At 64.1% G+C, this 125,516-nt stretch overlaps 13 protein-coding genes across 26 annotated transcripts in view; 5 read left to right on the top strand and 8 right to left on the bottom strand.

Annotated features, from left to right (window-relative positions):
• Window positions 1-4,765, bottom strand: part of MPP2 (MAGUK p55 scaffold protein 2) — an 8,063-nt gene extending 3,298 nt beyond the window's left edge. The window contains exons 1-5 of one of the 2 annotated variants that reach the window (XM_054281728.1): window positions 4,745-4,765; window positions 3,089-3,207; window positions 2,413-2,571; window positions 2,145-2,294; window positions 1,173-1,400 (exon numbers count right to left, since the gene is read on the bottom strand). In XM_054281728.1, the coding sequence (XP_054137703.1) occupies window positions 1,173-1,400; window positions 2,145-2,294; window positions 2,413-2,571; window positions 3,089-3,205 (654 nt within the window). In that variant the 5' untranslated portion in view covers window positions 3,206-3,207; window positions 4,745-4,765. Of the gene's footprint in view, window positions 1-1,172; window positions 1,401-2,144; window positions 2,295-2,412; window positions 2,572-3,088; window positions 3,208-4,356; window positions 4,440-4,744 lie in introns of those variants that run through there. The other variant, XM_054281729.1, reaches the window with a different exon arrangement.
• A 9,242-nt stretch (window positions 4,766-14,007) lies between these two features.
• Window positions 14,008-17,044, bottom strand: TMEM101 (transmembrane protein 101). The gene is made up of 4 exons (XM_054281746.1): window positions 16,908-17,044; window positions 16,191-16,371; window positions 15,439-15,585; window positions 14,008-14,372 (listed from the first exon to the last, which is right to left on the bottom strand). Exons 1-4 carry the CDS (start codon window positions 17,042-17,044, stop codon window positions 14,064-14,066), a joined length of 774 nt encoding a protein of 257 aa, XP_054137721.1. The 3' UTR covers window positions 14,008-14,063.
• A 438-nt stretch (window positions 17,045-17,482) lies between these two features.
• On the bottom strand, window positions 17,483-26,448 carry LSM12 (LSM12 homolog). The gene is made up of 5 exons (XM_054281747.1): window positions 26,286-26,448; window positions 23,986-24,119; window positions 20,174-20,283; window positions 19,693-19,819; window positions 17,483-18,457 (listed from the first exon to the last, which is right to left on the bottom strand). Exons 1-5 carry the CDS (start codon window positions 26,404-26,406, stop codon window positions 18,365-18,367), a joined length of 585 nt encoding a protein of 194 aa, XP_054137722.1. The 5' UTR covers window positions 26,407-26,448; the 3' UTR covers window positions 17,483-18,364.
• A 157-nt stretch (window positions 26,449-26,605) lies between these two features.
• On the top strand, window positions 26,606-32,037 carry G6PC3 (glucose-6-phosphatase catalytic subunit 3). Of its 2 annotated transcripts, XR_008483289.1 has the most exons (8): window positions 26,606-26,683; window positions 27,396-27,637; window positions 28,598-28,704; window positions 28,846-28,936; window positions 29,233-29,351; window positions 29,437-29,578; window positions 30,770-31,356; window positions 31,690-32,037. XR_008483289.1 is itself a non-coding variant. In XM_054281739.1 (7 exons), the coding sequence occupies exons 1-7, from the start codon at window positions 26,666-26,668 to the stop codon at window positions 31,119-31,121; spliced, it is 1,071 nt and encodes a 356-aa protein (XP_054137714.1). In that variant the 5' UTR covers window positions 26,606-26,665; the 3' UTR covers window positions 31,122-31,445. The 2 variants fall into 2 exon arrangements, 1 of the variants encoding a protein (XP_054137714.1); XM_054281739.1 differs by lacking the exon at window positions 31,690-32,037 and having other exon boundaries at window positions 30,770-31,445.
• Window positions 32,038-34,174: 2,137 nt separating this feature from the next.
• On the bottom strand, window positions 34,175-52,795 carry HDAC5 (histone deacetylase 5). Its single transcript, XM_054281748.1, has 27 exons — window positions 52,781-52,795; window positions 51,359-51,472; window positions 49,186-49,260; window positions 47,234-47,448; window positions 45,832-45,964; window positions 45,629-45,743; window positions 45,403-45,530; window positions 45,179-45,310; window positions 44,469-44,575; window positions 44,106-44,234; window positions 43,496-43,730; window positions 42,086-42,282; window positions 41,557-41,817; window positions 41,156-41,306; window positions 40,370-40,503; window positions 40,169-40,289; window positions 39,093-39,142; window positions 38,915-39,022; window positions 37,683-37,738; window positions 37,504-37,591; window positions 37,305-37,424; window positions 37,123-37,220; window positions 36,447-36,565; window positions 36,239-36,372; window positions 35,944-36,028; window positions 34,786-34,939; window positions 34,175-34,214 (listed from the first exon to the last, which is right to left on the bottom strand). The coding sequence occupies exons 2-27, from the start codon at window positions 51,378-51,380 to the stop codon at window positions 34,175-34,177; spliced, it is 3,207 nt and encodes a 1,068-aa protein (XP_054137723.1). The 5' UTR covers window positions 51,381-51,472; window positions 52,781-52,795.
• An 841-nt stretch (window positions 52,796-53,636) lies between these two features.
• Window positions 53,637-57,570, top strand: HROB (homologous recombination factor with OB-fold). Its single transcript, XM_054281726.1, has 10 exons — window positions 53,637-53,699; window positions 53,939-53,989; window positions 54,116-54,952; window positions 55,549-55,632; window positions 55,747-55,887; window positions 56,097-56,205; window positions 56,306-56,391; window positions 56,550-56,654; window positions 56,769-56,955; window positions 57,071-57,570. Exons 1-10 carry the CDS (start codon window positions 53,697-53,699, stop codon window positions 57,142-57,144), a joined length of 1,677 nt encoding a protein of 558 aa, XP_054137701.1. The 5' UTR covers window positions 53,637-53,696; the 3' UTR covers window positions 57,145-57,570.
• A 130-nt stretch (window positions 57,571-57,700) lies between these two features.
• On the top strand, window positions 57,701-59,949 carry ASB16 (ankyrin repeat and SOCS box containing 16). The gene is made up of 5 exons (XM_054281736.1): window positions 57,701-58,001; window positions 58,331-58,598; window positions 58,951-59,443; window positions 59,523-59,636; window positions 59,703-59,949. Exons 1-5 carry the CDS (start codon window positions 57,701-57,703, stop codon window positions 59,886-59,888), a joined length of 1,362 nt encoding a protein of 453 aa, XP_054137711.1. The 3' UTR covers window positions 59,889-59,949.
• Window positions 59,950-60,439: 490 nt separating this feature from the next.
• On the top strand, window positions 60,440-62,391 carry TMUB2 (transmembrane and ubiquitin like domain containing 2). Its single transcript, XM_054281744.1, has 3 exons — window positions 60,440-60,514; window positions 60,755-61,485; window positions 61,772-62,391. The coding sequence occupies exons 2-3, from the start codon at window positions 61,022-61,024 to the stop codon at window positions 62,139-62,141; spliced, it is 834 nt and encodes a 277-aa protein (XP_054137719.1). The 5' UTR covers window positions 60,440-60,514; window positions 60,755-61,021; the 3' UTR covers window positions 62,142-62,391.
• A 1,475-nt stretch (window positions 62,392-63,866) lies between these two features.
• Window positions 63,867-69,591, bottom strand: ATXN7L3 (ataxin 7 like 3). The gene is made up of 13 exons (XM_054281743.1): window positions 69,537-69,591; window positions 67,964-68,070; window positions 67,742-67,874; window positions 67,150-67,321; window positions 66,518-66,615; window positions 66,304-66,326; window positions 66,185-66,230; window positions 65,798-65,829; window positions 65,618-65,686; window positions 65,324-65,367; window positions 65,146-65,217; window positions 64,593-64,726; window positions 63,867-64,324 (listed from the first exon to the last, which is right to left on the bottom strand). Exons 2-13 carry the CDS (start codon window positions 68,012-68,014, stop codon window positions 64,173-64,175), a joined length of 1,026 nt encoding a protein of 341 aa, XP_054137718.1. The 5' UTR covers window positions 68,015-68,070; window positions 69,537-69,591; the 3' UTR covers window positions 63,867-64,172.
• Window positions 69,592-72,479: 2,888 nt separating this feature from the next.
• UBTF (upstream binding transcription factor) lies at window positions 72,480-89,707 on the bottom strand. Of its 8 annotated transcripts, none has more exons than XM_054281721.1 (21): window positions 89,687-89,707; window positions 85,749-85,882; window positions 82,705-82,880; window positions 82,360-82,443; window positions 81,580-81,735; window positions 80,823-80,887; window positions 80,166-80,295; window positions 79,607-79,717; window positions 79,191-79,324; window positions 78,469-78,610; window positions 78,138-78,179; window positions 77,354-77,467; window positions 77,082-77,237; window positions 75,725-75,880; window positions 75,413-75,523; window positions 75,234-75,322; window positions 74,874-75,063; window positions 74,593-74,640; window positions 74,285-74,353; window positions 73,784-73,936; window positions 72,480-72,980 (listed from the first exon to the last, which is right to left on the bottom strand). In XM_054281721.1, exons 2-21 carry the CDS (start codon window positions 85,804-85,806, stop codon window positions 72,867-72,869), a joined length of 2,298 nt encoding a protein of 765 aa, XP_054137696.1. In that variant the 5' UTR covers window positions 85,807-85,882; window positions 89,687-89,707; the 3' UTR covers window positions 72,480-72,866. The 8 variants fall into 8 exon arrangements, with proteins under 8 accessions (XP_054137696.1, XP_054137694.1, XP_054137693.1 ...); XM_054281719.1 differs by lacking the exon at window positions 89,687-89,707 and adding an exon at window positions 89,097-89,192; XM_054281718.1 differs by lacking the exon at window positions 89,687-89,707 and adding an exon at window positions 88,652-88,771.
• A 4,849-nt stretch (window positions 89,708-94,556) lies between these two features.
• SLC4A1 (solute carrier family 4 member 1 (Diego blood group)) lies at window positions 94,557-108,043 on the bottom strand. Of its 3 annotated transcripts, XM_054281716.1 has the most exons (19): window positions 105,149-105,238; window positions 104,950-105,046; window positions 102,714-102,787; window positions 102,376-102,553; window positions 102,161-102,296; window positions 101,819-101,960; window positions 101,372-101,441; window positions 100,178-100,362; window positions 99,206-99,416; window positions 98,912-99,115; window positions 98,364-98,512; window positions 97,790-97,984; window positions 97,160-97,327; window positions 96,946-97,035; window positions 96,671-96,837; window positions 96,308-96,561; window positions 96,054-96,223; window positions 95,681-95,854; window positions 94,557-94,758 (listed from the first exon to the last, which is right to left on the bottom strand). In XM_054281716.1, the coding sequence occupies exons 1-19, from the start codon at window positions 105,164-105,166 to the stop codon at window positions 94,678-94,680; spliced, it is 2,763 nt and encodes a 920-aa protein (XP_054137691.1). In that variant the 5' UTR covers window positions 105,167-105,238; the 3' UTR covers window positions 94,557-94,677. The 3 variants fall into 3 exon arrangements, with proteins under 3 accessions (XP_054137691.1, XP_054137690.1, XP_054137689.1); XM_054281715.1 differs by lacking the exon at window positions 105,149-105,238 and adding an exon at window positions 108,003-108,043 and having other exon boundaries at window positions 98,912-99,416; XM_054281714.1 differs by having other exon boundaries at window positions 98,912-99,416.
• A 2,125-nt stretch (window positions 108,044-110,168) lies between these two features.
• RUNDC3A (RUN domain containing 3A) lies at window positions 110,169-115,275 on the top strand. 2 transcript variants are annotated; one of them, XM_054281737.1, is made up of 11 exons: window positions 110,169-110,330; window positions 111,790-111,905; window positions 112,044-112,177; window positions 112,759-112,844; window positions 112,973-113,062; window positions 113,141-113,221; window positions 113,333-113,498; window positions 113,689-113,846; window positions 113,999-114,136; window positions 114,261-114,367; window positions 114,590-115,275. In XM_054281737.1, exons 1-11 carry the CDS (start codon window positions 110,224-110,226, stop codon window positions 114,730-114,732), a joined length of 1,326 nt encoding a protein of 441 aa, XP_054137712.1. In that variant the 5' UTR covers window positions 110,169-110,223; the 3' UTR covers window positions 114,733-115,275. The 2 variants fall into 2 exon arrangements, with proteins under 2 accessions (XP_054137712.1, XP_054137713.1); XM_054281738.1 differs by lacking the exon at window positions 114,261-114,367.
• A 104-nt stretch (window positions 115,276-115,379) lies between these two features.
• On the bottom strand, window positions 115,380-121,501 carry SLC25A39 (solute carrier family 25 member 39). Of its 2 annotated transcripts, XM_054281742.1 has the most exons (12): window positions 121,397-121,501; window positions 119,040-119,148; window positions 118,890-118,949; window positions 118,379-118,423; window positions 117,632-117,741; window positions 117,440-117,507; window positions 117,204-117,328; window positions 116,889-117,062; window positions 116,685-116,794; window positions 116,467-116,548; window positions 116,297-116,386; window positions 115,380-116,217 (listed from the first exon to the last, which is right to left on the bottom strand). In XM_054281742.1, exons 2-12 carry the CDS (start codon window positions 119,134-119,136, stop codon window positions 116,099-116,101), a joined length of 1,080 nt encoding a protein of 359 aa, XP_054137717.1. In that variant the 5' UTR covers window positions 119,137-119,148; window positions 121,397-121,501; the 3' UTR covers window positions 115,380-116,098. The 2 variants fall into 2 exon arrangements, with proteins under 2 accessions (XP_054137717.1, XP_054137716.1); XM_054281741.1 differs by lacking the exon at window positions 118,379-118,423.
• Between the last annotated feature and the right edge of the window lie 4,015 nt (window positions 121,502-125,516).

Here is a 125,516-nt window from a genome sequence, read left to right on the forward strand (position 1 = left end):
CCCCCGTGCCCGGCCGTGCCCGCCGTGCCCGCAGCCAGGCCCGCACGGCCCCCGCGCACACGCACAGAGCCCCGGCCGCGGCCGCCGCGCCCCACGCGAGCACCACGGCCACCCCCAGGCACAGCCCCAGCGCCAGCGACAGGCACAGCAGCGTCCCCAGCGCCGCCAGCGCCGCGCCCGCGATGGCGCACATGGGGATGAGTGGGGACACACGGCCGTGGGGCAGCGGGCACAGCGAGGGGACAGCGAGGGGACAGGGGGACAGCGAGGGGACAGCACGGGGACAGGGGGACAGCCTGCGTGGAGACAGCGAGGGCACAGCGCTGCTTTGTCCCTCGGAGACGGCCGTGGCTGGCACGGGGCGGGGAGGGCAGCACAGGGCACCCTTTGCCAGCCGGACCCGGGTCCTGTGCGGGGACGGGGACAGGGCAGGGAGCACCAGAGACCGCAGAGAGGGCACAGGGAGACACGGGAAGGGACACAGTGGGGGACACGGGGGTCCCACCAGGCCAGGGGCACATGGCACGGACAGGGGGACAAGGCGAGGATGGGAACAGAGGGCAGGGGGAGCTGTGGGCAGGGTGGTGGGTGGAGGATGTGGGTGGGATGTGGGGCGAGATGTGGGGCCGGATGCGGGGCAGATACAGGGCGGGATGCAGGTGGGATGAGGGGCGGGATGCAGGTGACATGTAGGCGGGATGTGGGGTGGATACAGGTGGGATGCGAGTGGGATACACGTCGGATACAGGTGGGATGCGAGTGGGATACACATTGGATACAGGTGGGATGTGGGTTGGATGCAGGTGGGATGCGGGGGAAATACAGGTGGGACGTGGGGCGGGATACAGGGCAGGATACAGGGAGAGATGCAGGCGGGATGCGGGGCTGGATACGGGGCAGATGCAGGGCGGATACAGGTGGGATGTGGGGCGGGATGCAGGCAGGATACAGGTGGGATACAGGTGGAATGCAGGGAGAGATGCAGGTGGGATACAGGGCGGGATACAGGCACGATACAAGGCGGATTCAGGTGGGATACAGGTCGGATGCAGGTGGGATGCGAGTGGGATGCAGGGCGGATACAGGTGGGATGCGGGTGGGATGCAGACGGGACACGAGGCGGATTCAGGTGGGATACAGGTCGGATGCAGGTGGGATGCGGTACGCGGTACCTGTCGGGGCGGGTGTGGCTCCTGGTAGCTGGGCAGGATCTTGAGCACGACGCTGCCGCTGGCGTGGCGCAGGCTGTCCTGCAGCGCCCGCGGGTCGCTGCCCACCTCGCGCCCGTTCACCTCGCGGATCACGTCCCCCACGTGCAGCAGCCCCTGCTGCGCCACCATCCCCCCGTGCAGGATGCGGGCGATCACCAGCTCCCCCCGCTCCACGCGGAACGTCACCCCCTGAGGGGAGGGACACACCCGTGACACACCCGTGACACACCCGTGACACACCTGCGACACACCTGCGACACCCGCCCGGCACCCCGTTACAGCCCCAGCACCCCAAAACTCTCCCAGTCACCCTAAACAACCACCCAACTCCTCGCAATGCCCACAGCACCCCAAAACGCCCCGTCACCCCACAATACCCCCAGCACCCCATAATTCTACCAATGCCCTCACTCCCCTGCAACACCCCAACATTCTCCATCCAGCATCCCAAAATGCTCCCAGTCACTCTAAAATGCCACCTGGCTCCTAGCAATGCCCATGGCACCCCAAAACGCCCCATCACCCCAAAATATCCCCTGCACCCCATAATGCTGCCAATGTCCTAATCCCCCCAACGCTCTCCAGCACCCCAAAATGCTCCCAGTCACCCTAAAAAGCCACCAGTGCCTCGTAATGCCCACAGCACCCCACAATGCCCCAGCACCCCGTAATGCTGCCAATGTCGCCATCTCCCCAACACTCTCCAGCCAGCACCCCAAAATGCTCCCAGCACCCTAAAATGCCACCCGGCTCCTAGCAATGCCCATGGCACCCCAAAATGCCCCATCACCCCAAAATACCCCCAGCGCCCCGTAATGCTGCCAATGTCATAATCCCCCCAACGCTCTCCAGCACCCCAAAACATCCCCCCATCACCTCCCGGCGCCCCTGCAGCACCCTGTGCCCCCCAAGGTGCCCCCCGGCCGGGCTCACCAGGTTCTCCCCGGCCGCCTTGCGAATGCCCACCATGCGCACGGCGTCGGGGGGCACCGGCTGCGACCCCAGCGACGCCTCCGGGCCGGGGCTGCTCGGGGGGGGCTCGTAACTCTTGGCAGCCACCGAGTCGTGGGTCTCCAGCAGCGACTGCGACACGGGGACGGGGGTGTCACCGCTGTGTCCCGCTCGTGTGGCGCACGCCTGGCACACTCACGTGTCACACGCGTGTGTCACACGACAGGGGGTCCCCGGGTGTCCCCCGCACCTGGAAGTGCGGCTCCCGCAGGATCCGCGCCAGCTCCGCCGCCGCTCCCTGCGCCTCGGGCCGCGCCAGGTGCCCGATGTCGCGCAGGATCTCCTGCACCAGCGCCAGGTTGTCCCCGCGCACCGCCTCCAGCTTGCGCTCCTCCAGCCGCTCGTGGGCCTGGCGACGGCCCACGGGGACACCCCTGAGACCCCCGAGTGCCGGGGGGATTCGGGACCCCCGGGGGGATGCGGGATCTCCAGGGGTTGAGGGGATCGGGGACCCCTCGGTGGGACAGGGTGTCCCCAAGGACGTCTGGAGGGGCATGAGGGACCTCTGGGGGGATTGGGGGACACGCGGAGGGGCCGAGGGGATTGCGGAGCCGGGGGCTTAGGGGGTAGGGACGGCAGAGATGTTGGGGACCCCCAAGGACAGGGAGTTTAGGGACCCCAAGGAACGGGGGAATTGGGGATCTGGGGGTGATAGGAGGGATTCGGGACCCCCAGGGACAGGGAAATTGGGGATCTGAGGGGGATTGGGGACCTCTGGGTGGGGGGAATTGGGGATCTGGGGGTGCTGGGGGGATTAGGGACCCCCAGGGACGGAGGGAATTGGGGATCTGAGGGGCATTGGGGACCCCTTGGTGCAGGGAATAGGACACACACACACATACACGGTGGGGACACCCCCGCCGTACCTTGGCCAGGGAGCGGACGATGGGGCTCTCCATGATGCCACGGAGGAAGATGAGGTCGAGGTCCGCCACCCCCGGGGTCCCCGGGAGCCCCATCAGGTTGTCCAGGACCTGCTGCATGGCTGGGGGGACACAGGGACACGGATGGGGGGACACACACACAGGGACACGGGGGGTGACACGGAGTGGGGGCAGGAGCAGCGCCGTGGGTGAAGGTGCAGCCGGGGGTGCTCCTGTCCCTCCATTCCTGTCACAGCCACCTGTGCCCCCCCCCCCCCCTCCATTACGGGGAGCAGTATCGGGGTCCCCTGGCAGTGCGGAAATGTCCCAGTGTCCCCTCCTCGTTCAGCGGGAGGGACAAGAGGATGGACCCCCCCCAAATTGTGGCCGTGCAGTCAGAAGCCCCCCGGAGCACGGTGTAACGGGGAGGGGGATGCAAGGGGGGGGCAATGGAAGGGGGAGGGGTGCGATGGGGGTGCGATGGGATGGGGGGGGGGTGGATGCAATTGAGGGGGGGCCGCATCCGGGCCCGCGGGGGCGGGAGCGGCTGCGCGGCTGCGCTCAATGGCGGGGGCCGATGGATGGCGATGCAGCCGGGGGGGCGCATCCATCGGCCCCCACACACCGAGGGGGGCTCACAGCGGCACCCGAGCCCCCAGCCCCATCTCCCCCCACCTGCCTCATCCCCACCGCATCCCCGCCCCGCGCCGCCCCCCGAGCGCTCTGAGCCCTGCCCAAGGCAGCGCCCCCGGCCCCTCTGAGCCCCCCCCGTACCTGGGGGTGCCGGGCCGGAGCCGGGCCCGGGCCGGTTCATGGCTGCGGGGCCGCGCTCCCCCGCCCCAGATCCGGGTACCGCCGCCCCCCCGCGCCCCCCCGGCCCCGCGTGGGGCCCGCGCCCCCCGCCTTGCACCGGGCACCGGGCACGCTGCGGGCGCTTTGCACGCCCCGCGGAAAATGGGGGGACGGAGGGGGGGTGGGGGGCAGCGGCCGTGAGCTCACACGCGCGGGCACGGCTCGTGCACGCGCATCTCCCGCGCGAGCATCCACGCGTGCAAACAGCCTGAGCGCGCTCACGCGCGTGTGCGGACCCACGCACCCTCCCCCCACAAACAACACGCCGCGCACCCGCACGGCGCACACGCGTGTGCGCGCCCTCGCCGACACGCGCGCCCCCGCGCGCTCCTACGCGCCTCCCCACGCGCGCTCCCGCCCGCGTGCAGACCCACGGGCGCGCTCCCCACGGCCCCCCCTCCCCCGTGCCCGCTGCTTACCCGCGCTTGCACGCCCGTGCTTGCACACCCACCCCGCTCGCGGGTGGGACCCCCCCGCGGCGTGGGGAGGGGGACGGCGGGGGCTCGGCCCCTTTAAGGGGGCGGTGGGAGGGGGGGAGGCGGGAGCGCGGATTTAAAGGGGCCGCGTGCAACGCGCGCGCACCCGCGCACCGACGAGAGCGCGCACCCGAGAGCCCAACACAGCAGGAGCGACACCCCCCTCACACACACACCTTGCACACGCGTGTGCCAGACCCGTGTGTGCCCCGGGCACACGCACCCTGTGCCCCCCACCTGGGTACCCCCTCCCCGCGTGCACGGGGGGTGTTTGCACGCGCGCGTGCCCGCGAGTGTGCGCGTGCAAGCCTCGCCCGGTTCGCGCGCTCACCCGTGACCGAGGCGGGGGCGGCCGCCGGCATCGCGACAGAGCGGCGGGACACGCGCGACTGGCACCGAGCGCACGGGGACAGCGACAGGGACAGAGACTGGCACGGCCGCGTAGGCGTGTCCACAATGCCAGCACCCCCGGTGTCCCCAGCACGGCCACTCGGTGTCCCCAGTGTCCCCAGTCACAGCACCCCCAATGTCCCCAGCAGAGCCACTCGCTGTCCCCAGCACCCTCAGTGCCTCAGTGTCCCCAGAGCCAGCATCGCCCCCTCTGTCCCCAGCATCACCACGGTCCCCACACTCAGTGTCTGTAACACCCCCAGTGTCTCCAGTACTCCCATTCCCCCAGCCACTGTCCCCAGTGTCCCCAGTGTCCCCAGCACTCCCATTCCCCCAGCCACTGTCCCCAGTGTCCCCAGTGTCCCCAGCAGGCAGAGGCAGACAGGCAGTGGCTGCAGGGGGGGTTTTATTGCTGGGGGTCTGTGCTGGCCCCACAGTGACGGCTCTGGGGGGGCCGGGGGTGCAGCAGGGGTGGGGGGGCTGCACCCTCTGGGCTTCCTCACCCACTCAGGTCCGGCAGTGTCCCTGAAACAAAACGGAGGGGGTCACGCCGTGTCCCCTTCCCCACTGAGACCTTCCAGTTCCATATCCCCCACCCTGACACCCTGAGGGTCCCCCCAGTCCCACATCCCCCACCCTGACACCCTCAGAGCCCCCTCAGGACGCCCAGTCCCACGTCCCCCACTCTGCTACCCTGAGAACCTCCCCGAGATCCCCCCAATCCCACACCCCCCACCCTGACACCCTCAGGGCCCCCACCCTACATTCCCCCACCCAGAGCCCCCCTTCCCCCCAGTCTGTTCCCATGGGGACCCTGAGGCCGTGGGGAGTTTTGGGGGGCTCCTCCCGCCCCCCAGCCCCTCACCTGGGGCTCAGCACCCTGGGGCTCCCAGGGGCTCCTGGCCCAGCGCTTGCCCACCTGCCCGCTTGCCGTACCTGCAATGGGGACACGTTAGGGGACAGGGTGACAGTGACACAGCACAGGGAGCGCGTCCCTGTGGCACTCACACCCTCTGAACAGACAGACACAGTTCTCTCTCCCAGGATTTCTCCTGGGGAAGGCAGCGAGAAGCTCAGAGAGGAAGAGAAAACAATTCTTACCTCACTTGCTGCTCCTGCATTCGGCACATGTGGAATGTGTTACGGGGATTGCTTAATGAGAGTGATTTGTTAATTGGATCCTGCTGATGGTTTGGATTGATTGGCCAATGCTGTGTCTGTAGTGTCAGACACAGGGTTTGCCTGTAGTATCTCTTTAGTAGAGTAACTCTTTAGTGTAGATTTAGTTATAGCATTAGTGTGATATAACCTAGATATAGTATTGGTGTAATATAACCTAGATATAGCATTGGTGTGATATAACCTAGATATAGCATTGGTGTGATGTAACCTAGATATAGCATTGGTGTGATATAACCTAGATATAGCCTTGGTGTGATATAACCTAGATATAGCATTGGTGTAATATAACCTAGATATAACATTAGTGTGATATAACCTAGATATAGCATTGGTGTGATATAACCTAGATATAGCATTGGTGTAATATAACCTAGATATAGCATTAGTGTGATATAACCTAGATATAGCATTGGTGTAATATAACCTACATATAGCATTGGTGTGATATAACCTAGATATAGCATTGGTGTAATATAACCTAGCTTAGTAAAGTGTTTGTTCAGCTCTCTGAAATCATGGTCTCAGCACATCATTCACCGCGCTGAGACCGCCCTGAATTGATAAATCCCAACAGGGAGAGGGGCAGACAGGGAGCGGGGAGTGATGGGGAGTGTGTCATGACAGGGAGAGTGTCACGACAGGGAGCATGTCACGACAGGGAGAGTGTCACAACAGGGAGCGTGTCATGACAAGGAGAGCATTGGGATGGGGATGGCGTCATGACAGGGAGTGCATTGAGATAGGGAGCGTGTCACGACAGGGAGTGTGTCACGACAGGGAGCGTGTCATGACAGGGAGGGCATTGGGATAGGGAGTGTGTCACGACAGGGAACGCATTGGGATAGGGAGCATGTCATGACAGGGAGCATGTCATGACAGGGAGCGCATTGGGATGGGGAGCGCGTCACGGTAGGGAGAGTGTCGCGACAGGGAGCACATCGTGACAGAAGGTGTGTCGCGACAGGGAGTGCATTGGGATGGGGATGGTGTCACGAAGGGAAGCACGCCATGGTGGGAGCATGCTGGGATGGGGAGCATGTCGCGATAAGGAGAGTGTTATGATGGGGAGCATGTCGCGATAGGGGATAGGTGTGATAGGGAGTGCATGTCGCGATAGGGAGTGCATCGCAATAAGGGGTGTGTCGCGACAGGGAGCACATTGAGATGGGGAGCGCATCACGAAGGGGAGCACACTGTGATGGGAGCACACTGGGATGAGGAGCACGTCGCGATAGGGGATGTGTCACGACAGGGAGCATGTCGCGATGAAGGGTGTATCGCGACATGGAGAACATCAGGACAGCCAGGCAGGCCCTGCTCACCGCGGGCGCGTGACGACGTTCAGGTACTGCTGCAGGTCGTTGTAGAAGCGCAGCAGCTCCTCCACGGGCGCGTCGTCCCCGGGGTACGCGGGCTGGGCCGGGGCCGCGCGGGGCCGCAGCGGCAGCAGCGCCACCACCGCACAGGCCACCAACAGCAGCGGCGGGGCCACCATGGCTGCGACAGCGACAGCGACAGCGGGGTCACTCCGGGATGGGGGAATGGGACAGGGTGTGCTCAGACACGGGGCATGCACACAGCTGTGCACAGCTGGACACACCTGAACACACCTACAGACACCTGCACACACACCTACACACACCTGTGCACAGATAAGCACACATCGCACACACCTGCACACAGCTGTGCACACCTAACACACATCTGCACATACTTGGACACAGCTGTGCACATCGGCACACACCTACACACACATCACACACACCTGTGCACACCTGCACACACCTGAACAGAGCACGCAGAGCATGCACACACCTGTGCACACCTGAACACAACTGCACACTCCTGCACACACCTGCATACACAGCACATGCAAACACACACCTGTGCACACCTGAATGCACCTGAACACACCTGCACGCACTTCCACATGCACACCTGCACACACCTGCACACTCCCACTCTTGCACACCCAGCGTCCCACTCCTGCACGCCTTCACCCTTTCACAAACCATTGCACACAAGTGTCACACGCACACCCGTTTGTCACAAGCCCGTTTGTCACACCCATTTGCCTCATGCCCGCAGCTCCCCGTCCCCACTCACCTCCTTCCTCGGGCAGGGACACGGGGACACGGCGAGACGAGGGGACGCTGCCTGACCCGCCGGGTGCTCGGTGCCGCTGCTGCCACCGCCGTGCCGGCCCTTTTATCCCCCGTGTCCCCGCTGATGTCACCCTGCCACGCAGCACCTGTGGCCAGGTGCCCACTCGGACGGGAGGGGGGACAGGGCTGGTAGCAGGGGGTGACAGGGACAGCTGGCCCCTGGTTAATGTTTGACCCCGCGCTCAGGGGGCTCCCGGAGGGGACAGGACGCGGGCACGGCTGTCCGGGCCCAAGGAGGGACAGAGGGACAGGGGTGGGGACAGAGGGACCAGAGGGGCACAGCCAGGGGGGCTGGTGGGGTTTAAGGGTGGCAGGAGTGGATGGAAGGGGGACAGTGGGACAGGGGGACAGTGGAGGGGCAGCACCCCCACGGATGCCCCCAACCCTGTGCCCCAGCCCCCCAGCACCCCCAAGCATCCCCTGCACCCCCACATTCACCAATGATGGATCCCCCCACCAGTGTCCCCCAAACCCCACACCCAGCGCACCCCAGTATCCAACCCCAGTGCGCCCCAGCCCCACCTTTCCCCATGCACCCCCTCCTCCAAAATTCCCGCTCCACTCCCCTCCTGTCACCCCCCAATCCCTGCCCACCCCCCTGACCCCCCTCCCTGCACCCCAATGCCTCCTGGCCCCCGTTCCTCACATCCCCCTGCACCCCTCCATCCCCTCCATCTCCCCCCCACTCCTCCATCCCTCGTGCCCTTCCCCGCGCCCCCCACGCACAGCTCGGAGCCGCCCGTGCCCACGATCGCTCTTTTATTGTCGCTGCGGGGCCGTGCAGGGACCACGCGGGACCCCCCCGGCAGCGCTGGGGAGGGGACAGGGTCGGGGACACTCCCGGGCCGGGTTCTGGGGGTCCCCGGCCTTCCAGCGGGGGGTCCTGCGCTGGCCCTGGGTCCTCTGGGGGGTCCCGGAGATGTGGGGAGGATTTGGGGGGCAAGGGGGGCTGGGCGGGGGGGTCACCACGAGGAGTCGTCATCGAGTCTGCGGGGAGAGCTGGTGTGAGAGAGGGGGAAAGAGACCCCCAAACCCCCATGGGACCCCAAACTGCCCCGGGGACCCCCAGCCCGGGGTGCGCTGGGCACAGGGAGGGGACAGCGACAGCGACAGGGACACTCATCGTGACCTGTCCGTCCCCAGGAGAAGGGACAGCAGCAGGGACAGGGACACTCACCGTGGCCTGCCGGTCCCCAGGAGCAGGGACAGGGACAGGGACACTCACCGTGACCTGTCGCTGTCGGTCCCCAGGAGCAGCTCCGTCCCCGCGACACCGGGGCTGGCGCGTTTCCCGTACCTGCGGGACACGGGAGCGCGCCTGAGCCGCAGGGGGCGCGCCCAGGGGTGCGGAGGGGACCCCGCGGGGACAGGGACGCGCGTGTCACCCCCCGTGTGGCGCTCACCTCTGCCGCGTGACCAGGTTGATGTAGTGGCGGAGGGCCGAGAAGTAGCGCGCCATCTCCTCGGGGGACGCGTCCTCGCCGGGGCTCTCGGGTTTGGGGGGGTACGCGGCCGCCAGGCACAGCAGGGCACACAGGGACACGGCCACCAGCGCGCGCCACGCTCGCGGGGACGGCACCATCTGCGGGGGACAGGAACGAGGGGCGGCTGTGGCTGCGGGGGGGGGGGCACCCCCATAGCCCCCGGGACCCCCAAACGGGCTCTGCACCCACCAAACCGGGACCCCCAAACGGGCTCTGCACCCCCATAGCCCCCGGGACCCCCAAACCGGCTCTGCCCCCACCAAACCGAGACCCCCAAACCGGCTCTGCCCCCATAGCCCCCGGGACCCCCAAACCGGCTCTGCACCCCCATAGCCCCCAGGACCCCCAACCCGGCTCTGCACCCACCAAACCGGGACCCCCAACCCGGCTCTGCACCCCCATAGCCCCCGGGACCCCCAAACCCGCTCTGCCTCCACAAAACCCCCCAGCTCCCCAGGGATTTGTTTCACATCCCACCTGGGACCCCAGACCCGTTAAAGAGACATTTCCACCCCTGTTCCACAAGGACCCCTCCCTCCCAAGGACCCCCCTCAGTGTCCCCAAGGGAGCTGTCCCATCCCAAACCTCCCGGGACCCCCAAACCCCGCTCTGCCCCCACCAAACCCCCGGACCCCGTTCATTCATCCTCAGAGCCCCCCCAGCTCCCCAAGGGTTTGTTCCACCCCCCACCCGAGACCCCAGCGCCACTCAAGGGACATCGCCACCCCCGGGACCCCCCCATATCCCATGGGGACCCCTCCCTCCCAGAGACGCCCTCTCAAGGTAGCTGTCGCACCCCAAAGCACCCCAGAGACCCCCGTGCCCCCAAACGGGTCCCCACAGGTCCCCGAGCTGATTGTCCCTCGTGGGGTCCCCCCCGGGACCCCCGCCCGTGGCTGCACTCACGATGGCGGAGGCAGAGGTGGCACCCAGGGCCTGGCACAGGGGTGACAGTGCCGGGGACACGGCGGCTCCCGCACCCGCCCGGGCTTTTATAGCCCAGGGGGGCCGGTGGCTCCTCCCTCACGCGTGACAGACCCACGGGCACTCAGGACACTGCGGCCCCCCCCCCGCGGCCAGGGGACACGTGCCACCACCCTGTCACTGTCACCTGCGCGGTCCCCAGGCTGGGGCACGGAGGGGATGGGGAGGACAGAGCAGGGGGGGACACACGGACACGGGGACACACGGACACGCGTGTGGCCACAGGACACGGACACGGCAATGCCAGGCGGGCACGGGGCACGGGCACGGGTGTGGCATGTCACCATGGCGCACACACAGGTGTGACAGGCGGCCAGGGCACACGGAATGGCACACGGCAGATGTGACAGGCAGCCATGGCACGGTGACATGGATGGGACACGGCCGTGGCACGAGGACACAGGACAGGAACACGGATGTCACACACGGATGTCACACACAGCTGTGTCACGAGGACACAGGACACACAGGGATGCCACACACGGATGTCACATACAGCCGTGGCACGAGGACACGGGACGCACATGGATGTCAGACACGGATATCACACATGGATGTCACACACGGATGTCACACACAGCCGTGGCACGAGGACACAGGACACGGACACCGACATGGATGTCACACACAGCTGTGGCACAAGGACACAGGACACACACGGATGTCACACACGGGTGTCACACACAGCCGTGTCACACAAACCTGCCCTGACACAGCCGCGGGATGTGACAGCGGGACACGGGGACATCAGCCACACCTAGGGACACAAACGTGGCACACGGGACAAGACTCACTGCCCTGAGCCACGCACGGGGGACACTGGAGGGGACAGACACACCCACAGCCACGGCTGCCTGAGTCTCCCCAGACCAGGCACGAAGCCGCCACCACAGCCCCGCCACCGCCATCGAGCGCTGTCACCACCCGCAGGACGGATGAGGTGACCTTTCCAGCCCCCCGTGAGGCGACATTAATCCCGTATGCCATTAAGGAGCAATTACTGAGGGAAACTGAGGCACGGAGGGACGTGCCCGCCGGGCAGGGCCACCAAAGCCACCGTGGGAGTGCTGGGATGGGGACATGTGGCAGAAAGGGGTCCCCAAAACCGCCGGGATGGCTTCTGACCATTGGGGCGGAGGGGATACGGCCGTGGGGACATTGTAGGGTGCCACCAGCGCGGCTGGAGGTGACACGAATCGGCCGGAGGGGACACGGGAGGTGCCAGTCCCGGGTTGGGGGGACACGGGAGGTGCCAGCCCCGGCCGGAGGGGACACGGGAGGTGCCAGCCCCGGCCGTGGGGGACACGGGAGGTGCCAACCCCGGGTTGGGGGGGACACGGGAGGTGCCAACCCCGGGTTGGGGGGGACACGGGAGGTGCCAGCCCCGGCTGGATGGGACACGGGAGGTGCCAGCCCCGGCCGGAGGGGACGCGCCCCCCGCTCCTGCTCCGGTTGTGACCCGGGCAGCAGCACCCGGCGGGGACACGGCTGGTGGCACCGGCGGGGCTGTCCCCCGTGGCGGGGACACGGCTGGTGGCACCGGCGGGGCTGTCCCCCGTGGCGTGGCCGCGCTGTGACACCCGCGGGCCGCGGGGACACGGGCGGGGGGTCCCGGCCGAGCGGCGCCGCGCTCGGGCAGCACCGGGACGATGTCACCGCGCTGTCACAGCTGTCCCCCGGCCGGGGGGGACCCGGGGCGGGGGGGACCGGAGCTTTCTGCCCCATTTATCGCAGGGACAGCAAACAGACATTTTCCAAAGGTCACAGCGTGGCTCTGCCGCGGGGGGGGCGCGGGCGGCACCCCCGGCACGGCGGGGACAGGGCTGGGGGGGGTCCCTGCCTGCCCCCACCCCCCCCCCAGGGACATGAGGAGGAAGAGGAGGGTTTGGGGGGGGGGGGGGGCGCGGGGCTGGAGCCGCCGGGGGTGCCGGGGGTGAGGAGGGAGGTGCCCCCCCGAGCGAACCGGGCACACCGGGCACACCGGGCACGCCGCGCCGCCTGCCCGCGTTTTATGGCCCCGGTTCCGCCGGAGGCGCCATTAGGGCCCCCCGGAGGAAGCCCCTTATCAGCGCTGTTTGCTTTTCCGGCCACGGCGGGGGGACACGGGCACCTGGGGGGGACAGGGACACCTGGGGGGGACAGGGACACGTGGGACATGGACACCTGGGAGGGACAGGGACACCTGGAGGGGGGACAGGGACACTTGGAGGGGACACGGACACTTGGGGGGGACAGGGACACCTGAGGGGGGACAGGGACACCTGCAATGCCCGGGGGGGGGACACAGACACCTGGGGGGGACACGGACACCTGAGGGGGGAACAGGGACACCTGGAGGGGGGACACGGACACGTGGGGGGGACAGGGACACCTGAGGGGGGACAGGGACACCTGGGGGGGACAGGGACACCTGGGGTGGGGACAGAGACACCTGGGGGGGACAGGGACACCTGCAATGCCCGGGGGGGGGACACAGACACCTGGGGGGGACACGGACACCTGAGGGGGGAACAGGGACACCGGGAGGGGACAGGGACACCTGCCCAGCTTGGGGGGGGACACACAGCCCTGCCCAGCCCGGGAGGGGGACACAGACACCTGAGGGGGGACACGGACACCTGCCTTGCACCGGGGGTTTGGGGACACAAACACAGCCCAGGGACAGCATGAGAGGACTGAGGCCACAGCCCACGGGGACCCTGGGGGTTGCCAGCCCCTCCCTGGGACCCCCACCCATTCCAGAACACCCACAGTCAAGTCCCCAGAGTGGCTCCCCCTCAAACAGCTCACCCCAAACCCCTCAGACTCACATCCCTCCCCAGATTTGTCCCCCCAAAGTGGCTCTCCATGAGGGTCCCCCAAAAGAACTCCCCTGCAGCAGCCCCTCCACCCCAAACCCCTAAAGGGGCTCTGCCCTCCAAGCCCCCCCAAAGCATCTCCCCTTAATCAGCCCCCCAAAAGCATCTCCCCTGAACCAGTTTCCCAAAAGCATGTCCCCTGAATCAGCCCCCCCAAAAGCATCTCCCCTGAATCAGTTCCCCCCAAAGTGACTCCTCTGAAGCAGTTTCCCCCAGAGCAGCCCCTCCCTCACCATCAGCTCCCCAAAGCACTCCTGCACTGCACTCCAGCACCCCAAAAGCAGTTTGTGCCCCAAAAGCTGCAGCCCCTCCTCACCCCGGCACCCAAAGCTGATCCCCCTGCGGTGAGACATTAAACATTTCTCAGTGCATCAGTAAAAATACTTTTTTTTTTTTTGGGGGGTGGAGCAGTGACACCCCTCAGCAGAGTGAGAGACCCTGACCACACAGTGGCAGGACCCCTCCCCAACCCATCCTCCGCCAAAATTATCAAATATTTACAAAACAAAAAAAAACCCACCCCAGAAAAAAAACCCAACAAATAAATAGCGTCGCTCCTTAAAAAACCCCTCCCACCCTTCACCCCCTCATCCATCGGTGGCCAGGATGACCACGGCCCCGAAGATGCCGACGTTCTGGCCGATGAGCTTCATCTGGTTCCAGAACTCGACGCGGCGCAGCGCGTGCCAGTAGCCCAGGTTGCCGTCGATGAGGAGGATGGCCAGGGGCAGCAGCACGGCCAGCACCTGGGCCGCTGTCCTCACGTAGTAACCCGAGAGGAAGGCCAGGGCCAGCAGCCCGTAGAGCAGGAAGAGCAGCTGCAGGGCCAGCTCACCCCCCAGCAGGTGGTCCAGGTAGGCCAGGCGGTCCTCGGTGCTGTGCTGCAGGGAGTAGGCCTGGGGGGACAAAGAGGGGACAAGGGGATGCTTACAGTGAGGGGTGGCAGCGGTGCCACGCAAGGTTTCACCCCCAGGGACAAGGGGGACCTGGAGTGTAGTGGCACTGGGAACATCTACACAAGAGTTCTGGGATGGGGAGAGGTGGCAGAAGGGGGTCCCTAAAACCTGGGGGTCATGGGAGATGCAGGGGACACTTGCAGTGGGGGATGGAAGGTGGTGGCACTGGTGCCATGCAAGGTTTCACCCCCAGGGACAAGGGGGACCTGGAGTGGAACACCCACACAAAGAGTTCTGGGATGGGGAGAGTCCCACCAAAACCTGGGACAAAGGGACACTCACAGTGGGGCATGACACCGGTGCTATCTGAGGTTTCTACCCTAGAGACAATGGGGACCTGGAGTGTGGTGGCACTGGGAACCCCCACACAAAGAGTTCTGGGATGGGGAGAGTCCTACCAAAAGTCCCACCAAAACCTGGGACAAAGGGACACTCACAGTGGGGGATGGCACTGGTGCCATGCAAGGTTTCTACCCCAGGGACAACGGGGACCTGGAGTGTGGAACATCCACACAAGAGTTGTGTGATGGGGAGAGGTGGCAGAAGGGGGGTCCCCCAAAACCTGGGGGTCATGGGGGACGCAGGGGACACTTGCAGCAGGGGATAGAGTGTGGTGGCACCAGTGCCATGCAAGGTTTCACCCCCAGGGACAAGGGGGACCTGGAGTGTGGTGGCACTGGGAACATCCACACAAGAGTTGTGTGATGGGGAGAGGTGGCAGAAGGGGGTCCCCAAAACCTGGGAGTCATGGGGGATGCAGTGTGGTGGCACTGGTGACAATCCCCCAAGGACATCTGCTGCCCGAGACTTCTCCCCTGGGGACAGTGTGGGCTTGGTGACACTGGTGACACCACCCTGAGGTGGTGGACTGTCCCTGAGGCTCGCAGCAGGGACAATCTGGAGCACTGCCCAAGGCTTCTCCCACAGGAACTATGTCCCCAGCCCACAGCACAGGGGTGTCCTCTGTCCCCAGGTGTCCCCTGCTGTCCCCAGGTGTCCCCAGTACCTGGCAGATGAGGTAGATGCCCAGGAACACCTGGCCCGTGGACTGCAGGGAGCGGCTGCGGGGTTTCTGCCGGTACAGCTCCCCGGCGCCGCTGGCCAGGATCAGGAACCCGCCGATGATGGCGATGGTGCGCGAGTACATCCTCACCTGGGGGCACGCTGCCATCAGTGCCACCCACTGCCCTTGGTGCCACCCTGAGCACCCTCAGTGCCACCCACTGCCCTCAGTGCCACCTGGGCAACCATCAGTGCCACCCAGAGCACCCATCAGTGCCACCCGGAGCACCCTCAGTGCCACCTGGGCAGCCATCAGTGCCACCCAGAGCACCCATCAGTGCCACCCGGAGCACCCTCAGTGCCACCTGGGCAGCCATCAGTGCCACCCAGAGCACCCTCAGTGCCACCTGGACAGCCATCAGTGCCACCCACTGCTCCCAGTGCCGCCTGGGCTGCCATCAGTGCCACCCACTGCCCATTAGTGCCACCTGGGCTGCCAACAGTGCCACCCGGAGCACCCTCAGTGCCACCTGGGGCTGCCCGTCACTGCCATCAGTGCCACCCACTGCCCTCAGTGCCACCCAGAGCATCCTCAGTGCCACCCACTGCCCTCAGTGCCATCCAGAGCATCCTCAGTGCCACCCACAGTGCCCTCAGTGCCACTCTGGGGCTGCCTGTCACTGCCCCTCAGTGCCACCCAGGGCTGCCCCACAGTGTCACCGGGGGCTCTGGGGGCAGCAGGGGTGGGGGTCTCACCTTGAGCCAGTCTCCGTAGTGCACGTGCCCCCCGACGTGGGCAGCGTAGGTGGCCACTGCCAGCTGCAGGGCAGCCCCCAGGGCGAACCAGCGCCGCTTGACCCCGAAGGACATGAAGCTGGCACAGAGCACGGCCACGCCCATGTCCACGTACAGGTAGGGCACCGGGATGTCCGGCTTCCTGCGGGGACAGGGACAGCAGCTCCGGCACCCCCATAGTCACCCCAGAGCCCCCAGAGTGTCCCCTGGGTTATGGGGCAGCCACAGCCCTCCCCTGCCCCACAGAGCCCCCTCTGCTGCTCTGTCCCCTTCCCAGAGCCCAGACCCCGACACTGCCGGGGTGTCCCCTCAGCCCCAGCCCCCCGAGGGTCCCTGTCACCTGTCCCAGCCCCACCAACGGTCCCTGCCACCTGCCCAGCCCCACACTGACCCAGGAGCCCCCCAGCTGCCCCACACTTCAGCACCTCCCACCCCCAGCCCCTCACACCCCGGGGCTCCCCCGGCTCTCAGGGCCCCGCAGCAGCCCCTGCACCCCGGATACTCCCGAGACCCTCCAGGCCGCACACTCCACACCCCCTCTGCCCCTCCAGACCGCAGGTTCTCACAGATCCCCACCAGCCCAGCCCCACAGCCGCCCCTGCCCTCACAACCGCCCGCAGCCCCTCACAGGCCCAGGCTCCCCAGGAGCACTCGCAGGCGCCCGGCCCCGTCGCGCACCGGCGCAGGTCGGCGCGCTCGGCGCACAGCAGCAGCCCGCTGAAGCAGTGCCAGAAGGGGAAGCGGGTGAGCAGCACGCCGCCGCCCGCCGTCAGCAGCCGCAGCGCCCGCCGCCTCCACCCGCGGCCCGCCGCCATCACCGGGCCGTCCCGCCGGAAATGCCGCGCCGGAACAGCCGCCTCGCCGACCAATCAGCGCCGCGCAAGGAGGAAGCCACGCCCTCTCCGTACAAACCACGCCCCTTTAATGGCAGCGCCCTCATTCCCCTCAGGCCGCGCCTCTCCATTCAAATGGCGGCTCCTGCCCCAAAATCGCGGCCTCGCTCCGGAACAGCCGCGCCCAGCGAGCCTCCAGCCTGCCCCGGGCCGCGCCTTGTCCCCGAAACCTCGCCATGGCCTCAGCCGCGCCCCATCAATCAAACAAACCCTCATTGAAAATGCAGCGCCAGACCCCGCCCCCCGCTGAAGCCACGCCCCATAACAATGGGTGTAACAAACCCCACCCTAAACCACGCCCACTCCTCTTAGCCACGCCCCTCGCGAGGCCACGCCCCATTGAGCCCCCACAGACTCCGGTGATGGTTAAAAAAATTTCGGGTTTTTATTGTTTTTTGCTAAACAAGACTAAAAAATTTTCCTTTTTTTTTTCTTTTTTTTTAATTTTTTTTTTTAATCTTTAATTTTCCTAAAGGCAGGGCTTGAATTGTTTTGAGTTTGATCTGCTTTTTGTTTTTAATTAAAAAAAAAACCAAACAAAAAAAACAATGGGGAGGAAACAAAAGGGGGACGGGGAGGATCGTGGCAAAAAAAATTTAAAATAAAAAAAGAAATTAAAAATTAAATGAAAAAGGGCAAAAAAATTAAAAACATAAAGGAAATGGGGTGAAACCCCAAATCCAGGTTCTGGCTGCTCCCAAGGACGTGTTAAGAGGGATTTTTTGCCACGACCCTAGAAGCAGACAAATATTTAAAGAACATTTTAATATATATTCATATATATATTTAAAGATAAGAAAAATAAGACTAATTCAAGCCTTGCCCTGTGCAAACAAAATTAAAACGAGACCACATTGGTCACGAGGGTCCCGGGTCAGCCACCACAGTCAGCTCGTTAGCTTTATTTTCTGGAGGGATTTTTGGGCAAAAGGGAGGCAGGAATTGGGAGGAAAAGGGGAAAGAAAAAAAAAAAAAAGGCCAAAAAATAAAATTAACAGAGTCTGACTGGCTGGAGGGAGAAACCATGGCGGAAAAACAAAGTCTGTTAGTCAAGTAATGCGTGAGGAGCTTTAAATTATTCTCTTTTCTTGTTTGTTTTGAAGTCTAAAGTTTGGAATTGGTTGAGATTTTCCCAAAAAAAAAAAAAAAAAAAAAAAGGAAATAAAAGTTGAAGGAGCCCCCGGCGCCGCCTCCGGGGAGGGGACGCGGGGACGGGGTGGTGGTGGTGGCCCCGAGGTGGCCTCAGGATGACAGGGATGTGTCCTTCTGTGTCTGCTGTGCTTGTGAACGCTGCAGGACCTTCTGGCTTTCCACGTCCCGGAAGTGTTTCTCCACCTGCAGGGGAAGGGGGAACCAAGGGGTTCAGGGGAGGAACCCGGGAGGGGCTGGGGAACCCCTGGAGGGGATGGGGACCAAGCAAGAAGGGGCTGGAGAATGCCAAGAGGGGCTGGGGAACCCCTGGAGGGGCTGGAGAGCAGAAAGGAGGGGCTGGAGAACCCCAGGAGGGGCTGGAGGCCAAGCAAGAAGGGGTTGGAGAACCCCAGGAGGGGCTGGGGAACCCCTGGAGGGCATGGGGACCAAGCAAGAAGGGGCTGGAGAACCTCAGGAGGGGCTGGAGAACCCCTGGAGGGGCTGGAGAACCTCAGGAGGGGCTGGAAGCCAAGCAAGAAGGGGTTGGAGAACCCCATGAGGAATTGGGGAGCCTCAGGAGGGGCTGGAGGCCAATCAAGCATGGCCTGGAGAACCCCTGGAGAGGCTGGAGGCCAAGCCAGGAGGGGCTGGGGAACCCCAGGAGGGGCTGGAGGCCAAGCAAAGAGGGGTTGGAGAACCCCAGGTGGAACTGGGGAGCCTCAGGAGGGGCTGGAAGCCAAGCAAGAAGGGGTTGGAGAGCCCCAAGAATGGCTGGGGAACCCCAGGAGGGGCTGGAGGCCAAGCAAGAAGGGGTTGGAGAACCTCAGGAATGGCTGGGGAACTCCAGGAAGGGCTGGGGAACCCCAGGAGGGGCTGGGGAACCCCAGGAGGCCAAGCAAAGAGGGGCTGGAGAACTCCAGGAGGAGTTGAGGAACCCCAGGAGGGGCTGGAGGCCAAGCAAAGAGGGCCTGGAGAACCTTAGGAAGGGCTGGAGAACCCCAGGAAGGTCTGGAGGCCAAGCCAGGAGGGGCTGGAGAACCCCAGGAGGGGCTGGAGAATGCCAGGAAGGGATGGAGAACCCCAGGAGGGCAAGCCAGGAGGGGCTGGAGAATGCCAGGAAGGGATGGAGAACCCCAGGAGGGGCTGGAAGCCAAGCAAGGAGGGGCTGGAGAACCCCAGGAAGGTCTGAAGAATCCCAGGAAGGTCTGGAGAATCCCAGGAAGGGTCTCAGGTGTCCCCAGGGAGGTGACACCCACCCAGTCCTTCCCAGTGTCCCCATCCCCTGCTCACCACTCTGAGCACACGACTCAAAAAGGGGGATCTGCAGAGGGAAGGGGATGCCAGGAGAGGCTGGAGCCCATCCAAGGAGGCTCCTGGCTGTCCCCAGGGATGTGCCACCCTCCCAGGACGTGCCACCCTCCCGGTGTCCCCACACTCACTATTTTGCGTACGTGGCTCAGGGCGCTCCCCTCTTTGCCTTTACAGTTCTCCACCTGGTACGGAGGGGCAATGACGACTTCTTCCATCACAACGATGTTCTTCTCCTGCCATTTACAGTCCTTAATGCTGAGGGGAGGGACAATGGCATCAGGGACTGCCACCACTGCCCCCTGGGGTGGGGCTGTGTCCCCCTGAGGGGGCACAGAGCACCCTGGTCACTCCAGGGTCTGGCTGGAGAGGGGTGGGACCCCAAAGGGGGTGGGATGTGCCAGGCAGGGCAGGGAGCAGGCAGGGAGCCACCCTCACCCCCAAGGATCCCATCCAGGACACACCAGAACGTTCCAGGGCAAACCCAGCGAGGGCAATCCCCTAAAAAGGCTGTGGGGGACTCCAAAATGAGCCTGGGGACCTCTGGGTGGGCACTGGGTACCCCTGGGTGGGCACTGGGGACCCCTGGGTGGGCACTGGGTGGGCACTTACGTCTTATGGATGGTCTGGAAGAGCTGCTGCCCCTCCAGAGAGACACCAGCACTAATTGCATACGCCTGGCTCATCTTCTCCTCCTTCTCCGTCCGTGCTTTGTTGGCAAGCTGGGGACACACAGGGACAGGGGTTGGGCTGGGAGCACTGAGGGGACACGGGGACACCCCAGGTATGGCTCTGCCCCTTGGGATTCCAGCCTAAATTCACCCTCAGCATTGCCAGGGCCTCCCAGAGATTTGGGGGGTGGTGGTGCCATCTCCTCACATCCCCCTGCCCCTTTCTGAATTAATTCTGGCATTTTAGGTGCAAACCCCCCTCACCACTCAGTTCACTTGGGATGGAGATGAGGAAGAGGAGCCCTGGAACACCCAGCACGCTGGGAGTAAATGCTCCACGCAGGAGTAGGAGCAACTCTAGCCTGCAGCAGTTGGTTTGCTCCCAAAAAACACCCAGAATTGGTTATCTGGGAGCTGCATCCGTGTGTGGGGAGGTGTGATTACACACAGGGTGCTGGAATAGAGATGGAAAACCCCGACCCTGGCCTCCCCCAGGCTGCATCCCATGGATGTGGGAGGGGAAGGAAGCAGAGCCTGGAGGCAGCAGCCTCGGACCAGCTGCCTTTTCCTGGCTGGAGCTGCCGCAGTGGAGGAGCCACATCAGCATCATCCCTCCTCTTCCTCCTCCTGGGGCCTGGTCATTGCTGGGAGCACACCCAGAGCTGCTCTGGCTTCCTGCTGCTGCCTGAGGGGGTCTCAGCCCTTGGAAAGCCCCAGCTCCCTCTGACTGCGGACCCTTCAGTGCCCCTGAGGGACAGGAGTCCTCTCTTGGTGGCAGCAGGGACAGGAGCCTTCCTCACCCTCACAACCTCACCACCCAGCCCACTCCACGTGGGAATGGCTCCCTCCAGGGCCACCAGCCAGGCTTCTAAAGCTGACACAACATTCCACAGGAACTTCCCTGGAGAAGTGGGAACCTCCCTCACCCCACTGGGATGGGCTGGAATTGTGGGGCAGAGCCCTGAGAATCCCCTCTGCCATGTCACCCCCTTCCCCAGCCAGACCTGATCCCCCGTCCCAGCCTGAGGTTCAGATCCTCTGTCCCAGGCCCTGGGATGTTCCTCCAGCAGCTGCTGCACCCACACTTGGGGACAGCCCCGACAAGAGGCCACCAGGAGGTGGCTGGAACCCCCAGAGAGGTGCCAGCAGCAGCAGCCCAGCATTGCCAAAGGATCCATCCCTGTGCTCATCACTCCCTGCAGCAGGTGTCCCCCAAAGCCCTCAGCTCTCTGGGTTCCCTGGAGTGCTGCCAGCACTCCCATGTGCACACACCTCCTTCTCCCAGTACAACCAGTACCACCAGCAACATCCCAGTCCAGCCTGCCTGAGCCCCCATGGGGATGGGGGCATTGCCACTGGCACAGCCCCTTCCAACCCGACTGCATCTGTCACCTCCCCACATCCAAACCCACAACTCTGGGACGCTGGAAAAGACCAAAGTGAGCACCGGAGTTCCTGAGGGGCTCCCCAAAATCAGCACTGGAATTCCTGAGGGGCTCCCCAAAGTGAACACTGGAATTCCTGAGGGGGCTCCCCAAAGTGAGCACTGGAATTCCTGAGGGGGATCCCCAAAGTTAACAATGAATTCCTGAGGGGGATCCACAAAGTCAGCACTGAATTCCTGAGGGGGTTCCCAAAGTTAACACTGAATTCCTGAGGGGGATCCCCAAAGTCAGCACTGGAATTCCTGAGGGGGCTCCCCAAAATCAGCACTGGAATTCCTGAGGGGGATCCCCGAAGTTAACACTGAATTCCTGAGGAGGTTTCCCAAAGTTAACACTGAATTCCTGAGGGGGTTCCCCAAATGAACACTGGAATTCCTGAGGGGTTCCCTGAAGTGAACACTGGAATTCCTGAGGGGGTTTCCCAAAGGGAACACTGAATTCCTGAGGGGGATCCCCAAGTTTAACAATGAATTCCTGAGGGGGTTCCCCAAAGTTAACACTGAATTCCTGAGGGGTTTCCCTGAATTTAACACTGGAATTCCTGAGGGGGATCCCCAAATGAGCACTGAAATTCCTTAAGGGTTCCCCAAAGTTAACACTGGAATTACTGAGGGGTTCCCCAAAGTTAACACTGAATTCCTCAGGGGGATCCCCTCAGGCTGAGCTCCCAGCCATGTCACCGGCTGCAGTGACAGCCAGCAGTCACACTGTGGTGGCAGCTGTGTCATTTGAGACCTGGATGTCTTACTCCATCGGGAAGGGACCCAGGAGGGCATGGACACCCAGCTGGTGCCACCTGTGTGGCACAAAGCCCCGGGAGAGGTGTCCCTGTGGCACAAGGAGGTGACAAGGAGCACCCCACACCTGGATTCACCCCAGCACTGAGGGCTCGGGGTCACCTCCCCTGCTTTTCACCTCACTGGGAATGGGCAGTGATCCCATTCCAGGATGGATGGAAAGCAATTCCTCAGAATTCCAGGAGCTCCCCTTTGTGTGCACTCCAAAATCTAGATCCAAAATAGCCTCATCCAGACCCCAAACATCACTACCTGGGCCCAAACTACCAAAACCCAGGCTCCAAACCCCAAAACAAATCACCTTGGAGCCCAAAAATACCAAAATCCAGGTCCCCAAATGCCAAAAATCTAGATATAAAACCCAGGCCCCAAAACCACCCAAAACCCAGGCCCTAAATGCCAAAACCCAGAGCCTAAACCCAACAAAATCCAGGCTCCAAACCCCTCAAAAGGCAAACCCCAAAACAAGATCACCTTAGAGCCCAAAAATACCAAAATCCGGGTCCCCAAACGCCAAAAATCTAAACATAGATATATATATCTACGTATAAAATCCAGGCCCTGAAAGCCAAAACCCAGAGCCTAAACCCAACAAAATCCAGGCTCCAAATCCCTCAAAAGGCAAACCCCAAAACAAGATCACCTTAGAGCCCAAAAATACCAAAATCTGGGTGCCCAAACGCCAAAAATCTAAACATAGATATATATATATCTACGTATAAAATCCAGGCCCTGAAAGCCAAAACCCAGAGCCTAAACCCAACAAAATCCAGGCTCCAAACCCCTCAAAAGGCAAACCCCAAAACAAGATCACCTTAGAGCCCAAAAATACCAAAATCTGGGTGCCCAAACGCCAAAAATCTAAACATAGATATATATATATATCTACGTATAAAATCCAGGCCCCAAAACCACCCAAAACCCAGGCCCTAAATGCCAAAACCCAGAGCCTAAACCCAACAAAATCCAGGCTCCAAACCCCTCAAAATGCAAACCCCAAAACAAGATCACCTTAGAGCCCAAAAATACCAAAATTCGGGTCCCCAAATGCCAAAAATCTAAACATAGATATATATATATATCTACGTATAAAATCCAGGCCCTGAAAGCCAAAACCCAGAGCCTAAACCCAACAAAATCCAGGCTCCAAACCCCTCAAAATGCAAAACAAGATCACCTTGGAGCCCAAAAATACCAAAATCTGGGTGCCCAAACGCCAAAAATCTAAACATAGATTTATATATATATATATATATCTACATATAAAATCCAGGCCCTAAATGCCAAAACCCAGACCCCAAACCCAACAAAATCCAGGCCCCAAATGCCAAAACCCAGAGCCCAAAGTGGCAAAACCCAGAGCCAAATCACCAAACCCCAGATCCAGGATGGAACTCCGGGAAGCTGCGCTGGGAGCAGCTCCAGTGGTGAATCCTGCTGGATCCTTGGAGAATTTTGGGGGATTCCCTGCAGGATTTTGGGGGAGCCCTGCTGAGGAGGGGCTCTCTCACCTTGCTGACGTTGAGGGAGGCTAAAGGGGGAGGCGTTTCCGTGCGGTCATTGATTATTTCCACTTCTGACACGTACTGTAAGTTTACGAGCAGGATGTCTGCGTGGTTGGGCTTGCCACTGGAAGAGGGGCATTCTGCACGAGGGCATTAAGGAAAACAAATCCAGAAAGAGGGTTTTGTAGGTGAGGAGCAAAGCAGGAGGAGGTTGGGGTTGTGGGGAGCTCCTTTGCTGCCTTGGGATTATCAGTGATCCCATCTCATCTCCCTCTGCAGCTGTGGGTGATTCTGGTCTACCCCAAATCCAGATTGATTCTCCACTCCTGGCCCACCAGCACCACTGGTTTGAGCCAGCACCACCAAATTTGCACTTTTTCCACCAGAATTCTTTTCCTCCTGCAGGCAGCAGCATCCCCAGGGAGGATTCTCTTCTCTAAAGAAGGGAATTCTCAGGAGAGGGACACACAAGGTTGGTTGCTGGGGACGGGACAGCACCCCAACAAAACCACCCAAAACACTCCTTTCTATTGGGAATGAGACAGCACCCCCAAAAAAAACCCCAAAACACTGCTTTCAGAGCTGATTCCTGCACGATTCCTCTGCTCCCATGAGGATGGATGGATGGATGGATGGATGGATGGATGGATGGATGGAGGAGCACAGCACGGAGAGCCTCTTCCATGCCAACACCATTTCCCCCTAGAAGAGATCCCCATGGAACTCCCTGTTCCTCTCCCAGCCCTCCTGAGCACAAGGTGGAGCCCTCCCTAAAAAACACCATTCAATGATGAGCAGAAAGCCAGGAAATTCCAGTTTCCTCCTTTGGGGGATGAGCTGGAGCACCCCAGATGTGGCAGGAACAGCTGGACTTGGGGAAAGGCTGGCTCAGCCCCACAAGCAGCACTGAGCAACCTGTTGGACGCTCTGGGATTTTCCTGCTGCCTCCAGTGGGACCTGGGAGCTCCCCTGGCTCCAAGCACATTCCAGGGGGCTTTTTCCTGTCCTGATTCCCACAAAACCCTCTCCCAGCTCCTCATTCCCTGCAGAAGCCACCCCTGGCCCCCCCAGAACTCCAACACCAGCCCTGAGGTGAGCATTCTCCTTCCCCCATCTCCTGGGACCCTCCGCTGCTTCCCAACAGCCCTCGGCTTTTCCCGTTCCTTGCAGATTCCAAACAAAACCACATCCATGGATATTCACACTGGGGGGGTGGCAGGGAACACCCCACTGCCCCCCACTCACCCCAACACGAGGCTCCCCAATCCCCCCACAGTGAATGCCACACCCCCACTCGCCCCACTACAGAATTCCCCACTGCTGCCCCCAAAAAAACCTCCAGGACACCACAGCCCCCCCCATTCTCCCCAAAACTGGGTGCTCTCTCTCTGCCCCCATTCAAACTAGTACAGAGCTCCCCACTCCCTCCCAAAAGCTCTTTATAATGCAGGGCCCCTCCATCCCTCATTCACCCCAAAACCAGCCCCAAATCCCCCCATTCCCCCTAACACAGGCTCCCCAATCCCCCCACAACAAACCTCCTCACTGCTCCCCAAAATCTCCCTGCAGGACACCCCCCATCCCATTCACCCATTACAACACTCCCAACTCCCCCATTCACCAGAGCTCCTCCATCCTCTCTTCCCCGGGTTAAATCACCACAATCCCCCCGCACCGAGCTCCCCAATCCCCCCATTCACCCCAACACCAACCTCCCCAATCCCCCCAAAATCGCCCTGCAGGACACCCCCCATCCCATTCACCCATTACAACACTCCCACTTCCCCCACTCACCAGAGCTCCTCAATCCCCTCTCGCCGGTTACAATCACCCCAATCCCCCCGGCACCGAGCTCCCCAATCCCCTCATTCACCCCAACACCAACCTCCCCAATCCCTCCAAAATCTCCCTGCAGGACACCCCCCATCCCATTCACCCATTACAAGACCCCCAACTCCCCCATTCACTCCAGCTCAAGGCTCCTCAATCCCCTCTCGCTGGCTACAATCGCCCCAATCCCTGCACACAGCGCTCCCCAATCCCCCCATTCATCCCAACACCACCCTCCCCAATCCCCCCCAAACCTCCCGAGCGGACTCCCCGCTCCCCCCATCCCCGGGGGTCTCCCACAGCCCCTCAGACCCCTCCCCGTCGCCGCCCACCTCGATCCCCTCACACCCCCTCCCCTTTTTCCCCCTTTCCCCTCCCTCCCTCACGCCCCCCCCCCTCATCGGGCGGGCCGCAGAGGCCCGAGCGGGCCGCGCCGGGGCCGGGAGCAGCGCGGCGAGGCGCGGGCGGGTGGATACTGAGCGCCAGCATCTTGCTGGGGTAGTCGAAGGCGACGACCTCGCCCTGGAGGCGCTGCTCCTGGCAGGTGCGGCAGGACACCTGGCTGCCCACGCTGAAGTACTCGCCCGGCGCCGCCATCTTGTCCGCCCGCAGCGCCCGCGGCTCCGCTCGCCTCGGCCAGGCGCGGCGGGGGCGGGGCCGCGCGGCAGCGAGGGCGGGGATTGGCGCTCCGCCCCGCCGATCTGCTCCGCCCCGCGTTCTGATTGGTTGAGCCCAGCCCGGCCGCGGTTTGTCCCTCCCGCCCCGCCGTAGCGCGCCGCCCCGCGGGCGGTGATGGGAAGTGTAGGCGGAAGAGGGCGCGGAGAGCGGCGGGAGGGAGTTTTGAGGGGTCCCCGGGATGGAGCCCCCCCCGCAGGTACCTCCCGCCGGTACCGGGGGGTGGGCAGCGCCACCGGGAGGCTCAGAGGCGGCTGGTGGGGATGGGCAGGCCGCGGGTGTGATGCAGGGAGACCCCAGGGAGGCCTCGGGCCTGAGAGCACAGGGAGGCCCGGAGGGACCCCAGAGGGACCCCAGGGAGGGGCAGGACCGGCCTTGGGGAGACCTCGGGAAAACCCCAAGGAAAACCAATGGTGGCTCCAGGGACACCCCAGGCCCCCTGCAGAATGACCACGGGACACCCAGGAGGTTTCCAAGGGGAAGCCCAGGGAGGTGGTGGCTCTTTGGAGCATCTCAGCAGCTCCAGCAAAGCCCACAGCAACCCCGCGATCCTGCCCTACTCCGCAGCCCGGAGCCACGGGTGTGCTCTGCCCTGGGGCAGGGACCTGAGAGTCATCTGTGGGTAAACTTCGAGTGGTGAATGACTGCCTGAGTCAGTGCCAAGGGATTCCTCAGAATCCAGTCACCTACCCAAGGGATCCCTTGGGATCCAGCCACCTCCCCTGATGTCCCCAAGGGATCCCTTGGGATCGAGCAACCTCCCACCAAGGGATTCCTCAGGATCCAGCCCCCTCCCCTGCTGTCCCCAAGGGATTCCTAAGGATCCTTTGGGATCCAGCCCCCTCCCCTGCTGTCCCCAAGGGATCCCAGGGATCACTGCCAGTGCTGATCTCCCTGCACTCCCCGCACAGGAGCCAGTGCCCCAGCCCAGTGCCATGGACGCCCTGCACCAGGCTGGCATCCACGCCGCCGTGGCCCTGCAGGCTGGGCCGCCCTGGCTGGAGCAGTTCTGGCTGCTGCTGAGCTCGCACCTGGGCCCCGGCTCCATCTACACCGTGTGCTTCCCGCTGGCCCGCGGCCTGGACGAGCGCGTGTCCCTCATGGTGCTCTGGATCGCCCTGCTGGCCGAGTGGCTCAACGTGGTGCTCAAGTGGTGAGGGGGGCACTGGGGCACTCCCTGCGCCCTGCCTGGGGCATTGGGGGCACAGATTCCCTGTCTGGGGCCTTGGGGGCACAGATTCCCTGCCTGTGCCACCCTGGGCACACACTCCCTGTCTGGGGCCTTGGGGGCACAGATTCCCTGCCTGTGCCGCCCTGGGCACACACTCCCTGCCTGTGGCACTCTGGGCACACATTCATTCCCTGCCTGTGCCACTGTGGGCACAGATTCCCTGTCTGGGGCACTCTGGGCACACATTCATTCCCTGCCTGTGGCACTCTGGGCACACATTCATTCCCTGCCTGTGCCATTCCCCAGGGTCACCCAAGCTGCCCCCCGAGCATGTGCCAGGAATTCCTGGCAGGGAAAAGCCCAGGAGGCAGCAGGACTGGCAAGGGATCCTGATCCTCTGGGGCTTGATCTCCTCTGGAGATGGGATTGTCCTGGGATGGGCTGCAGGGGATCCTGCTCTCCTGGAAATCCTGGGATGGGATCCTGCCCTGCTGGATCCCAGGGCTGCAGGGATCCTGCTCTCCTGGATCCCAGGGATGGGCTGCAGGGATCCTGCCATGATGAATCCCAGGGCTGCAGGGATCCTGCTCTCCTGGATCCCAGGGATGGGCTGCAGGGATCCTGCCATGATGAATCCCAGGGCTGCAGGGATCCTGCTCTCCTGGATCATACAGGATGGGCTGCAGGGATCCTGCTCCCCTGGAAATCCTGGGATGGGCTCTTGGGATCCTGCCCTGCTGGAAATCCTGGGATGGGATCCTGCCCTGCTGGAAATCCTGGGATGGGCTGCAGGGATCCTGCCCTGATGGATCCCAGGGCTTAAGGGGTCCTGCTCTCCTGGAAATCCTGGGATGGGATCCTGCCCTGCTGGATCCCAGGGCTGCCTGCAGGGCTCCTGCCCGGCTCCGGGCTCCCTCCCACGTTCCCTTGCTGTTCCCGCAGGTTCCTGTTCGGGGAGCGCCCGTACTGGTGGATGCACGAGTCAGGGATGGCTGAGCGGGAGCAGCTCCCCCTGCGCCAGTTCCCGGTCACCTGTGAGACGGGACCAGGTGAGTCCCGGCCCGGGGAGGAGCCCCAAAGGTGTGGGAACGCTGGGCTGGAGGGGGGAAAATCCCCTCCTGAGCACTGGGGAGGGGTTGGGCTGGGCATGGCCAGCTCTGCCCGCAGCCCCCCTGTGCTTCATCCCGCAGGGAGCCCCTCGGGGCACTGCATGATCCTGGGGGCGGCCCTGTGGCCCGTTGTCACCGCCCTGAGCGAGGCAGTGGCCAGGTGCAGCCGGAGGTGAGTGCGGGACGGGCAGGGGCAGCGTCCTGGGCCTCTGTGGGAGCAGGGGAGTGGGATGTGGGGCAGAAGGAGGGGTCCCGGCATGGAGACCCCATCCCTTGGGAGCTTCCAGAGCCCCTGTGGGAAGAGGGGATGGATGCGGGCCCCCCACTCAGTGGACATCACCCATGGAGGGTGATCAGGATGCCTCCCCTGGCACCTCGGGAGGAGGCTGTGAGACCCCTGAACGCCCCCCAGGACCTTTCTTAGCTGTGCTTTCCCCCTTCCCGCCCCGCTGACCCCGTTCCCCCCAGCCGGCTGCTGAGGCTGCTCCCGTTCCTGCTCTACCTCCTCCTGCTGGCGGCCATGGGGCTCTCCCGGATCTTCGTCCTGGCCCATTTCCCCCACCAGGTGATCTCCGGCTCCCTGGCAGGTGAGGGCGGCTCCCGGCCCCTTCCCCATCCCCGCAGCCCCTTCCCAGCCCGGCCCGGTGCCGACCCCGCCTGTCCCCGCGCCAGGGCTGGCTCTGGGCTGGGGGCTGCAGCGCTGGCCCCCCAACTTCCTCAAGGTTCGCTTCTTCCTGCTGACGGCTCTGGGGCTGGTGCTGAGCGCGCTGGCCCTGCACGGGCTGGCCACGGCCGCGGGGCTGGACCTGGACTGGTGAGAGCCCGGGGACAGGGGGGTGACAGGGGGGTCACAGGGGGACAGGGGTGTCACAGGGGACGGGGGGGTCATGGGGGAAAAGGGGTGTGACAGGGGGACAGAAGGGCAGGGGTGTCACAGGAGAAGAGGGATGTCATGGGGGGACAAGAGTGTCACAGGGGAAAGGAGTCTCACAGGGGAAAAGGGGTGTCCTGTGGAAAAAGGGGTGTCACAGGGAGATGGGGGTGTCACGGGGGGACAGAGGTGTCACATGGATCAGCTTCTGGGGTGTCAGGGGGTCCCCCCAGGGATGTGCCCCCAGAACACTTTGGGGAGGGGGCTGCCCCCAGAGCCGTTCCTGAGGGTGTCACACCCCAATCCCTGAGCTGTTTGGGGAGGGGTCACACCTCAATCCCAGAGCAGTTCCTGGGGAGGGGGCTGCCCCCAGACCAGTTCCTGGGGGGGTTCTGCCCCCATAGCCGTTGCTGGGGAGGGGGCACACCCCAATCCCTGCGCTGTTTGGGGAGGGGGCTGCCCCCATACCCATTCCCGGGGTGTCACACCCCAATCCCAGACCCGTTCCCAGGGATGTCACACACACACACACAATCCCATCGCTGTTCCCCGGGGTGTCACACCCCAATCCCAGACCCATTCCGGGGGTGTCACACCCCAATCCCATAGCCATTCCTGGGGTGTCACACCCCAATCCCAGACCCATTCCCGGGGTGTCACACCCCGATCCCAGACCCGTTCCTGAGGTGTCACACCCCGATCCCAGACCCATTCCTGGGGTGTCACACTCTGATCCCAGACCCATTCCCGGGGTGTCACACCCCGATCCCCGCTGTCCCCGCAGGTCCCTCCGCCGGGCGGTTTGGGGAGGGGGCTGCCCCCAGAGCAGTTTGGGGAGGGGGCTGCCCCAGACCCATTCCCGGGGTGTCACACCCCAATCCCAGACCCATTCCTGGGGTGTCACACTCTGATCCCAGACCCATTCCCGGGGTGTCACACCCCGATCCCAGACCCATTCCTGGGGTGTCACACCCCAATCTCAGAGCGGTTCCCATAGCCATTCCCGGGGTGTCACGCCCCAATCCCAGACCCGTTCCCGGGGATGTCACACACACACAATCCCATAGCCATTCCCGGGGTGTCACACCCCGATCCCATAGCCATTCCCGGGGTGTCACACCCCGATCCCCGCAGGTCCCTCCGCCGGGCCAGCTCCCGCTGCTCGGACCCGGCGTGGCTGCGGCCCGAGACGCGGCCCTGGGCCTCGCTGTGCCGGGTGGGCGGCAGCGCGCTGGGCCTGGCCGTGGCCGCCTGGCTGCCCCTGAGCCGCCGCGCCGCCGAGGAGCTGCGGCTGCTGGAGCCGCCGCTGGGCAGCGCCGCGCTGGGGCTGCTGGCGCTCGACGTGCTGCACAAGCTGCCCAAGAGCCACCACACCGCCCTGTGGTACCTGAACGTGGGGGCTCGCTACGCGCTGGGCCCCGTGCTGGTGGGGACCCTGCTGCCCCTGCTCATCCTCACCCTGCGGCGGCTCCGCGAGACCCCCTAGAGCCGCCCTCGGTGTCGGGGAGAGGGGGGGGTCTGCTCCCGGTTCGTCCCCGCCTGTACCGAGGACCCCCGGATTGAGTGGGGGGTGTCTGCTCTGTTCCAGTTCATCCCCACCCTTCCTTTCCTCCAGGACCCCAGATTGAGTGGGGGGTCTGTGCTCTGTTCCCAGTTCATCCTCACCCTCCCTTTCCTCCAGGGACCCTCAAATTGAGTGGGGGGTCTGTGCTCTGTTCCCAGTTCATCCTCACCCTCCCTTTCCTCCAGGGACCCTCAAATTGAGTGGGGGGTCTGTGCTCTGTTCCAGTTCACTCTCACACTCCTTTTCCTCCAGGACCCCAAATTGAGTGGGGGGTCTGTGCTCTGTTCCAGTTCACTCTCACACTCCTTTTCCTCCAGGACCCCAAATTGAGTGGGGGGTCTGTGCTCTGTTCCCAGTTCATCCTCACCCTCCCTTTCCTCCAGGGACCCTCAAATTGAGTGGGGGGTCCCCACTCCTGTGCCAGTTCATCCTCACCTTTCATTTCCTCCAGGACCCCCAGATTGAGTGGGGGGTCTGTGCTCTGTTCCAGTTCACTCTCACACTCCTTCTCCCCAAACTGAGCATTGTCCCAGTTCATGCTCCCCCTCCCCTGCCCCAGGGACCCCCCCCCTCACCCCGGGCAGGGGTCCCTGAGCCCCTCCCCTGCCCCTGGGGGTGCCCAGCGGGGTCTGGGGACACAGCCCAGGGACAGCCCCGGCGCGGGGACACGGAGCTGCCACCCCCTCCCCAGCTGTCCCCACCCCTCTGCAGCAGGGATGGGACCCCCCCCCATGGATGGGACCCCCCCAATGGATGGGACCCCCCCTCAGCCCGGTGCGTGCGGGGCCGCCCCCGTTTGGAATCAAATAAAGCAGCAGAACCGAGCCGGGCCCCGAGTGCTGCGGGGGGACACGGGCTGGGGGGGGGGGGGACAGCAGGGACAGACAGAACCCCCCCAGCCCGGCGGTGACAAAGGGGACGGCCCCTGTTCCCTCCACAGGGAAAGGGACACAGGGACAGGGACACAGGGACAGGAAAAGGGACACAGGGACAGGGAAAGGGACACAGGGACAGGAAAAGGGACACAGGGACAGGGAAAGGGACACAGGGAAAGGGACACAGGGACAGGAAAAGGGACACAGGGACAGGAAAAGGGACACAGGAAAAGGGACACAGGGAAAGGGACACAGGGAAAGGGACACGGGGACAAGGAAAGGGGTACGGGGACAGGAAAAGGGACACAGGGAAAGGGACACAGGGACAGGAAAAGGGACACAGGGAAAGGGACACAGGGACAGGAAAAGGGACACGGGGACAGGGAAAGGGACACGGGGACATGGAAAGGGACACGGGCAGGAAAAGGGACACAGGGATGGGGAAAGGGACAAAGAAAGGGACACAGGGAAAGGGGGACATGAAAAGGGACACAGGGAGAGGGAGGGAACGGGGACCCGGGGACAGGGACACGGGGACATGAAGAGGGACACAAGGACAGGGAAAGGGACACAGGGAAAGGGACACGGGGATAGGGACACAGGGAAAGGACACAGGTACAGGGAAAGGAGACTTGAGGACAGGGCAAGGGACACAGGCACAGGGAAAGGGACACGGGGACAGGGAAAGGGACCCAGGGACAGGGCCCCAGGGCCACCCCAGCCCCCCCAGAGGCACCGGCCCGTGGCTATTGCCAGAAACAGTTTATTTATACAAGGACGAACATCGGTGACATTTTACAAAATACCGAACCGAGACCCAGAGCGAGCGTGAGCGGGGACGGACGGACGGACGGACCGGGGGACACACGGCGGGGCGGGGGACGGGGACACCAGCCCAAAGCAAGCCGGGGGGGGCCGGAGACCCTCATCCCCCCTCCCCAAATCCAGAGGGGCTTTCCTCTCCTGGGATGGGAGGGGGATCCCCACCACACTCGGGGTGTCCCCAAAGTTGGGGACACGCACGATCCCCCCCAAACGCGGGTCCTTCCCCCAGGAGAGGTGACAAGGACACCCTCAGCCCTAATTTGGGACCACTCCAAACCCCCCCCCCCCCCAAAATAATTTAACCCATGACTGTCCCTGTCCCAGCACCCCCCTCCGCCCCCCCCATTAAAAAAATACTATTAAATAATCCATCTGTAATAAAATTATATCCCTTTTTTTGGGGGGGGGTTGGGTGGTTTTCTCTCTTTTAAAGCTAAAATCGCTCCGAGGCCCCTCAGGCTGGTGACAAAACAGGAAAATAAAGTGGTTTTTCCTCTTTTTTTTTGGTTTTTTTTTTTGTTTTGTTTTTCTCTCTTTTTTTTTTTTTGTTTGTTTTTCCCTCTCCTATAAGGATAAATTTGATCCCAACAAAGGGGTGACAAAGTGACAGAGGGGGGGTTTGGGGACAAGGGCTCGTCCCTTTGTCTCCTGTCCCCATCCAAAACGGGGAGGCCGAAGGGGAAACAAAAAAACCCAAGAAAATTAAGAAAAAAACCCAAAATGAAGGGAAATTAAGGCATTAAAAAAAAAAAATACTTACTTAAAGGCACGAATATTTCCCATTGCCTCCCCCAGGGGGGGACAGAGCTGGAGCCAGGGAGGGAACGAGGTGGGGAGACACAAAAATGGGAGGAAAATAAGGAAAAAACCCTAAAAAAAATCTCGAGGAGCCCCAGGGGGGACCTGATGGACACAGGGGACATTTGGGGACACGGGGGGACACAGGGGACAGGGGGTGCTGGTGGAACGCTGCTGCACAAGAGACACGACCGCAAACACCGCGGGGAGCCGGGGGCACAGGACGGGCGGGGGGATTTTTTTGTGTTTTTCTCCTCTTTTTAATAGAAAAAGAAAATATTTTCCTCCTTTTTTTTTTTTTTTTTTTCTGGTTTTCCTTTCGATTTTTCTGCCTTTTTTTTTTTTTTTGTCTTTTTTTTTTTTTTAGTGTTTTTTTTTTTTGTGTGTGTGTGTTTGGATTTTTTTTTTTTTCCTTTTACTGTGATTTTTTTTTTTTTTTCCTTTGTGTGTTTTTCATCTCTTCCAGGTGTTCCTTGGTCAGAGCGTGGGCTCGGCCTCCATGGGCTCCTCCGCTGGCCTGGGCAGGGCAGGGACAAGTGGCTGTCACCCCCCATGGGGACATGTGTCACACCCCCAGTGTCACACCTGGCTCCATTCACACCCCCATGTCCCCCTGCTGTCACACCTGGCTCCATTCGTACCCCTCAGTGTCCCCCAGTGTCACATCCCCCCATGTCCCATTGTCACACAGCCCTGTGTCCCCCCTCTGTCCCTCTGTGTCCCCCATTGTCACACACTACTCCCCTTGTCCCTCAGTGTCCCACCCTCCCCATGTCCCTTGTGTCCCCCATGGGCCCCTGGTGTCACACCTGGCTCCATTCACCCCCCCGTGTCCCCTATTGTCCCCTATTGTCACAGACCCCCCCTTGTCCCCCATTGTCACACACCCTCCGTGTCCCCTGTGTCTCCCCCATGTCACACCTGGCTCCATTCACCCTGCCCCGTGTCCCCCCATGTCCCCCATTGTCACACACCCCGTTGGTCCCTCAGTGTTCCCCATTGTCACACACCCCGTTTGTCCCTCAGTGTCCCCCTGTGTCCCCCGTTGTCACACACCCCGTTTGTCCCTCAGTGTCCCCGGGCCGTACCTGGCCTGTGGCTCCGTCCTGCCGTGCTCAGCCCCCACGGACAGCAGGGCCATGGCTGTCACCGTCTCGGCCTCCTCGGTGTCCCCGCGCTGCGCCTCCAGCAGGGACCGGCCCACGGCGGCGGCAAAGCGCCGGACAGAGCCCCAGTGCCGGCCTGGGGACAGGGACAGGGCTGGCACCGAGTGGGCACTGATCCCCTGTGACAGAGCCCCAGTGCCGGCCTGGGGACAGGGACAGGGACAGGGACAGGGCTGGCACTGAGCGGGCACTGATCCTCTGTGACAGAGCCCCAGTGCCGGCCTGGGGACAGGGACAGGGACAGGGACAGGGCTGGCACTGAGCGGGCACTGATCCTCTGTGACAGAGCCCCAGTGCCGGCCTGGGGACAGGGACAGGGACAGGGCTGGCACTGAGCGGGCACTGATCCCCTGTGACAGAGCCCCAGTGCCGGCCTGGGGACAGGGACAGGGACAGGGCTGGCACCGAGCGGGCACTGATCCCCTGTGACAGAGCCCCAGTGCCGGCCTGGGGACAGGGACAGGGACAGGGCTGGCACCGAGTGGGCACTGATCCCCTGTGACAGAACCCCAGTGCCGGCCTGGGGACAGGGACAGGGACGGGGACAGGGCTGGCACCGAGCGGGCACTGAGCCCCTGTGACAGAGCCCCAGTGCCGGCCTGGGGACAGGGACAGGGACAGGGCTGGTACCGAGTGGGCACTGATCCCCTGTGACAGAGCTCCAGTGCCGGCCTGGGGACAGGGACAGGGACAGGGACAGGGACAGGGCTGGCACCGAGTGGGCACTGATCCCCTGTGACAGAGCCCCAGTGCCGGCCTGGGGACAGGGACAGGGACAGGGCTGGCACCGAGCGGGCACTGAGCCCCTGTGACAGAGCCCCAGTGCCGGCCTGGGGACAGGGACAGGGCTGGCACCGAGTGGGCACTGATCCCCTGTGACAGAGCTCCAGTGCCGGCCTGGGGACAGGGACAGGGCTGGCACCAAGCAGGCAGTGACACCTGTGTCCCCTTGTGTCCTCTCCATGACAGAACCAGACCCAGGGACCCCTTGGGGACCTCCCGTGTCCCCCCAAGTCCCCCCCCCAGTGACAGACCCGGCCCCAGGGACCCCTCGGGGACCTCCCGTGCCCCCGTCCTCACTCTGGATCTCGATGACCTTCTCCAGCGTGGCCACCGCGTTGACGTTGGGCTTCTGCTGCAGCAGGGCTGGGTCCAGGGGCTCCAGCTGAGGGGGGGACACCTTGTCAGACCCCCAAAAGTGCCACCAGCATCCTCAGACTGCCACCAGCACCCCCAAAGCCACGGCAGAGACGAAACCAGAGCCCCTCGCCACCCAACGAGGGGAAACTGAGGCACGACACGGGGCGTGCGCCCCAGCACGCCCCCAGGGAAGGGCTGGGGGGCTCGGGGGTCCCTCAGGGGTGTCCCCCCGTACCTCGAGGCCCAGCAGGGCGGTGACACAGGCCTCGGAGGCGTCGCAGATGGCCGTCAGGTCGTGTCCCCCCTCCAGCGCCAGCACCACCCGGCCGCCCGCCAGCATCATCAGCTGCTTGGTCAGGTGCCCGAAACCTGGGGGGGGCCACAGGGTGAGGGGTGCCAGGGCAGGGGTCCCACCCCCAGAATGCCCCCAGACCCCCACTCACACTTGGCGGTCACGGAGTAGCCACCGAGAGGGGACAGGTGGCCCTCGACGGCGTCGAAGCCGGCGGAGACCAGCACCAGGTCCGGGGAGAACTCCTTGGCAATGGGCATCACCACCGTCCTGGGGGGGCAGCGGCGGCTCGGGACCCCCCCCCAGCGCTGGGGGAGCCCCCCGGGAGGGCAGGGACACCCCCCAGGACATGGGGAGCCCCACAGGGAGCAGGGACACCCCGAGGTGAGCAGGGACCCCCCCAGGGTGAGCAGGGACCCCCCCAGGGTGTGCAGGGATCCCCCCCAAAGTGTGCAAGGACCCTCCCAGGATCCAGAGGATCCCCTGATGCAGGGACCCCTCCCCACTGCACAGAGACCCTTCCCCAAGGACACAGGGACCCCTCCCATAGCACTGACCCACCCCAAGGGCTCAGGAACCCACCAATGGCTCAGAAACCCCCCAGGGGCTCAGGACCCCCCCAGGACAGGGGAATTCCCCAAGACAGAGCCCCTCCAAGGGCTCAGGAACCCCCCCAAAGGCTCAGGACCCCCCCAGCACCCAGGGACCCCTCGTATAGAACAGAGCCCCCCAAGTGGTTCAGGACCCCCCCCAGGGGCTCAGGAACCCCCCCAGCACAGCAGAGCCCCCCCATAGCCATGGGGCCCCCCCAGGCGCAGCCCCCCCACCTGAAGGCCGTCAGGTACTCCACGTCCCCGATCGGGGGGTCCACGCCGCCGGTCCAGGCGATGTTGATGTTGTAGCCCACGCCCAGCCCGCTGCCCACCTGGGCACAGCCATTGGTGACCCCCCGTGCCTCAGGGGGGCACGGAGGGACCCCCCCCCCCACACCCCAAAACCCCCCCGGTACCTCCTCGGGGGCGCCGCTGCCCGGGAAGAAGTTGCCGTCGTCGTAGCGGTGCAGGGAGATGTAGAGCACGTGCGGGTCGCTGTAGAAGGCCTGCTGGGTCCCGTTGCCGTGGTGGATGTCCTGGGGGGACACCCGGGGGTCAGGGACACCCCCACGGCCACCCCCGAGGCCTGCGGGGTCCCCCCTGTGCCCCCCTTACCCAGTCCACGATGAGGATCCTGCCCACGCTGAGCCGCTGCTGCAGCAGCTTGGCCGAGATGGCCACGGAGTTGAAGAAGCAAAAGCCCCTGGGGACAAGGGACAAGGGACGTCAGTGCAGGGGTGGCACTGGGCAGGGGGTGGCCCTGGGTGAGGGTCCCAGCCCGTCCCTGTACTCACATGGCCGTGGACTCCTCGGCGTGGTGGCCTGGGGGGCGGATGACAGCGAAGCCGTTCTGGGGGACACAGAGGGACATGTGTGTGTGACACAGACACGTGTGGCACTGGGACACAACTGGGACAGAAGGACATGAATGGGACACAGAGGGACATGTGCGTGACACAGAGACATGTGTGGCACTGGGACACAACTGGGACACAGGGACATCCATGGGACAGAGAGGGACACAGGTGGGACACAGAGGGACATGTGTGTGTGACACAGAGACACGTGTGGCATTGGGGCACAACTGGGACACAGGGACACACACAGGAGAGGGACACAGGTGGGACACAGAGGGACATGTGTGTGTGACACAGACACGTGTGGCACTGGGGCACAACTGGGACACAGGGACATCCATGGGACAGAGAGGGACACGTGTGTGTGTGACACAGACATGTGTGGCATTGGGGCACAGCTGGGACACAGGGACACGGGTGGGACACACAGGGATGTGTGTGTGACACAGACACGTGTGGCATTGGGGCAGAACTGGGACACAGGGACACACATGGGACAGAGAGGGACACAGAGATCTGTGTGTGTGAAACAGAGACACATGTTGCATTGGGGACAACTGGGACAGAGGGACATGGGTGGGACACAGAGGGACATGTGTGTGTGACAGAGACATGTGTGGCACTGGGGCACAACTGGGACACAGGGACACGGGTGGGGCACAGAGGGATCTGTGTGTGACATAGAGACAACTGGGACAGAGGGACATGCATGGGACAGAGAGGGACATGGTTGGGACACAGAGGGATGTGTGTGTGACACAGACACGAGTGGCATTGGGGCATGACTGGGACAGAGTGACACACATAGGACAGAGAGGGACATGGATGGCACACAGAGGGATGTGTGTGACAGAGACATGTGTGGCACTGGGGCACAACTGGGACACAGGGACATCCATGGGACAGGGAGGGACATGTGTGAGACACAGAGGGATGTGTGCGTGTGACACAGAGGGATGTGTGTGACACAGACACGTGTGGCATTGGGGCACAACTGGGACACAGGGACATCCATGGGACAGAGAGGGACATGGATGGCACACAGAGGGATGTGTGTGACAGAGACATGTGTGGCACTGGGGCACAACTGGGACACAGGGACACACACGGGACAGGGAGGGACACGTGCAGGCAGGCAGGGTGACAGGGTGACAGTGCCACCCGCTCACCTTGACCTCCCCTGCGGCCACCTTGAAGGCCAGCTCGAGCAGGCAGCCCACGGCCGTGCGCACGGCGCTGGACGAGTGCAGCTCGTTCCACACCGTGTCACTGTCCACCTGCGGGGACACCGGGGGTCACAGGGGCACGGCCACCCCGGGGACACCCCCAGGCCCGCCCCACACTCACCCCGATGCCCCCGCACGGCAGCACCGCGTACGTCTTCGGAGTGATGGGACCTGCGGGGACAAGGGGTCATGGGGACAAGGGGACACAGGGACGCCGTGGGGTAAGGGGACCTCTGAGCACCCCAAGGGATTGGGAACGCCAGGGGATGGGGGATCCCATGGGAAAAGGGCACCCCAAGGGATTGGGAACCCCAGGGATGGGGGATCCCACGGGAAAAGGGCACCCCAAGGGATTGGGAACCCCAGGGATGGGGGATCCCATGGGAAAAGGGCACCCCAAGGGATTGGGAACCCCAGGGATGGGGGATCCCACGGGAAAAGGGCACCCCAAGGGATTGGGAACCCCAGGGATGGGGAATCCCATGGGAAAAGGGCACCCCAAGGGATTGGGAACCCCAGGGATGGGGGATCCCATGGGAAAAGGGCACCCCAAGGGATTGGGAACCCCAGGGATGGGGAATCCCATGGGACAGGAGGAACCCCAGGCATCCCAAGGGATGGGGGAGCCCCAAGGGACAGGGGTATCCCATGGGAAAAGGGCACCCTTGGGCACCCCAAGGGATTGGGAATGCCAGGGGACAAGGAGCCAACGGGACAGGCTGTGGGACAGGAGGAACCCCAGGCACCCCAAAGGACTGGGAATCCCAGGGGACACGGTGATCCCATGGGAAAAGGGGACCCCAAGGGATTGGGAATGCCAGGGGACAAGGAGCCTGTGGGATGGGAGAACCCTGGGCACCCCAAGGGATGGGGAAACCCCAGGGGACAGGGGGATCCCACGGGAAAACAGCAAACTTGGGCACCCCAAGGAATTGGGAACACCAGGGGACATAGGGACAGAGGGATCCCATGTGACAGGAGGAACCCCAGACACCCCAAGGGATTGGGAACCCCAGGGGACAGAGGGATCCCATGGGACCCCTGAACACCCCAAGGACTGGAACCCCCCATGGGACACGGACTCTCCTGGAGATGGAGACCCACAGGGCACAGAGGGATCACAAGGAACAGGGCACCAAGGTGACCCCAGCCCCAGAGAGGGGGATCCCCGGCATTGGGGGGCCCCCCAGCACGCACCCAGCAGCTTTTTGCTGTCCAGTTTCTGGCGGTTCAGCGGGCTGGTGCCGTAGAGCAGCGCGTGGTGCTCCGAGTGCACCGTCTGGATCTCCTCCAGCGTCGCCTTCCTGCCCCGGATCCGCTGGGGAGGGGCACAGGCTGAGCCCCCCGGGCTCCCCACGCCATCCTGACCCCCCCCAGGACACGGGGACCCCCCCTCACCTCACACTTGCCCAGCAGCCCCGTCTCCTGCAGCCGGGACCAGATGCTCTGGATGCGGCCGGCGTGCTCGGGGTGGATGGTGGTGTTGCCGCAGGTGCACTGGTGCTTCAGCATGAACGTGTCGTACACCACACCTGGCACGGCACAGCTGGCACAGCTGGCACCCCCGGACGCCCCCGGGGGAAGGGGGATCCCGGGGGTACAGGGATCCCTGGGCACCCCAAAGCGTGGGGAAGCCCCACGGGATGGGGGACAACAGGCACCCCCAGGTACTGGGAACCCCAGGGGACAGAGGGATCTTATGGTGTAGGGGGACCCCAGAACATTCCAAAGCATTGGGAATCCAGGGACAGAGGGATCCTATGGTGTAGGGGGACCCCAGAACATTCCAAAGCATTGGGAATCCAGGGACAGAGGGATCCTATGGTGTAGGGGGACCCCAGAACATTCCAAAGCATTGGGAATCCAGGGACAGAGGGATCCTGTGGCACAAGGGGACCCCAGGATATTCAAAATATTGGGAACCCCAGAGGACAGAGGGATCCTATGAGGCAGGGGGACTCCAGGGGACAGAGGGATCCTGTGGAGTTGGGGGACCCCTGGGATTGGGATTGGGAACCCGAGGAAAGAAGGGAACCCCACAGGAGAGGAACACCCGCAGCCCCACCACAGAAATGCACCCTCGGTGGGGGGACACAGCCATCCCTGCCCCTCCCATGGGACAGGACCCCCCCCAAATCCCAGCACCCCAGAGCACAGGGACCCCCCCACCCCCCAGTACCATACCTGTGGTGAAGAGGTGCTTGGGGGGCCCCTCGGGCTGGGGGGGTTTCACGCTGGCCGGGGACGATTGTGTGCGGGCGAGGGCGGCGTGGGGCACAGCCAGGACCCCCAGGGGGGGCGCGGGGAAGAGCTGCAGCGGCGCCTCGGGGTACACCTGGCGAGGGGAGGGGGCGGCTGACTCACCGAGGGGGGGTCACGGCGTGGGGGTGGCAGGGACAGGGGACACGGGGGGGGGGGGGGGGATGAGTCACCGACCCTCGCGAGTCATCGCTGCAGCGGCTGCAGCGTCCCCAAAACGGGGAGGGGGGACACACACGACATGGCTGTGGGGGTGCTGGAGCTGGGGTTTGGGGGGATTCAGGGAGCTGGGGGGGGGTTGTTGGGTGCCCCCCCCAAAGTCTCACCTGCTTGTAGGTGACCCCCAGCTCGGTGACGTCGGGGTCCCCAGGGGCCTCGTCCCCGCTGTCCCCCGGCTCCTGGCAGCCCTGGGGCTCCTGGGGCTGCTCCGGGGGGTCCCCGGCCTCCGGGGACACCAGGGCGATGGGGGGGCCGAGGGGGGGGCCCCTGTCCCCCGGGGGGGGCGATTGCTGCTCCGTCAGCTCCTCCTCCGTCTCCTCGGGGTGCGTGGGGGGCTGCCGTGCCAGCTCCGCCCCCTTGGGGAGCAGCTGGGGGGCACCGGGGTTAACTGAGCCCCCCACACGCTGTACCTGCCCCATGCCCACCCCACGGCCCCCCTGTGCCCCACAGCCACCCAGTACCCACCCCACACCCATCCCACACCCCAGTCACCCCACAGACCTTTGTCCCGCCATTCCCCAGTTTCCCACCCTGTGCCTCAGTTTCCCCCGCTCGCACTGCTCCTCCTGTTGTATTATGGGGTCAGTGGTGCCCCAAAGCCCCCCAGCACCCACCCCACACTCCCCCCACGCCCACCTTGGCCAGCTGGAGCTGCTGCTTGTCCAGGAAGTGCTGCTGGAGGGGCCCGTGGGGCAGCGCCTGGGGGCTCTGGGGCAGGGGCGAGGACTGCGTGCGGCTCAGGGGCCGGTGGTGCCGCGGCAGCTTGCTGCCCCCCCCGCGGGCAGCCCCGGCCCGCTCTGCCGCCACCAGCGGGGACTGCCCGTGCAGGGGCACTGCGGGGACACGGGGACACCGTTCAGAGCCACCCCGAGCGCCCCGGAACCCCACAAAGCCCCCCTGCCACCAGCGGGGACTGCCCGTGCAGGGGCACTGCGGGGACATGGGGACACTGTCAGAGCCACCCCAAGCCCCTCAAAACCCCCCCAATCCACCCCTGCCACCAGCGGGGACTGCTCGTGCAGGGGCACTAAAGGGACATGGGGACATCGGGTCAGAGCCACCCCCAGCCCCACAGAGCCCCCCGATCCACCTCCCGTTACCAGCGAGGACTGCTCGTGCAGGGGCACTAAAGGGACACGGGGACATCGGGTCAGAGCCACCCCAAGTGCCCCGGAACCCCACAGAGCCCCCCTGTCACCAGCGGGGACTGCCCGTGCAGGGGCACTGCGGGGACACAGGGACACCGGGTCAGAGCCACCCCGAGCCCTCCAGAGCCCCCCGATCCACCCCTGTCACTAGCAGGGACACTAAGGGGACATGGGGACATGGAGTCAGAGCCACCCCGAGCTCTCCAGAGCCCCCCGATCCACCCCTGTCACTAGCAGGGACTGCCCGTGCAGGGGCACTAAGGGGACATGGGGACAGTGGGTCACAGCCACCCCGGCCCCCCCCAAGCGCTGGGGAAATGCAGGATAAACTGGGGGAACTGGGCAGGACTGGGGGGAAAACGGGGTCAAACTGGGGGGAAAATGGGGTCAAACTGGGGGGAAGATGGGGGCAAATTGGGGAAGTACTGGGGGGCAATAAGGGGGACACTGAGGGGACACTCAGAGGGGATCAGGGGGACACCGAGAAAGGAGCAGCGGGACACTGAGGGGGAGATTATGGGGACATTGAGGGGGGTATTGGGGGGACATTGAGGGAGGGAGCAGGGGGACACCGAGAAGGGATCAGGGGGACACTGAGGGGGGGGAATTATAGGGACATTGAGGGAGGGGTTGGGGGAACACTGAGGGGAGACTGAGAATGCATCAGGGAGACACTGAGGGAGGAGCAGGGGGACACTGAGGGGACACCAAGGAGGGATCAGGGGGACACTGAGGGGACACCGAGGAGGGATCAGGGAGACACGAGACACCAAGTGGGGACCAGGGGGACACTGAGGGGACACCGAGGAGGGATCAGGGAGACACGAGACACCAAGTGGGGACCAGGGGGACACTGAGGGGACACCGAGGGGACACGCAGCAGGCGCTTGGGGCTCACCAGCAATGAGGGTGCTCTGCTGCCGCGCCTGCTCCAGCAGCAGCACGTGCTGCAGCAGGGACGGGGACCCGCTGGGGGCGTCCCCCCCGTCCAGGGCCACCCCCAGCAGGCAGCCCGGGATCGAGGACGTGCTCAGGAACTTCCCGGTGAGGGCGGCCCCGGCGCGCAGCGGGGACACCCCCGGGGGCACCCCCGGCCGCTCGCCCTCCGCCTGCGGCGACAGCTTGGGGGACACCTGCGGGGACAGCGGTGACACCGGGGGTGCCCGTGTCACCCCAGGGCTGCCAGGGCCCTGTGCCACCCCTGTGGGGTCCCCGTGCCACCCCTGTGGGGTCCCCACATTCCTGCTGCAGGGTGCCAGACCTCCCATGCCACTCCCCACTGCATCCCCATATCCCCCCCCCGTGGAGTTCCATGTCCCAGTGCCACCCGCCACAGTGTCCCCATGTCCCCATGGGTCCCTTATGTTCCCTCTGTGGAGTTCCAGGTCCCTGTGGGGTTCCCATGTCCCCCCAGCCAAGCCCCAGTGCCACCCAGCCCGGGATCCCCAGTGCCACCCAGCCCAGGGTCCCGGTGCCACCCAGCCCGGGGTCCCAGTGTCCCCACTCACGGGGAGGTGGGCGCTGGTGACGGTGACAGTGGCCTGCAGCCCCAGGGACAGGTTGGGCAGCGATGGGGACGTGTAGAGGCTGAGCTGGGCCCCGTCCAGGGCCAGGGCGCGGGGCTGGGGCAGGAGCTGCTGTGGCACCACATGGCAAAGGTGGCATCAACACCCGAGGGTGACACGACAGGACAGGACAGACAGGACACCAACACATGTGGGGACAGAACATCAACACGTGTGGGAACGTGACACCACCGACACGTGTAGGGACACGACATGCCACCAACATGTGTGGGGACAGGACAGCACTGACACCCTCCCAGCCCCCCGCGTGTCCCTGTCCCCGTCCCTGTCCCCACGGGGCCGTACCTCGCTGTGGATGTTGGGGACAGAGGCGGCCAGGCCGTTGTGGGCACCGTGGGAGCTGTTGGGGGAGCTGGGCCCCGACCCGGGGGCGCTGCTGCAGACTGATGACACTGCGGGGGACACGGGTGTCACACGGGCATGGGGACACAGGTGTGTCACACAGACACCGCCCTGTGTCACACGGGCATGGGGACACTGCCCTGTGTCACATACAGACGCTGCGGGGGACATGGGTGTCACACAGGCATGGGGACAGTGCTCTGCGCCACATGGGCATGGAGACACACGTGTGTCACACAGACATGGGGACACTGCTCCGTGTCATACTGACACTGTGGGGGACATGGCTGTCACACGGGCACGGGGACACTGCTCCATGTCACAGGGGCACAGGGACACTGCCCTCTGTCTCACAGGTGTGGGGACACCGCCCGGCGTCACACAGTGTATCACACCTTGACACTGCCCCGTGTCACACAGATACTGTGGGACACACGTGTGTCACAAGGACATGGGGACACTGCCTTGTGTCACACAGACACTGCAGGACATGTGCGTGTCACACGGGCACAGGGACACTTGCCCTCTGTCACACAGTGTGTCACACCCTGACACCTCACATGTGTCACCCCAGCACGAGAGGCCACGGGGGCTCTGAGCCCAGCCTGTGTCCCCGCAGTGTCCCCACTGTCCCCAGTGTCCCCAGCACGCACCGGTGATCTCCACGTGGCGCTTGCGGAAGGCGCTGAGCACGGAGCCGTCGCGGCGCCGCAGGAGGGGGCTGCTCCTCCGCTCCGCCACCTTCTGCTTCAGCCGCGAGCGCACCTTCAGGTTGGGCTCGGACGCTGGGGGCACAAAGGTGTCACCACCACCACGAGTGTCACCACCACCACGAGTGTCACCGTGTCACCCCCGCGGCGATGCCGCCACCACCCACCGGTTTTGCGGAGCGGGAAATCGTCCCGGCCGTCGTAGGTGCCGAGGAGGGGGAGCTTGTAGGACGGGGGGGTCCCCGGGCTGCCGGTCTGCGGGGGGGAACTCTGGTCCAACGAGGTGTGGTGAGCCCTGGAGAGGGGGGGGAAGATGGCAGAGACCCCGCTGGGACACCCGTGTCACCCCCAGGGTGGCTCAGGGGGGTCCTGGAGGGCTCGGGGGGCACCTACCAACATTTGGGGTGCTGGGGGAGGGAATGGTTGGGGGGGCCGGGGCCCGGCTCCTTCGTCTTGCTGAGCAGGAATTCCTGGAGCTTCAGCTTCACCTCCGTGCTGGCGATGGCGCCTGGGGGCACGGGGGGGTCAGAGGGGCAGCACGGGGGGGTCAGGGGGGCAGCACAGCCCCCACATCCCCCCCCCAGCCCCCCACTCACTGTCCCGGCCCCGCTCCTTGGGGCGCAGGCTCTGCAGCTGCTCCAGGCGCTGCTGCTCCAGCTCCTGCCGCTCCCGCTGCCGCTGCTGCTCCAGCTCCTGCTGCCGCCGGGCTGCCAGGGCCTCCTGCTGCTGCTGTGGGGAGGGGGCGCCGCCATGGGACCCCGGGCACGGCCCCGGGCCCTCCCTGAGCCCCCGGCCCCGAATGGGGCGCTGGAACCCCCAGTGTGCCCAACAGTGGCTCCCTCACCCTCCATCAGTGACACCCCACGGCTCCATCACTCCCTGTATCCCCCCCAAAGGCTCCATCAGCCCCAATATCCCACCCCATAACTCCATCACTCCCTGTATCCCACCCAAAGGCTCCATCAGCCCCAATATCCCACCCCATAACTCCATCACTCCCTGTATCCCACCCAAAGGCTCCATCAGCCCCAATATCCCACCCCATAACTCCATCACTCCCTGTATCCCCCCCAAAGGCTCCATCAGCCCCAATATCCCGCCCCATAACTCCATCACTCCCTGTATCCCACCCAATGGCTCCATCCCCCCCCATATTCCTCCCCAATACCTGTCCAAAAGCCCCATCTCCCCCCAAAACTGGTGACACCCCACAGCTCCATCATTCCCAGTGCCCCTCCAAAAGCCCCAACTCTCCCAAGACTGGTGACACCCCACATCTCCATCATTCCCAATATCCCTCCAAAAGCCCCATTTCACCCCAAAACTGGTGACACCCCACATCTCCATCATTCCCAATATCCCTCCAAAAGCCCCATTTCACCCCAAAACTGGTGACACCCCACATCTCCATCATCCCCAGCATCCCCCCAAAGTGACTGACACCCCACATCCCCATCATCCCCAGTATCCCTCTCCCCATTTCCATCCCCCCAGACTGGTGACACCCCACATCTCCATCATTCCCAATATCCCTCCAAAAGCCCCATTTCACCCCAAAACTGGTGATACCCCACATCTCCATCATCCCCAATATCCCTCCAAAAGCCCCATTTCACCCCAAAACTGGTGACACCCCACATCTCCATCATTCCCAAAATCCCTCCAAAAGCCCCATTTCACCCCAAAACTGGTGACACCCCACATCTCCATCATTCCCAAAATCCCTCCAAAAGCCCCATTTCACCCCAAAACTGGTGACAACCCACATCTCCATCCTCCCCAGTGCTCCTCCAAAAGTGACTGACACCCCACATCCCCATCATCCCCAGCATCCCCCCAAACTGGTGACACCCCACATCCCCATCCGCCCCAGTATCCCTCTCCCCATTTCCATCCCCCCCAATGGGTGACACCCCCCATCTCCATCCCCCCAGATCCCCACACCCCCAATCCCCCCTCCCCAGCCCCATCCACGCCCCCCCCCCCCCCTCAACCCACCTTGAGGTGCTTCTGGAGCTGCACCTGGTGCTGGCGGGTGAGGTGCTCGTGCTGCTTCTGGAACTCGGCGAAGAGCAGCTGCTTCTGGAGCTGCTGCTGCTGCTTCAGGGCCACCAGCTCCCGCTGCAGCTGCTGCTCCCGCGCCGCCGCCAGCCCCGCGTCCACCCCCGCCTCGGGCCCCGGGCCCTCCGGCCCCTCCGGCCCCGCCGGACACGCTGGGAGGGAGAAAACGGGATGGGGACAGCCCGGCAGGGATGGAGGGGGCTGGGAGGGGTTCGAGGGGCAGCTTTGGGGCGAGCTCAGAGTGGTTTGGGGGTGTCCCGGGGGTGATGGTTTGGGGAGGTGTTCCAAGGATGGGGGGGGGGGGTCAGTGGTGGTTTGGGGGCGTCAAGGAAGCTCTCAGGGGTCTCCCCCAAGCCCCATCCCCCTGCATCGACCCCCACAAAAAATAAAACGGGGGGTGCCCCCCACCCAATGCAAACCCCTCCATCTCCATGGGGACACGCTGGGTCGGGGGGCAAACGGGATGGGGACAGCCCGGGAGGGATGGAGGGGGCTGGCAGGGGTTCGAGGGGCAGCTTTGGGGCGAGCTCAGAGTGGTTTGGGGGTGTCCCGGGGCTGATGTCTGGGGGGGGTGGGACTCATTGAAGGGGGGGTCAGTGGTGGTTTGGGGTGGGTTCTGGGGGTTGGGGGTGTCAAGGAAGCTCTCGGGGGTCTCCCCCAGCCCCATCAACCTGGATAAACCCCTACCTCACTTAACCCCCCCAAAATAAAACGGGGGAGCCCCCACCCAATCCAAACCCTCCATCTGCAGCACACACCGACCCCCCCTCCACAAATACCCCCCCCCAAAATCCCCCACACACCCACCGAGGGGGGGGGGGGGCACGGACAGGGAGGGGTGGGACACGCAGGATGGGGGGGGGGGGGGGCGGCCCCACGCACACAGGAAGGCGGGGGCGGGCAATGGGGGGGGGGGGGGGGGCACGCGGTGCATGTCAATGAGCGCCCCCCCCCAGCCCAGCCCCCTCCCCCGGGCACTGACGGGCACTGACGTGTCCCCGCGCGGACCCACGGACGTCACCGGGCACGGAGCGGGGGCACGGACCCCCCTCCCCCCAAGGACAGACAGACCCCCCCCAGGACAGACAGAACCCCCCAAGGATCACAGAGCCCCCCAGGAGAAGCAGCACCCCCATATCCCATAAAGCCCCCCCAGTGCAATCCCGGGGTTTGCTTTTCCCACGGGTATTTGGGGGTACACTGGGGTGCTCCTGCAGCCCCCCCAAAAAGAGCCAGACCCCCCCCAGGAGAAGCAGCACCCCAATATCCCGACCACCCCCAGCCCCATCCAGCCCCAGGGTTTGGCTCTCCCGGGGGTATTTGGGGGTACACTGGGGTCCTCCTGCCCCCCCCCCAAAACAGGGGCCCCCAAATGCCCCCGTGGGAAATCGGGGTGCAATGGGGGGGTCTCAGCACCCTGCCCCGAGGTGCCAAGGGGGCACTGTGGGGTCAGTGGGGGCTTTGGGGGGGGGGGGCACAGCCCCACCTGCGTCCCCCCTGAGGGACACGGGGGTTTAACCCCTTGCTGCCCGGGGCCCCCCAAACAGAGAGGTCCCTGTGGGCACAATGGGGGTGTCCCACGGAATGGGGACACGGGGGCAGCACCCCCAGGGCTGCAGCACCTGTCCTTGCACACCTGTCCTTGCACACGCATTTGTGCAAAGGGGGAACTCTTCCTCTTACACACCTGAACAGCAACTCCCCCCTTGCACACCTTTGGGGGTGTCACCGGGTTTGGGGCGGTGTCACCAGGTTTTGGGGGCCGTGTGACTGGGTTTGGGGGGGCATCACTGGATTTTGGGGTGGTGTCACCGGGTTTTGGGGGCCATCACCGGGTATGGGATGGTCTCACCGGGTTTTGGGGGACACGGGGGGCCGTCCCCACTCACCTGGGGCGGGCAGGGCAGCGTGCAGGGGGACACGGGGCAGCAGCTCCAGCGGGGGCTCGCGGCCGGACCCACCCTCTGCAGAGAGACACCCGGGACCCCCTGAAGGGCTGGGAACTGGGGGGGGCCACCTGCACCCCCAAACCCAACCGCAGCCCCCCAGATCCCTCCCCGGCGGGTGGGGCTGGGGGGGTCACAGAGCATCCCTGGGTTTTGGGGTGACGGGAGCCAATGCAGCCCCCCCAGTGCAGGCAGGGCAGGGCCGAGGGGCCCCCCCTCACCCACGCCCCCCCCCCCAAATCCAGGCTATTCTCTGTGGCGCCTGGAAATAGCCGGCCACAGCACGGGAGGAGCCGGCTATAAATAGGGAATTGTGCCGGGGGGGCCACGGCAGATCCCGCTCTGTCCCTGCCCCCCCAGACCCCGCTGCACCCCAGAACTGCCCCGGGGGCTGGGGGGGGCACGGGCTGCCCTGCCTGGGGGGGTTTGGGGGTCCCCAGGACCCTCCAGCTCCATGGCACCCCACACATCCCGCTAATTACCAGGGACGTTAATCCACGTTAATCAGCGCTGCCGGAACCAAAGCTGGGATGTGCCGAGGGGGGGATTAACCCCATTTTGAGAACGTGAAGGCCGAGGGACCCCCCCCATCCCACTGCAGACGCCCAACAGGACCCCCCGAGAGGGGCTGGGTGGGGGGCACAGCTGCCAGCCCAGCACATTCCCCAATGGATCGCTGTCCCCAAGCGGCTCTGCAGGGACAATCCTGAGCGGGACGGGGGTGACACCGTGCTGGGGTGTGGAATCCCCCCCTTTTCACCCACGGGGACCCCCCCCCAATGGCGCCCAGACCGTGCGTAACCCCCCCCTTCGGCAGGCAGCGCCACGTTTATTTACCAGGCGTTAATCCCGAGCCAAGCCTTTTAATAGCCCGGGATATTTCTGGGACACCCCGCGCCCCCCCCCGCTGCCCCCCCCCGGGGTGCTTCGGGCCTTGACGTCAGCCCGGTTATTTCTGGTGCTGCCGGCGGCCGGGAGGCCGCGGGAACGGCACCGGCACCGGCAACGGGCCCGCCCGGCTCCCGGACCCCTTCCCGGGGCTGCACCCCAAACCCCACCCGGGCTCCTCTCCCGGCTCCCACGGCAGGGCACAGGGGGGCCGGAGCTGCAGAGCCCCCCCAGAGGTGGTGGCACACATGGGGGACCCTCGGGGGTGTTGGGGACAGCACTGGGGACCCCCAGAACTCCGGGAGGGAGAGGGGTGCACCCTGAGATGGGACCAGCACCCATGGGACCCCCCCGGTTCTGGGATGGGGCTGGGAAAAGGAGCGCCGGGGGGGTCACGGAGCATCCAGGGGGTGATTGGGGACCCCCAGGGGCCCATTGGGGACCCCCAGGGGTTGGATGGGGACCACTGAGCACAGCGGTGGCCTCTGCCACATCCCCTTTGTCCCCCAGCCCGGCACCCCCGAGGGGTCCCCAAACCCCCTCAGACAGCCCCAAAGGCGGGAGGGGACCCCGAATAAAGCGCCCGGGGATGGCACAGGTGGCCCGGCCGTGTCCCCGTGCCACCGCGCCGCGTGCCAGCCCCGTGCCAGGCACGGCCGGGCCGCGCTCCAGCAATACCGGCGGGGACCCGGGGGGGGTGGCCGGGGACAGAGGGGACACACGGCCCCCTCCCCGTGCCTCAGTTTCCCCCGCGGTGTCGGCGCTGCCGCGTGTCCCCTCGGGGCGGCAGGGAGGGGACACCAGCGCGCCCAGATGTCGCCGGAGCTCCCCCCGGGATAATTACAGGGCGGGACAGCGCGGGCACGGCCCCGGCGGCCAGCACGGCTGGCTGTCCCTGTCCCCACGCGTGGCACCCCTGGGGGGCCGCGGGGTCCCGCCCCCGGTGCCATAAAGAGCCACGTGTGAGCCGCGCCACGACGGGGCCGTGCCTCAGTTTCCCCTCCCAGCGGGGCGGCGGCGGCACGGGCTGGGATAACCGGGACAGGGGGTGCCCCCCGGTACCCCCGTTTGGGTTGGATGTGCCCCAGTGGGCGGAACGCTGGTGCCCCCCGGTACCCCAATATCTGCTGGGTGTCACACTGGGGGGCACAGCGGGGACAGGGGACATGGCGACGCCCAGGGGGGACACGGCGGGGCCCAGCGGGCACAGCCCCCCTCGGGCTCTCACCTGCGTCGCTCTGGGGGTCCATGGTGGCCCGCGGGTGCCGGGGGGGCTCGCAGAGCCGCGTGTCCGTCAGCGCCGGCCGGGGCACCGGGGCTGTGCCCGCGCCGCCCGGGAGCCCTGCGGGACCAAGCGCTGTCAGCACCGCGGGACCCCCGAAACTCCCCCCGCAGCAAACGGGGGGGAGGGGGGTCTGAGCCCGCACCGAGCCCCCCCGAGCACCCACCCCGGGCAGGATGCGGCCCCTCCCTCCCCTCCGGTGTTCCCCGGGATGGGGTGCTGGGGGCACCCCCAGAAGGGACCTGGGGGTCGGCAGCGTTAGAAAAGGCTCTGCAGGGAAAGGGGGGGACCGCGGGACAACGGGGAACGACCCCCGGCCGTGCCACGCCACGGGGACACGGATGGGACCCCCATAAGGACACGGCTGGAGGGGGGACACACGCTGACCCCCCCACCTGCAGCCCCCCAAACCGAGGCGTCACCCCGAGATCGGGGTCTGGGGGCGTCACCCGCGAGGGCCACGCGGCGGGACGGACCCCACGGGCTGGGGGGGGGGACACGGCAGCGGCGCCGCCGGCAGCGCCGAGCCCGGCGCGGTGCAGCGGGGCCCCCCCGGCCCCCCCGGCCGCGCTGCGGAGCCGCCGCCGTGCCGCGCTCGGGCCCCCCGACACTGCGGGAGCCCCCCGAGAGCACCGGGACCCCCCCGCTGCACCGAGCACGGCCCATCAGCGCACCGGGACCCCCACCCGCACCGCGCCCCCCGAGCCGCGCCGGGACCGCTCATTGCGGGGCCCCGCCGAACCGCAGCGGGACCCCCCGATGGCAGCGGGACCCCCCAAGCTGCGGGGCTCCCCCGAACTGCGCAGGGGGAGGGTCCAGGCTGCAGGGCCCCCCCGTTGCACGGGCGCTCCCCCCTGGAGCCGCACCGGGACCCCGGAATGCACAGGACCCCCCTTCCCGCACCGGGGTCCCCTCCTGCAGCCCCCGCCCCGGATCGCAGCGGGACCCCCAGTGCAGCCCCCCGACCCGCAGCGGACCCCCCCCATCACCGGAGCCCCTCCCCGAGCACACCGGGACCCCTCCGCCCCCCCCTCCCGCGGTGCCGCTGCAGCCCCGGACCCGCGCACGGCTCCCCCCGCTGCAGCCCCCCCGAACCCGCACGGGGGTCCCCATGCGGCCCCCCCGCTCCGCACGGCGCGGCCCAGGAATGCAATGGGGCACCCCGCGCCCACCGAACCGCACCCCCATTGCACAGACCCCCCCATCCCGGCCCCGAACCGCACCGGAGCTCCGGGATCGCAGCCCCCCCTCGGCCGCACGGAGCCCCCCCGGGGGTCCCGCACCCCGCGGAGCCCCCCCCGGCGCGGGTCCCCGCCCCGATGCGGCCGCCCCGGTGTCCCCCCGGTGCCGCCCCGGTGCCGCCCGTACCTGGGGTCCCCCCGGTGCCGCCCGGCGCGCGCCCCGCCGCCCCCCCGCCTCCTCCTCCATCTTCGCCGCGCGGCCCCGCCCGCCCCGACAACAACATTCGGTGACGTCACTCCGCGATCACGTGACGGCGCCCAGCGCTAAAAATAGCCCCGCGCGCGCGGAGCCCCTCCCCCCTTAAAGGGGCGGCGCCTAACGAGGGGCGGAGCCTGTCCGGGCCTTAAAGGGGCCGCGCAGCGAGTGAGCGTTAGGCGGTGTCGGTGTGTGAATCAGCGTGTAACATCTTCGTGTGACTGTGTGCGTGCAAGGGCACGCAGGTGTGTGAATGAGCATGTAGCAGCATGGGAATGTGAGTGAGTGTGAGCGTGCCAGGGCACACCCGGGTGTGTGACAGGTGACAGGCCATGCTGCACACACACACACGTGCCACAGGCCAGGCGGGAAACGCTCCGCAGGGCACACGCGTGCTCTGTGTGCAGCTGCACGTCAGCCTGCCACACTCACGGGACACGGGGCACACGTAGACACGCGTGTGCAGGACACACATGCACACACACACACACGCCTGTGGCCTTGTCCACGCACGCGTGCGGGTGTAGCAGGCCCGGGTTGGGGGGGGTCATTTAGCCCGTACCACGGAGACGTGCGGGATGAATCACACCGGGTCGGGGCCGCGCTGAGTCACCGGCGGCGCCGCGGGGCTCGGCCGGGTGACGCGGGACACACGCGTGTGCACATGTGACACGCACGGGGAAAAGGGGTGCGTGGCCCTTTAAGGGGCGCGACCGCGCCTCCTGCCCGCCGCCAGGGGGCGCCCGGTGCCGCAGGGGAAGTTCCGCCCCTTCCCCGGGGACCGCGGGTTCGAGTCCCGGCCCCGCCGCTTCCGCCTCCGGGGCCGGGCCGGGGTCGCGGCGCTGCCATGGTAACGGGGCCGGGGGGACGGAGCCGGTTCTGGGGGTGATCTGGGGTCCCCACGGAGGGTCCCCACAAAGGGATCTCTGCGGGCCCCGCGCGGTGACGGGGGGGCCGATCCGCGGTCCCCTCGGGGCCTGTGAGGCCTTTCCGGGGCCCCCGAGCGTCCCACGGCGGAACCTCCGGGACCACCCCGGTCCCCCCAGCCTGTATGTCCCTCACAACCCCGTTCCTGCCTTTATCCCACAGTCCTGCCACTTGCAGAAGCTTTTTGGGACCGACGGGGAGCTGGAGGATGAGGTGAGGGACCCCCAATGGCCTGGGCCCCCCCGAGGTGCGCTGTGCCCGGGCTGAGCGAGCTGCTGAGCCCGGGAGAATCTGGGGAACGCACGGAGCCGTTTGAATTCCCGCTGTTTATTTTCACAGGATTTCCTCTCCGCTGTGGAAGATGCAGAGAACCAGTTTGTGACCCCCGGGCATTCCTCATCCAGCGTCGTCCCGGTTCTTCCCAGTGAACCCCATCCCAGTAACCCCCATCCCAGTAAAGCCCCCACTCTCCGGCCCCTCGCAGGGCAGGGCGAGCATCCCGTGGGATTCCAGGGCCCCCCATCTCGGGGGGCAGCCCCCCAAGATGAGCTGGACAATGACCTTTTCCTGGCGGCCTGCAGGGAGCTGGAGGGTCCCGAGGTGCCCCTGGGGGCTGGCACTGCCCCGGTGCCCCCTGAGCACTGCAAGAAGCCGCCATGGAAGTGCCCAGGGAAGGAGAACGCTCAGGAATGTGGGGTCCCCAAAAAGCTCAGGGTGGGAGAGGAGCTGATCCCTGGTTCCGGGGGGATGCAGGACAGGCAGAGCCCCCTCGCCAGCCCCAAACTGGTGCTGCGGCCCAGCGCGGCCGGTGCCTGCACCCCCAGACCCCCCATTTCCACGGGAAGCTCTGGAGGCTCCATCCCTGCTCCGGGGGCTCCGTGCCTGAGGCCCGTCCAAGCCCCCCTAGCAAGGAGCAGCCCCTCAGCACCCTGGACCCCCCCAGCACAGAGCTGCCCCCAGCCCCGGCTGCCCCCCAAACCCCCCTCAGGCCCCCCCAGCTTCCCGAACCCCTCAGTGTCTCCCAACGCTCCCGGCCCCCCCAGCGCCCCCGTGGTCACCAACCACCTGGTGCAGCTGGTGACAGCGGCCAGCAAAGCCCCCCGGGGACCCCCCCGAGCCCCCGGGCGCAGGGAGAGCCGGCGCTTCCCAGGGCCCGCCGGGATCCTGCCCCAGCAGGTGGGGGGCACGGGGTGGGGGAGACCGGGCAGGGATGGGGTTGGGTGGGGATGGGGATGGTGTGGGAATGGGGTGAGGATGGGGACAGTGTGGGGACTGGGTGAGGATGGGATGGGAACAGCATGGGAATGGGATGGGGATGGGGATGGGGATGGGATGGGGATGGGGATGGGGATCGGGATGGGATGGGGTGGGGATGGAGACAGGGACAGCATGGGAACTGGGTAAGGATGGGATGGGGATGGGAACCGGGTGAGGATGAGATGGAGATGGGGACAGGAATGCAGTGGGTTGGAATAGGACAGAAATGGGAGTGGGATGTGAGTTGGGATGGGAGGGGGACATCATGGGGACTGGGTAAGGATGGGATGGGGATCTGGAAAGCATGGGAATGGGGTGAGGATGGGATGAGTATGGGGACAGCTTGGGAACTGGGTAAGGATGGGATGGAGATAGGGAAGGATGGGATGGGGATGGGATCAGGAATGCAATAGGTTGGAATAGGACAGAAATGGGAGTTGGATGTGGGTTGGGCTGGGATGGGAGCAGCTGATGAAGCCAGGCAGATCCCTGGACATCTCTCCCTGCCCCACAAGCACTCGGGGAAGCTGCTGGAGGAGATCCTGGTGTCGGCTCCCCAGACTCCTGCTCACGGGGCTGTGGCGAAGCCGCGGGCTCAGGTAACCCCCCCATCCCACCCCTGCTCGGGCAGACCCCAGTGGGAATCCCCCAGTGGGACGCTGGCTGAGAGGGAGCCCCTGGGGCTCTGTCACCATGGATGTCCCTGACCCCAGGCGCTGTCCAGCTCCCCGCTGCCCACCGAGGAGGATTTCGGGAAGGGGCCCTGGCTGGCCATGAAAACGGAGCTGGGGCTGGATGAGAGGGACCCCAGCTGCTTCCTCCACACCTACAGCGTGGTCATGGTGCTCCGCAAGGTGAGGGCGGCCCAAGATTCCTGCTCTTCCCTCGCCCCTCAGAGCTGCTTGTAGGGCTGGGAACCTCTGGGGAGGGGGCTGAGCTGAGCCGGGCACAGACATCCACATCCCATGGGTGATGAGGGCTGTAGAATCCTGGGATACCCCACACGGGGTTCAACTCCCAGGCCTGCCCAAGGTCACCCCAAAATCCCCGTTGTGCTGTGCAGGCAGCCCTGAAGCAGCTCCCCAAAAACAAAGTCCCCAGCATGGCTGTGATGATCAAAACCCTGACCAGGAGCAGCGCTGGAGCTGGCGCCGTGTTCCGGGACCCCACAGGTGAGTGTGCCCCCACGGTACCCGTGCCCCCGCAGTTCCTGTGCCCGCTGGGGCTCTGCCCGTCGCCCCCAGGGCTCAGGGATGCCATCCTCGTTGCCAGGGGAGATGCAGGGCACCGTGCACCGGCTGCTGCTGGAGCAGAGGCAGAGCGAGCTCCGGGCCGGCTCCGTGCTGCTCCTGAGGCAGGTGAGGACAAATACAAGAAAAGGATCTCCCACAGTTTTTCACCTCAGGATTTTTCTCAACTCTTGCTAAAATTTCACCCTTCATTTCTTAAGATTTCCATAAATGGGGCCCTGTAATTCGGGGGGTTTATCCAGGAGCTGTCTCTGCCCTCTCTGCAGGTCGGGGTCTTCTCCCCCTCCCACCGCAACCACTACCTCAACGTGACCCCCACCAACCTCCTCAGGATCTTCCCACCTGAGCCCGAGGGCTGCTCCCCCCGGCAGGTGAGGAGGGGGCACTGTTGGGACCCCCAGGGGCGTCTGGGCTATGGGGACCCCCGAGAGAAGGGGGAGGGCTGGATGAATCCCCCAATAATTCACCCCCACTGGGTTTTGCAGGTCCCTGCCCAGGCTGAGCCGGCCCCAGACCCCCCTGCACAGCCCACCCGGGGTGTCCCTGAGGACTGGGGACAGTCGAGGACAAGTGGGCACAGTGCAGAGCAGCGTCCTGGGGGCTTCTCCCTGTGCCCACCGAGCTCTGATCCCAGCTGGGAAGAGCCAGCGGGAGCTGATGGATGTGACATGGGTGAGTCAGACCCACTCTGGGAGGGGAGGAAAAGCTCCGTGTCCTGTGGAGAGCAGGTTCCCAACCTGAGCAATTCCACCCTCACACAAAACTCACGTCCTGCTGTGCCCTGCAGATGACCTGGACGGGCTCCTGGGGGAGCTGCCCGAGGATTTCTTCTCAGCCGCAGCTCAGGTTGACTGTGGCTGAGCCCAGCAGAGGGTGACAGTGCCGAGGAGCAGTGACACACCTGCCACCCACCCACCTGCTCGTCCCTCTGCCTGTCCGTGCTGTTTGTGGTGGAGCTGAGAGCTGGGGAGGCCCAGGGGAAGTGTCCTCAGCACTGTCCCCAATCCTGGGGCACAGGGGCCCCTCTCTCTCCCAAACCTGCATTAAAGGGCTGTTTTGTTTCTGCATCACCTGTGTCCTCGTGTGTCACCCCTCTGTCCCTTCCCTGGCTGGGAGGAGCCGTTCCCGAGGGTCTCACAGCCCCACAGGACTGGTGGGGGTCCCCACATCCCTCCCCATGGGACATCCCCACCTCAGATCCCTCCCCATGGGACACCCCCACCTCGCACCCACCAACAGGTTAAACCGCCCCGCACCCCGTGACTCTGTTTACCACCACGAGTTATTTATAGGGCCCTGGCTCCGGGATTTGATTCCACATCCGTGTGTGGGGCACAGCCCTATTTATAACCCCCCCCCCGAGGCTCAGGGCAGCGCTCGCTGTCCCCGGAGCCTCCCCTGCCCCGCGGGGCTCCCCATGGCCCACGAGTCGTTCGCCTTCAGCCCGTCGGCGCTGCGCTCGCTGCGGCTGCAGCGGGAGCTGCTGGAGCGGGACGATCGGCGCCGGGCGCTGGCCCGGGGATCCACCGAGCGCCGCCTCCCGCCCGCGACCCCCCCGAGCCCCCCCCGGAGGCGCCAGGTCTGCCGCGACCCCGCCGTGCACAACGCGCTCTACGCCGGGGACCTGCGCCGCGTGCAGAGCATCTTCAGGGACGAGGCCACGGCCAATGTGGTGCTGGAGACGGTCAGCGAGGAGCTGGTGTGGTCACCGGAGCAGGGTACGGGGCCGGGGGTCCTTCCTTTCTTCTCCCTTCTCCTTTCCCTCCCGTTCCCCCTGCAAAACAGGTGGGGGGGCCAGGAAAGGGGTGCAGCTCCAGGTGGGCAGGGGGGAGCAGGGTTTGTGGGGGAGTGGGGAGCCTGGAGCGGGGTGAGTGCCCCACGCAGGGCAGCCCCACGGTGCCCCCCTGCTCCCCCCACTCCGGCAGGGCTGTGGGTGGGTGGGTGCGGGTCAGGGGGCTCCAGCTGCTCTCCGGTGTGACCCCGCAGGGCTGTGGGTGGGTGGGTGCGGGTCAGGGGGCTCCAGCTGCTCTCCGGTGTGACCCCGCAGGGCTGTGGGTGCTGAGCCCCCGCCGGCAGCACACCTCCGCCCTGCGCATCGCCGCCGCCCGCGGCTACGAGGACTGTGCCCGGCACCTGCTGCTGCGGGGCGCGGCCGTGGACGCCGTGGTGGGCGGCAGAGCCCCCCTGCACGACAGCGCGGCCGCCCCCCACCCCAACTGCGCCCGCCTGCTCCTGGCCTTCGGCGCCGACCCCAACGTGCTGAGCGCCGACGGCTCGGCCCCGCTGCACCTCTGCACGGCGCCCCACAGCCTCAGGTACGAGCTCACCTGCGCCCCACAGCCTAAGGTATGGGATCACCTGCGGACCAGGGTGGAGCTCATCTGCATGAGAGGCCCCGCCCATGAAATCCTCACTTCTGCCCCACCCACCTAATCTGGGAGCCAGGGGCCTGTGGGGTGTCCTGGGAGGGTCCCTGGGGTGTCCTTGGGAGCATCCTATGGGTGACAGATCTCTCCAGGGTGTCCCTGGGGGTGTCTCATGGGTGACAGGCCTCTCCAGTATGTTCTGAGGCTGTCCCTAGGGATGTCCCACGGGAACCATGGGCACGTCCTGGTTGTGTCCCATGGTTGCCAAAGTGTCCCCTCACCCTTCCCACCCTATCTCCAGGTGTGCGGAGCTGCTGCTGGCGCACGGGGCGCAGGTGAACCTGGGCACCCGTGACCGCCAGGTGACAGCGCTGCACGTGGCGGCGCGCCAGGGGCTGGTGGCCCACGTGGAGCTGTACCTGCACCACGGCGCCGACCCCTCCGTGCGCACCCACCAGGGCGAGACCCCCCTGAACGCGGCGGCGGCGGCGGCCGAGCGCCCCGAGGACTCGGAGCGCTTCCTGCGCGTGGCCGAGCGGCTGCTGGAGGCCGGCGCCGAGCCCGGGGCCGCGGGGCGCAAGGGCCACACGCCGCTGCACAACGCCTGTGCCAACGGGCACCCCGCCATGGCCCGGCTGCTGCTGCGCCACGGCGCCGACGCCACCGTCCCCAACGGCGCCGGGGACACCCCCATGGACTGCGCCCTGCGCGCCGTGCGCGAGTACCGCCAGCAGCGCCCCGAGGAGACCCTCACCCTGCTGCTGGACCACGGAGCCCTCCCCGCGCACCCCAAGGTGGGGCAGGGGGTGACGGGGGCACGGGGAGGTGGCACTGGTGGTGGCACCCCGCCCGGTGACACGGCTCTGCTGGCAGATGCTCAGGCTGTGCTGCCAGCACCCGCCGGCGCTGGAGGTGATGCTCAACGCCTACGACCGCGTGCCCCCCGCCGACGGCTGGGTGGAGGCCGTGCCCCCCGAGCTCTGGGAGGTAATGGGGTGTCCTGGGGTGTCCCCGTGTCCCCAGCCACCCCACTGAGCCCCTGTCCCCCCACAGGAGCACCAGGAGTTCTATGCCTCGGCCGTGCGCATGGCGGGTCGGCCGCGGCGGCTGCAGCACCTGGCACGTGTGGCCATCCGGCGTCACCTGGGCGCCCGCTGCCGCGCCGCCGTGCCCAGGCTGGCACTGCCACCCCCCCTGCGCCGCTACCTCCAGCTGCCCATCGAGGGGCTCATTTCCTGAGGGCGCTCTGTGTGTCCCCACTGGAGTCCCCTCCATGTCCCCTTGCTCCCCGTGCACTGGTGTCAATAAAGGACATGGCAGAGGTGGCCCTTGAGGCGTCTTTGTCCCTGTGGGAGCAGGGTGGGCAATGGCGGCTGCTGTGGGGACAGGGGACTGTGGGGACAGGGGATAAGGGGAGACAGGGAATGGGGGGAGAGTGGACGAGAGGGACAGGGGATGAGTGGGGACAGGGGACTGTGGGGACAGAGAATGAGCAGGGACAGAGCCAGTGGGTCACAGGTGGCAGGGAGGGGACAGACGGGCCCTGGAGGACACGGAGACTGTGGTGGGGGTGACAGCGCGGCCGGGGGGGTCCGGTCCCCGTCAGGCCCTGTGGGTTCTCACGGTGCTCCCGAGACCCCGCCCCGCCGCGACTCCGCCCCAACAAACCCCGCCTCCCGTCATAGTCCCGCCCACTTTATAGCCCCGCCCACGTAGGGGTGAGTCAAACTGGCTCCGCCCCTATTTACCACGCCCACTGGGCGCGGCCGTGACGTAACCCCGCGCGCCCACCGGCCCGTCCCGCCCCCTAGCGGCGGCGCGCTGTGACGTGGCGCTTCCGGCGCGGGCGGCGGCGGCGGGAGGCGGTGAGTGGGGGGGGGGGGGTACCGGGACCCCCCGGGGATGGCGGGGACACCCCGGGACCGACAGGGACACACCGGCACCCCCGGGATGGCCGGGAATGGCAGGGACACACCGGCACCCTCGGGATACACGGGGACCGGAAGGGACACACCGGGACCCCCGGGGACGGGCAGGGACACCCCCGGTTCCTCCCGCCCCGCCGCGCCCGGGCCCCGCTGACCGCATCGCTCTGCTCCGTGCAGGTCGGGGATGGCCTGACCCTGCCCCGCTGGGCACCGAGGGGCTGCGGGACCCTCCGGGACCCCCGGGAGCCTCCACCGGGCCCGGTGAGGTGAGCGCAGCGCTGCCGCTTCGGCGTCTCGGGAGCGAGGAGGAAAACCCGCAGCGAGGAGCTCCCGTCCCTGCGGCCTCCGGGCACCGGGAGCAGCAGCCCCGGTGTCTGTTCTGAGCCCGGAGGCAGCGCCGGGGCACAGCTCGGTCACACCGGGAACCGCTCGGGGGTGGCGGAGATGGAGCCCCCGGCCGCCCCGCTCATCCCGGGCGTGGGGGACGAGGTGACGCTGGTGGCCGGGCTGGCCGTGCTGGCGCTGGCGCTGGTGCTGGCCTGGCTGTCCACGTACGTGGCCGAGGGCAGCGGGCAGCTCCTGGGCACCGGGGACGCGGCCGTCATCCGCCTCGGGCCCCTCCCGCCCTACGCGGGCACCGCGGGGGCGGCCGAGGCCCCGGAGCCCCCCGGCAGCGCAGAGAGCGCGGAGGAGAAAGCGGAGGAGGAACGGGGGGCGGCGGCGCGGGCGGACAGCGGGAGCGGCCCCGGTGCCGGTCCCGGCCGGGAGCAGCTGCCGGACACCGAGCCCGGTGCCACCGGGGCGGGGAACGCCTGTCCCGGCCTCATCAAGATCCGCCTCAAGTTCCTCAACGACACCGAGGAGGTGGCGGTGGCGCGGCCCGAGGACACCGTGGGGATTCTCAAGAGGTGAGGCCCGGGTGAGCAGCCCCCTCCCGGTGCAAACCGCCCCCTCCCTCCCGCGGGCCGGGGCGGGCTTTGATCCCTCCCGTTGTGCCGAAAATACCCCGTGGGCTTTGAAACGGCGCGTTTGAAAGAGGCGGCGGCGGCGCGGTGGCAGTGCCGTGGCTGTCCCCTCCCCGTTACACAGTGCGGGGGTCCCCATCCCGGATTGTGTCCATGTGGGGGGGTTCCTATCCCGGGTGGGGGTCCCCGAGCCCCTCTCTGCCGCCTCCAAGCCTCCCTCGTCCCGCAGCAAATACTTCCCGGGCCAGGAGAGCCAGATGAAGCTCATCTACCGCGGGCAGCTGCTGCAGGACCAGGCGCGCACGCTGCGCTCGCTGCGCATCACCGACAACTGTGTCATCCACTGCCAGCGCTGCCGGGGCACCGGCGCGGCCGCCCCCGCGCTGCCCGAGCCCGGCCCCGCCGGCCCCGCGGCCCCGGCGCTGCCGCTGGGCGGGGGCACGCTCATGGTGCCCACGGTGATGGTGGTGCTGGCGCTGGGCTGGTATTTCCGCATCAACTACCGGCAGCTCTTCACGGCGCCGGCCACCGTGTCGCTGATCGGTGTCACCGTGCTCGTCACCTTCCTGGCCTTCGGGCTGTACGGACAGGCGGGCTGAGGGGGAAGGGGCTGGGGAGGCACCGCGGTGTCGCCGCTGTCCCTGCTCTGTGGCCGGAGCCAGCGCGGTGGCGGCTCAGCGTGTACGTGCCAGCCTTGCTGCCGGACTTTACCCCCCAAAAAGGGGCTGTGCCCCCCTCAAACCCCGCTGCTCCCACCCCAACCCCAGCTCCGGGGAGTGGGACAGCACCGGAACGGGCCGTGGCTTCTTCCCAAGGACTTTTTAATGCAAATAAAGGGTGTCAAGTCACCCCAGTCAGTGCTTGCCTTCCTGCCCTGGGGCTGCTCTCTCCTACCCACCCACACTTCTGGGGGGCATAAAAACAAATCCGGCCCCACCCGTGGTGAACGGAGTGGGGGGAGATGGATGGGAGGGGTAAAGGTCCTGTTAATTAAGGAGCTGTAATTAATGCCAGGGATACCAAGTCAAGATGCAGTTTTATTTACAGGGGCAGCCACAACCCACTCACGGGACACACAGACCTCACAAGGGCTCAGTTCCCCTGCGGGGGGGACACGCAGAAACACCGGGGGGGGGGGGGTGAGGACACCGACCGGGGGGGGTCACAGGGCACAATCTGAGCCCCCCAAACCCCACTGCACCCCTTGGACCCCAAATTGCAGCGCCTCTCCTGCAGGGGAAGGGGCTCAGGCTGCCTCCCCCACACAGCCCCAGCTCGCCATGCCCCCCCCCCCAGGCAGTTTGGGGTGGTTCCCCGTGTTTTTGGGCGCCCACAGCCCCGTGCTCAGGCCCCGGGGCACACAAAGGCCAGCTTGGCATGCCCCGGTGGCCAGACCGGCCCAGCCCCAAAGCTGCAGCAGGAGGGAGCACACGGGGGTCCCCATGCAGGGGGGGCTGCAGCGTTCTGAGGTGCCCAGGGCTCTGCAGGACCCCCCCCCCCAGCCCAGCCTTTAGCAGCAGTTTGAAAACAAATAGTGAATCCAGAGTCAGAGCACCATAATGTGTGATCCCAGCGAGAGGACGGGGGTCAGACAGCCATGGGGGGACAGCAGAGGGGATGGAGCCAAGCCTGTCCCCAGCACAGCCCCTGGGATGGACAAAGCTGCAGGGAAGGAGGGGATCCCAGGGCAGGGGTGAGCTGGATCCAGCCAGAGGGACCTGTCCCCCCCCGGCCCGCACAGCGGGGCGCTGGTCCCGGCCCCCCAAACAACAGCAGAGCCTGTGGGGGGTGCAAACACCTGCCAGAGCTGTGGGGGTCCCCACCGACCCCCCGAGTGCAGCAGCAGGTCCCCAGGCAGGCGTGGAGGGCACGCAGAGCTGCCCTGGGGACACCAGGAGTGGGGGGCTCTGCACTGAGGCTGGGCTGGGCTTGCCCCCCAGTTCTGCTCCATTCCCAGCTCCACTCTGGCAGGTTGGGGTGCCCCCTCCCCAAACAGTTTGGCACAGGGATGGTCACAGCAGCTCCCCCCACCCCCAGACCCACCCCTGAACAGCCCCAAACGTGAAGGATGCAGCATGCAGCCCCCTGTAACCCCCTGTGTGGGCACTGCCAGGCCCTCGGGACCCCCAACAGCCAAATGCAGGCACAGCTGAACAGATCTGGGGGTGACGGGGTGCTCCCTTGTCCTCTGAGTGTGACCCCCCCTCCTGAGCCAGCCCGACCGGCGAGTGCCAGCCCAGGGCAGGGGGATTCACCACCCCCTGACCCAGGCCCAGAGTGTCCAGGTGCCCCCCACCCCAGTGGGGTGAGTGAGGAGCGGGTGTGGGGGGCACAGCTGGCTTTGGGGGTGCTGGGAGGGAGGGAAAGGGGGGCTGTACCCCCATGTCTGAGGGCGACCCCCAACAGGAGCCCCAGGTACAAAAACTGTCACAGAATAAATAGAGGCACCGGGGCAGGGGGGAGGAAGGGGGGCACTAACGGGGGCTCCCCAAATCCAGCCCCACTCCAGCGACAGCTGAGTCCTCTGTGCCCCGGTACCCACGTTGTGTCCGGCCCGGGGGGTGCCTGGGGGCTGTCCTGGCCCCTGTCCGTCCCTCTGTCCGTCCTGCCCCTCCCCAGCTCGGCGGGGCTCAGTTGTTGATGTCGTCGTAGATGCTGGGGGTGTGGGGGGCGGGGGGCTTGGGCTTCTTCTTCTTGCTGGAGCCGAGCCCTGGGGCGCCGCTCACCAGCCCCAGGTGCGGCTTCTTCTTCTTGGTCTTGCGGGACTCGGAGTTGTTTGTACCTGGGGAGGGGAGGAAGGGAACAAAGGGGGGTGTCAGGGAGGAGATGAGCCCTAAAACGGAGTGGGTGATGCCCAACTCTGGTCAATACCCAAGAAAATGTACCCCAAAATGTTCCTGCCCCTCCCAAGTGGAGGACAAGGTGCTCCAGGCTTTGGAGCCATGATCTGTTCAACCTCTCTTGTACTGGGGACGTGCCAGAACAGCCGGGTTTGCCCCCTCAGAGGGGTCTGAGCCCCAGGATTTGCCCCCCAGCCCCTGAACACTCACTGGCTTTGGAGGAGGCCGAGTCGGAGGGGGAGATGTCGGAGGAGCCGTCCCACTGCAGGCGGCTCATCAGGGCCTGGCTCTCGGCCACCTCGAAGCTGTCGTTCTCCACGCCGCCCTCGGCCTCGGGCAGGGACCTGGGCACAGGTGTGACACAGGGCAGGAGGGGACAGAGCCCCCCCAATGCCAGGGGGATGGCATTCCCCAGGGGCAGGGACCTGGGCACAGGTGTGACACAGGGCAGGAGGGGACAGAGCCCCCCCAATGCCAGGGGGATGGCATTCCCCAGGGACAGGGACCTGGGCACAGGTGTGACACAGGGCAGGAGGGGACAGAGCCCCCCAATGCCAGGGGGATGGCATTCCCCAGAGGCTCAGCCCAGCCCTCACCACCCTGCTGGGCTGCAAATCCCAAGCCCAGCCCTGGGCTCCCACCCCCTGCAGGCCTCCCCAGGGCTGTCCCTGTCCCCAGAGCCACCTGAGCACCCCGTGCAGCCCCCCAGTCCCTGTTGCACAGTGACCCCAGACCCTGGGGACCCCGATGTGCAGCCACTTACGCAGAGGGCCCAAGGAGGTAAACCCGGACTGCCCTGCGCTGCTCATCCGTGTGCTGGGGACACCGCAGGGACCTGGGGGTGAGACACGGCGCTGAGCTGGGCCTTCCCCCCTCCCGTGGGTTGTGGGAATATTGGGGACCCTGGGGAAGCCCCCCAGAGTGAGCAGGGCCGCCCTCACCTGGTGCACATCTTCTTGGTGTGTTCGGAGATGACCCCGCATTGCTGGGGAGGGAAGGGACAGGTGAGTTTGGGGGGGACAGGTGAGTGACCCCAGGGCTGTGCTGCACCACCACAGCCTCCCAGTGCTGAGGCCCAGACAAAGCAGCCACCACCCCACGATCAGGACCTGCTGCAGGTCCCCATTCCCAGCCTGGAAACCAGCCCCAGTGGGATGGAGCCTGGCTGGGAGAGATCCCCGGGGTGCCATCCCCTGTGGAGCCCCCCTGTCCCTGTCCCTGTCCCATCCCCTCACCGTGGTGAGCAGCGTCCGCAGCTCCTCGGGGCCCAGCGTCTCGTAGTTGATGCCAGCTGAGTTGCTGTACTGGGGGGGCAGAGAGCAGGCTCAGGCCTGGGGGGACCCTCCTGGGGGGCAATTCAGCCCCTGGGGAGGCACAGCAGGGACTGGCAGCCATCTCCCCCATCCCAGGCTCACCTTGAAGGGGTCGGGGTTCCCGCCAATCTCACCTGGGAGGGAGGAAAGGTGAGGGGGGGGTCCTGCCCCCAGCCTGGGACCCCCAGGGTCCCCTCCCACAGCCAAGGAGAGGTCCACCCCCCCCACCCACTGCAGCTGCCCCACCCACCCCAAATACCCCACCCCTACATGTGCCCAGCCCCTGCAAGCCCCGCCCCAAAGGTGTGAGCCCCTCCCCATTTTTAGCCCCACCCCAAAGGTGTGAGCCCCTCCCCATTTTTAGCCCCACCCCAAAGGTGTGAGCCCCTCCCCATTTTGGCCCCACCCCAAAGGTGTGAGCCCCGCCCCATTTTAGCCCCACCCCAAAGGTGTGAGTCCCCGCCCCCATTGTAAGCCCCGCCCCCTCACCATTTTTGTGTTTCAGGGACTTGGACCTGCGGGGTGAGTTGGGGTTCTGCAACGAGAGGGGGGTGTTGGGGGTGTCCTGTGTCCTCCCCGCGCCCCCCACCCTTCCCTGCACCCCTCACCTTATCCGACTTCCTCTTCTTTGCTGTGGGGAGAGACAGAAAGGAAAAGTTTGACCTTTTCCAGGGCCTGCAGCCCCAAGCCCAGAGCCACTGCTGCCTCCCACCACCCACGGCTGCTCTCCCCCTACACACCCACCCAGGACCGGGATTCAGGGGCCTTGGGGCAGGCAGAATGTGTCCCCCACCCCTCAGGACACCAAGGACCCCTCCCTACCTTTCTTCTCAGAGCCATAGGACCAGTCATTGTCATTGATGTCATCGTTGTCCTCCTGGTCACTCTCTGACTTGTTCAGGTTGTTGCTGCTCGCGATCCTGAGCGGGGAGGGGAAGGAGATCATGGCTGGGGTCTGCCCCACGTCCTCCACGGAACCCCAGCATGCATCCCATGTCCCCTGGTACCCTCCCATCCTCCCCTGCAGCCAGGGATCCAGACAGGAGTCCCTGGAAGCCACCAAGGCAGGGAATACAGAACATCCAGGAGGGACACAGGAGCCAGGAGGGACAGAGCACCCAGGAGGAAACACAGGAGCCAGGGGGGACAGAGCACCTCAGGGGGACAAACATGACTCAGGGGGGACACAGGACCCGGGGTTCCCAGCTCATTTTCCCAGGAGGGATAAAATGGCAGGGAGGAACAAGAGGAGCTCCAGGGGCAGGGAAGAACAAGAGGAGCTCCATGGTGAACCAAGCTGGACACCCCCAGCATGAAAAGCGAGGACCGGGGCGACCCAGACTTGGCCGAATTCCCATCCCAGGCTCCCCAGAGCTGGAACCCACAGCACCCCCGGGGTGAGACCCCCCCAGGCAGGCCCCGGTGCCTCAGTTTCCCCGGAGCTGCAGCCCCACCTGCGGTTGGCGATGCGGCTGCTGTTGCGGCCCATGCCCAGGCACTTCTCCAGGTGCGGGGCGAAGCGCGAGGCGGCGATGCTGCGGCTGCAGTTGGGGCACACGCACTCCTTGTTCTTCCACTGGTTGTACACCTGCCCGAAGATGTCCACGCCCGGCTGGTCCACGATCTCTGCGGGGGGACACGCTCAGGCCCTGCCCTGACACCCCACATCTGCTCTGGGGGGGCCCTGGGGATGCCAGACCCTCCCCACAGCCTCAGCAGGGCTGAAAGCAGGGGGTCTCTACCTCCCACCCACAGCCCAGCTGTGCCCCCCAGGGCCCCAGCACCACATTTTGGGGGTCAGTGCCCCCCCATTTACCTCTCTGGTCATTGCTGGTGGGACATTTGTGTGTTTAATGGCCATCAGCTGCCCTCAAACCTAAATCCCTGTGTGTGGGGAGCACCAATCCCCTCAGAGAAATCCCCATCAGCTGCCCTCAAACCCAAATCCCTGTGTGTGGGGACCACCAATCCCCTCAGAGGGCACGGGCCTGGCTGTGTCCCTGTCACCAGCGTCACCCTGAGCCCTGGGGAACTCGGGGGGCTCACCAAAGTCCTTCATGCTGTCGGGGTCCGTGTCATCCAGGAAGAAGTAGCCGCACTTGACTGCCCGGTGCACCTCGAAGCACAGCCCCAGGCAGGCATCCTCCACCAGCTCCGTGTAGATCTCGTGTGCGATGGCCTGGGGGCCCAGGGGGGGCGGTTAGGGATGGAGGGGGGACACACGGACACCCCAGGGGACAGACAGACCCCCCAGACAGGACAGCTCACCTCCAGTTTGCTGTTATCCAGGCCAGACAAAGACATATCCTCCATTTTCATTTGCAGCTGCTTGTGGAGAAGTCACGCCGAACGCTCATAGCACGGGACAGGGGGAGCTGGGGGCACGGGGGGGGGGTCTCACTGGCACCTCCACCCTCACCTGCAGACCCCTCCCCATCCCTTCCCAGCCAGAACCCCACTGCACAGCCTGGGATGCCCCCAGTCCTGGGGTTAAACCCTCCAGGAGTGAAGTGGGTGGGATCTTGGGGGTCTCCCAGCTGGGTAGGACCCTCCCCAGCCTGGCATGGATCCCCCCCCAGGTTAGTGGGGGACACTGGCTGACATGGGTGGGATGTCCCCCACTGTCCCCCCACCCCTCAGGCCACCTTGGACATGCCTGGCCTTCAGAGAGGTGTCAAACCCCTCAGGAACCCCACCTCACCCCCACATTGTCTCAGGACTGTAGTTGAGCACAGGGGACTCAGGGTGTCCCCAAACTGTCCCCTCCCAGTGGGTTTTGCTGCATCACCCTCCCTTGCAGCAGATGGAGGGGGGACAGGGCAGGGAGGGGAGCACTGTGTGCCCCCCCCAAAATGGGGCCTGGCCTCTCTCCCAAACAATGGGAGTCTAAAGACCCCAAAGTCATGGTCAGACACCCCCAGCACCCATCAGGGCTGAGCAGTGGAACCCCTGATTGTCACTGGGGGAGCTGGGGGGACTCTGCCCAGCCACTGGGATGGGGGGACTCAAGAGGGGTCTCCACACCCCCCTACACACCCCAATCCCGCTGATCCAGAGATTTCTTCCTTCCACAACAGAAAGAGGAAACAGGGGCTGGAATTGGCTCAGCCCCCAGTGCACCCCCCAAGCTGAGGCAGAAAAGGGAGAGGGAGAATGGGGGGTTCAGGGGATCTCCCATAGGGCTGGGGGGGCCAGGGAGGGTCCCAGGGGCTCTCAGGATCAAGGTGGGGGTAGGGAATGAGGGGTCTCAGGGCCTGGGGGTCCAGGGGTGCTGCTGGGAGCTCTCAGGAGAGGAGGGTGGGGGGCACAGACAGGAAAGGGGGAATAGGGGCGGCTCGGGGGGGTCTCTAGCGAGTCTGGGGGAGACAAGGGAGAGCCCCGGAGCTCTCGGGAGCGGATGGAAAAACAGGAAAATGAGGGAGGAAGGGAGATCTGAGGGCCGCGGGGGTCTCACATAGGGCTGGGGGGCCCAGTGAGGGTTGTGGGGACTCTCAGGAATCGGGGGGGGCAGGCAAGGGAGGAGAAGGGGATCTCAGGGGTTCCCCACAGGCCTGGGGGGGCCGAGAGGGCCTTGGGGGCCTTCAGGTAGAGAGCGAGGGAGGGGGAAGAGGAAGGGGAGGCTGAAGATCCCGGGAAGGTCCCGGGGCCTCCGGGACGGGGGCTGGGAGGGCACCGGCGGGGCGGCCCCGAGGCTGATCCCGGGCGGATCGCGGGGTCCCGGGGCGCCCCGGGGCGGGGTCAGCAGGCCGCTCTCCGGTGCGGCGGGGCCCCACGGGCGGGCGGGCAGGGCCCCGAGGGCGGGAGCTCCGGGCCGGGAGGGGCGGCTCGGGCGGTCACTCACCGGCGCGGAGGGTCCGCCGGGGCCGGGGCGGGGCCGGCTCAGCGCCCCCCGCTGCCCCGGCGCGGGGCCCGGCGGCGACTCGCCATGGTCGGGGCCGGTGCGGGGCCGTGCCGAGCGGACGGAGCGGCCGGGCCGGGCCTGGCGGTGCCTCCGCCCGGCGGCGGCGGCGGCGGCCCAGGGGGGTGAAGGGGGTGAGGGAGGGGCGGGGCGGCGCGCCCGGCGCGCGCACGGCCCGGCCCCGCCCCGCCGCCGCCGGCCAATGGGGAGGCGCCGTCAGGGGCCGCGGCCAATGGGAGGGGCCGGAGCCGCCGCCGCCGCGCGGGGCCTCGTCAGAGTCACGGGGGAGGGGCGGGGCGGGGCGATGGGGCGGAGCCAGGATGGGCGGGGATGTGGTGGGCGGGGCTTGGAGGGGCGGGGCCTGAAGTTCCTCCCGCACCCCCCGAATCCCCCCAGAACCCCCGAACCCCCCGACCCTCACCCCTACATCCCCCACTGAGAACTCCCAGTGACATTCCAGCTCCACGGATGCCTCCAGATCCCACCCTGCAAACCCCCAGCGCCACAGAACCCCCAAAATTGAGCCCTCCCCCAATGGACCCCCCCAAAGGAGATCCCACAGGAAGGAGGAAAAACACTCCTCACGCTTGTCCGGTTTTTTTTTTTCCTAAAGTTTTATTTTTTTATAGTAATGACATGAGAACAGAAACATTATTTTTCACTTTATTATACAAAAAAAAAAAAAAAAAAGAGAAAAAAAAAAGGAAAAACAAAAAACCCCAAAAAACTCAAAAAATAAACAAAACAAAACAAAACAAAAAGAACCAAAACCCCAAGCAAACCGGGAAACCGGGGACGCGACCCCTGCGTCCCGCTCAGCCGTACAAATTCCGAGTCGGGATTATTATTATTTTTCTTTTTTTTTTTCCTTTTTTTTTTTTTGTCTTTTTTTTAAACCTACAAAAACACTCTTTAAATATTAGAAAAAAAAGATGATTTTTTTTTATCTTTTTTTTTTTTTGGTGTTTTTTTGCCTTTTTTTTTTAACGTAATTCACAAGAACTTCCATCTAAAGGATCCCGGGATTTTGTGGCAGTGCCAAAATGCACTCAGGAATTCTCTTGCAGCGCAAACGTCTTCCCCCCCCCCCCTCCCAAATTGTCGGCGCTGTAAGAATTTTTCTTTTTTATTATTTCATTTTTTTTACCTTTTTTTTTTTTTTAAACAGAAAAAAAGGTGTGGGGGGGGAAAAAAAGGTGGGGTTTAATTTTTTTTTTGTCTTTTTTTTTGTACTAAAAACACATCCACTAAAACACGACAGTGCTGGGTACATTCAGCAGAAAAAAAGGGATTGGGGGGGGTTCCCCTTAGGGGATTTTGGGAGGGGCGGCGATTAAAAATTGGGATGAAAATGAAAGGAAAATCCCAAATGGATTGGGTGAGTGGGAAGGGGAAGCAGAGGGACGGACAGATGGACACTGGGGGGGGGGGGGGGGGCAGCATTTGGGTTCTCTCGGGGGCCCCGGTCCTGGGGGGACTCGGGGGGATTGTCCGTGCGGGGGCACCCGGCTTCACCCCCTTGCCCCACGTTCGGGGGCACTTTGCCCAAAATGGTGTTTTGTCAGCCCAAAGGGAGCAAGGCCAGGGGGTGCTGCCCCCACCTTCCCCTCAGCACTGAGGGGGTCCCCAATGTCTTTGTGGGGGGCTGGATTTGGGGTGCTGAGAGCAGCAAAGCTGGGGGGCGTTACAGAGCTGGGGGGGCAGGGACCCCTCAAAACCCAAAATCTGCAGCATGGCCCCCCGCTGCTGCCCCCACAGCTTTGGGAGAAGAGAAAAATGGCTAAATTACAGCCCTAGAGAGAAACCCCCATCCCCTTCTCTGGGGCTCCCCAAATCCTGTCCCCCAGCTCCTCTCCAGGGACAGGACGGGGGGGGAGAAGGAACAAATCCTGAGCCCCCCCCAATTAGAGTGGGGGTCTGGGGGGGGTCCCCAATGACACCGGGTGGGTTTTTGGGGGGTGGCACGGGGTGGGGACAGAACCCTGCAGGGAGGTGCCGTGGGATTGCTGGTGCTCGTGTCTGCTTAAAAAAAGGGGGGGCCCTGCCAGGCCCCCCATGCACCCACCCCGGTCCCCGCGGCCCCATCCCCTACCCAGGAGGGGGCATTGACCCCCCAAAACAAACCCAAAATTTACAGCATGGCCCAGGGGGGACATGAACTGGTGTTAATGGGGTTAATGGGGCAAGGGGAGCTCTGGTTTCCCCCCCCCAGGATTTGGAAGGAAGGGAGAGGAGCAGCTTCACCAGAGACAGGGAGGAAAATGGGGAGGTGGGGCAGGAGGAAAAAAGGGGAAAAAGGGGGAAATGAAAAATAAAAGATGGATCTTTCTCGTTTTATAAAAAGGAAAAAAAAAAAAAACCAAAAACAACAACAACAACAAAAAAAATAAAATACAACGGCACAACAACCACCGACAACAGAGCGGGGGGGACCCCGCGCCCCCCCTTGGTCACGCTGAGCCGCCGGCCCCGGGTGGGGGCGGCCCCGGTGCCCCCCCTGCACACGCTCGGTGCCCCCCCACACACTCACACGTTCACACACTCACCCACACCCCCCCACCCCTCGGGGACACGCGGGTCACCGTCCCTGTCCTGTCCCTGTCCCCGTCCCTGGCCGGCGCTCCCAAGTGCCGTGGATTGGATGTGGAGGTCCCGGGCAGCTCCCTGGGCAGCTTCCAGACTGTACAAGGTTTTTTGGGGGGTGGGGAGGAGCCCCCCAGGATGCAGGGGGGGCTGCGAGGAGGCATTGTCCCATCGGCTGAGTCCTGAGCCCCTCGGCTCGTGCTCCGCGCCCGCTGCCGCAGGGGCTGCGCCGCCAGGGGATTTTTCTTCCCATTTCTGGGTTTTTTTTAATTAAAAAAAAAAGGTGTGGGGGGGTGTTGTCGGTTTGTTTTGTTTTTTGTTTGTTTGTTTGTCTTTTTTTCCTGTGTGTTTTTCTTCTCTTTCTAGAAAGTCCAGAGCTGGTAGCGAGGGGGTGATGGGGGTAGGGATGGAGAGACGCCCCCCTGGAAAGAATGAAATTCCAAAAAAAAAATCGCTTCCCCTCGGGAGTAAAGCGGGGGGCAGGGGTGGGGGGCTCTCTCCTGGCCCCCCAGCCTGGGGGGAGCAGCCCCTGATCCCCCTCCGTAGTGTGAGCTCGGCGGAGGGGTCCCCCCGGCCCCCGCTCCCCGCGCTGGGGGGCAGGAGGAAGAGGAGGAAGGATTTTGAGGGGCTGCAGGGGGGATTTGGGACCGAAACCGAGAAACCAAACGACGTTACAAAGAGCTTGGCCGATCAGTTGGAGTCGGAGTCGGAGGAGTCCCCCGAGGAGGAGGAGGAACTGCTGCTGCCCTCTGAGTCGTTGTCGTCCTCGTCCTCATCATCCTCATCCTCATCATCGTCGTCGTTCTGGGAGGGGGGTGGCAGAGAGCAGGGGGAGGTCAGGGCAGGGTTAGTCATCATCACCCCTTTGTCCCCTGCTCACCTCACAGAGCGGGGGCGTGTGACCCCCACCCTCCCATCGCTGCCCTGGGGGTCTGGGAGAGGAGGAGGAGGAGGAGGAAGGACACGGGCAGGAGCCAGGAGTGAGTTCAGCGAGGGCTCAGCTCGGGTGGGGGGGGGATGTGCCGGAGCAGCGCGCGGGGTCCTGCCCTCACCTCTGCCACTGCCTCGCTACACGATCCCAGGGAGGCTGCCCCACCCGCCTCGGGCCTCAGTTTCCCCCCTCTAAAGCCAGGGAAGGAAGAGGCGAGAGCTGAGACCAGCGAGGGGGTGGAAACACCTCACCTGTGCGGTGGCGAGCACAAGGCACGGACACGGTTTCTGCCCCCAGCGCCATCCAGCATAGGCTGATTTCAGTTGCACCGGTGTAAAGCTTTGACTCCGGTGACTTACTCGGCATTCACACTGGCGCAAACGGAGCCGAGACCAGACTCAGTATCTCCAGCAGGAAAAAGACAGGAGATTGTTCTCTGCTCACCGGGGGGCTCTGCACACCCCCCCACACCTCTGGGGCCCGAGGCTGCTCCTGACTGCGCCGCCCGGCTGCTCCTCCTCGTGCCCTCCCCGGCAGCTCCGGGGGGATCCTGCTCCCCTTCCTCTCCCCACGTCCCCCTGCTGCCCGGGGGGCTCCTCTGCCATGGATCTATCTGAGCCCCCCGCCCACGGGAGGGTGAGGGGGGCCCTGTGCCCTCCCCGTGCCACGGCCTCACCTCGTCCCCGTCCTCGCTCTCCTCCTCGCTGCTGGACCCCGAGGAGTCGCCGCCTTCCTCTGACGAGTCGCCGTTGTCATCATCGTCATCCTCATCCTCATCTTCATCGTCATCCTCCTCCTCCTCTTCCTCCTCGTCATCGTCCTCTGACTCCTGCAGGTCAGGAGGGGCTTGGTGAGTTCCCAGACCTCCACACCCACGGGTACAGCTCCCACCCCATCATCCCTGACAATGCCCCTTTGGGTTCCTCCGGCCATTGAGCAGATCAGGATTCCCTACCCCGCACCTTGCTGGGAGCCTTTCCCCCTTTATACTGAAAAAGGGTCCCTGAGCAGGTACCAGGGTCAAAACACAACCTGGATGGGTTCTGAGCAGGGATTTGGGGAAAGTTTATGGTCTCAAGGACAGGGCAGACAGCTGGAAGCACAAAAGATGCTTCAAACAAGGGGTGTGGGTGCCCCCTGACACGCTCCCCTGGGAGGGAAGGGTGTTGTGACTCACCGACTTGGACTGCATCGTTGGCTTCATCTTGGGGTTGGGACCCCGGATCTTCCCTATGCTCTTGCGTTTCTGTAGGAACAAATAAAAAGCTTTTTAGGGCTCAAGTTCAGCTCCTTCCCAGTGTCCAGCCTGGAGAAAATCTCACTGTGAGATGCCATGGGGACAAATCCCCACTGGAGGGGCTCTCTGGAGTGTGGCACATCTCAACCTCCCCCAAGACTGATCCTGCCCAGTCTCAAGCCCCCAATAACTCCATCCCATTCCCAAACTCCTGGATCCCAGCACAGCAGTGCCACATGGATACTCACGTTGGAAATGTGCTCCTTGTACGCAGCCCGCTCCTGGGGCGAGAGGCTCTGTGGGGACAGGGACACAGTCAGGGATGGGAGGGCACGGAACAGAAGGGCTTTAGCACAGGGCACAGCCTCCCCATGTATATAACTTTTATACTCTAAAGTTACAAAATGTCAAAAAATGGTCTGGAGATGCTGGTTGCTGGAGGAGGGGTGGGAATGGAGACCATGCCAAACATCATCCCCAAAACCAAGGGACACCAGTCTCCCACCAGGAATCAGGATCCAGCACTCACCTTGAGCCAGATGTCGAGGTGCACCTTGTACTGTTTCTGCTGCTCCTCTGCCAGTTTTTTGTAGTGGTCCTTCTGGCCCTGGGAGATGCGCTGCCAGCGGCTGCCGATCTCCACCATGCGCTCCTTCAGCGGGAGGTGGTTCAGCTCCCCGTTGGACAGGAGCTCCTGGGAGAACTTCTGGTAACCGTTCCTGCACGGGAGAGCGCAGGGACCGGGCTGGGACAGCGGGCACAGATACCCAGGTGCCCATAAACCACAGCCAGCCACACCAGGGTCCAACCCACCCTCCCTCTCCCTCCTCTTCCTCCAGACCCTTCCCACTGGCACAGCCAAACCCAGATTTTCACACCCAGGACTCACATTGGGGGTTTCTTCGGCTCTCCCTGGAATTTCATTTTCTTGGTGGAGTTGGTGGAGCACGGAGGGGCCCTCATCTCGCTCAGCTCCCTCTGAGGCACAGGAGAGAGAAAGAGAGGGTCAGGGAGAGGGGCAGTGCTAGCTAAGGGACACGGTGAGAGGCAGGATGGGCAGAGACCCACCTCGTATCGCTTCTGATCCTCCGCTGCCTTCTTGATCCACATCAGCTTCTCCTTCTTCTCCATGTTGTTCCAAGTGGCCTCCATGGCCTTCAGCGCTTTGCCCCGGTCGTTCTGTGGGACAGAACCACCACGATGCATCAGCTGCACCCAAAAACCCCTGGGACATTGGGGTGCTGCTCCCCCTGGGACCCCCATCCTCCCCATGGCTCCCAGCCCAAACCCAGGTGTGAGAGCCAGAGAGACATTCCTGGGAATTCCTGCTGCTGGGAGTGATGATCCCACCTCCAGCCCCTTTCCCAGCCCTCTCCTCACCTTGAAACGAGCCAGGTAGTCCCCGATGACGCTCTGTTGCCAGATCTCCTCGGCAGTTTTGGGAGACTCGGGCAGCTTCCCACGCTCCTCCTTATCTGAGCCGTGCTTCTTCTCTGACTGCGCTTTCATCGCCGCCTCCCGCGCCTTGTACTTGGCCTGGGCAGGGGGCACAGGGTGAGGGGACATGGCAGGGACACAGCCCCCAGCATGAGGGGACATGGCAGGGACACAGCCCCCAGCACAGGGGACATGGCATGGACACAGTCCCCAGCACAGGGGACATGGCAGGGACACAGCCCCCAGCATGAGGGAACATGGCAGGGACACAGCCCCCAGCATGAGGGAACATGGCAGGGACACAGTCCCCAGCACAGGGGACATGGCAGGGACACAGCCCCCAGCACAGGGGACATGGCAGTGACACAGTCCCCAGCACAGGGGACATGGCAGGGGCACAGCCCCCAGCACAGGGGGACATGGCAGGGACACAGCCCCCAGCACAGGGGACATGGCAGTGACACAGTCCCCAGCACAGGGGACATGGCAGGGACACAGCCCCCAGCACAGGGGACATGGCAGTGACACAGTCCCCAGCACAGGGGACATGGCAGGGACACAGCCCCCAGCACAGGGGACATGGCAGGGACACAGCCCCCAGCACAGGGGGACATGGAGCTCCCCCAGCACTGTCCCCACTGACACCCCTCAACCCCATCTCGGGACTCTCCCCATCAGGAAAACCACCAAAGCCTGGTGGGTCCTCTGAGGTTTCTTTATCTGGTGGGTTTTGACCCCCCAGGTGATGAGAGGAGGAGGCACAGCCAGTGCCGACATTGGCACCTGTGTGACAGGTCGCTGTGATGATCATGGGGACATTTGTGCCCCGTGGTGCAGGACAAGGACAGGAGCACTCCCTGCACTGCCCAAGATGCCCACAGAGCAGTGGAGATGGAGAAGGAGGAGGAATACAGGGATGGAGATGGTGATGGAGAAGGAACACAGGGATGGTGATGGAGATGGAGGAGGAATACAGGGATGGTGATGGAGGAGGAATACAGGGATGGTGATGGAGATGGAGGAGGAACAGAGGGATGGAGATGGAGATGGAGAAGGAATACAGGGATGGTGATGGAGATGGAGGAGGAATAGAGGGATGGAGATGGAGATGGAGAAGGAATATACGGATGGTGATGGAGAAGGAATACAGGGATGGAGATGGAGGAGGAATACAGGGATGGTGATGGAAAAAGAATACAGGGATGGTGATGGAGATGGAGGAGGAATACAGGGATGGTGATGGAGAAGGAATACAGGGATGGTGATGGAGATGGAGGAGGAACACAGGGATGGTGCCCACCTTCTTCTTCTCGGAGAGGTCGTTCCACATGCGAGCCAGGAGCCGGGTCAGCTCGCTCTCTGACAGCTCCGGCCGCTCCTCCTGCAGCTGCTTCCGCTTCTCCTCCGAGAAGATGAACATGGCTGAGTTGGGCTTCTTGGGCTTCTCTGAGCTGGCCTGAGGGGGCACACGGGGCTGTGAGGGGCTGGAGCCCATGCAGGGACCACAGCCCCCCCCAAAGCCCCTTGAGATGCACAACCCCACCCCAAGGCTCTGGCAGGTGCTGCCCCCACCTTGCCGGTCTCTGGTGAGGACTTTTTGGACGCAGGACTCGTCGCCCCTTTCCGGTTGCTGCCCAGCATCTTCTCCTCGCCCAGCACCCGCTGCTGCTCCTCCTCGGGCAGGCTCTGGGTGGCACAGGAGGAGAGAACTCGTTAGACAGCCCAGTGCTAATGAGGCCTTGAGGCAATGGGGGAATAGGGACTCTGGGGAAGGGGAATTCATGCACTTGGGTGTCCTGATCCACACCCTGTCCCAGGCAGGACCAGCATCTGGAACTGCACATGTACAGACTGGGGTTCCTGTGCTGTCACCCCCTATCTGGGCAGTGTCCCTCTCCCCTGTTTCTCAGTGAAAGCAGGTGGGCAGGTGCCTGGGTCCGGGCACACCCCTGGGTTTTCCACCTCGTGGCCCTGCAGCCGCAGCCGGGGCTGCGTCACATCCGCCCGGGGACGGGGACCACGCTGGGGTGGCCCCGGTGCAGCTCCCCCGCCCACGAGGGAAGGAAGTGAGAGGCTGCACAGCCACAGTCACTGAACAGCCGCCCCTGCAGCTCCAGCCCTCTGCTCACCCCACCTGGGGGCCCACCCTCACCTCCCCAGGGCCCAACTGGAAGACGCTGAGTCAGGCGTTAGGACAGACAGAAGGTCAAGGCTATGTGCAACCACCTGCACAGCACCCACAGCCGGGCCCAGACATGTTTTGGGGGAGCAGAGAGGGCAGCTCCCCATTTAATTCCCCCATTCTCAGATTTGGGATCTCCAGCACCTGATGGCTGAGCACCCCCTCATCACTCACCTCCAGGAAGCGGAGCAGCTCGATCTCGTAATCTTTCTTTTTCTGGAAGGAGATGGAGACGTGTGGTTACACAGAGATCCCTCACTCCATCCCTGCGCCTTGCAGCCTCTGATCCATCCCCATCCCTTGGCAACAGCACCCTCCACCTGGACCATGTGTTTGTCCCACACAGGAGACAGGATCCAGGGAGGTGACCAAGGACCTCAGGGAGAATTGGTGATGCACACCAGCACAGGGACTGAGCAAAGGTGAGGGTGTTTCCAGGGATATTTGTAGCCCAGACTCTGCATTGGTGCCCACCTGCCTCTTCCCCTACCTGTCCATCACTCACCTGGTCACACTTTTTGTGGTAGGCGTCCTTTTCCTTCTGGGAGAGCAGCTTCCACTGCTGGCTGCACAGCACCATCCGCTCCGTGCTGGGCACGTCTTTCATGTTGGCCATCAGCTCTGCACAGTACAGGGAGTAGCTATTCCTGAAAAATCCACAGGGGGACCCAGTGTTAGGGAAAACTTGCCCATGTGTGGCTGGATCAGTGCAGAAAGCCTCCCCAAAACCCCCCCAGCTAGGCTGCACCAGGCAAGGAAGTGAAGTGCCTGTGTTTTAGGGGAGCTGGGTGCTGGATCACCCCCTAAAAGCCAGAGTATCATCGTAAACCTCACTCAGATGCTCCCCAAAATGTGTATTTGATGTATATTTAAGAACTGGTTTAAAGGGATCACCACAGAATCATGTCATCTTTAAGGCTGTAAAAGCCCTCTAAGATCATTAGTCCAACCATGAACTAACACCGCCAAGGCCACCACTAAACCATGTCCTCAAGTGCCACATCCACACTTTTTGAACCCTTCCAGGGATGGTGACTCCACCACTGCCCTGGGCAGCCTGTTCCCAGGCTTGTCCATGAAAAATGTGTCCTACAAACCCCATGTAACCCCTCTGTGTCTGTGACCCCAGGAGTTATCTGGGCTCCCCAAGCCCAGCAGAGCCCAGTTTCCTCTCTGGCAAGAACCAGCACCCCCGCAGGCCGTGGCTCCAGGAGGGACAGCACTCACGGGGGAGGTTTTGTGGGTCGTCCGTCGAACTTGTCCTTGAGCTGCCTCTCGGCCTTGGTGAGGGTGGAGCGGGTGATTCCCTCCTCGCTGATGTTCAGCTCCGGGTGCTTCTGGATGTAATCCCGCATGATCTCCTGTGGGAACGGAGAGCGGTCAGAGGGGCTGCCACCCCCGCTGCCGGGCCCGGAGGAGGAGGAGAGAGAAGCCAACCATTGCCCTGATCCTGTGCCCTGGGATGCTGCTGCCTGCCTCACACACGGCTGGAGAGGCAGGGCTCACACTCACTAGGGACCTGCCAGGACCTGCCTGATCCCCACGCTGGCTATCGGGAGAGGCCTTGCAGGGCTGGGATGCAGAGAGGCTCAGAGTGAATGTTGGGACCAGTGTGGAGGGGACCGGGTGAGGCTGCTCCCTACCTCGTACTCCTTCCGCTGTTCCAGGGCCTTATGAATCCATTTCAGCCTCTTTTTATCCGAGAGTTGAGACCACTGCTTGCCCAGCGACTCTTTCACCTCCTTCGTGGTGGCCTGAAAACCCAAAGCCAGAGGTGAGGGCAGAGGGGTAAAATCCAAAAAAAAAAGAGGGATGAAAAAATATGAAAAAATGGCAGAAAAATGGCAAAAAAAATGGCGTGGCCTGCTGGGGCCTGACAGCACCCGGCATGGGGTGGCTGGGAGCCGTGGGGCTGTGTGGGAGTGGGGGGCATGGCCAGAGGTGGATGTCTGTGCTGGAATCCTTTCCTTTTCCTGCCCTGACTCAGGCTGTGGTCACCCCTTCCTGGCAAAAAGTGGGGGCTGGATCCCTGAGCCTCTTCCAGGTGTGCAGAGCTCCTCCTTACCTGGGTCCAGGCTCCAGGAGCTGCTAGCGGTGTCCTCCATCCCGACCCCCTGAAATGCTTCTCTCCCTTCCCCCTCCTGCCCCAGCAGCGGGGTCCAGGACCCCCCAGCACTCACACTCGCACTCACTCCCACCCACCGTACTCACATCTGGACGCACTTTCAAGTAGATCTTCTTCTCGTGGTTGTACCACAGCTGCTGGGGGGTCTTGGGCTTCTCGGGGACGTCGGATTTCTTGGCGTTCTGGATGAGATCCGGGTGGTCTTCCCTTCAGCAGGAGGGCAGGTGGGGAAGGGAGAGCGTCAGGGAGGTGGCAGTGGCAAGGAGAGCACCCCTAAACCTCACTGCAGGGCAGAGCCTCCATGGGCTCAGGTGCTGGGGGGTCCCCAAAAAGAGCAGGAGGCTTTTAGGAGAGATTTAAGTTTGTGCCTCCTTGGGGAGCATTGGCTACAGCTCGGCTGCAACCCTGAAGCAGCAGCAGCAGGTCATTGGGGATGCCTGGATCCACCTGGATCACAGCAATCACGTCCAAGGGGAAGGTCTGGAGTGACTGGGGGGACACTTCAGCTTGTATCAGTGCTGTCCCCACCTCGCAGACCCTGACCCCCAGAGCAGGGCTGGTCCCTCATCCAGTGTCCCAGCTGCAGGGTTGCTCTCAGACACCTTTTCCTTGCTCTCTTTTTGCTGAATTCCCCCTTCTCTTCAATCAGTGGGCTCTATGAGCTATGCACAGGAGGGCAATCTGGATCTGCCTGGAGAGGCCTAGGGAAATATGGAGGGGGGCTGCCTGCTCACCTGAACCTCGCCAAGTTCCTCTCAAACTCCTGCTTCTCTCGCTGGAAGTCCTGGATATATTTCATCTGGGGACACAATGCCACCACAGAGGTGGAGAGGGACGTCAGCACCAGGAACAGGCAGGAAGACACATCCCTATCCACCTGGCTGGGCATCCCACCACCCCAAGAGGCTCTCCAGCCCATGGAATGGTCCTGCAGAGGGTTTCCAGCCTGCCTGAGACTCAGCAGCTGGCATCTCCCCTCTCTGCGTACCCCAGCAGCCCTGGGAAAGGGCACAGCAGGACCTTGTGCCCTGGACACCCCAGAGTTAAAGCTGGGCACCCCAAAGCCCTGCCCAGGCTCTGGCATCTCCTGGTGGGCAGATCTCTGCTCCCAGCCTCTCCCAGAGCCTGTCCCTGTGTCCCTCACCCGGACAGGGTGGCACAGTGGGGCGTGTGCCTTTACCCCTTTAAACACAGACCCACCCAGTGGCAAAGCCACCATCCAGGTCCGTCAGGAAGAGACGGACAAACGGACAGACCCAACCGGCCTCCACCCCAGGGATCCTGGGAACCAGGACAGGAAAAGCCAAGGAAGTCTTACAGGTCTGACAGGACTAAAGGAACACCTGGCTTCTCCTGTCAAGAGCTGCACTGAGCCCTCAGCAGGCAGAGCTTGGGCTCTGCTGGTTTTACTGGAAAAGCTGAGCAGAGCCCAGCACAGAGAGGCCCATGGTGGGAAGGGGCTTGCTGACCCCTCCCTCACCTCCCCCATACCTTTTTCTTCTCGGGAAGCTCCTTGTATTTTTTGGACAGGATCTTGGTGAGATCCAGGTTGCTCATTTCGGGGTGAAGCTTGGCGTATTTGGCTCGCTTCTCCATGAAGAAGCGGAAATAGGGAGTCAGGGGCTTCTTGGGGAAGTCGGGGTGTTTCTGGGGAGACAGCAGAGTGGAGGACACTGAGCATGGAGCTGGCAGCACCACTGGGACACAGCCCAACCCATGGCTCCCCGGACCTGGGGGCTGCCTCCATCCAGCCCTGCTGGTCATCCAGGCACAGCAGGCAAGGAGGGGGAAACTGCTGGGAATGAGGGCTCCCCAAGGAACTACAGCATCCCGTGGCTGGGAGCCTTGGGAGCAGCCTCCAGCCATCCAGAGCTGCCAGCACAGAGCAAGAGGGGACAGTGGGGCAGGAGGAGGGGATGGGACCCAGCTCCCAGGGATGGACCATCGGCTGCCTCAGGGCCACCCAGCTGAAAGCACCCGGCAGGCCAGGAATAGGACAGCAGCTCCCAGCCCCTCTGGAGCTAAACTTGGATGCAGGCTGCCAGCAGTACAGCCAGCCATATTAAATGTACCCAGGAGTTGGCCCAGGCCCAGAGCCACAGCCTCCAGAGCCTTGGGCAGCCGGACACCGGGATTAGGGGCACTGAGGTGCCTGCAGGGGCTCCCACGGTGGGGCCACGTGGATCTGAGGTGCCAAAGGGACAACAGGACCACATCCTGGGGAAGTGTGGGGTCACCCTTTAGAGACTGAGCCTAATTCCTGCCCAATACCTTGAGCTTTTTGCCTTTGTAAGGATTCTTCACGTGCTCTTCAGCGTCCATAATGAGCTCTGTGAGGGTCCGGAATTTCCTCACCTGTTCAGGAAATGAAGAGATAAAGATTTGAATAGGGGGCAGGGCAGAACCCCAGCATAGCAGAAAGCCACTGGGTCTTGTAATGCCACCCCAAAAATTACTGATCCCAGCCCCTCTGAGGGGGTCACAGGATGGTGCCAGCACCAAGGGCCGAGCGCTCTGGGCACTCAACCTGGACAATGCCAACAGCCTAGGGAGTGTCAGTAGGACGCTCAGACCCTGCCACAATGCCCCCATGAAGCCCCACGAGGTGTCAATTACCTCATTAGAGATCTCCATCCACTTCATCTTGCACATCTCCCCTGAGAAGTCCTTGAAAGCCACTTTTTCCCAATCCAGGTGGGACTCGGTGGTTTTGAACTTGCTCCCGTCGTTGGAGGGCAGGTTATTCTTCATGCACTCCAGGAGGGTTAGCATGTCCTCCTGTGACCAGCGGTCTGAGCAGTGAGAAACAGGATCAGGCAGGGGCAGGAAGCCTATTCCCTTCCCTTCCCTTCCCTTCCCTTCCCTTCCCCTCCCTTCCCTTCCCAGGGACTACAGCTCCCGGCGTGCCGCTCCGGACCGCACGCCAGGACACGTAATCTCCACATGCTGCCTCTGGAGATTAAAGATCAAAGGGACGTGGCTGTTTCCATCACCCTCGAGCAGCTCTCTACGGGCCAAAACAATCTGGGCAAAGCTAGAAATTCCACTCGGCGCAAACCAGAGAGACTCGCTCATCCCAGAGAAGCATCAGATAAGGGATGGCCCTGCTGCACGGGAGCAGAGGGCTATTTCCTACCCCTAACATGGGAGCAATGAGCTCTCCAGACAAGCAGGAATCAGAGAAACCCACTTCCTAAGTGGATGTGTCCAGAGAAAGTGGAAAAGCTCAGCGTTGCTTTTCCTGCACCTCAGACAGCTTTGCGATCACCCGGGCCCAGCTCCACCGTGACCTCTGCCAAGGTCAAAGCTCCCAGATCACAAAGTGGGGAGGGCAGAGCCCAGCACAGCCCTCCTGTCTCACAGAGGGGTCTCTGACAGCGCAGGGTGATGTTCATGTCACCCCAACATCCCCCAAACTGCTGGGAGGAGCATCCCCAGCTCCCATAGGAACATGCTACTGGAATGGTGGGATGGGCACGTGGCAAAGCCCGAGAGCCTGGAGCAGCCTGGAGGCCAGGACAGGCAGCAGCACCGTGCTGGGACAGGCAGCAGGCAGGATATCCCAGCCCTGAACACCTCATCCTACCCCAACCTTGGGGCTGCTTCCTTGCCAGGGGAATTCCTCCCTGCTCCGAGCTTCCAGGCCAGCAGGGGAGCACAGCCCAGGGCGCTCTGCAAACATGGGTGGCCCTGGGGAATGCAGCGGGGCCTGGGAGCGGAAGGAAAATTCCCTGGGGATGGGCTGGAGGCGGAGCAGAGCCCGGAGCCGCCCGCCCACGCAGCCCCGGCTGCCTCAGCCCGGGATGGGCGCCGGGGTTCCCGCAGCCCAGCACGGCATCCCCTGCCTCACACCTCTGCCAGGTGAAGGCCGAGGTGTTTGGGGACATGGAGCCCCCCAGAGATGGGGACAGGGTGGCTCGTCATGGATCTGAGTGGAGCATCTCTGCCTCCATCTCCAGGAATGAAAGCAAGCTCCCAGAAATATCCAGCTGCACTGATTTCTCCAGCTGCAGCTCTCCTTCCACTCAAGACTCAACATGAGGAAAAACACCTCCACCTCCTGCCCTTGCAGGGGTCTGGGGAAGGACAATTCCCCTGGATTCTCAAATCCAAGCAAGGGATGTTAAAGGACATATGGCACCTGGAGAAGGGAGCAGAGCCAGGACGTGACCCCCTCATCCTATTTCCCCTGCTGGACCTGCCTGGTTGGGGGTCAAGGTAGGAATAATTTAGGATCCAGCTGGTCTCTTGAGTGACCTCATTAGGAATTAATAAGGAGGGAGAAGACAGAAAAAGCTCCCCTGGAAGGCCTGGTGGCTTGGGGTGTGTCCCCATACTCATGGCTTCATCCCAAAACACCATGAAGAGGCAAAAGAGATGGGGAAACGCCCATTCCCCACAGAGCTGGGGGAGATCAGAGCTGAGGGAGGGAGAACACAGCCCCAAATTCTGTCTTCCTGTTTTTCCCGTCCACTTTCCAAGCCTCCCAGGCAAGGACCAATGAGGCAGAACAGGGCTGGGAAGCTGGTGCCAACTTTACTTGCAGAAATCAGGAGGAATTACCAAAAGCAGCACAGCCACAAAAATCCAGAGGGGATGGAGAAGGGGATGAGACACCCCCCTAAACCCACCCCCGTCAAGCCCAGTGCCTCAGTTTCCCCCTGAAATACAGAAACACCCGGAGACCTTTGGCCCCGTGTGAACCCTCCACTGGCACACAGCCGGAACAACCACATCCCAAAGGAAAACATTAAAAACCAGTGGAAACATCCCAAAATCCCTGCTGGCAGCAGCGTGGGGACAACAGGACCCCCACACTCAGCCCTCCATCCCCATCCCTCAACCTGGGGCATGCTGAGGACCGCTGGAATTGAGGCGCTCACCCAGCAGGATGAATGGGGCTGTCTGTGCCCTGGGACCGATTTATCCTGGCTCTCCTGGCACCGGCCGGGCCGGGTCTATATTAGGAAAGCTGCCCCGGTGTAATTAAATCCATCTCAAGTCCCGGAGAAGGACACGTGCTCGGCCGGGTTCGCTCGAGGCAACAACCCTGACTGCAGCAGGGACGGAGGAAAACGGGGGGACCTGGCAGGTGTGAGGGGCTGGACGGCGCTCCACAGGTCTGGGGGAGCCAGGGGGTTTTTAAGGGGTGGAGTGGCAGAGCCCTGCGAGCTGCCCCTAAACAAACATCTCTCTTGTTTCCCTTGTTTTCCTGCCCCTTTTCCAATAAAAGCTGAAGCTCTGATGTCACGCTGGGGTCTGGAAGCTGGAGGCCCAAGGTAACGGCTCGGCTTTTAATGCAGCCCAGATGTGAGCAGGGCAGGGCAGCACCTCTGTGCCAGCCCCCCCTTCCCAATCCCCCCCAGGAGCATCCCAGTGCCAAGGGGCTGCTGGTGCACTGGAGCGTGAATCCGTGTGCTCGTACACGTGTGTGTGTGTTCCCCGGGGGGGATCAGAACTCAGAGAGGCAGATTCCCCCCCACCTCACCCTGCTGGCAGCCGGGATCACGGATCCTCCATCCCTCCTCCCTCTCCATCCCTCCTCCTCTGCCAATCTCTCCGAGAAAACAGCCTCTCTGAGGTTTATTTATTATTATTTTTTAAGCATGGCAGCAGTATTTCTCTGGGAGCACATGCTGGGGGGGCTGCTGGGGGCTCACCTTGGTTTTTGGGAGCTGTCATTTCCAGGTCTGCAGGGCACTCAGCTTCGCCGTTCATCCTCCAGCTGCCTGTGCCCAGCACGGTCCCGCCGGCTCCCTCCTCACCCTCTTCCCGAAATCACTCCCGCACGGCTCTGCAAGGAAAGGGAGAACCCTGCTAGGCATCCCCACCGTGATGGGGGGACCCCAACTCCTAACGGGGAGTGGGGGAAACGTGATCCACCCATCCTCTCCATTCCCACTGCATGAGTGCAGGAATATCCCCTGGAGAGAGCTCCAGCATGGGGGATCCTCCGTGGTGATGTGACCCCCACGTTGGACAGGGGAGGAGAAAAGGGGTCTGTGGACAGGGGAGAAGGGTGCAGCGGTTTGTCTCCAAGGTGGGGGTAGGATCTGACAGGGATCCCAATAAATCCCAGAGGAGACACATTCAAGGTGGCTCCCTGGGGTGGGTGGGATCCAAAAACCTGGGATCAAGAGAATCTGAATCAAGGGCTCCAAGGGATCTCCTGAAAGGGGGTTTACTCCCCCCACTGCAAAATGGGGGTTTCAAAGGAAGGCCCACCACAGATCCAGCAAAATCCTCCCCAGAGGTGGGGACATGCTTGGAGTAGAGAGGGGTCCCCCAGATCCAAGGGAGCTGGGGGGGGGCATTTGGGGACCTCGGGGGGATTCAGGGGTCTCCCAAGGGAGGAGAACAAGCTGGAGGAAAGTATTTCAACAGAGGGGCTCCAGGAGAAGGATGCCCTCAGACCCCATTAGGAAGCATCTTATGTCTCCATGGGGAAGGATAACCTAGGGAGGGAGACCCCAAAACTTGGTTGGGGGGGGTGGCAGGACAGTAGCCTGGGGGGATCCCCATGGGGGATTCCATTGGGGGAGCCCCTGGAGGGCAGAGCCGGCAGGAGGCCTCAGGGGGATCCCCTGAGGGACAGGCCGCAGGCCTGGGGGGCAGAGCAGGCCCAGGCCTGGGGACGGGCTGGGCCTGGGGGATCCCCGGGTCAATCCAGGCTTGGGGGGGCCCTGGGGAGGGGCTCCAGGGGCTTCGGGCAGAACCGGGCCCTGGGTCTGAGGGAGGAGCACCCGGGGACGGCCCAGGGGTGCAGAAAGCCCGGCACATCCGGGATGGCCCGGGGTGAGATGAGCTGCTGGAGGGGAATGCGGGAGCACCGCGGGGTGCAGGCCCCGCCAGGCCCGGAGGCCGGGCCAGCCCCGGGGGGACCGAATGCGGGACCCCCAGAGGGAGATCCAGCCTGGGGGATCACCTGGGGCGGGTGAGGGGCGCGCAGACCCCTCCAGCGTGGGACCGAGGATCGCCCGGGGCGGGATGAGCCCTGACGGGATGGGGGGAACCGCTCCAGCCTTGGATCAACCCCCGCGGGGGGCGGACCTGGGACCACCCCGGGGCCGGCCGAGGGATCGCCGCGGGGTGGGATCAAGCCCGGCCCCCGGGCGGCGTGAACGCGGGGATCGCCCCGGGCTGCGAGCGGGGGATCGCAGCCGGGGGGGGGGGGGGGACGCGTGGGGGTGTCGCGAAAGGCGGGATCGCGACAGGGGGAGGGATCCGTGGGATCATGGCGGGGCGGGGCGGTGCGCGCGCACCGGGATCCCCGGGGGGCGCGCGGGGAGGGGGTGCGGGATCCCCCCGCGGGGGAGCCGGGGGGGGACCGGATCCCGCGCCCGGAGGGGGGGAGGAGGAGGAGGAGGAGGAGGAGGCGGGGGAGGAAGGGGCCGGGCCGGCGGGCGGAGGCGGGGAGCCCGCACATGCCCTGCGCCGCCGGCCAGCTCCAGTCTCCTCCTCCAGCAGGCAGCAGGAACCGGGTGGGACCGAGCGCGGGCGGCCCCGGCGGCGCCTCCCCCGCCCCCGGTTCCCACCCGGGCGCCAGCGAGCTGAGCCCCCCCCCCCCCCCTTTTTTTTTCTTTCCCTCCAACAACACCCGGGCAGACAATGGAAGGCGAGTTCGGGGGGCCGGGGGTACGGAGAGGGGCCGGGGGAACGCGGAGCGCTCCCCCGGCCCCTCTCCGCACCCCCGGCCCCCCGGAGCGATGCGATGCGCTGCTTCATCCCCCCCCTCACCGCATCCCCCCCCGCATCCCCCCATCGTTACCGGCCGCTCTCCGCCGCGGCACACAATGGCCGGGCTGCGCCCGCCTCCGCCCGCCGCTCCTTCCCCTCCACCCGCGGTTATAAAGCCGAGACAAACCCACCTCTCCGGGCTGCTGAGGGGGAGGAGGAGGAGGAGGAGGTGGTGGTGGAAGAAGGAGGGAGGAGGTTGGAGGGGGGGGGGGTGTGGGGGGGAGCTCTAACCGAGCCGCCGCAGCCCCAACCCCGCCGCCGGAGCCGCTGGGGGAAGAAGAAGAAGAAGGAGAAGGAGAAGAAGGAGGAGGAGGAGGAGGAGGGGGAAGGGGGGGCGGGGATGCCCGGCTGGGGGCGGCCGGGCAGCTGCAGCGAGCCGGGCGAGGGCAGCGCGACCTCCCCGCACCGACCCCCGGGGAGCGGCTCCTACCCGATCCTCCCCCCCTCTCTTTTTCCCCACCGCCGCCCCCTCCTCGCTTTTCCTTTCCTCGTTTTTCCTTTCCTTTCCTCCCTTTCTTACCCCCCTCTTTTCTCTCCGCGACCCCTCCTCGAGCCCGCAAACACCCACCCACCCAGCGGGGGGCTGGAGCCCCGCTCCCGGTCCGGAGGGAAGAAAGGAAAGGAAGGGGGGTGAAAGGCGGAAAAAAAAAAAAAAAAGAGGGGGAGGTAAAAAAAAAATATAGATAAAAAGAAAATAAGGAGAAAAAAGGGATAAAGAGGGGATAGAGCGAGGATAAGGGGAGATGAAGCGCGGGGGGGGTCGGCCGAGCCCCGGCACGCACCGGCGGAGCGCGGCGCCCAGCTCCCGCCGCGGCGCGGGACTCACCCGGGCTCGGGAAAAACAAGCGGGCAGCGCTGGAAGCCTGCCCCCGAAATCCAGCTGCGGCACCGGGGAGGAGGGAGGGAAGGCGAGCGGGAAGGAGGGAGGGAGCGAGGAGGAGGAGAGGGAAGGGAAGGGAAAAAGGAGGGAGAGAAGGGGGGGGCACACCGGGGCCGCCGAGCCGGGCGCTGCCCCCCGCCCCGAGCCCCAGCGCGGTGCCCCCCGCGGGCGGGCGAGGCGGGCGAGCCCCGGCGGTGGCGGCGGCGGCTTCCTGCCCGCGGGGCCTGCGCGAAACCAGCCTTTCTAAAAAAAAAAAAAAAAATATTCTCTCTCTTTTATATTTATCTATCTATCTCTCTCTCTCTCTCTCTCTCTCTAAAAAAAAAAAAAATCGCTCCGGTGGGCGCGACCCCCTCCCCGTTCCCGTCGGAGCGGCGGCGGAGCGCCTTACCGAGCCCGGAGCGCGGCGGTGGCGGCGGCGGCAGCGGCAGCGGGAGCCCGGGGAGGAACAAAGCGCCTCCTCCAGCCCCGCCGGCGGAGCGGCGCGGCGGCGAATGGCGAGCCCGGGCGGCGGGCACGGCGCGGCGCGGCGGGGCACGGCGGCGGCGGCTCCCCCGGCGCGGGCACGTACCGGCGGGGCCGCCGCTTTGGGGGGCGGCGGGGGCTCGGGGCTCGCTCGGCGGGGCCGGGGCGGGGGAGCGGCGGTTGAACGGCGGCCAGCTCTGCAGCGCTGGCCCCGGGCGTGGACGCGCTCCAGTCCCCGCAGAGACGATCGCGCTTTCCCCCGCCTCCATGGCGCTGCGTTCGCTCTTCCAATCAGCCGGGCTGAGCGCGCCGGGATCCGCCGGGATCTCCCCGCCAGCCCCGCCGCCCCGCCGCCGCTTTCCGCCGGGTTTTTTATTGCTCTTTGCTTTTGCAACACTGTGGTGAGAAGAAAAAGAGGAGGAGGAGGAGGAGGAAGGAGAAGAGGAGGGAAAGGAGGGGGGGGGGTGGGGTGGTGGGGGGGGAAGGGAGGAAGAAAAAAAAAAAAAATCTCCTTACATGTGCAACAATCCTCGGTCGGCGTTTGCATAAAGAAAAAAAATAAAAAAAAATAGGGGGGAAAAAAGAGAAATGAGGAAAAAAAAAATAAAGGGGGGGGAAGCGGGAAGGGGAAGGGGCGGGGGGGGAGCCGAGCCGGGCCCCCACGGCACGGCGGGGCCGCGCTCCTGCCCGCCCCGCGGCCCCGGGACACGGCGGCGGGGGGGGCTCTGCCCGGCGGGGCGGGCGAGGGGCAGCTTCCTCCCCTCCTCCCTCCCTCCGCTCCCTTTCTCTCCTCTCCCTCTCTCTCCCTCTCTCTCTCTCTCTCTTAATTTTTTTTAATGGAATTTCTCCAACTCCACCTTTGTTGTGCTGGGCGTCATTCCCCGCAGCCAATCCCGGCCGGGCAGCGCCTGCACATTCCCGGCCATCCCGGCTGCCGGCACAGTACGGGCCATCCCGGGCTGCTTCCGTGCCACCGGCCGGCCCGGCGGCCTCCGCGGTGCCGAGCACCGCCGCCGGTACCGGCTGCTTCCGTAGCACCGGGCCCGGCTTCCTGCACGGTACCGGCAGCTCCCGTAGCACCGGATGCCGCCGCGGCACCGAGCAGCTCGGCTGGCCGGGCCTCCCCGGCTGCTCCCGGCGCTCCGGGCGGCTCCGGTTACCGGGCACGGCCGCTCCAGGCCCGGCCCTGGCGTGCTCCGGGCGGCTCCGGCCGTGGCGCTGCTCCCGGCCGGGCCGGCTCCGGTAGCACCGGGAACACCGGCACGGCCCCGCCGGGGATGCGGGACGGGCGCTGGGAACCGGCTCGGTGGGCTGCGTGCATCTCCCGGCATGGCCGGAATCTGGGGGATTTCACGCCTGTTTATATAGAAATATAATAAATATAATAATCCCTAAATGTGGGTAACACACACACACCCGGCTCGGTGGGTCTGCGCGCATCTCTGGGCTGACCGCATGGGGATGGCTGAAAACTGTTTCTATAGAAATATAATATAAAATATATAATAATCCCTAAATGTGGGTAACGCACTCACACTGGGCTCGGTAGGCTGCGCGCATCTCCCCGGCTGACCGCATGGGGATGGCTGAAAACTGTTTATATAGAAATATAAGAAATATAAGAAATATAATAATCTCTAAATGTGGGTAACACACACACACCCGGCTCGGTGGGCTGCGCGCATCTCCCCGGCTGACCGCGTGGGGATGGCTGAAATCCGCGGGGTTTTCGCGCCTGTTTATATAGAAATATAATATAATAAATATAATAATGCCTAAATCTGGGTAACACACACCCCCCCGGCTGGTTTGGGGTGCGGGGGCAGTGCCTGGCCGTACAAGTGGATTATTTTGGGTTTTTCCGAAGGGAAGGATCAGGCGGAGGGAGGGACAGGCGGACAGCCGGCTCCTCCGCCACGTCCTGCCCGAGCTGTGCCAAGCCCGGCCAGGCAGCACTGGCGCCGGGTGGTTAATCCCTCCTGCGAGAGCTTAAAAATAAAAATATATGTATTAATTCTGCGTGGAAAAGCGGCCTGGCCTGGGGTGGATCCCTGAATTTCAGGAATTGTTGCTATTTTGCAAGAGGGAAAAATTATAAAAGTAAAAAAAAAAAAAAAAAAAAGAAAACAAAAACAACAAAAAAACCCCTAACATAAAATATTTAGAGCAAATCAGGCCCAACATGTGAAAATTGACATTTATAATTTTTCAGGGTTTTTTAAAAAATCAATGGGAGTTGTCAAGTGCTCCAGTCACAATTCTCCCAACGTGGTTTTGGGGCTTTTGCTACCTGCAGGACACGCTGGAGACCTGGGAATCAACCACAGACCCTGCAGCGGGTGGGCTGGAAATGGGGACCCCCCCCCCCCCCAAATGCCACCCCCTCTCTCCTTGCCCTTCCCAGGCCTTGTTCTTGACCACGGGAATTTTTTATTTGCTGTTACTTGTGTCAATTAATATTTTTGGGGAATAAAGCCGCGGGTTTGGAGGTTTCTGTTTACTTTTCTGCTTTTTCAGTGGCACTGCCAGCAGATGCCCGTGGATGGCATGGAGCACCCCGTGATGCTGCAGGCACTGGGGTTCTCCTTTCCAGGACTGATCCCCCTCTGGAACTCCACGCCCCCCCCCCCCCCTCATTAGCAACCAATTAATCAGCATTTATCTCCCCCTCGTTTCTCCTGACCTTCCCTAATTCCCTCCCCGTTTCCCAGGGCTGAGGCGGGTTCAAAGAGGAGCTTGACCTAAATTCCCACCCCAGGCCGGGCTGGATCCTGCGGCAGTGACCTCGCTGCCATCTCCCAGGGAACAGCGAGCCCTTCCCGGGCTGGGGAACCTCAGCCAGGGCTGCAGGCAGGGATGGCAGCCCTGGGGATGGCAGCGGCGTGAGGTGGCACAGGGACACAGGGACACAGGGACACAGGGACACAGGGACAGGAGCTGGCCCTTGGGTTTGGAAGTGCCATCCACGTGCTTCTCTCTCTGGAAAACAGGGGCCAGCAGCTCTGCTGGGTTTGGGACAGGTTGGGGGCCACGCTGGGGTTTATCCCAGCCCCTCAGAGTGCTTTTGGGGTTCTGTTTGGGTCGAGGATGCTGCTCCCGGTTCCTGCCCCATGGACAGGCTGGGGGCCACACTGGGGTTTATCCCAGCCCCTCAGAGAGCTTTTGGGGTTCTGTTTGGGATCGAGGATGCTGCTCCCGGTTCCTGCCCCATGGACAGGCTGGAGGCGAGCGGGCACGGCCCTTCCCACAGCCCTGCCGGTGCCCCCCCCCCCCCTCCCCGTTCCTTAATGGGATTATGGATAAGCGGGGTCAGCCCCGTGCCAGGGGCTGGGGGAAGGGCAGGGGCTGCTCTGGGTCCTGTGCCAGCAGCACGGGGTCGGGATATTCCCAATCCTTCTGGAACGGGGATCAGGATATTCCCAATCCCCCTGGAATGCGGATCAGGATATTCCCAATCCCCCTGGAACGGGGATCAGGATATTCCCAATCCTCCTGGAATGGGATATTCCCAATCCCTCTGGAACGGGGATCAGGATATTCCCAATCCCCCTGGAATGCGGATCAGGATATTCCCAATCCCCCTGGAACGGGGATCAGGATATTCCCAATCCCCCTGGAATGCGGATCAGGATATTCCCAATCCCCCTGGAACGGGGATCAGGATATTCCCAATCCTCCTGGAATGGGATATTCCCAATCCCCCTGGAATGGGATATTCCCAATCCCTCTGGAATGGGGATATTCCCAATCCCCCTGGAATGCGGATCAGGATATTCCCAATCCCCCTGGAACGGGGATCAGGATATTCCCAATCCTCCTGGAATGGGATATTCCCAATCCCCCTGGAATGGGATATTCCCAATCCCTCTGGAATGGGGATATTCCCAATCCCCCTGGAATGCGGATCAGGATATTCCCAATCCCCCTGGAACAGGGATCAGGATATTCCCAATCCTCCTGGAACGGGGATCAGGATATTCCCAATCCCCCTGGAATGCGGATCAGGATATTCCCAATCCCCCAATTAATTCTCCTTTGCAGGGGAATTAAGGCTCCATCCCAGACAATTCCCAGCTGGAAAGAAAACCCCCATTTCCTTTCTGATTTTATTAATTTGTTTATTAAAGCCCGATACAGAGGTGTGGGGAAGGGAAGGAGAAACCCCCAAAGATCAAAACATTTCAGACACATAATTAATAAAACTAAACCAACCTAAACATGAGGCAGCGCAGCCCTGGGTGTGGCTGCCCCTTCCCACCCCCCCCCCCACGCTGATTTTGGGGTCCCCTACTCTGATTTATGCAAAAATGAGCAAATTTGGAGCCTGATCTGGTGCTCTGCACCCTTGGTCACATCCAACCCTTGGAGCAGAATCAGCCCTGGCAGGACTGGGGGATCCCTTGGAGCAATCCCAAGGGAAATGGGGCAAGATACGGTGAGCAAGCAAGGGAAAAATCAAGGAAAACCTACATGGATTTACCTGAAACACTATAAAAATAAAGAGGACTAATTAACTAATTAAAAGTAACTTATCAGTTAAATGACGCTGCCAGACTGGTCCATAGAGTTTAGGCCCTGACCAGGATTCTTTAAAATCATCTTTTCTAGAAAATTCTAGGTTTTGCTATCATTCTCTAGTATATACACACACGCACTTGGCCCCACTGCAGTGGGGGCACAGCCAGCCTGAAAAATAAATTACAAACCCCCCCAGTAGCATCAAATATACAGATCACTCCTTGCAGCTACTTTTTTTCTTTTTTTTTTCTCTTTTTCTTCTTTTTTTTTTTTTTTCTATTTTTGAGGTATTTTTTCAGCTTTTTTTTTTTTTTAATTTTTTCCTTGGCTCTAAGAGAATTCTACCTGCGGAAGCATCAGCATAATTGTGAGTATTTTTCTGTGTGTTTTAAGCATGATTGTTTTCATTGTAAATGTATAAACCCCCTTGCTGGGCTATTTACACCCTGGATCTGGGATGTGCAGGGGAGAAGCTGCCACCATCCTGTGGAGATATTGATGGAGAAAATGGGAAAAAGGCTCCACATGGTGATGGGTCTGTCCCAGCTTGTTCAAAGTTCATCTGGGGAGAGGGGCTGGGCTGGGGGGGGCTCCCTGAGGAGGAGGAGGATGGTGGGAAGAGCCCATCCTGCTGTATCTCTGTCCCTGCCTTCCTCCTCCTCCCTCCAGGGTCTTCCTCCAGCTCTTTCCCACGCTGGTGGTGGCCTTGGGGACAGGACAGTGACACATCCATGGGTGGCACATGGGGCCCGGCCAGCCCAGCCCCTTCCCCAGCAGGCAGCAAAGTGGGGGTGAGATCACATCATCCAAAATAATTTTAAAAATAGACCAAAAAAAAAAAAAAAAAAAAGGGAAAAACAACAAAAAAGGCTCCATTCCCAAGGGTGGGCAGGTGGGGACTGTGTCCCCAGTCCTTGATGGTGGCCCGGTGGCCTCAGGATGGCAGCAGTGCAGATGGCAGCGGGGCTGGGGGGGCGTTGGGGGTGCCCTTAGCTGGGCATCTGCACCTCGTTGTACACATCTGTCCCCTCTGCCTCGTCAAAGGTCACCACGGCGTCATCTGCATCCAGCTGTGGGGAGGAGAGCCGTGAGGGGGACGGGATGGGGACAGGATGGGGACAGGGACAGGGATGGGGACAGGAATGGGCAGGGACACTGATGGGGACAGGATTGGGGACAGGGACACTGATGGGGACAGGATTGGGGACAGGGATGGGGACAGGATGGGGACAGGGACAGGGATGGGGACAGGAATGGGCAGGGACACTGATGGGGACAGGAAGGGGACAGGGACACTGATGGGGACAGGATTGGGGACAGGGATGGGGATAGGAATGGGACAGGGACAGGGATGGGGACAGGAGTGGGACAGGGACAGGAATGGGACAGGGACAGGGATGGGGATGATGTGGGAATAGGGGCTGGGATAAGGCTGGGGACAGGAGGGAGGACAGGGACAGGGATGGGGACAGGAATGGGACAGGGACACTGATGGGGACAGGACTGGGGACAGGATGGAGGACAAGGACACTGACGGGGACGGCATGGGAATAGGGGCTGGGATGGGGACAGGGATGGGGACAGGATTGAGGACAGGGACACTGATGGGGACAGGAATGGGACAGGGACACTGATGGGGCTAGTGTGGGAATAGGGGCTGGGATGAGGCTGAGGAATGGGATGGAATGGGGACAGGATGGAGGACAGGGACACTGATGGGGATGGGATTGAGGACAGGGACACTGATGGGGCTGGAGATGAGGGAGGGGCTGGGATGAGGCTGGGGAAAGGAATAGGATGGGGACAGGAATGGGGACACGGGTGGGAATGAGGGATGCAGATGGTGACAGAGATGGGGACAGAGAGAGGATGGAGGTGGGGATGGGGAGGAGAACAGGGACAGGAATAAGGCAGAAATGGAGATGAGGACAGGAGCAGGAGCAGGGAGAGAGGTGGGGCTGGCACAGGGCTGGCAGTGCCAGGGCTGCGTACACATTTGAGCTCGATGTCCCGGAAGATCCTGGGCAGCAGGAAGCGCCGCAGGGGCACGGTGAGGATGAGGACAAAGGGCAGAGCCAGCGAGGCCGGCGTGGACTTCACCACCCACAGCACCACGAGGAAAACGATCTGGGTGAAGGTGAAGAGGTGCATCCTCCAAGTCTTCACCTGTGGGACGAGGAGCAGAGAGTTGAGGACAGGGACAGCGTCCCACATTGAGGACAGGGATAGTGTCCCACACCCTTTGTGGGGTGTTGGCTGCTGGGGGAGCAGTGCAGGGTCCCACCCAGCAGTGCTGAAGGAGGAGTTGGCTCTCTGGGGAGCCCCAGGACACCCCAAACCCACAGCCCCCATGGGGGTCACTCACCCTGGTGACATAGGGCTCGTCAGGGTGGTACTTGGGGGGCTTCAGCAGGAGCAGGATGCGGTCAAAGAGCTGGATGCCAAAGAGGGAGGTGACCCCCATGTAGAGGAAGATGCCAAAGAGCACGGCCAGGGGGATGTACTTCAGGATGGGCTCCATCAGGATGGAGACGCCTGTGGGGGAGAAGGAGAGGTTGGGGAGAGTCCCTGGGGACCCCCGACCCTCCCTGCCCATCTGGGGACCCCTGCCCAGCTCACCAATGAGCACAGCCACCAGCAGGCCGCTGATGCGCTGCTCCTTGACCTCCAGGATCTGGGGTTTGCCCCCCGGGGCCGAGGTCTTGCTCATGATGGTGAGGGCGTTGGCGTGGGTGATGGTGCGCACGGTGGTGGCACTGAGCCAGGGCATGCCAAAGAGGGCTGCCAGCCCCCCCATGGCCACGATCAGCAGCAGGTCCAGGTGGAAGCCGGTGCCCTTCACCAGTTTCCTCTCGGGCTTGCTGACGATGAGGCTGTGGGGACGCAGGGAGCAGCTGGTGACACAGTGCCAGGGGAGGTCCCCTCCATCCCCAGCCCACCAGGCACCCCACAGCCCTCCCGTGCCCACATCCCCGTCCTCACGTGGTGATCTGCGTCTCGAGGAAGATGAGGATGAAGACCAGAAGGGCGGGAATCACGGAGGCAAACATCATCCAGATGGGGAAGGGGGTGGTGTCCCCCATGGGGTGGATGAACCAGCCCCGGGCAGTGGCGTTGGTGACCTGCAGCCCTTTGGGGACGCTGAGTTTCTGGAGGGGAGCAGAGACGGGACAGTGAGGGGTGGGACACAGGGACGAGCACCCTCTCCCATGTCCCCATGGGGGGACACCCTTCCCCCCATCCCTGCCCTCCCAGACCTGGGTGTAGGTGTCGTTGATGAAGAAATCAGCCAGTGCCATGATGAAGATGGAAATGGGCACCCCAAAGTCCCCGATCAGGCGCCGCACCTGTGGGGACAGCGTGAGAAACCCGCAGGGCCCCCCAGCCCAGGGGTCCCACCGCCCCTTCCCCTGCAGGAACAGCCCCTGAACCCCCAGATTTTGCCCCCCCTGGGCGCAGGGGGACCCTCACCTTGCCGGGCAGGAAGGAGCTGTTCTTGAACACGCGGAGGAAGTAGGCCAGGAAGAAGGTGCCAGCCATGAGCACCAGGGACAGCAGCGCCGTGTTGGGCTCGGGCACCCCGGGCTGCACCTCATCCTGCACGTCGTACACCCTCTTCAGTGGGTGTTGCTTGAAAATCTGGGGAGAGAAGGGGAGAGGGTGAGGGAGAGTGGGGATGGGGATGCCCTGCACCCCCCTGCCATGGTGGGAGCCCTGTGGCACCTTCCAGGTGGGTTCAGGATGGGAACCAGGGGCTGGGAGAGGCTGAGAGCTCAGCACAGATTGAGCAGGGGGTGCTTTTGTGGTTTTGGAAGTGGGCACAGAGCAAGGGCTGCGTGGTACAGTGGGGATGGACGAGTGTGCCCCAAAATCCCTCTGCAGAGAGAAGTGTGGATTGCAGGGTCACAGAACAGTCAGCACTGGAAGGGGCCTCATGAGCTGGGAAACACCTGGAAAAGGGGAGGCAGCACCAGGAGACTCCATCCCTCACCTGCATCCCACTGTTTCCATGGAAACCTGGGTGATAACCACAATCTGCAGCCCCCCACCCCTGCCGTGGGACCCCTGTGCCCCTCACCAGGGGACTCCCATGTCCCTCACCGTGACCAGCTTGGAGAAGGTCTCGAAGATGAAGATGAGGGAGATGAGGAAGGAGAAGATCTCCTGCGTGTAGCGGGACAGGTAGCGCACCAGGAAGCTGCCCTCGCACGCCACCACCACCAGCACCAGCAGGATCAGCCAGAACCCGATCCAGACCCGTCCCACGATGTACTCCAGGCCATTGCTGCTGCAGAACTGGGGAGCCAGAGGGCACAGCCCTGTCAGGGCGTGGGCACCCAGCTGGGCTGGACCCCCGTGGGGTCACCCACCCAGCAGCACCTGCCTGGGAACCTCCCTAGGGTGTCACCCACATGGGGGCAGCTGGTTGGCATCACCCAGGTGGTGTCACATCACCCCAGGGCCAGCACCTGGGTGGCCCTACCTGTGTGATCTCACCCCTGGGTCATCACATGGGTGGCATCACCTTCATGTGCCATCCCCCACACATCTGCACCCTGTCCCTGTCCCTGTCCCCATCCCCATCCCCATCCCCATCCCTGTTCCTGTCCCAAAGCTGGTGGGGACACCCCAGCCTCACTGTGGGGACAGCTGGTGGCACCTAGGGGGCACCCACCGAGTAAAAGGCTTCCTCAAAGACCAGGAGGGGTCCCGAGAAGCCGACGACGAGGAGGGGCTGGGCGCTGAGGAGGCTGAAGAGCACGCACTGCACACAGGTGGAGATGAGCAGCTCCGACACCCCCATCATCCCCTTGGTCTTCTCACCTGGTGGGAGCGGAGCCGGTGGGTGCCGGGCTGGGGGGACAGCGCTGTGCCCCCACCCCACACCTTTGGGCATTGGGATTGGGGGGATGAGCCCCATGGGCAGAGACACCCCCAGCCCCACGCCCAGCTGGGGGGACAGTGCTGTGCCCACACCTCACACCTCTGGGCACCAGGATTGGGGGAAGAGCCCCCCTGGAGCATCCCCATGGGCAGAGACACCCCCAGCCCCACGCCCAGCTGGGGGGACAGTGCTGTGCCCACACCTCACACCTCTGGGCACCAGGATTGGGGGAAGAGCCCCCCTGGAGCATCCCCATGGGCAGAGACACCCCCAGCCCCACACCCAGCTGGGGGGACATCCCCGTCCCCAGGAGCGTCCCCAGCCTGTCCCCCCATTACCCAGCAAGCCCCCGAAGGTGATGGCGGGGGACAGCGCCGCGAAGTAGATGAAGATGACGGCGGCCAGGCACTGCGGGTTGAGCGCGTCCTTGATGTCGCTGAGGTATTTGGGGTAGCGGCGGCGGATGTCCCGCACCAGCCCCCCAAAGGGCCGCCCCGTCCTGCGCAGGGGGTCGTCATCCTCCGCAGCCGCCTCGTCCTTCCCTGGGGACACGCCAGGCGCCCATGAGGGGACCCCGTGTCCAAGGAGGGGGTCCCACCGGGCACAGCGGATTGCGGGGGTCCCTGCCGTACCCAGATCCTTTAGGAAGTCCCCGATGTGCAGCCTCTCCAGGGGTTGGTAGCGCCGGCGGAGCAGCTCCCGCTGCAGCGGCACCAGGGCGCGGAGCAGCGGCTCGCTGGGCGCCTCGCTGGGCGGCAGGACGATGCTGGCGTCCAGGAAATCCTCCACGGCCCGCAGCAGCTCCTGCCGGCCCTCGGCCAGGTACGCGTCCCGGCGGAACACCTGCGGGGACACGGGACAGCGCGGGGACTGAGCCGTGGTGGCACCCGGGGTGTCCCCACGGGACGCGGGGTGAAGGGGGACAGGGGGACACCCCAGAGCTTGGGGATAAGGGGACACAGAGATGGGGATAAGGGGACATGGGGTGAGCAGGACATGGGGACACCCCAGAGCTTGGGGATAAGGGGACACAGGGAGAGGGGGATGTGGGGACACCCCAGAGCTTGGGGATAAGGGGGCACAGGGAGAGGGGGATGTGGGGACACCCCAGGGCTTGGGGATGAGGGGACACCGAGCTTGGGGATAACAAGACACAGGGAGAGGGGGACATGGGGACACCCCAGGGCTTGGGGATGAGGGGACACAGGGAGGGGAGGATGTGGGGACACCTCAGGGCTTGGGGATAAGGGGACACCGGGCTTGGGGACGTGGGGACACAGGGCTTGAGTATCAGGGGACACAGGGCTTGGGGATAAGGGGACACAGGGAGAGGGGGACATGGGGACACCCCAGGGCTTGGGGATGAGGGGACACAGAGCGGGGAGGACATGAAGTCTTGGGGACAGGGGCATGAAACAACAGAGGCACAGGGACATGGGGATCAGGGGGGACATGGGGACACCCCAGGGCTTGGTGAAAAGGGGACACAGGGAGGTGAGGACACGGAGTCTTGGGAACACGGGGATCAGAGGGGACGTGGCACACGGGGACACGCTGCACCCCAGGTGCTCAGGGGTGGGTGGTGGCACTGGTGGTGACCGTACCCTCTCGGACATCATGGTGCCGATGGCACGGCCGATCTCGTGGTAGCTGATCTGGGGCGTGTCGGGCCCCAGCACCACAACGAGGAAGCGGACGGGGATGGACACGTCGAGGACACCGTCCAGTGTCACCGCGTCCTTCAGGCGCACAAAGGCCAGCATGGGCTGCTCCAGGAAGGCTGCACAGCCTGGGGGGAGGATGGGACGGGACAGGGATCATGGGGGAGCATGCACGGGGACACAGGGGACGGGGACGTGGGGACAGCAAAACGTGGGGACATCAGGAATGGAGACGAGGTGACACAGAGGGGACAAGGAGAATGGGACAGGGGCACAAAGGGCACTGGGACAAAGGGGTAAGTGGGCATGCAAACACAGGGAGGTGGGGCATGGGCACAGGGACACACGGACACGCGGATGGGTGGGCAGGGGAGTACAGGGACATTGGGACATGGGGACACACGGACACACGGACACACGGACACACGGATGGGTGGGCAGGGGAGTACAGGGACATTGGGACATGGGGACACACGGACACACGGACACACAGACACACGGACACGCGGGTGGATGGGTATGGGAGTACAGGGACATTGGGACATGGGGACACGGGGACACATGGACACACGGACACGCGGATGGGTGGGCAGGGGAGTACAGGGACATTGGGACATGGGGACACACGGACACACGGACACACGGACACACGGATGGGTGGGCAGGGGAGTACACGGACATTGGGACATGGGGACACACGGACACACGGACACACGGACACGCGGGTGGATGGGTATGGGAGTACAGGGACATTGGGACATGGGGACACGGGGACACATGGACACACGGACACGCGGATGGGTGGATATGAGAGTACAGGGACATTGGGACACGGGGACACAGGGCACATAGAGGCATGAGGACATGGGGACAAGGGACACGGGGAGGGGGGCCCAGAGAGCAGCGCTGAGCAGCAGCAGGCGGCGGCGAGAGCTGAGGAGGGGGAGAGGCAAAAAAGGCACAAGAAAAGCAGCGAGTGAGCGAGCACAGCGAGGGGCACATGGCAAAGCTCCCCCTGCACCCCAACCCTGCACCTGCACCCCGGTCCCAGCACCCAGCCCAGCACCCAGCACCCAGTGCCCAGCACCCAGCGCCCAGTGCCCAGCACCCAGCACCCTCATCCCACTGACCACTCACCCACAAGGACCAGGGTGGCCTCAGCACCCTCTGGGATCGTCTCCAGGAGTTGGGGTTTGGGGACCCCGCTCTGTTGCAAGCAGATGGAGGGCAGGAATCAGCCTTGGCGGCTGTCCCCTGTGGTCGCCTCTGTACCCTGCATGTCCCCCTGCTCTGCCCCTGTGTGTCACCCACCACCCCCTGCATGTTCCCCTGCATCTCCCTCTCCATGCACGTCCCTGTCTGTCCCATGTCACTTCTTCTGTTCCCTGCGTGTCCCTCTCCATCTCCTGCATGTCCCCCACTATTCCTGAGCCCCTCTCTGTCCCCAAAGTGTCCCCACTGTTCCCTGTGTGTGTGTGTGTGCGCCTGCGTGAGCCACAGTGTGTGTATACCCAGTGTGCATCTCCCACTCCCACCCTGCACCCCAATGTCCCCAGCGCCCCCCGTGCCCCCTGTCCCCCTCACCTGCTCCTTCCCCGCCATCCTGCTCATCTCCATGGGCCGCTGCTCCCTCAGGAGAGGCCGCTCCACGTCGGCCCTGCCGGTGCCCGAGCGCTGCACCAGCGCCGGCGGCATCGTCCACACCGACTCGTCCTCGGTGGGGTGACTGGGGACACGGGGGGGTGTCACACGCCCCGGTGCCACCAGCTGCTCCCCAGCACAGCCCCAGCCCCGGGGGTGCACGGGAACCCCCAAAGAGGGATGAGGGGCAGAGCTTTCCCGCCGAGAGCCAAGCTCCAGCTCCCTGCACACACTGGGGAGGGTCCCAGAGCCCGGGACCCCCCGGGACCCCCACCCTGGCCGTACCTGTGGCGCAGGAGCAGCGTCCTCATGACATCGTCCCGGTCCTGCGGCTTCATCTGCCCCTCGTAGATGAGCTGGTCCAGCAGGATGTGGACGATGGCCGGCAGCGAGTTGGCCTCCAGGTTGAGGAGGATGGCACCTGTGGGGACAGCACTGTCACCATCCGGCCAGCACAGGGTGCTCACCACCCTCCTGGCGGTCCCCGGAGCTGTGCCCACCTTTGCTCAGAGCCCGGCGGATCTCCAGGAGGCTGTGGTAGGTCAGGAAGGACAGATGGGGCTGGCTCCAGTCCCCGGACTCCTGGAAATCCTCCTCCAGCCTGAGCCAGTGGCCGGCCTCCATCCAGCACAAGTCCTTTGCATTGTCCAGGACCAGCTCGTGCAGCTCCACATATCCCTGCAGGCAGAGATGGAGGGGTCAGCGTGTCCTGGTCACACTGGGACCCCCGGGACACTCAGCATCCCCCTCAGTGCCCTGTGAGCTTGGTCCCAAGGTCACCACAGCCCACCCAGCCCCAGAATGGGGAGGCAATGGGGGTCCCTGGGGCAGCACCCACCTCATGGCTGTCCGGCTGGGACAGGAGCCTCCTGCTCCCTGCTGCCTCCAGGTCCACATCGGTCACCGACACAGCTGCAAGTGGAGCCACCAAGGCGTCAGCCCCAGCCCAAACCCCCTGCTTGAGGTGCCTCTATCACCACACCCATCCCAGCCCCTTTTGGGGTCACCTGGACGTGTCCCCTTGTCCATCATCCCCACCCCAGCCCTGCTGGGCGCTGTGGATGTGCCCCCCGTGTTGTCCCACCCCAGACCCAGCTGGAGTTTGCTGGATGTGCCACTCTGCCATCTCTCGCCCTGCCGGTGCCCACCTCGGTCCCTCACATCCACCCTGGGGCAGGGTGACAGCCTGGGGACATCCCTGGAGCCGGGGTGAGGACGGGGCTCATGGCACAGCCCCAGCACCAGCACCGGGATGGGGACACGGGGACAGCGCATCCCCGGCCAGCCTGACCCCCGCCGTGTCCCCATCCCCGTCCCCTGCCTACCTGCGGCCCCCCCTGCGCTCCCCATGTCCCCGCAGCTCCGTCCCTATAACGCGGGCACCGATCCCCGTGCGCACCGTAAATCCCGCAGCACTTCCTTTGCTGACAGTAAACACCAGCGCGGCTCCCGCCCGCCCGCTGTCACCCCACGGCGGGGACAGGCTCACCCCGCGTCCCTCCACCCCCGGCGGGGACCACCGCGGTCCCCTGGCCGTCCCCGGCCGTGTCACCCGCCCCGCGGGGCGATGCTGCGGGAGCCGCATCCCGCTCTGCCGGGGCAAGGATGCTGCGCCCTCGGGAGCGGGCACGGGGCGCGTCCCTGGCACCGCGTCCCCGACGGCGCTGGCCCTGGCACGCGGGCACGAGCGCGTCCCCGTCCCTGCCCGCCGCCACCGCCACCGAGCCGCCCGGCGCCAGCCGGCGTTCAGCCCCGAGTGGTTCTTGTCCTCACCCCAAACAAAGAGTTTATTTATCCTCAATCAGTGGGCGATTACGGGCAAGTGGCAGCGGTCACCCCGCGGCGCGCCCTGACGCCCGGGTGGGTGACGGTCCCCACGCGGGATGGGGGGACACGGGGGTGGGCAGCTCGGGGTGGGGGGGACGCCGGGGCCGGGCTTTGTCCCCCGGGGCCCCCGCGGTCACTCACGCTGCCCGTCGCCACGGCTGGGGTGGCCCGGGGGGGCCCCGGCCGAGCGCCGCTTCCCGTCCAGGTCATAAAATCCCCGGCGGCCGGGCAGATACTGGCTGCAAAACACACGGCGCGGGCACGGGGCTTCAGCGCGGGCACCGCGGGTGCCCCCAGCCTGCCCCGGGTGCCAGCCCCGACCTGGGCACTCACCGCAGGGGATTCATCTCCTCGGCCCTGGCCCTCCACGCCTGCAGCGGGGACCCGATGCCAGCGCCGGCCCCTGCGCGGAACAGGGGGCAGCGTTACCCCGTCTGTGCCACCCCACGGTGACAAACACCCCCTCGGGGTGGCAGCTCCGAAACAGCCGTGCCTGGGCAGGGGGTGCTGTGCGGCACCAGTGCCCACGCTGCCCTCGCCTCCCTCCCGGGGGCTCAAGGAGCTCGGGTGTCCCCAAGCTCAGCCCTGCTCCGGGCAGCTGGAGGTGGAGGTGGCACCTCAGAGGGACTCGCTGCCCTGAGGGGGTGTCCCTGCCTGTCCCCGCTGCCACTGCCACGCTGGCACCCGGGGAACGCATCCATGCAAGACCTGTGTGCTCATGCAACTCATCTGTGCCACCCATGCAACGAGCCTGCGCCATGCTGGCACCCATGCAGCGCTGTGCTGGTGTGCCATGTGTGCCCACCAGAAGCTGGCAGCCATGAAACACCTAGGCCCATGCAATGCTGGTGCCCATGCAATGCAGTACCAATGTGCCATGTGTGCCCATGAGAAGCTGGCAGCCATGAAACAGCTGTGCCCATGCACTGCTGGTGCCCATGCAACACCCCTGAGCCATGCTGGTGTCCCTGCACAGTGGCACCCACAAAATTCTGCCCACGCAACACCTGACCTTGAGCCACTGGTGGCCCTGCAACGCTGGCACCCAGCTGGTGCCAGTGTTCCTGTGGTGCCATCACGCCTGCAAAGCTGTCACCCGTGTTATGCCACTGTCACACATGCAACGCTGTCACCTCTGCCGCACCGGTACCCGTGCCCTGCCACACCCTGCAGCGCTGGCACCCTGTGACACTGGTGCCCATGCAATGCCAGCCTCGTGGTGTCCCCAGCACCCCAGAGCCACTCACTGCTCATCTCGCCCAGCGACAGGTGGGAGCTCTTTAGCCCGGGGTCCTCGTAGCCTTCGGGGTCCAGGCTCCTCCTCATCCCCTCCTCGTAGGCCTCCTGCGGGACACAGACAGGGTCAGCAGGCTGGGGCACGCCGAGGCCGTGCCGGGCCGTGCCGGGGCGCAGCGCGGAGCCGGGGCGGGGGCCGGGGGTCCCTACCTGGCCAGGCCCCTCCATGGCTCCGGGCTCGGCCCCCGCTGCCGCCTCGGCGCGTCCCGGCGCTCAGCCCGGTGCCACCATAACCCGGCGCTCTGCGGGGCGGGCGCGGGGAAACGAGAGAGAACAAGTTAGCAGAGAGCAGGCAGGGCATCGCTCGGTGCCCCCGGGATGGCGGCGTTTGTACCAAGGGCCGTTTGTCCCCGTGGCCGTTCCCGCAGCCCCTGCCGGCCCAACCCGCTCCCCACGGGCTGGGAGGGCCCGGGCTCGGGGGTCCCCAGGGAGGTCATGCCCTGCCCTGCCGCCACACGGGATGGGAACGGACGTCAGGGCGCGGCAGAGCTTCCCACCAGGGACGTGGCCTGCTGCCCTGAGCCACCCGTGCCCACGCACGCCGTGCCCTGCGCTGGGGTCACAGCCGGGGCCGGGTCCCCTATGGACCCATGCTCGGGGACTGCGACCCCACACCACCCTCTCGTGCGTGGGTGGGGGTCCTGTATAGACCCACGGACATGTCTGGGGTCCTACACAGCCCCCTGCAGCCCCTTGCAGCTGTATGAGGGTCCTGTGTAGTCCCACACGCAGGGGTTGGGGTCTCACACGCAGTGCCCTGATCCCCCACACACAGCCCCAGCCCCTGGCAGGGTGGGGGTGAGAAGGGGGGAAACTGAGGCACAGCTGGACTCACAGGACACCTCAAACCCGGACGGGGTGAGCACCCCAAACCCGCCCAGGGTGCTCAGCTGGGGAGGCCCCTCTGCCGCCCTTCCATCAGCCCCCAGATCCCTGCAGCACGCAGTGCCCGCACCCCCTGTGTCCCCTGTGTCCCCTGTGTCCTCTGTGTCCTCTGTGTCCCCTCTGTGTCCCCTGTGTCCCGTGTGTCCCCTATGTCTCCTGTGTCCCTGTGACCCCTACGTGTCCCCTGCGTGTCTCCTGTGTCCCTGTGTCCCCTGCGTGTCCCCTGCATGTTCCCTGTGTCCTCTGTGTGTCCCCTGCGACCCCTGTGTCTCCTGTGTCTCCCCTGTGTCCCCTGTATCCCCTGAGTGACCCCTGTGACCCCTGTGACCCCTGCGTGTCCCCGGTGTCCCCTGTGTGTCCCCTGCCCCCCCGCAGCTGCCCCGGGGCTGTTCCGCGGCACAACCGCCAGGGGGCGCCCTGCCCGCACTGCGCCCCCCCGCCCCCCTCAGGAGGGGCAGCCCCGGAGGGACCCGGGGGGCTCCGGACCCCCCCCGTAACCCCCTCATTGCTGCCCCCCGCCCGCCCCCGCCCCGAGTCTCTGAGGAGGGGTCCGGGACCCCCAAAGCCGCAATTCCAGCCGCCCCCTGGGGACCCCCCCGGCCTGGGGGGCCCGAGGGGCTCCGGCCTCCCCCCGCGCCCCCGGCCCGGTGACCCCGCTGGGGGCTCGGGGGCAAGGTCAGGGCAATGGGCGGCTTTGGGGGGATCCAGCCCCCCGCGATCTCACCAGGGTGATGCAGGAGCTCCCTCCCGGCCGGGGCTGGGGGAGCCGCGCTGGGGTCCCGGACACCCCGCGGGGGCCACGGGATCCCCGCTGGGGCCGCGCGGGATCCCCGGCGGGGCGCGGGAGCCGCGGCGGGGCCACGGGATGGACGGCGAGCCTCTGACTCGGCCGTCTCCTTCCTGCCCCGCCTGGCCCCGGCACCGGCGGCCCCCGGCCCCCAGCCCGGCCTGCCCCGGGCCCCCCCGGCCCCCCCAGCCCTCCGGCGGCTCTTGCATCAGCCCGGTGCCCCGGGCTGCGCCCCGCTGATAACGCCCGACACCGGGCGTCGGCCCCTGCCCCGCTCCACCCGCTCTGCCCCACCGCGCCCGGGCCGGGCTGCGGGACCGGGACCCGCGGGGGCTGCGGCACCGGCAGCGAGGTCATCGGGGACCGGCGGGGGCTGCGGCACCGGCAGCGAGGTCACCGGGACCCGCGGGGGCTGCGGCACCGGCAGCGAGGTCACCGGGAGCCGCCGAACGCATCCCGGCCCCGCAGAGCCCCGGGCACGGCAGGACGGAGCTCGGTGCGAGGCTCCTGTCCCGCACGGTGTGTGCGGGACGGAGCCCTCAGCCCCACACCGCACCGACAGCGCCGTCCCCGTGGGGTCCGTACATCCCCTGGCAGCCAGGGCACGGCTGGGGTCCCCCTAAGTGGGTACAGCCCTATAGGGTCCCTCTCAGTGGGTACAGCCCCATGGGGTCCCCCTAAGTGGGTACAGCCCCATGGGGTCCCCCTCAGTGGGTACAGCCCTATGGGGTCACCCTCAGTGGGTACAGCCCTATGGGGGCCCCCTACATTGGGTACAGCCCCATGGGGTCCATCCATCCATCCCCTGCCAGGCTCAGGGCTGGGCTCGCCCCTCCCGCCCCAAACGCCCCGCAGGGCTCAGCACGGAGCCCGCACACCCCCCGCCATCCCCGCACGGCCACCGGGATCCTTCCCGCGGCTCCGTGGAGCTCTGACGTCCCTCAGCATCCCTGCGGCACGGCCGGGACCCCTCCTGCCTCCTGGCTGGGCTCCGTCTGGAGCCAGCGCATCCCAAACCATCCTCGCAGCCTGGGACTGCTCCTTCCCTCCGCGGGTCAGCCCCGGGGCTCCCGATGGAGTCCATACATCCCGGACCATCCCTGGCAGCGTATTTGGGATCTCTCATCCCGCAAAGTGCCCGGCCCGGCTCAGCACGGCACCCGCGCATCCCGGGCCATCCACACCGCACTGCTGGGACCCCATTGGAGCCCAAATCCCCCATCCCGCATCACCTCCCACCCCAACACCCCCCGGGGCAGCCCAGGGTGCCCCCCCAGCCCCAGATACCCCCCCGGCAGCCCCGGGGACACCCCGAGGTGACCCCGCACCTACCCCTGGGTGCCTCCGCCGGCCCTGCCGCGCTCTCTGTGCCGTGCCCGGGCTGTGAGCGCCGATGCCTGAGTCACGCTCACCTCCCTAATCTCGCCCCCCTCGGGCTCAGCCGGCCCCCCCCGGGCCCCCCGGAAAAACAAGGTTATCGGGGTGCAACATCTGCAAAAGCTGCGCCCCGGTTCAGCCCCGCCTGCTCCCGCTGTCCTCCTGCCCGTCCCTCGCCCAGCCCGGCATCCCCGAGCTGCTCCCGCTGCCCCCCCCAGTCTTGTTTACCTCGGGGTTCCCCCGCAGGGAATTCCCGGGATCCCCCAGTGTCCCCCCTCCCTTCCCGCGGGGTTGGGGTGTTCTCGTTAAAAAAAAAAAAAAAAAAAAAAAAAAAGGGGGTTCCTGGGGAGGCTCCCCAGGGAGGAGGAGCAGGGGGGACACGGGATGGGGTGTCCCTGTGTGCCGTGGGATTGGGGGGCCCTGGAGAGGGGGGCATGCTTTGGAGGAGGGCAGGGGTGAGGGCACCCATGGGCACACCTGTGTGTGAGGGACCCGTGGCCCTGTGCGTGTGCACAACTGTGCTCACACCTGTGGACGTGTGTGCACACAAACGTGTGTGTCTCTACATGTACAGCCTTCCTAAAAGGATCTCAGCCCCAAAATCCCAATCCCAGGACAAGGTGGGTGAGCCTTGCACACACACACACACACACACACACACACACACACACACACACACACGTGTGTGCCTCTACATTTACAGCTTTCCTAAAAGGATCTCAGGCCCAAAATCCCAATCCTAGGACAAGGTGGGTGAGCCTTGCACACACATACACACACATGCGCACACCTGTGCACACACACACACACACCTGTGTTAGTGCCCACCCATGGGCACACTTGTGTGTGTGTGAGGGGCCCATGTCCCTCTGTGCATGTGCACACCTGTGCTCACACCTGTGGATGTGTGCGCACACACACGTGTTTCTCTACATTTACAGCTTTCCTAAAAGGATCTCAGGCCCAAAATCCCAATTCCAGTCCCAGGGCGAAGTGGGTGAGCCTTGCACACATACACACACACACACATACACACACACCTGTGCACACACACATTCCCATCCCAGCCCTGGTCCCTGGGGACACCCACAGGGTCCCCCCACAGCGAGGTGACACCGGAGCTGTCCCCGCTGTGCCATCCAGCCCGGGGGCTCATGGCACACATTGGGGACCTGGTGGCACCCCCAGGGGACAGAGGGGTGGTGCTGGGTCTGGGTGTCCCGATAACGTCCCCGGCCTTATCTGGGCACAGCCAAGGGCTCCCCTCCCTGCCCAGCCTCGGGGATTTTGGGGGTCCCTCCCCGCCCTGTGCCCACCTGTCCCCCCCAGCCAGGTTCTCTTGGCAGGGGCACAGCGGGCGTGTGGCACCCCGGTGGTGGGCACAGGGAGGTGGCACATGTCCCCACGGGGGTGTCTGAGTGCTGAGGGTGACTCTGATTTATTTGGGAGCTGCTTGGTGGCTGCTGTGGGATTCACCAGCCTTGTTCCCAATTTCTCCGTCACAACAACGGGGAAACTGAGGCACGGCGAAGAACGGGGCTGGGGGCGCTGCCCCTAGGCACAGCCACCCCTGCCCACCCCATGAAGGTGGTGGGTCAGAACCCCGGGGGGATGGGGGGGTGATGCTCAGCCCCCCAAAAAGGGGATGGATGCAGGGCAAGGCAGGGGGTGCTGATCTGAGCCTGGGGTGGGCAAAAGACCCCCCAAAACCCCGGGGGGTGCCGGAGGTGGGCAAAAGACCCTGAAAACCCTGGGGAGTGCCGGGGGTGGGCAAAAGACCCCCAAATCCCCGTGGGGTGCCGAGGGTGGGCAAAAGGCTCCCCAAATATCCGGAGGTGGACAAAAGACCCCCCAAATCCCCGTGGGTGCCTCCTCCCCGTGGCTTCACCCAGCAGTGTCTCACCACGCCGGGAGGGACAGGGGGTGACCCACGAGGGGGGACCCCTGCCCTCCCCTCCCTGCCGTACCCCCCCCCATCCCCCGGAGAGAGATTTGGGGGGCCGGGGGCGGGGAGAGAGAGCATCCCTTTGGGGGGGGGGGGGCGGCGCACGGCCCGTGGCGTGGGCACCGGCGGAGCAAAGCGAGCGCGGAGCGGGGCCCGCGGGCCGGGACCGGGACCGGGGGGGTCCCCACGGGGGAAGGGGCATCGCCCGCGGCCGCGGCGCCGGGGCCGTGCATGGAAGCGAGCTGGGTGCCGGCTGCCATGGCTCTGGGGCTCTCCTCCAAGAAGGCTTCCTCCAGGAACATCGCCGTGGAGAGGAAAAACCTCATCACCGTCTGCAGGTGGGGGGCACCGCAAAATGGGGAGGGGGGAGAGAGGAGAGGAGGGGAGGGGAGAGGAGAGGGGGGAGGGAGAAGCGACCACCGGCGGTGGGGATGGAGGGGATGGGGGGCGGGGAGGGGCCGTGCTGGGGAGGGGTGGGGGGTTCATCCCTCCCCCCCGCCGCCCCCTCGCCCTTTTGGGGGGGTTTGTTGTGGCTGCGGTCGCTTTTTGAGGGGGGGAAATTCACGTTTGGAGGGGGGAGGAGGAGGAGGATGGGGATGCGGGAAAAGGGGGGGCGCGGGGCCGCGGGGCTGCGGCGGTGCGGGGTTCTGGGGAGTTCCGGGGGTTCCAAGGGGTTCTGGGGGGTTCCGGGGGGTCTGTGGGGATCTATAGGGGCTGGGGGGGGGTCGTGAAGGGGGAGACAGAGGGCGGGGGACACAGCGACAACATGGAGGCGGCCGGCGCGGGGATGTCGGGGGCCGCTGGGGATGGCGGGGGGGTCTGGAGGGTGAGGGGGGCGCTGGGGGCGGCGGGGTGCGGGGGGGGGGGCTGGGGTTGGGGACCCCCATGCGGGCGGGGGCCCAGGAAGTGACGTCAGGGCCCCGGAGCGGCGGGGATGGGGGATGAAGGATGGAGGATGAGCGTTGTCATGGAGACTCGCGGCTGGACCGGGATGGGGGGGCAGCGACGGGGCGCAGGGACGGGGTTTGGGGGGGCTGGTGGCTCCTGCCGGGGGGCAGTGACACCCCCGGGGGCCCGGTGAGGGGCTGGGGGTGCTGGAGCCTGGCCCAGGGTTAAGGGGATGTGGGAGGTACCCGGGCCTGGGCAGCCTGGCAGGGACCCCCAGGGCCTCATTTGGGGTCTGGGGACCCCAGGGCTCCTCAGCGTGGCACGGGGCACCTCCACACCCCACTGCCATGACATGGGCACCCAATGGATCTCCTTGCCATGGCATGGGGCACCCAAAGACCCCATTGTCACCACATGGAGACCCTCTGGATCTCCACCAGGGCACCTCCAGCCCTCACTGCTGCGCCATGAGGCACCTGCAGCCCTCAGTGCCAGGATGGGGACACCCTCCAGCTGCTCCTCCAGGCAGCTGTGACCCACAGAGCCCACAGAGGGGGCGATGCCCCCCGGCAAACACCTGCCCCGTGCACGGTGCCTGGTCCGTGCCCTGTCCTCGCTGTCGCTGCGCCCCGAGCACGAGCGGCCGGGCGGAAGGGGAAGCCATCACCGCCCGCGCACGGCCGGGAGGAAGGGGGCCTTTGTTCGCCCTTCCTGGCCACTTGCACGGCGGGGAGCAGCGGGGTCCCTGGGGACGCGGGGACAGGGGGGTCACCGAGCCCAGCCCGACGCCCTCTTCCCGCTGCCGGGAGCGGGAGCCAACAGCTGCGAAAGAGCTTTGCTGGAAGCCCCGAGCGTGCCAGGGCTGGGGGTGTCCCCTCCCTGCTGTGACGCCGTCCCCTCCCTGGCCAGGTTCTCGGTGAAGACCCTTCTGGAGAAGTACACGGCGGATCCCATCGATGACTCCTCTGAGGAGTTCGTTAACTTCGCTGCCATCCTCGAGCAGATCCTCAGCCACCGCTTCAAAGGTAGCGCTGGCCCCAGGGCTGTCCCTGTCACATCCCCGTGTCCCGCGGTGGATGGGGACACAGCAAGGAGGGTGTCCAGCTCTGCTGGAGGGGCTGTGCTGGCACTGCAGCCCCTGAGCAGCCCGTGGGTGCCCGCAGGCCCCGTCAGCTGGTTCAGCTCTGATGGACAGCGCGGGTTTTGGGATTACATCCGCCTGGCCTGCAGCAAGGTGCCCAACAACTGCGTCAGCAGCATCGAGAACATGGAGAACATCAGCACCTCCAGGGCCAAGGTTGGGAAGGCACCAGTCCTGTCCCTGTCTGTCCCTGTCCCTGTCCCCATTTCTATGCCTGCCCCTGTTTCCATTCACTCCACCCTGACCCTTGGACATGGGCCCATCTACATTCCCATCCCACCCCACCCCATCCCATCACATTTACATCCCCATCTTCATCCCCATCCCCATCCCCATCCCCATCCCCATCCCTATCCCCATCCCCATCCCCATTTCTATGCCTGCCCGTTTCCATACACTCTACCGTGACCCTGGTACATGGACCCATCTATATTCCCACCCCATCCCATTCCATCCCATCCCATCCCCATCCCCATCCCCATCCCATCCCATCCCATCCCATCCCATCCCATCCCATCTCCATTCCCATTCCCATCCCCACCCCTCTGTGTCCCCACCTTGCTCCCCTGCCCTCCTGCAGCTCCCTCCCACACCACAGAGCCCCTTGGGACCCAACAGCAGCTGTGGCTCCCCATGGTAGCAAAAAAGGGGCTGAAAGCCACTCCTGGGGGTGGGTGGGGATGTGGAGACCCCCGGGGCAGCCCCCACCCTTAGAGTGCCCGGGTGCTGCCTCGCAGGGCCGGGCCTGGATCCGCGTGGCACTGATGGAGAAGCGAATGTCCGAGTACATCTCCACGGCCCTACGGGACACTCGCACCACCAGGTGAGCAGCCCCGGCCACACCTGCACCGGGGTGTGTGGGTGTGCTGGGGTGGGTTTGGGGTGCCAGGGTGGGTTTGGGGGTGCCGGGGTGGGTTTTGGGGGGCACAGCCAGCCGTGTGCTCCCCACAGGCGGTTCTACGACGACGGGGCCATCATGCTGCGGGAGGAGTCCACGGTGCTCACGGGGATGCTCATCGGGCTCAGCGCCATCGACTTCAGGTAGGGACAGGTGGCACAGCGGGACCCCTCAGTGACAGCCTCGGGGTCCCCTGACCTTCTCCTGCTGCCTCTGCTCAGCTTCTGCCTCAAGGGAGAGGTGATGGACGGCAAAACGCCCGTGGTCATCGACTACACGCCCTACCTGAAGTTCACGCAGAGGTAGGAGCTGGGCTGCCCTTCCTGGGCTGGGGACCCCCCTGTCTCTGCCCCAGCCCCACGATGGGGCTCCCTGAACCCCTGAGAGCCCTGCTGAGCCCCCACACCCCCCAGCTATGATTACCTGAGCGAGGAGGAGGAGCGGGGCAGTGTGGAGAGCAGCACGAGCGAGGACAGCTCCCCCGAGCACCCCTACCTGCCCCTGGTCACCGACGAGGACAGCTGGTACAACAAGTGGCGCAAGATGGAGCAGAAATTCCGCATTGTTTATGCCCAGAAGGTACCAGGCTGGGGCCATTGGGGTGTCAGCTTCCCCAGGATGCTCCAGCCTGGAGCATCTCTGCCTCAGTGGTGCCCTCAGCCCTTCCTCCTGCTGCTGCGGTGACCCAGCCGCTCTCTGTCACTCTGGATGGCCCTGGGGACACTGGGGGTGGTGGCAGCGGGGCACCACTGATGGTGGCCTCCCACAGGGGTACCTGGAGGAGCTGGTGAGGCTGCGGGAGTCGCAGCTGAAGGACCTGGAGGCGGAGAACAAGCGGCTGAAGCTGCGGCTGGAGGAGGTGATGGTGCAGAACCAGCTGGAGAAGAGGGAGCTGGAGGGCGTCATCCTGGAGCTGCAGGAGCAGCTGTGAGTGGGGACCCACTGCCGGGGGGCTCGGGGGGCTGGGGGGAGCCGGGCTGGGTGTCCCCAGTGCCACACACATGCCACGGGCTGTGTCACCCGGCAGGTGCCCAGCGCTGGTGGCTGTGCCAGGTGCTGAGCCCCCGCCTTTGCTGCAGGACGGGGCTGATCCCCTGCGAGAACCCACAGCTGGCCCAGCTCTCCAAGGAGATGGTGACACCCCTGGTCAACCAGTGGCCGTCCCTGGGGACCCTCAATGGCAACGAGAGCGGCTCGGACAGCAAACTCTACAGAAGGTAAGCTCGCAGTGAGGGCAGAGACCTGCCAAGCACCCTGCCCCGCCCCGGGGGGGGGACACGGGGTGAGGGAGGGGCAGAAGAGCTGTGCCAGCCCCGGGGGCTCAGAGCTGTCCCCCTGCAGGCACAGCTTCGTGAGCACCGACCAGCTCTCGGCCGAGAACAGCCTCAGCTCCGACTCCCAGCGCCTGGGCGAGGGCAAGCGCGAAGGGGAGCCCTGGGGGCCCTTGGGTAAGACCCCCGGCCCACCATAGGGCGCCCCCGGGGCCCAGCACATCTCCCCCCATGCCCCCCGTGTCAGGAGCCTCCAGCAGCCCCCTCCTCGTGGTTGGGATGCTGCCCCAGCAGTGCAGGGACACCCCGTCGCCCCCGGAGAGGTGGTCTCTGTCCCCCCGGGGTGGCAGGGCAGGGACGCGAGGCCGAGCCCCCCGTGACGCCCCTCTCTGCCCGCAGGGAAGGACCCCACGCCCTCCATGCTGGGGCTCTGCGGCTCCCTGGCCTCCCTGCCCAGCTGCAAGTCCCTGGCCAGCCTCAAGTCCAACGAGTGCCTGGTGAGCGACAGCACGGAAGCCAGCCCGACCCGCAGCCCCAGCTGAGACCCCCGGCCCCCGCGCCGCCCCCCGGCCCCGCCTGACGGCGCAGGACTGACCGAGCTCGGCCCCCCTCGCACCCCGGGCACCGCGAGGGACTCGCTGATCCCACCGGGGAGGCTGGGGACGGGCAGCCCCCTCCCCACCGTGAGACCCCACCCCGGACCCCGGCTGGAGACACGGACCTGCTGGGATGGGGGGGCAGGACTGGGGGAATGGACTGTGCCACGGTGGGGGGACAGTGGCGGTGACAGCTGCTGGGGAGCGAGGGGGGGTCGGGCCAGGCCCCTCCCAGGGTGGGGGTCTGTCGTGGCCCCTCTGTCCGTCCTGCTCAGCCCCTGGTGCCCACCTGGCCTCCCCCAGCTCCCCTGCACTGTGGGGGCCGCCTGCCCCCCTTGCAGCAGCATCCCCACAACAGGGGGAGGACTCTTCTTCCCCCTTCCTCCCCGTCCTCCCCTGGGGTTTGGGTTGTTTTGGGTGATTTTGGTTTTTATTTCTGCCCCATCTGCCTTGTTGGAGCAAAAGGAATCAATAAACGCAGCAAGCAGAGCTGGCCTGTCACCCACCCCCCCCAGCTGGGAACAGACCCCTTGTGCCCTCCTGACACAAGGTGTCCCTACAGCCCCCCAGCACACAGAGAGAAACCCTTCCACTAAGAGACAACTATTTTATTTAAGAAATGAGGAGAAGTCCCCTCCATGAGTCCCGGGGTAAGGGGGGCAGTGCCCAGAGCTGGGCAGGCCCTTGCAGTGAAAGGATGGGGCAGGGGGGCCACAATGGCCCCCCGGAGCAGCAGTGAGGTCTGTCCCCACACAGGGTGGTCTGACAGGGGATGGGGACATCCCGAGTGGGAGGAGAGGTCCAGAGGCAGGGAGGGGGTCCTGATGTGTCCCCATGCCATGCAGAGCCAGCAAGGCGAGGCTGTGAGTGATGGTCAGGAGGGGCAGATCCCCAGGCAGAGCAGGGCTGGGGGGCCCAGGCAGGCAGAGAAGCCCCCAAGCTCTGGGGTTTGGTCCTTGCCACGGCCCCAGCTCCATCTCCTGCCAGGCCAAGTCTCCTGGGACACCCCATCCTTGCCAGAGTGTCCGTGAATCCAGCAGCAGCATCTGTCCAGCCCCAAGGGATGGGCGTGGGGGGCTCCATATCCCCCCAGTGTCACAGCAGCAGGCACAGATGTCCCCAGAGTGGCTGGGGCAGGGAGTGGGGCAGGCTGGCCCTGGCTCCGTGTGCGGGCAGCGGGAGGCAGAGCAGGAACGAAGGCACTTGGGCTCTGCACGGCCGAGTGCAGATCCCTGCTCCTGGGACACCTGGCTGGAGCAGGGCTGGCACTGTCCCCTGGGCACGGCCACGGCCAGCCCTGCCCCAGGCCTGCTCACAATCCCCGCAGCTGCTGCTCCTGGTTCAGCTTCTGGAAGAAGCTCTTGCCAAACTCATAGGTGCTGATCATGATGGCGCAGGCAGGTGCCACCTTGATGACGCGGGGCAGGAACCCTGCAAGGACAGCGCTGTGAGCCCTGGGGTGACACCAGGGCACCCAGAACCCCAGCATGGAACCAGGGCACACCCTCACCTGCAAACAGCCCCCGGGTGCCAGACTCGGCGCGGATCCGCTGCATGAGCAGCCAGGTGGAGGAAGGCTTGGAAGGCCTGGAGGCTGTGACTGTGGGGAGAGGGGAGCGGGTGAGGCTTGGGGGGCACCCCTGGGCAGTGCTGGGTGCCCCCCTGGAGCCAGCCCCTCACCTGGGTGCACCTCACTGTCTCCCAGCTCGATCTGCCGATGCGTTTTGACCACGTCGAAGGGCAGCGTCAGCACCGCGGCCACCTGTGGGGTTGGCACCGCATGGTGAGCCAGGACCTGGCGTCCCTGCCCAGTGCCAGCTCTGCTGTCACCTCCCAGCCCCACTCCTCCCTCCCACAGGCACCAACCCCCCAGGACAGCCCCAGCATCCCAAACTCACCGTGCCAGAGATGGCCCCGGATGCGAAGCTGACCGTGAACGTGGACCCGTCCAGCCAGGCCTGCCTGCAGAGCCACGACCTCACCAGCTCGTAGTTAAACCAGTACAGAGCTGGGGGAGAGGAGACACCAGGGCTACCAGCGGGCACCCCCCAGCAGCACAGGGCTGCCCTGGGCCCCCCACACCCCAGTGCCCCCCAGCATACCCGAAAAGGGGACGTCCCGCAGCACGGTGGGTCCCCAGCCCCTCCAGAGGGACAGCCAGCCGTCCTGGGCCACCGCAGACTGGATGCACACGCGCAGCTCGCGGTAGCTGAGCTGCCGGGACTGCATCTTGGTGCGGATCAGCTCCAGGGGGCTGATGACTGTCACAGCACCCACTGCAACACAAGGGACACGGGGAGTGAGCTCTCTGCGCTCCAGCGGCCGTCCCAGAGCCACCAGCACCGTGCCAGGAGAGCCAGCGCTGAATGTGGGCACTGAGGGGGCATGGGGGGACCCCAGAGAGGAGGGGCACTCACGCCTGGCCAGGGCCCCAGCCAGCAGGGGGATGTAGTGGTTCCAGCTCCCCACCCGGGTGCGCAGGTAGTCCCGGAGCTGGTCGTAGGTGGTGAAGTAAATGACGGTGGCTGGCACGGCCATGACCCTGCGAGGAGGAGGAGGGCAGTGAGGGGCACATGGCCTCCCTGGGGGCTGGCAGGGAGCTTGGGATCTGTGTGCCTGGGCAGGGGGTAGCAGCCAGAATCCCCAAACTCACAGGGTGGGGGGCAGGCCGCTCCACAGAGATCTGATGCCCTCATTGCGTGTGATCTTCACAAAGGCATCCTGGGGAGAGAGCGGAGCACCAGGGATAGCAGTTACAGGTGGGAGAAGGACAAAACCACCCCCAGAAAACACCCTGAGACCCCTCTGGGGTGGGGAGGCCCCTGGCCATGCCTGGAGCTCCTACCAGCGTGCCAGTGAAGTGCCCGGGGGCCTTGTACCAGGCGGTGCAGCTGCTGCCGTTCTGGCAGACGTACAGGTGGTCCATGAGCCCGTTGCAGTAGAGGAAACACTTCCCTGAGGAGGAAACAACAGCACTGCCATCACACAGGACAGCCTTCCCCTCTGCCCCGTGCCCTGCACACCTGACCCCAAAGCTGCCACATCTTCCAGGAAGGAGCCAAACCCTCAGTGCCTGAGCCCAGTGTGGACCAGCCTGAGACCAGGAGAGGAACAGCCCTGCAGCAAGGGTCTGATCACGGCCAGAGCCAGGGCATGGGGACACCCAGCTCCATGGCAGGGGTGGGCACACAACAGGACCCACTGCCAGCACTGGGAGAGGGTTTATGCCTCACTTGGTCTTGGCTCTGCTGCCCTGGCACAGTGGGGACATTGGCCCCTTCACTGTGCTCCCAAGCCAGGCACAAGGGACACCAGTTAGGAAAAATCCAAGGGGACTTTGATGTGGCAGCAGGACAGAGTGACAAGACCACACAAAGCCAGGCCAGCTGCACAACAGGTCCCCATAGATGTGGCACAGCCAGCCCCAAAGCAGGGCTGCAGGGCAGCCTGGGCTGGGGACAGCGTCAGCCCCCACAGTGCAGGGATGCCCCCACAGCCAGAGGAGCCCAAGCCACCACCAGTGGAGAAGCAAACCAGGATGAAGGCTTGGGAAAGCAAAGCCACTGGCAGCAGGAGCCCCCGGCGTACTCACATGTGGCCGGCTGAGCGCCCCAGGGCACTGACTGCGCTGCCAACACTGAAACACACAATGGGACACACTGAGCAACCACAGGGGACACGCCACCACCCGGGGCTGGGCAGCAGGACAGCTCTGCGGGTGACTGCATGCCCCCACAGCCTCTTCCCAAGCAGTTCCTATTGTCACCAAACCAGTCCCTTGGGGCCAGCCCCAGCCCGGTGACCACACAGGAAGGGGCAGAGCCCAAGGGGAGCAGCATGGAGACTGGAACAAAGGGCAGCAGCTGCAGCAGGCTGAGCCGCTGGAGGGCTGGGGGCTGCCAGGCACGGGGCTGTGGAGGGGCAAGGACAGAGCCAAGCACCAGCCCAGCTCCCCCAGCAGGGCCCCCGGGCCCGTGGTAAGCTGCCACCTCGCCATGGCCCCACGCTCCAGAGCAGAGACCCTGCCACCAGCTGTGCCAGCTGAGACACCCCTGCCAGGGGGACTGGCTGCAGCCCCCCACCCTGCCCCTTTGGAGGGTTACCTTTGGAGAAGGGGGTCCTCTGGGCCTGCAGCCGGATCTTCACCACGTCCAGCGGCGTCACTGCAACGACACCAGAGACACCATCCCTTAGCCATGCCAGCCCCGTGCCAGCCCTCCACCCTGGCACCCACCCCACCTCTCCATGCTCACCGAAGAGGGAGGTGAGGATGGCCCCTGTCCCCGAGGCCAGCATCTGCTGCAGTGGCGTGATGCCCCCGCCGGGGCTCGGCGGCAGCTTCTCAGCCATGGCACTGTCCCCCTGCAATGGAGAACAGAGGATGCTGAAGCCTGGGGGGTCCCTGTCCAGGGGTGAGGTCCCCTGGAGCCCCCCCAACATCCCCAGCCCAGCAGAGTGTCCCACAGGTGCCCCACGCCCGCCGTGCTATCGCTGCAGCACACGGCACCGAGGGCCCCCCACAATCAGCGTGGCCTGGGGGGTGACAGGGACTGGCTCCCAGGGCCAGCCCAGCCCTGATAACGCCCCCTGGCCCCACACTGGCAGCAGGCCCAGCCTGGCTGCAGAGCTGGAGACAGTCCAGCCTTCCATGTCCTTGGGGAAGGAGGACTGTCGCCTCCCTGCGCTCGGAAAATTAAGGAAAGGAAGGAACAAAGTCCAAAGACCAGCCATGCTGTGACGGTGACAGCCCTCCCCAGCTCTGGCTGGGGTGGCAGCAGAGCCCAGGGCAGCCAGGGCAGGACACCAGCGGGGGGGAGATGCCCCTCGTGAGTTTGCAACAAGAATCCCAGGAAGGGTTTAGGCATCTGAAACCTCCTGCCTGATCCCGCTGGGCTTGGCAAGGCTGCAGCCTCCAGGGCCGGTGTGCTGCCCTCGGGAAGCAGGGGATATCACACCCTTCCCAGCGAGAAGGATGTGGAGAAATGACCCCCCTTGGCACATTCAGCACCAGCTGCTCCCCCTCGCTGCGGCCTGGGGATCATTATCGTGCTGGGACAGGGCCATAGCAGGAGAGCTTCCAGGCTCTGGGAACCCAGGGTTCTTTAAAGCCTGGGAACGCAGCAAAAAACCTTCACCATCTGACTCATCAATTCGCAAGGTCAGAGAAGCCATAAATCTCTCCTTTATGGGCTCGGGAGTTGTTGGGTGACCAAGGCTGCAAGTTGGGACAGGTCTGTCCTGAAGCCACACGTGCCAGCCCCCCTGGGAGCTGGGTCTGCCCTGGCACAGGCACCAGCCCCGCTGGGAGAGCTGGATCCCTCCCAGCCCTGCCCGTGTGCCAGCCCCACGGGGAGCTGGGCCTGTCCGAGCCCACACCCTGCAGTGCCCCAGGACGTGGGCGCTCTTTGGGCACCCATCACGCCATGGCAGCGTGGCACGTGCCCCACTGACCCCACAGCCACGGCAGAGCCGTGCCAAGGGCAGGGCGCTGCCTCCGGATCCTCGCCGTGACCCAGCCCTGCTGCTCAGCCTGACGCAAGCCGGGGGAAATCTCTCGCTCCCAGCTCTGCCCCACCTGATAAACTCACTCCTTGTGACGTGCCCCAGCACAGCCCCGCTGCTGGTGCTGGGCATTGGGGCACCTCCGGGGCTTCCTGTTTGTGTCCAAGCTCCCCTCTCAGCTGGGAGCTGCTCCCTTTTCTGTGCAGGGTAAAATACACCCCTAAAGTCAGAGCCCTAAAATATACCCCTAAACCCAGAGCCTTATAATATGCCATTAAATCCAGAGCCCTAAAATATACCCCCAAACCCAGAGCACTAAAATGTGCCCCCAAACCCGGAGCCCTGCTCTGCCTGGCGTGTCAGTGGGGCTGGCTATGGCACGGTGACAACAAGGGGGAAAACAAAATTAATGCAAACAATTCCCAGGGACGGGGCCTGCGGAGAAGCACAAGGGGCTCTTTCCGGGCTGGAAGGACCCAGCTGACCCCAGCCCCGAGCCTGAGGGAAATCCTTGGCCCTGGGCTGCTCCAGCAGCCTTGGCCCCAGCTGCTCCACCTTGCAGCCCGGGGGGATCCCCTCCAGCTGGGGCACAGAGCGCTCTGCCAGGAGCAGGGACAGTTCTGCTGTGTCCCCGAGCAGCCTGGCCTGGGACAGGGACAGTTCTGCTGTGTCCCCGAGCAGGGACAGTTCCGCTGTGTCCCCGAGCAGCCTGGCCTGGGACAGGGACAGTTCTGCTGTGTCCCCGAGCAGGGACAGTTCCGCTGTGTCCCCGAGCAGCCCCGGCCCCCCATCCTGGGGCCGAGCCCCTGCGCGGTTTCTCCCCCTGCCTGCAGCTTGCAGCCCCCTGAGGGGTTCGAGCCCCCCAACCCAGGGCTGTGCCCCCTCCCCTGGCCCTACACCTCCCTCTCCAGGATCTGCAGGCCCGGGGTGCGCCCCCTCCCCGTGAGGGGAGCCCCGGGGTCCCTGCGGCCGCCTCCACGCCCTCCGCGGCCGCACGAGCCCCGGCACCGGGGGAAACTGAGGCAGCGGTCACGCGTGCCGGACCACGAGCGGGGATGACGTGGGGGGAACGGGGGTGTCGGGGGAAGTGCCGGGGGTTCCGCCCCACCTGCTCATTCCAGCCAGGCTTGGCGCGTCCCTCCGGGACCGGGAGGCGGCTCCGCGCCGGCGGCGCCTTTAAGGAGCCCCATGGGCGCCCCTCGCCCTCCGCCGCGCTTCCGCCCGCCCCGCCCCGCGCATGCGCAGTGAGCACCGCGCACCACTGCGCCCCCTGCCGGCCCGGAGGGGCCGCGGCACCCAGAAACAACTGGGATAGGGAAACAGCTGGAATGGGGAAACAGCTGGGATAGGGAAACAGCTGGAATGGGGAAACAGCTGGGATAGGGAAACAGCTGGGATAGGGACACACCTGGCATAGAGACACACCTGGGATAGAGACACAGAAACAGCTGGGATAGGGAAACAGCTGGGATAGGGACACACCTGGGATAGAGACACACCTGGGATACAGACACAGAAACAGCTGGGATAGGGAAACAGCTGGAATGGGGAAACAGCTGGGATAAGGAAACAGCTGGAATGGGGAAACAGCTGGGATAGGGAAACAGCTGGGATAGGGACACACCTGGCATAGAGACACACCTGGGATAGAGACACAGAAGCAGCTGGGATAGGGAAACAGCTGGGATAGGGAAACAGCTGGGATAGGGACACACCTGGGATACAGACACAGAAACAGCTGGGATAGGGAAACAGCTGGAATGGGGAAACAGCTGGGATAGGGACACACCTGGGATAGAGAAACAGCTGGGATACAGACACAGAAACAGCTGGAATACAGACACACCTGGGATACAGGCACAGAAACAGCTGGGATATGGAAACAGCTGGAATAGGGAAACAGCTGGAATAGAGACACACCTGGGCTACAGACACAGAAACAGCTGGGATAGGGAAACAGCTGGAATAGAGACACACCTGGGATACAGACACAGAAACAACTGGGATAGGGAAACAGCTGGAATGGGGAAACAGCTTGGATAGGGAAACAGCTGGGATAGGGAAACAGCTGGAATAGGGAAACAGCTGGAATAGAGACACACCTGGGCTACAGACACAGAAACAGCTGGGATAGGGAAACAGCTGGAATAGAGACACACCTGGGATACAGACACAGAAACAACTGGGATAGGGAAACAGCTGGAATGGGGAAACAGCTTGGATAGGGAAACAGCTGGGATAGGGAAACAGCTGGAATAGAGACACACCTGGGATAGAGACACAGAAACAGCTGGGATAGGGAAACAGCTGGAATAGAGAAACAGCTGGAATAGAGACACACCTGGGCTACAGACACAGAAACAGCTGGGATAGGGAAACAGCTGGGATAGAGAAACAGCTGGGATACAGACACAGAAACAGCTGGGACAGGGAAACAGCTGGGACAGGGAAACAGCTGGGATAGGGGCTCTCACCCTCACCATCCTGAGCCCACCGGGGTTGCACGCTTGTCGTGCCAGGGCCAGCATCAGGCTGGGACACGGGCACGGGGCCGTGCCAGGCCCAGTGCCACTGTGCTGCCTGCAGAGGAACAAAGGCTCTCAGTTCCCAAAGCGCTGTGAGCATCACCCAGCATGTCCCCGTCCTGTGCCACGCTCCCTGCAGCTCTGCCCGGCCCTCTGAGCAGGGGGTGAGTGCCCTGCTGCTCCCACCTGGGCCTGTGGGAGCTGGCATTAACGCTGGGGGTCTGGAACCCTATCTCTGCTCACTGCAGGCCCTCACGTGGAGCCCTTCCCTGCGTTGGAAGCACTGTGTTTCCTATGGAGAACACCAAATCCTTCTGGCTGAGGTGATGATCTCCCTGAGGGGCTCTTATTTCTGCTTGTAGTTAAATTTGGGGATTTTCTCAGGAGGAGTTTCTTCACTGAAAGGGTGATCAGGCATTGGCAGGGGCTGCCCAGGAGGGTGGTGGAGCCTCCATCCCTGGGGGTGTCCGGGGAATGGCTCAACATGGCACTCAGTGCTGGTTGACAAGGTTGATGGGTCGCAGGTTGGACTGGATCATCTTGGAGCTCTTTTCCACCCTCAGTGATGCTGGGAGGGTGGGAGGGAGCCTGGTGCCCGTCAGCCCCTCGCTGTAATCTGGGCTGATGACGGCAGATGGCTCCCGAAGCCCCTCGGAACCCCGCCCGGACCCCCGGCAGCACAGCTGGGCAGCACAGCTGGAGTGAATGAGATAACAGCTCCAGGGCTGCAGAGCCCCGCAGGCCAGAGCTCCTGGTGACTCGTTCGTGTGACAACATCCCTGCAGGAGCTGCTGTGGTGCTGTGTGATGCAATCCCTGCCCTGACAAACTCTGATAAACCCTGACGGTGCCCATGGCCTCTCTGCTGCCCGGGCAGTGCCATCCTGTGGGAAGGACAGAGCTCTCAAGGACAGGCGATGTGCAGGTGTCACGGCAGCTCTGCCTGTTGAACAGGAGCAGCTCAGGGCTCAGTTTGCAGTCTCAGGGTGTTGGAATTTCACCTGTTTCACCCAGAGATGTTCCCCTGTTGAAATCGAAGGGAGACGACCCATCTTTGTTGATCAGCATCGACTCCGGTTTATTGAACCAATCAATCACCTTTTATAACAGTGTTAATTAACTTCATGCATATTGCAAAATCCGAGCTCACGATAGGTTACAGAGAAAACTCTAACCCCTCCTTTTGTTTACGATACCTGTGGTTTGTTTATTGAAACCAGGATTTGTATTCTCACCGTGACATGAAAAGTTCTCAAAACCTTCATATCTGTTCCTAGAGCAGCCAAGGACAGAATGTTTACCTGTTATGAGAAGACTGTCTGAGAATCCTGCTGTTTATAAAAAATGTGCCTGAGAACCTAGTTATTTACAAAATCAAGCCTGGGAACTGCTGCTTTACAGCTGCCTTTTACTTTTCCATCAGCTGTATACTTTCATGGCCTCTTTCTTTAAGCCATGTTTGAACCAGGCTCTCCACATTCCCCGTCCCTTTGCACAGCTGGCAGAGCTCTGCTGGCTGCTCTCCTCCAGGAATAAAGGCCCTCCTGGCATCTCTGAAGCCAGTGCTGGGAACTGCCCTTCCATGGCACCAGGTGCAAGGGAATGCTGGCTTTAAGAGACGTGAGCCCAGGAGCTGATAATTCCCACAAGGTCCCGTAAGTGAACACATCCTGCGCCTCCCTGATGAGTCAGCTCTGCCTCTCAGAGACACGGGCTTTAAATGGTCTGAGAGCCTCTTGCAGCTGGCGATTTAGAAATGGAATAATGATTAATTAAAGATATGTCTGTCCTTAGGCGTGCTGGGTCTCGTGTCTTCTAGTTTAGGCGTTGGGCTTTGTGTGGCTTCCACACAGCTGAAAAGAGACAGGAATAATGTTTTCTCAGATGGGGTGGGGTCAAGAAGGACCAGTGAAAGGTGGTTTAAGCGCCTTGACCTCGATTTTTTTTTTGGGTCTCTTCATTTGCTAAAGAGGTCAGGGTGAAAGGGTGAGTTTGTTTACCCTGAGCTCAGCCCTGCTGAGGACCTGGCTGGCTCTTTGTGCTGAGTCACGGCCCGCTGGCCGCCCAAGGGAACCTTTCTGTCCCCAATTCACATCCTCGCAGGCCTTGGCAGGCTGGGCAGGGTGCGCCGTGCTCCCATTACTGTGGAAATGAGCTGTTCAGTCACTGTCTGTGAAAAACGCCATGAACTCGTTTTCAAAATTTTTAAAAGTTTAATAGTAATAAAATGGTTAAAAAAATTAGTAACACAACTAGAGTAATAACAATTTGGACAAATTGAATGAGGACAATATGAGACAATAAAAACAAAGAGTTACGGATTTCTGGGTGCCTTTTTCTGGGCACCATGAGCCTGAAAAAGGACACCCGTTAACAAAGGATTAACCCTTAAAAGCAATAGCCTGTTGCATATTTATATAGAATGCATAAATTCTATTCAAATACAGGATCGTCAACTTCTTCCTCTGAATCCTAACAGCGCCTTTGAGGAGGGAAGAAGTTCGTTTCTTCTGATAAGAGGGCAATAAATTCTTTTCCTCTGAAAGATTCAGGTGTCCTGTGGCTGCTACCTCGCTGCAAGCCCTTCCTTTTAAACAAAGCATCTTACATAGCGCCGTTTCTATTTTAACAATTTTTATCACCTAAACCCGCATTTAAGAGAACTAACGCAGCATCACTTTCTAACACAACACATACAACATCC

Source organism: Melozone crissalis, unplaced genomic scaffold (genome assembly GCF_028551555.1).
Source record: "Melozone crissalis strain CALT ecotype California unplaced genomic scaffold, PUWL_Pcris_2 ptg000032l_1, whole genome shotgun sequence".
In the NCBI taxonomy this organism is placed as follows: domain Eukaryota; kingdom Metazoa; phylum Chordata; class Aves; order Passeriformes; family Passerellidae; genus Melozone; species Melozone crissalis.

What these genes read in the sequence shown, in the direction of transcription:
- HROB (XM_054281726.1), top strand. An exon ending in CCGTGCTGCTCCTGAGGCAG is followed by an intron (nt 56,392 to 56,549) that starts GTGAGGACAAAT and finishes CCCTCTCTGCAG; the next exon opens with GTCGGGGTCTTCTCCCCCTC. An exon ending in AGCTGATGGATGTGACATGG is followed by an intron (nt 56,956 to 57,070) that starts GTGAGTCAGACC and finishes TGTGCCCTGCAG; the next exon opens with ATGACCTGGACGGGCTCCTG.
- RUNDC3A (XM_054281737.1), top strand. Translation starts at nt 110,224, where the DNA reads ATGGAAGCGAGCTGGGTGCCGGCTGCCATGGCTCTGGGGCTCTCCTCC. An exon ending in CCTCAGCCACCGCTTCAAAG is followed by an intron (nt 111,906 to 112,043) that starts GTAGCGCTGGCC and finishes GGGTGCCCGCAG; the next exon opens with GCCCCGTCAGCTGGTTCAGC. An exon ending in CTCAGCGCCATCGACTTCAG is followed by an intron (nt 113,063 to 113,140) that starts GTAGGGACAGGT and finishes GCCTCTGCTCAG; the next exon opens with CTTCTGCCTCAAGGGAGAGG.
- LSM12 (XM_054281747.1), bottom strand. Translation starts at nt 26,406, where the DNA reads ATGGCGGCGCCGGGCGAGTACTTCAGCGTGGGCAGCCAGGTGTCCTGC. An exon ending in CAGCAAGATGCTGGCGCTCA is followed by an intron (nt 24,120 to 26,285) that starts GTATCCACCCGC and finishes GCCCTCGTGCAG; the next exon opens with AATGCCCCTCTTCCAGTGGC. An exon ending in TGAGCCACGTACGCAAAATA is followed by an intron (nt 18,458 to 19,692) that starts GTGAGTGTGGGG and finishes CTTCCCCTGCAG; the next exon opens with GTGGAGAAACACTTCCGGGA.
- G6PC3 (XM_054281739.1), top strand. An exon ending in CTCAACGTGGTGCTCAAGTG is followed by an intron (nt 27,638 to 28,597) that starts GTGAGGGGGGCA and finishes CTGTTCCCGCAG; the next exon opens with GTTCCTGTTCGGGGAGCGCC. An exon ending in GCGGGGCTGGACCTGGACTG is followed by an intron (nt 29,579 to 30,769) that starts GTGAGAGCCCGG and finishes CGATCCCCGCAG; the next exon opens with GTCCCTCCGCCGGGCCAGCT.
- SLC25A39 (XM_054281742.1), bottom strand. Translation starts at nt 119,136, where the DNA reads ATGGCTGAGAAGCTGCCGCCGAGCCCCGGCGGGGGCATCACGCCACTG. An exon ending in GAGGACCCCCTTCTCCAAAG is followed by an intron (nt 118,424 to 118,889) that starts GTAACCCTCCAA and finishes TGTGTGTTTCAG; the next exon opens with TGTTGGCAGCGCAGTCAGTG. An exon ending in GGCACTTCACTGGCACGCTG is followed by an intron (nt 117,508 to 117,631) that starts GTAGGAGCTCCA and finishes CTCTCTCCCCAG; the next exon opens with GATGCCTTTGTGAAGATCAC.
- SLC4A1 (XM_054281714.1), bottom strand. An exon ending in CCGCCGGGCTCTGAGCAAAG is followed by an intron (nt 102,297 to 102,375) that starts GTGGGCACAGCT and finishes CTGTCCCCACAG; the next exon opens with GTGCCATCCTCCTCAACCTG. An exon ending in GCTCCTTCCTGCCCGGCAAG is followed by an intron (nt 97,036 to 97,159) that starts GTGAGGGTCCCC and finishes CTGTCCCCACAG; the next exon opens with GTGCGGCGCCTGATCGGGGA.
- TMEM101 (XM_054281746.1), bottom strand. Translation starts at nt 17,044, where the DNA reads ATGGCGGCGGGCCGCGGGTGGAGGCGGCGGGCGCTGCGGCTGCTGACG. An exon ending in ACTACGGAGACTGGCTCAAG is followed by an intron (nt 15,586 to 16,190) that starts GTGAGACCCCCA and finishes GCGTGCCCCCAG; the next exon opens with GTGAGGATGTACTCGCGCAC. An exon ending in GCATCTACCTCATCTGCCAG is followed by an intron (nt 14,373 to 15,438) that starts GTACTGGGGACA and finishes TTGTCCCCCCAG; the next exon opens with GCCTACTCCCTGCAGCACAG.
- UBTF (XM_054281721.1), bottom strand. Translation starts at nt 85,806, where the DNA reads ATGAACGGCGAAGCTGAGTGCCCTGCAGACCTGGAAATGACAGCTCCC. An exon ending in CGACCCACAAAACCTCCCCC is followed by an intron (nt 78,611 to 79,190) that starts GTGAGTGCTGTC and finishes TGGATTTTTCAG; the next exon opens with GAATAGCTACTCCCTGTACT. An exon ending in CAACGATGCAGTCCAAGTCG is followed by an intron (nt 73,937 to 74,284) that starts GTGAGTCACAAC and finishes CCTGACCTGCAG; the next exon opens with GAGTCAGAGGACGATGACGA.
- TMUB2 (XM_054281744.1), top strand. Translation starts at nt 61,022, where the DNA reads ATGGAGCCCCCGGCCGCCCCGCTCATCCCGGGCGTGGGGGACGAGGTG. An exon ending in ACCGTGGGGATTCTCAAGAG is followed by an intron (nt 61,486 to 61,771) that starts GTGAGGCCCGGG and finishes CTCGTCCCGCAG; the next exon opens with CAAATACTTCCCGGGCCAGG.
- ATXN7L3 (XM_054281743.1), bottom strand. Translation starts at nt 68,014, where the DNA reads ATGAAAATGGAGGATATGTCTTTGTCTGGCCTGGATAACAGCAAACTG. An exon ending in CTATGGCTCTGAGAAGAAAG is followed by an intron (nt 66,327 to 66,517) that starts GTAGGGAGGGGT and finishes CTCTCCCCACAG; the next exon opens with CAAAGAAGAGGAAGTCGGAT. An exon ending in AGAAGAGGAAGTCGGATAAG is followed by an intron (nt 66,231 to 66,303) that starts GTGAGGGGTGCA and finishes CTCTCGTTGCAG; the next exon opens with AACCCCAACTCACCCCGCAG.
- ASB16 (XM_054281736.1), top strand. Translation starts at nt 57,701, where the DNA reads ATGGCCCACGAGTCGTTCGCCTTCAGCCCGTCGGCGCTGCGCTCGCTG. An exon ending in GGTGTGGTCACCGGAGCAGG is followed by an intron (nt 58,002 to 58,330) that starts GTACGGGGCCGG and finishes GTGACCCCGCAG; the next exon opens with GGCTGTGGGTGCTGAGCCCC. An exon ending in CCCTCCCCGCGCACCCCAAG is followed by an intron (nt 59,444 to 59,522) that starts GTGGGGCAGGGG and finishes CTCTGCTGGCAG; the next exon opens with ATGCTCAGGCTGTGCTGCCA.
- HDAC5 (XM_054281748.1), bottom strand. Translation starts at nt 51,380, where the DNA reads ATGGACCCCCAGAGCGACGCAG. An exon ending in CAAGGAGCGGGGCCGGGACA is followed by an intron (nt 45,744 to 45,831) that starts GTGAGTGGGGGG and finishes CCGTGCCCCCAG; the next exon opens with GCGCCATCGCCAGCACGGAG. An exon ending in GAGTACCTGACGGCCTTCAG is followed by an intron (nt 36,566 to 37,122) that starts GTGGGGGGGCTG and finishes CTGCCCCCCCAG; the next exon opens with GACGGTGGTGATGCCCATTG.